General features: G+C 39.8%; 4 protein-coding genes across 9 annotated transcripts; 1 reads left to right on the plus strand and 3 right to left on the minus strand.

Annotated features, from left to right (window-relative positions):
- Positions 1–15,348: 15,348 nt before the first annotated feature.
- On the minus strand, positions 15,349–36,480 carry C3H1orf198 (chromosome 3 C1orf198 homolog). Its single transcript, XM_021527155.4, has 4 exons — positions 36,099–36,480; positions 28,812–28,862; positions 19,692–20,246; positions 15,349–17,793 (listed from the first exon to the last, which is right to left on the minus strand). The coding sequence occupies exons 1-4, from the start codon at positions 36,444–36,446 to the stop codon at positions 17,737–17,739; spliced, it is 1,011 nt and encodes a 336-aa protein (XP_021382830.1). The 5' UTR covers positions 36,447–36,480; the 3' UTR covers positions 15,349–17,736.
- A 2,816-nt stretch (positions 36,481–39,296) lies between these two features.
- On the minus strand, positions 39,297–78,948 carry TTC13 (tetratricopeptide repeat domain 13). 6 transcript variants are annotated; one of them, XM_077782104.2, is made up of 23 exons: positions 78,746–78,948; positions 75,008–75,102; positions 72,279–72,354; positions 69,035–69,105; positions 66,743–66,808; positions 65,164–65,256; positions 64,004–64,120; positions 63,073–63,183; positions 60,592–60,674; positions 59,358–59,499; positions 57,958–58,132; positions 57,397–57,553; positions 57,002–57,132; positions 56,536–56,668; positions 55,960–56,052; positions 51,752–51,835; positions 50,232–50,316; positions 47,887–47,993; positions 46,420–46,555; positions 45,679–45,758; positions 44,523–44,601; positions 42,949–43,028; positions 39,297–39,447 (listed from the first exon to the last, which is right to left on the minus strand). In XM_077782104.2, the coding sequence occupies exons 1-23, from the start codon at positions 78,942–78,944 to the stop codon at positions 39,324–39,326; spliced, it is 2,517 nt and encodes an 838-aa protein (XP_077638230.2). In that variant the 5' UTR covers positions 78,945–78,948; the 3' UTR covers positions 39,297–39,323. The 6 variants fall into 6 exon arrangements, with proteins under 6 accessions (XP_077638230.2, XP_031360187.2, XP_085432928.1 ...); XM_031504327.3 differs by having other exon boundaries at positions 47,887–47,996; XM_085576802.1 differs by lacking the exon at positions 78,746–78,948 and adding an exon at positions 67,874–68,009 and having other exon boundaries at positions 47,887–47,996; positions 75,008–75,072.
- Positions 78,949–79,133: 185 nt separating this feature from the next.
- Positions 79,134–94,045, plus strand: ARV1 (ARV1 fatty acid homeostasis modulator). Its single transcript, XM_021527156.3, has 5 exons — positions 79,134–79,279; positions 88,371–88,490; positions 90,147–90,300; positions 91,493–91,717; positions 92,204–94,045. The coding sequence occupies exons 1-5, from the start codon at positions 79,181–79,183 to the stop codon at positions 92,308–92,310; spliced, it is 705 nt and encodes a 234-aa protein (XP_021382831.3). The 5' UTR covers positions 79,134–79,180; the 3' UTR covers positions 92,311–94,045.
- A 10,809-nt stretch (positions 94,046–104,854) lies between these two features.
- Positions 104,855–111,010, minus strand: FAM89A (family with sequence similarity 89 member A). Its single transcript, XM_021527203.4, has 2 exons — positions 110,729–111,010; positions 104,855–106,841 (listed from the first exon to the last, which is right to left on the minus strand). Exons 1-2 carry the CDS (start codon positions 110,981–110,983, stop codon positions 106,683–106,685), a joined length of 414 nt encoding a protein of 137 aa, XP_021382878.1. The 5' UTR covers positions 110,984–111,010; the 3' UTR covers positions 104,855–106,682.
- Between the last annotated feature and the right edge of the window lie 15,225 nt (positions 111,011–126,235).

Below are 126,235 nucleotides of genomic sequence, written 5' to 3' on the forward strand. Positions count from 1 at the left end.
TTTGCTGTGTAGCCAGTGAGTATCCCATAGGCTTATCTCTGCAGAGTTGCACACAGTTTGTCATCATTTTCAGAGAAACACGTGACCTCTGAGACAGAGCGCTTGCATGGGGCCCTTTTCCTCCAGACAATCTAAGATTGTGTCCCACACCAGCCATGCTCCAGAAGAACAACTGTAATAATTTTAGATTAACTAAATGTACCCCTCAGTAAGGTCTTGATCTCTGCAGATGCTATTTTGCATTTGTGACTTACACAGTATTATTCATGTGATGTGGGTAGCCAGTGCTGACTTAAAAAGTAACAGTAACAGCAGCCAGAGACTTAAGAGGTCTTCACAGGATTTGTTTCCATGATAATCTTCATAACTTATGTCTATTTTATAATGAATCAACTGGCTGGCTTTGTTTCCTAAAACCTTTCTCGCAGTGTAACAGATGGCCCTAGGCTAGCCTTGCATTCTCTGCTGTCTAGGGTCACTGAGACAGACAGGGTTTTGTTTTCTCTAGATTTAGACCTAATGAACAATTCAGGAAAGAAAATCAAGCTGCAGTAAAGGTGAAGCTCAAACTGTGAAAAAACATAGAGATCATGGTGTTTAAAATGCCAAGTTTCCTTTTTTCTAGGAGTTACAATGTTGTAACTATGCAGAAAATACTCTGGAGCTAGCTGGAAGCTAAGCAAAAGCTGATGGTCACAGTATTTGATTAACTGAGGTACTGAGCCCCATGAAGTGTATTGATTTTCAGATGCGCTGGTTGTATGCTCTTTTACAGCACCAGAGACAGCTGTCTAAATTTGTGAAAGTTTGGATTAAAATTTAGACAGTCCTATGAACATTCAGCCACACACTTGAAACAAAAACATCCCCAAACCACAGATTTGGTTCACTGTACAAGCTTAGATGTGGATACAAATTTGTTGTAATATACCATAGTTCACATGCTATGCAGAAGAAAAGAGCTGTCTCAATACCTGGCATTACCAGTGTAGCTTCCTGTTGCTCTCCACAGAGCTGATGTACCATTACAGGAGCAATGGCAAATCCCTTATGGTGCTCAGAAAACTGGGACTGGTACATTCCCTAATGTGGTGCACACAGACCTTGTTAGCAAGAACGGCTCATGCTGGGAAGGCCTGCCTTGTCTGCTAATAGCAGCATTAATGGGGAACATGAGAGTCATTTTTCATAATTATGTGAGTGGAAAAAAACCACGAATCACTTAGCTACAGGGCTGCAATCTGAGCGTGCTTTCCCACTACCTAACAAAATGGAAAGCTCACCCTAATCCTGCTGCTAAAGCTTCAGGTTAGATGTTAGCAGGGGCTGGCTGCTGCCCTAGAGTTGATTGTCTCTCCTCTGCTCCCTTGTGTCCTCTCAGCCACCTTGGCACCCCAAGATGCTGGGCAGTGCACCGAGATGTGGCACATTTCTGAGTTTAAAGGAACAACATCAACTCAAGGCATAACCTTTGGTGAGGGTATTCATTTGTGGTTTGCCCCAAGCTCCACCACCTCCACCACCCTCACCACTGTGATGGTAGATTTGGCAATGGCATTTCCCTGCCTTGCAGTAGGTTTTCTTCCCAACCTGTTGCTGAGGCCAGAAGGGAGATAGATAGTGAAAACTGCCATCAAAAAACTGCCTTAAAAAAAAATTGAAAAACTGAAATTGTGGTCTCCCTTTTTTCCATACAAACAGAGACAGAAACCATCAGTAAATATTGTGAGTACAAGGTGGTCAGAAGCTCCTGTGCTTCTTCAAAAAGCTCCCAAGGAGTAGCTCAGCAGTGCTGCATCTTTCTTTTGGTTTGGGTTTTTTTTGGGGGGGTTTTGTGGGGTTTTTGGTAGGTGTTGTTTTTTTGGGGTTTTTTGTGTGTGTGTTTTTTTTTAATTTGTTTTTGTTACAGACCTATTTTAAGTCCCACTAGGTCTTTTGGGAGCCTACAAACTCATGTGTCAGCACAGGTGGTGAATGAGACATTGCAGGAGGAGTGAGGGAAAAGAAGGATTTCCCACTGCTGGCAAATCCTCCATATTGTGGAGGCTGTGGTGTCAGATAGGAGAAATAATAGAAGTGATGTGGCAGTTCACCCCATTTATAACAGTTGTGGTTGCTTCCAGTCATGAAAATTAAAAATTTGTTGATAGAGATGAGTTATCTAAATAATTTTCTTTTGAACTGCATTATCTCTCCAGAAGTCCCCCACCTCCCCCCTGAAATATGTGAGCCTTTGTGGTTTTTGACTTGTGGCAGCATGTGTTTTGGAAGAACATCAGAGTGCTGAGGGCAGTTTGCAATGTTCCCAGCAAGGCTGGAACTTCAGCGTTTTAAAAATTAATTATAAATACTTGCTGATTGAGGTAAACACTCAAGATGTCAGCAATTGCCAGCAACTATCTTCTGCATGTCACGCACTTATAAGGGCAAGTGTGTTATAAATTGCTCTCCTAAAATCTCTTATTTTCATCCTTTGTCCTTTGCATGACTCTTCAAAGGAAGTGAGCTCCACTGAGCAGGATTTGGCCTCCTGGGCAGCCTGGATACCTCTTTGAGTATTATCTGCAGAGGCAGAGGACTCAGAGCAAAGCTCGCAGCAGGCATTAGACACATGCCTGTTCCTCTTCTGGCCCAAGGAATGTATAACTGTAACTCTTAATTGTAATTTTTAATTTTATTTTTAGATAAAAAGCCCTGAACCAAAGTAAGATGGTGTATTCATCTCCCCCAAGTATACAGCAGAAATGGTGAATAATTTCCTTTATCCAGACTACTTGAAGTGTAATTTTTTCCTGGTCCTTCAGAGAAGAAAAAAGCATCTATCACAGCTCCAAAAATTGTCCATGTTTCATTTGCCCACAGGGACAGATGGAGCTGTCTACTTGCCTTACGTGCAGCGCAGTGCATGAGGGCCAAGCTCCCTCACACCTTGGGAGAGGCCGTCAGGAAAACAAGGACAGGATGGGGCGTCCCTCAGGAGTGCTGCGCGGCCACCTTGCCTGGCAGACAGCCCCCCAGGGACACAGCCAAGCCCCTGCCCTGGTGAGGGGGGCAATGCCAGCATTTTGTGACTATTTTATCCAGTTGCTAAGCAGCTGGGTCCCAGGGACACAAATAAAGCGAAAACAAAGCGTCCCGAGGGTGAGCAGCCCCTGCAGCTCCAGAGCCATGGCTGCCTCCGCGCTCCTCCCAGCTTTTTGGGGCTGTGGGAGGGGCATGGCAAGTGCAAGGCTTTGGGAAGGGGCTCTGGCAGCCAGGGGCCGAGCTGAGCTGGCTTCTCCTCTCGCGGGCCGGGAGCCGCTCCTGCCTGCAGGAGGCTGATGGAAGGCACACACCCGGCTCCTCCAGCCCCCTGCTCCAGCTGTGCCTGCGCAGGGCACGGAGCACTGCTGGGGCTAGGGAGGAAATCTGTGTCCAGCCCTTCAGCCCAGCACTCAGGGCACCCACTGCTGGGATGCAGCTGCTGTGCCCCTAGACAATTAAGTGTTTTATGGCAAGCATTCTCCTTGTCTGACCAGCAAACCATACTTTTCAATGCTTGCACACTCTCGCCATCCCTGACCTCTCAAAGAACTGCCCCTTTTCACTGCAAAGCAGTGTAGCTCTGGCACAGGGACCTGAGAGGTCCCAGTCACACTGTATGGTGTCTCATATCCCAGTGATCAGAGCTGAAACAGGAGATCTGGGCTCAAAACCCCTTGAGTAATTCAAATAGCATTACCTCTCTCCAGTCTCCTCTAGTCGTTAGACACTCGGTTTTCTGCATCTGTTTAACACCCAAATTCAAGGCTGTCATTCATTCAAGAAATAATCTCTGGCACCTTATTTCTCAAAGTATTTGTGGAGTGTTCTTCATTGGAGATGTCTAAGAAATGCCTGGACACAATCCTGTGCCAGGTGCTCTAGGATGACCCTGCTTGAGCAGGGAGGCTGGACTGGATAAGGCCCTCTGGTCCCTTCCAACCTGACCCATTCTCTGATATATCAGCAGGCCATTTTAGGACACAATACTGTGGAGCAAAACCATTTATTGTGCAAAGGGGGGCCAACACAAGTCTTCAGGGATGCAATCACATTGCACTATAGCCCCCTTGGCCATCCAGCAGCAGGCTGCCAGAATGGGCATCTCAGCATCTGCTCCAGCTTGAAAGCAGATTATCTGGTGCCAGAGAAAATGGATTTATCGTGACTGATCCTATTTATTTCCTAGAGGACATGCCAAGTGACTGAAATAGAAATGGGTCAGCAATTAATAGGGTAGCTCTCAGTCACTGTCACCATATGTTGATATGATGATGGCTGGTTTATTTATTTACCTGATAAATAGCTTACTGAAAGTTCTGTCAGGACACGGGTCAAGGAGAGTGAAGATAAAACTCAAGGGGGCTGTTGTACAGATGCTGACATCCTCATAGATTTCTTCTCCAGCATTGAAGCTTGCATAAATATTTCTGCCATTTCGTGGAGGGTTTCTTCATGTCCCTGGGGAAAGGGGACTGGATAAGTCACAATCAGCTGCAGCGACAACTTGGTTTTCTGTCCTACCAGGTTCAGCTGGAGACTGTCTGACTTTACTCCTTACAGGGACATTATATATGATGTATTTTCTTGAACTGGGGTAAGAAAACTTTTGAGCACAAGAAACAGAGATTGAGAAGTGTCTTAATAAATGTGCCATGTCACAAGGGCAGCAGGCCAAGTGTGAGTTATGTTGTTGGAGCCAGGAGCTCTGAGACAGCTTTAGTCCTGCCATGACAAAGGCTGTTTCAGTTTCTGATCCTTGTAATAAATCCAGCTTTCTCTGCAGCTCGTGGGTAATACCTTTCCAACAGATCCCACAGCGCTCTTTTAGAGAGATGTTATTTCTTCCTGAGGCAGGAAATTTCAAGCTTGTCAAAGCACTTTTCTGAGCCAACAAGAGCTACAGTAGAAAAATTTTGATCAAAAACAGGTGCACAGGCTGGCTGGGAGGCTGAAAAAGAGTCACTGTGCAGTTTGCACAACCCCTGGGGAAAAGATACGTAACTCAGTGTGAGGGGAAGAAGATGAGCTCTGGGTTGAGTGTGGGATGGGGAATCTGCAAGGAGCAGGAGAGGGACTGCTCCCTCAGCAGCTCACACTGCAGTCTGCAAACATTTCACAGCAAGTCTGGCTTAACTGGGTGGCATTGCAGCTTTCCTGGCCCACTAGGGAGCAAATGTGTTGCTCCCTTCTTCCAGGATGATGAAAGAGTGTAAGACATAAGCAGCGACAATTATCATGGGTTTAAGTCTTGGGAACCAGAAGCAAAGGCTTCATCACCACCCCAAAAGTTCTGAGGAGAAAAGACCCATGTATTGGGGGGCTGAGTGTCTATTAGAGCTCACTGATTTTGGGGAGTGATGTATGGAGCTAATCCTTCTTGGTGAAGAGGGCTGCCTGTATGCAGTTTTCGGGGATGGGACAATTTTTTCATTATTTTAGCCTATTAGAGATCTCTGGTAAAACCATTTAATCTGATTAATCAAACACCTATGGCACTGGAAAGAAAACTTCCCAGCTGTGTACAGATTTTGCATTTAAACTGCCCTCATGCTCCTCAAGGCACATCCTCGAGGACAGCCACCTAACTTATGCATTTCCTAAAAACAGATGCCTATTTTTGAGTATAAAAATCTCCCACAATGCCAAAGCCGCATGCGCAAAGCAGCTTTGCTGCTGGGATGCAGCAATGCAGCACCCCAGACACCATGGTGAGGGTGGTGTGAGGGGCCAGGCAGGCAGCAGTTGGAGCCCACCTCTGTGGCTGGATGTGGCAAGCACATTTCAAGATTCTTCATAGAAGTGCACAGAGAGAAATGAAAGAGAAAACAATTTCTATTTCTACTCCTTGTTTTTCCTATGTGGAATGCGTTTGGAGAATAGTTTACCTGGAGTGAGTGCTTGATTGGATTCTAGTGAGGATTGTTTGAGCCTGATGGCCAATCCAATCCACCTGTGTCTGGACTCTCAAGAGAGGGTCACAAGATGCGTTAGAGTCAGAAAAAATAATATGTAGTTTTAATATCCTCCTTTTATATAGTATATTAATGTATTTTAGCATAGTTATAATAAGGAAATAATTCAGCCTGCTGAATTGAGTCAGACATTGTCATTTCTTCCCATTAAGTTCACCTACATTTACAATAGCTGGGTGCAGGGATGTTCCCACAACACCCAAAGCATGGGGGCAATACTCCTGCACAAGGCCAATGCAGCCCTGTCCTTGTGTCCCTCCACAGACCACAGCAAATTTCTCCATTACCATGCTACACCTAGACCTAAGATGGCCCAAGAGACACCAGATAGGGTTCCTTTGCCCTGCTTACGGCAGGAAGACACGACCCATGATTTGGGCTAACTGAAAAGATGCTCTTTGCTTCATGTGGGGTGGAAATCTGCTCAGAATTGCAGTCTGGATTAGAAAGGCGCCTTCCTTGCTGGCAGCCTTTGCAGTTGCACTGTCAGTGCCATAGAATTACATTTACTCCAGAAGCCTCTCAGAAAGTGAGAATTGTCAGGATTTTTACTGGAAGTTTCAGCTTTTATGATTACTGAGAATATCTATAAAATGGCATTAGAGGAAGTCTTAAAGCTTAAAAAACTGAATACAAATAAAGATTAATCCAAATTTATTATTTTTGATGTCTAAACCCTGTGGATGATTTCACTGGCCTTAACTCATTGTTTGTATATGTCTTGATGTGTTGTTACCACTCCTGACATGAAATAATCCTACACTGGCTTTGTTTACAGGCAAGGATTTCCTTCCCCAATAAATGATTGAAAGTGTTCAATCAATTAACTCTCCAGAGTAGTTAATTTAGTAGTTTCCTGATCATTAACAACCAGTTCTTGAAAAGCATTAACACCAAACTACCCCAAGAGTGGAAATTTGTGGTTTAAACCTATGAAGCCCTAACATCAGTTTTCTAATGCTGCATCGTTTGACTGAGGAGCATTCTTTTTCTCTCCAGAGTCCCTTTGCTCTCAGGCATCTCTCAAATGGGGAGATATGGAAGGGAGCTGTGGAAATCTACTGCTCCAGAAGCATATTAATATGTATATTAAAGTGGGCTTATATACTTAATATAAAATATGTAATATAAAAGATTATTTTTATATAGAGATATACACGTGTTTTAGGTACATTTAGCACAGCTTGTGTACAAGGCTTCAGTCACAACTGCCAGTAGTGAGGCAGCTGGTCCCCTGAAAGTATTGACAGCCAACTTTGGGTTCACCATGCATGGATTATCCAATTTCACTATTAACTGGGTAAGAGTACCAAAGCCCCTGCACCCTGCACAGAAAACTACCCATAATCATGGACTCATCTCTGTCCCAAGGGCAAAATTCTGTTTCTCCAGTCACTTATTAATGTGGAACCCAGAAAATCTCCCTTAGGTTTCATGGACCTCTGAAGGGAAAGACATAGGAATATGCATGTGTATCATGTGGGAATTGGTCTGTGGTACTGTGAGGAAGAGCTCCCTGTGGCCAGTGCAACAAATCTTGTCATGACAAAGGCCTGTCAATCAATCTTGCTTCACTTGTTTTGCCTCTAAACAGGAGCCAGACTTCAAAACTCAAAATATTCTCCAAGTAGCAGGGCCAAGCAGGCAACAGAATGCAGAATTCACTGTAAAACGCTTTTTTTTCCCAGTTGGCCCCTTTGCTGTGTAGGCTGTTGAAGCCTCTACAATGTGATTGGTTTCCTTGAAACAAGGAATCAACTGTCCCTGGTATCCAGCCACAGACCTGAAGGATATTCTGCACCCTGCAGGTATTTTCCCCTTATTTCCATGCCTCTAGCTTTCACCCTGCATATACATTGCACACAGAGATTTCTTCTCAGACATGTTTGCACGAGAAAGCAACACAAAAATATCCCAGGCATTTTTGCCTCTTCTTCATGCCTTAGTTCACAGTCCCAGCAAGCCTCAGAAGCCCTGGGTAACTCCCAAAGGCAGACACCTTCAGCTCCAAGGCTGGCCCCACATGTGCACCATGGCAGGGGTTGTGAAGGTGCTGTCTCCATTCTGTCAGCATGAGCGCCGGTGAAACGCCGGGTCTGCTTCCCCTGGCGGCACAATAAGCCCCTGTTTTCCAAGCAGGAAAACATTTCTATTTCAGGGCAACAGCTGCCTGCCAGAAACACAGCACACAGAGATGTGAGAGTGAGAGCCCTTGCTGAGAACTGGGAACCCCCTGAGAAAGGGCCACCAACTACACACAGCTGGGGTGTGCCAGGTCCTGTCCCACTTTGTGTGCGCATCCTGAAACATCCATGGGTTATAGAAAGCTCTTTCTCAGGCACATTTGGCAGCCTTTTCTATTTGTAAGTGTATTTTGACTTCAAGTTTCTCCATAAACTCTACTGCTTCAACAAAAGCTTATCTTTATTGCATACCAGTGGGTGCCACCTCTGCAGGACACATCAGAGTAGGACATGATTTGGGGCTGCTTGTGGTAGACTGGCCAGCCACAATTTCATCCCACAGCAGCATTCCTGTGCAAGTCCCAGCGTGGATACTATCACAGTGTGAGGACATTTACTCTACCAGCAGCCTGTGTCCCAGCTAGCATCCAGAAAGGCATCTTTGCCACCATCTTACAAAGGTCTATTGCTTGTCCTTCCCACCATGAGGCTGCTTCCAAGTGACTTCAGCTGATACTTTTTGCAGCTTTTCAGGAGTTTAAAATGATGCTTTGAGCTGTGTTCTGGCATTCAGCCAGAGGTGATGCCAGGATCAGAGCCCGCTGCTTTACTGGAAGTCTCTGAATGGGAATCTTGATGTACTTTGCATCGTCAAGAGAATACCCAAGGGATTTCAGTGCAGAAAAGTTCTTTGGAATAACTTCAACACTGGAAAAAATTGTGTTCTGTAATAACAAAATTGGCATGTTCACTCATTGGGCTACATCTCATGCAGTCAGCTGAGGCAGGGGCATCCTCTTGGCTCTTCACAGAGAAGGAACTGTGGGCTGTGAGTAATTTCGGAAGGGGAACACTGCCATCCATCACTGGTCTCACTGAGGCTGAGACAGGCTGGGGGGGCCATGAGCACCTCATCTTTACCATGGTTATTAGCAACTGCTCCAGCCAAGAGGTTTTCATTTTCTATCTCTATTTTCATTTTCTCTTTTATATTTAGAAACCTAATCCACAGGCCTCCATGGCCTTCATCTCGCCAGTCCTCAAAAGATGACAACAAATGTCAGTGTTACTGTCCTTAGGCTTGGATGTGCTTTACACACACACATGGCCAGCATCCCTGCAGAACAGCCTGTAAGGGCATCTCTAGGTGAAGCAAGGGATCTGAGGGCACACCAAGTGTGCAGGCAAAGACTTCAGTGGCAGTGTCCTGCAGCAATGCCCCATCACTGCAGCTTGCCTGTCCATGGCTTCCATCCCAGGTCATCCCTTCGGCACCGGAGGAGGAGGAGGCGCCTTGGGGTGGAGGCCCAGCACTGCTGCCAAAAGGGACAGCAAAGAGCTGGGCTGTGCCACAATCTGCTCTGGAAACAACATGACAGATGGAGCTGACTCTGATCCTTGGAGTTTTGCTGAGAGCAGAACCGCTGGCAGATTTTCAGTGTTTCAGTTGCTTTTACAAAGAGTGAGCATTTCTAAGCCCCAGTTTCTTGACTTTAAAAATATATGTATATCCTTGTTTGTATCCTTTTGACACTCATTGTCCTTCAGGACTGTGAATGCCTCTTCCCTACAACTACCACTGATTTTGAGTCTCCTGCAATGACTGGGCATGGAAAGAGAACATGTTTCTGCACAAAACTGGATCAGCTGTTTGCAAGAGGTCATGAACTGACCACATTTTGTAAGTAGCTGGTTGCAAGTGCTGAGGCTGCTAAACTCAAAAGCTCATTTTAAACATGGTAAGAGTAACATGAAGCCTATGCATTTTTAAATAGCTGAGCTCTGGATCAATTAAAAATCTTTCAGTGAACCTCTCTAGTAACAACTTGTTTATGTGCCACGTGCTTTCCCTCTCTCTACAACTGGGTTATAATCACTCTCTTTACAGAGCTGTATGTGGTGCACACACTTTTGTGGCTTGCCTGCTCTTTTTGAACCAGTCTGACAGCTGGCATTTGGTCTTCTCATCTCAGGAGGGTCATTGCTTTGCCAAGGTGTGTTTGGAGTTTCTCAGCCTCGAGAAGAGACTGAGCCACATCACCTGTGTGCCAGAAGGATGGCTGTTGGTCCTTTTTGTTTAAAATTTAAACTGTGAAGAGCCTTAGCCTTATCTTGAGGCAGTGGGAAGCTGAAATGCTGGATTTTCCCCTTTCATGGGGCAAGAAGCTGTTTTGTTCCCCCACTGGTTGCAGTGCCCGACCTTTGTCTCTCCATGGTGAGTGAGGATGTGGGGTGTGTGCTGGTCTGGAAGCTGAGACTCCACTGGTGCTGGCAATCACCTCTCAGCCCTGCTGGAGCCACTGGCAAATGCAACTTCCCTGGAGCCCGTGTGTTTCAGCTGGTCAGGTTGGGCTGAGCAGCCGCTCCAGAGTGTCCCTGTGATGGACACACAGGGAAGCTGCTGTGGAAACACTGCGGGCAATGTATCCTACAAAACCAGCTTTTTCATTGGAAGTTTAATGATTTCTTCTCTAAGTATTTCTACTGCCTGGCCAAAATACAAGTGTCTAAAATTAGCTTCCCCAGATAAAGACATTTTTGTCATATTTGGTGCATTCCTATCTGAACACTGAAAGCCAGCTGTTGGGGCCGGGTTACAGAGAGCAATCTGTTTGTAACTATACCGATCTGGCATTTCTAGCTCTGGAATTAATAGCTTTTTTATCTTTCTACATCCTAGGTTCATTTTTTCCATGCTAAGAGAGTGCCAGAAGAAGCATTATAAACGCTATATAATTAAAACCAGAAGTGCCTCACAGTGAACTTAATTGTAAATGCTAATGGCATTTCTAGCAAAAGTTATACCCTGGGGGACTCATTGCAAATTAACTAAGAAGAACTCAGTGATGTTGCTTCTGTGGATTTTAACTGAAACTGTACAGTTAAAAGGAATCAGGAGTGGATTTTTTTAATGTCAGTTAAAATCCTCTATAACTGGAGTCACTAAGTGCTGGTAAAACCTGTGAGACGAGATTCAGAAGCCATCCCTGATTCTGTTTTTTATTATCATGTAACTTCCCTTACCAGGACATTACCATTACCCAACCCAGTTTTTCCATCTGCTCTTCTGGCTCTACACTGGTGAAAGTAATTTGGCTTCAGGGAGTGGTGTTGGAAGAGAGAAAAGAGCTGGGTTCCAGTGTAAGGAAAAAGTAGGGGCGAGGCTGGTGACCTGGTGGCTGGGCTGATGGCAGCAGAGGGACTAAGGCTGGCTCTTTACATCTCAGGGTTCTGCACCCTCTAGTACAAAAAAAAAAAAAATGTTGATAGAGACAAAAATAACATATTTAAAGAATGCCCACAAAAATCCAGTGGTCTCTTAATGGCTGTGCTTTGCAAATACTTCTGTGTCTGATTTTCCAGGCATGTGTGAGAAGCTCGCCCAGGGGTTTTTAAACAAAATGTTTAAGGAGACTTTGCTGTAGCCTTCCTGTGGCCTCTCCACCGAGGTGCCTGCTGCAGGGGTGGGGGCTTTGGCAAGATAGCAGAAGACTGGAGAGTGAGTAACAGTTCAAGATAAAAGGTTTTTCTGTGCTGAGGGTCATGAGGACTGATGGGCTGCAGGTGGGCTCTGGTGCCTGGCTTATGAGCTACTGGTGGCCAAATGCCTCGAAGGGAAAGTGTCCCATCCTGGCATGGGGCCCTTTGCTAAACTGCTGCTGCAACAACAATCCCTGCTGCTGGGGAGCGAGCCTGGGGGTGACAGCTTCCTTTAAAAGGGCAAGCCCAGTGCTGGAGCAGGCTGGACTGGAGGCTGACAAGCTCGTCAGCAAGTGACCACCTGGATAACTCCTGGTTCTTGCTCCATCCATCAACAGCAACCCACCCCTTGAGCCCTGGAGTCTTGACAGCCCAAAAGGGACAGCTGCCTGCCAGGAGTGACCTCGAGCAGTGACGGGGCAGGGAGAGGTCTCCATCACTGGCTACAGGCCTGAGGGACCTGTCTCCATGCTTTGGCATGTTCATGCCATGCTGGCAATGGGGGAGCGAATGTCATTCCTGGTGGAGAGGTGCTGGACACACCAGTGACAAGGAACTGAACGTGGCTGGAGGGGAGAAGCTCGTTCAAAGTCACAAGCAAGATTTGCTTGTTCCCAGCCAGGGCTGGTTTTGAACCAGCTGGTGAAAAGAGCATCCAGGAGGGTACTTTGCTTTTTGCTAAGCTTGTTCCTAGTCACCAGTGCTCCTGAAATACTACTTGTGAAACCTCAGTGATAAGAAGCTTCCCTGGGACTTCTGTGCGATTTCCACAGTCAGATGATTTGATGCCAAAGTTAGCTGGTTGACTCAACGCTTGGGTCAAGGCTAGTGGTAGAGATCTGGTACAACTTGCCCTAAGACTGGGCATTCAGAATTATTTTATCTGGGAATTTTTTCCCTTTCTCAACTCCTTTTAGTGGTCTCTGGAGGAAAAGCAGTTAAGATCTGCATGAAATTTAACATGCTAGGTGTGCGCCAGTGAAAGCAGGTCCCTGATGCCTTGCTGTGTTATTAAAATGTCTTGCAACTTTACGTCTTCCCACTAATAAGACACTGCATGGCTCTTAGTGACTGCTAAACCATTCTCCCGGTGAGATGGGAGCCAGAGAGGATGAAACAGGACAAGCAAGAAGCAGTACTCCTGTGTTGGCAGCACAGTGGGCCAAGAACCTCTCATCTGTGGGTACTTTCGCAGGGACTTTGGCCAGACTGACTTTCTGGAGCTCAGTGTGTCTCAGACTCAGGCCATGGGCTCTGCCAAGGGCTCAGAGGCAGTGGCACAGCCCCGGGCAGCAGTTCCCAGCACCTCAGTCCCTGCACTGCTGCCAGCCTGTGGGAGCTCAAAGGTGCCCTCCTACGTGCTCTGAATCACTGGCAGCAGCTCAGTTTCTCCAGGACAGAGAAGTTATGAAAAAAAAGCTTTTAATTACTCGCCACAAACATTTGCAGTATTCTTGCCTTAGAGCAACTGAGCTGCAGCCAAACGGGTGGAACGCAAAGTACAGCACTCAGGCCAGAGCAGGGTTTCTTAAACATAAGCTTATAGGCACACACCAGAAGTTTTTTTCTTGGCAGATGTAAGGTCTGAAAAATGTGTCAAGGAGAGCAGGATGTTCAGTTAGAACTTTAATAACAAACAGCTGTAATAAAGCCTGGGCTTCCTACAAGTCAAAATAAATTTTGCCACCAAGCTAAGTGGAGCCAGTGCTCCAGCTCACATAGCTTGGAAATGTCAGGGTGAAGAGGACCCATGTGGTGAATTTTCTCCTCCCCTGAACTTTGTTTTTTCTTCCATCACCTTTTCCTCTTCTCCCATCTCCACTGGGATGCCACTGCATCTTTTCATAGCAGCCAGCACTTCACAGGAACAAAAACATTTCTCCTGAGATAATTTCCACCTATTGCAAGTGGGAGATTTTCAAACACTGCCTTCAACTCTGGTTATTGCACTTTAGAGAACAAACTCAGGAGACAAATGACCTGTTGAACTTCAGAGTCACTGGCACTCAACACTTTTGGTAAGAAGAGATGCTAGGGCTCAGGTCAGACCCTTGTGTAAACCTCTTTTTTTGGTCACTGAAGTCAAACCATCCAAAAAGCACAGAAGACTCTTTTCTTCCCCCATGCATTTTACTTTCTTTTTCATTCCCTTGTTCATTTTGGAGAGAAGCATTATAGGAAAACTACAGTAAGCTATTTTCAGGGCAGCTATATGTTTTTTGGTTTGTTGGCATCCCAGTCAGATCTTGACTTGCCAAGGGCATTTAGAACTATATCTTGATCGTGCATAAGGTCCAAGTTTCACAGCCATGTGCTCAACTACCCTTTGAGTGAAGAACTTTTTTCTAATATCCAACCTAAACTTCCCCTGACACAACTTCAGGCCATTCCCTCAGGCCCTGTCACTGGGCACCACATTATGGTTTTGATTTCAGAGTAATATGCAGTAACATACTGATTCAAGTGAGTGATGGGCAAACTTGGACAGCAAAGCCCAGGGGTCTGTCTGTAAATAACCCCCACAAAGCTGGGTTTGTCTCCCAAGGACATGACTTGCAAGCTCTTAGAGGGACGCTGTTGCTGAGTGATCAGCACGACTCTGCCTGCTGGGTGCTGCACCAGCACCCACAACCATGACCTCAAAGGCTGTTCCAACCTCAGCAAATACCACCTAAGTCACTAATAAATCAATGAATGAATGAATGAATCAATCAGTCAATCAGTCAATCACCATTCTTCAGCCACAGCATCTTTTCTACTCTGCCCTTACAAGTCTTCACTCACACATCAGACCTGCTGGCTCCATGTGCTGAGACAGTGCCCAGATGCTGTGGATTTGTCTTTAGTAGAGAACTTCTAAAAGTTGAGAGGGAGCTTAGACAAGATTGAAGCAAGTTATGTGTAGGCCAAATCCTAAATATAGTTGGAATACCACCCTTAGCTGGCTGTGGAGTCTTTCCAAACCAAATTCTTCTCCAAATGCCTTTTTAGCTGTTGGAAATCCAGCTCAAGTACAAACCCAATTGTTTCTCCAAACACATTTCTGGAAGAAGTAGATGTGAGCATGCAGAAGAAAAACTATCCTTGTGGCTGCACATTTGATTCTCTTACACTTTGCAAACTTGCTGTATATCACAAAAGGCAGGCAGTGAGACTACCCAGTGGCCTCTGTTAGCACCTTCCTTTTTATGAGATGCTTTTAAAGTCCACCCATAACCCATTCTCTGCCCCACCCTGCTTGGGTGAAGTGAAGGAAAAGCTGTGTGGTGTTTCATTGACAACTGGGCCTAAACCACAACATGCAGTTTTCAAATTGCTTCTACAATAATTATCCAGATACTGCTTTGGATTACCTGGAGATACTGGTGGGAGGGTGTGTGTTAAGTCTATTACAGTGAAGTACAAATAGATTTTAGTCTTCCCAAATCTCATTCTGCCCCCAGTTGTCAGATTACATGATAAAGCAAGGATACCTCCCCAGACAGATTCATTTAAAGGCTTGAAAAAACAGCTGAAGTGTGTTGATTTTTTTTTTCCCCGATATAAAAAAAAATTGGTTTCTAAATTCTGGATCAAATCATTCTTGGTTGTCTCTTAGGCAGATTCAAGATGCCCTGAACTACTCCAGTGGCACTGAGGAAGGCAAGTATCAAGGACAACATACAAAGCAGTACAAAAACCTTGACAGCTCTATTTAAAGTGACTTTATTAAAACATTGTTAATATAAAATGTGACCAAATACAATTTCGTTTTTGTAAGAATGTTTAATAAAAACATAATCAAGAAAGAAGGAGCATCAACTCTTGTCAAAGCACAGGAAAAACCTACCAGGATAAGTAAAAAGTTCTGCAGCATGTTCTACCAGCTGGTCCCAATGTGTATTAGGGTCGAGTTAGCCGATGGAAGAGACAGGCAGCCCAAGTTCTTCCCTAAGAAGCTTTAAGGTATTACCAGAGATTTAAAGTAATGATCCTTGACAGTAGGAGACACTGTTTTCAGATCTCCCCAAATCAGAGTACGATTAGAATGTGCATCTTCATTTTTGATTTACTACTTTTCAGCAGCTGAATGTACAGAAAATCAGATTCACAGGTAACTGTAAACCCCAAGATTAACATTTATTAGCTTTAAAAGGAAGGTGCAAGTCAATATCAATCATAGACCTAAAGAATTTGTGTTAAAGTTGTTCTAAGCTGTATTAACTCTAGACGCTTGTAGCAAATGCTACAAAAGAAAAAACAGCAGAAAAGTCCAGGATGGTAACAACAAGTATTTTCTGAACTGCTGAATGCAGAGATAACATCCACGAACTACAGGAGTTTGCACATCTCAGGAAGAATGTAAAAAAGCTTTCAGAAGCCTATAAATAAGAGTATGCTATACAATGACTTCTACTCTGTGGTGATCTTAGCATTTAGCTAAGGAACCTTTTAAGAAAACACGAGAACAAGTGGAGGTTTTGGCCTTGGTGTTTTGGGGTTTTTTGGGGTTTTTTTTTGGTGGAGTGTGGGGGCAAGAAAAGGAATGCTTGCAGCATTTTCCTTGTCCAACAAGTAAATTTTAATGCTCTATCAGCATACTCTGCTTGCTCAGAGCAAGCAGCACACCAATTAGAGGCAAGGATTCTTCCAGGACATTGCAAACTCTTCCTGTAACAAGCAGAAAAAATACTGCTGCATCCAATTCTGCACATTGAACTGCCCCTGGCACTGAACCAAATGTCAAGTGCTAATCCATGAGAAGCCTAGCACAACTATGGCTTAGGAGATGGTGACCTTCTTACAGCCTTGGCTGGGACCCATAAGAGCCCTGTTTTGCCTTCCACCCCAAACAAATGCTATGGGACTATTGCTGAGGTAAAGGGAAAAGTCAAACCTTTGGCATTGGAGCAGACCAGTCACTGGCTGTGCGTGGGGGAATTAAGGCTTCAAGGTGAGGTAAACACAGTGAGAATCAGTGTGTAAATCATGCTGCATTTTAGAGACAACAGATCCAAACAACAGCTACTCTTGTTCTCTACATTTTAAACACCAAAGATCATTCAAAAGCAGAACTGGAGGCAACACTGCCAAGGACCACCTTGAGATGCCTCTCTGCACCTTAGGAATAAATGTAAGCCAGATGTTGAACACAAAAAAGGATGAACCCACAAGGAGGAAAAAGCACCAAAGTTGATGAGTCCTTGAGACGATAAGCTGCTGAAAAACCAAAAAAGCCTCACACTGCTGTGACCTCCCATAAACATAGTGGTTTACTGACACAAAGGTAATCTACACTCCAGAAATTCTCAGTGCTGTAGTGCCAGCACTAGTATTAGGAAGAGTTATGCTCTAGTAAGGAGGCAGTAAAATTGTGTTCCCTGAAGAATTTCTCCAATTCGTTAGGTGTTGTCCCACTCCCTTCTACCCACCCCCAAGTCTTCAATCCAAACACCAGAAACACCATTTCCCCAGGTCATTTCTCTATCACTCTTAAGTTATTTTAGCAGATTTGTAGGGTACAAACACAGTGCTTTTTTGCATCCATCATTTTGGCAATGCCTTTGCCTTCTTCAGAAGAAAAACTGTCTTCAGTAAGTGATACAAAAGATACTTTCAAAGGAAACTAAATCTACAAATCAATGCAATTCTGGATGCTTGCTTTTCATACTGTTTTTTGTTAGCTAGCTGAAGTATGGTTGGAACCACTGCATGTGCAATACTGTTTCTTTTACAAGTCACGCTAGCAAGGTTTCCACTGAAAACAGCAATCTGGTCCTGTAGGTTCCATTTATAGGATACAGAGACTCTCATTTGTGTTTCTTTAACATGTGTACAGTAACTTCTCCCATCCTCTCAATACAGTAGCTACTAAAAATTTTAACAGATATTTAAAAAATATCCAAATGAAACCACACTTCTATCACTGTTTATAAAACAAAAACGCATACATTATTACAAAAGTTTATACAAAGGCAACATTTAAGAGTTTGAAAGTTACTTCTAGAAAAAGACACAAATGCTAGTAAATTAACATACAAGGAGAAAGGTGTTCCACTCCTTCCCCAAAATTGGTTTGATCTGTTTTGAAGTATCTTTTACCAGTTGTCTAGAAAATCAAAGCCAGTCTTCAAGATAACATTGCTTGTACTAGTCTGCAAGGTAAAAAAAAAAAAAAAAAAAAAAAAAGTAAATAAGATGTAGTTGCTAATTATGGCATTACAAACTCAATATCTGACTGCCTATCTAAAAACTAAAGTTTAAAATGTTGCCTGACAATATTTCAAGGTCTTCACCATGCTCTAGGATACCTAAGTACCTACACCATAAAATGCTAGACATGACATGGCAAAATACTCACAATGCCCAAAAAGGCAATTCCAGATAAAAATAAAATTATTCTTATGGTCTGCAGGCATAATGTTTTTTTTTTTCTTCATAGAAAGAATTAATGAATATCAATTTTTTAGACTACAGTGGGAATTGCAGAGAATGAAACGAACACAGAAACAAACTTCATTAATTCAACAGATTGTCTGTTGCAATTAGAGACTGTTGTTTGCAGAAAACTACACAGATTAAACTTTGATGGCAAGTTATTTAGTAGGTTATCCAGAACACACTCATTCCTGCAGCGTTAGGCATGACATTTAAGATGATTCTGGTGTTTAGGAAGAGTATTCAAAAGGCCCAGCTGAATCTGGATTCTCTTCCTAGAGCATTGCTTCCCAGAACAGGGAAGATAATCCAGAAAAGAAGGAAGAAAATTCTTATCCTACACGAAGTTCTCTGCTCCTCTGTTCCCATTTTCACATGGGAGAGTGGTTTCTCCACAGAAAGAAAAAAACAGGCTTTTCAAACAATTTCAGTTATCTTGAAAACATTCACAAAGGAATTGAAACTGTTATTTTGTAAGAAAACATTATAAAGCCTTTAACTGAAATTAAAGGACTATCATGTCCACAAATTGCAGCTAGGCAGCTCAGGAAGCATTATCCCTCAGCCTCAGAAAATGCTAACTAAACAAAGAGCTTCAAACACTGGAGTGGCTTAAGTATTGTTCTCTCCTAAGTGCTGCCACTTACTTCTCTTATAACTATTACCTCACTCTGCATCTTTCTGATTTTACATCATCTTGTTTGGAATTCAAACAATCACAGTTGGGAAAATAGAGAAAAAGCTGTGTGAAGTGCTGAAGGTGTACAGTAATGTGTCAGGCTACTGCCAGAGATGCCACAGATTTCAAACAAAATTGCACAGCTCTGCTTGAAGTACCACTCCTCTACTTCACAGATTTCAAGCTTTTGATCTCTTTCTTTTTTCCCCCTCCTTGTATCATATCCTGCTGTTCCTTTTCTCACAGATCAGCATCTGCTTTTTAAAATAGCTTCAACTGGCTATTGAGCTTCTTAAGGTTATTTTATGTTGTTGGGTTGTTTGGGTTTTTTCATTAAAAAAAAACATTGAGAAGGCTAATTCTGGAAGCTCATTCTATTTCTATTTTGGACTTTAAAAGAAAACACATTTGAAAGCAGCACAGCTGCCTGGGACAAAGTACTGGGAAGTGGCTGTCAGGCTACCGCTTAGAACAGCTGAGAACTAGTTCACCATTCACCACTATGCTGTGTGAATCAATAAAGTATGCTAGACCCTAGTTCACCTACTTTTCAAGTTAAAAAGCTTATTCTTCCCATTAAGTGTTTTGCTTTTTCAAATAAAACCCCAAAACCCCACAACCTCTTTTATGTGATACAGCAACTTGCTAGGTTGCTGTCAATTAGCTACTTGGTGCCTTGTCAGCATTTTTGGTGTTAGATTTAAATTGTGCCTTTATCCTATGTGTTAAAAAGCACTTAATTGAAGTTAACATGTTAAACAGACTGTTAAATAGTAGATTAAATAGATTTTTTCACATTTGAAAGACAAAAAAGCCATCAAGCCGAGCTATGGCTTGGTGGCTTTTGGAGTCCCTAATCTTCTAGAGTGGCCCTGCCAGATTTTAATGTGCTGTACAGTTCTTAAATATAAAGACAGCGGATATAGCAGTACTCACCTGTCCAGGCATTTGTGGGTCTGTAAGTATAGTACCATCAGTATCTTCCTTGTTTGTCCTAGAAGATGCCAGATCCTGTGGTGGATCAGGAAGAAAGAAGTCATCTAGAGAACTAGTAGGGAGTTGAGTAGGTCGAGGTTTCTCCCACTCAAGACACACAGGAGGTGTGCTGGGGACAACAGGCTTCTCTGGTTTAGTTATGCTGGGCTTCTCAGCTTTGGTCATCTCCTTTGGAGCAGACTCTTGTCTGTAAAAAGAGGGAAGGGGCTTCTCTCCTTTCTCCATGGACTTGATCTGGCTGGGGGTCAGGGACTGGAACTCAGACTTGTCTCCTTCAAACTTCGAGCGCTCTGCATTTATCTTCCAGAAGGACGACTCCTCTTCCTTTCTGGATGCTGCTATCAACCCCTCAGAGCCAGGGGTCTTATTGGCCTGAGAAGATTTAGGGGCTTGGACACCAGGTACTGCTTTAACAGGCTGCCTCTGCTCGTTCTGCAGCTGGGCACCACCTTGCTCTTGTATGGAGAGAGATGCAACGCTGAACTCCATCTGACTCTGTTCAGGGACAGAAAAACAGCATTTCAAAGCCCTTTACACAGATACAGTTTGACTTTCTGACCTTGGTGCACACAGATAACACCTCAGCCCATTGCGAGACAGCTCTCAGACAACAGATACTACAGCAAAGATAACTTAATTCCTCATAAATGTCTTTGTAGTTTCATAAAATAATGATTTTTAAAAGTCTGAAATGCAAGCAAACATAAAAGTCCCAGACCTGCTGCAGAGGAGACAGAGAAAGCAATTGTATTGGAGTTACTCAGTGCCATCTAAGGCAGCAGTGCACAGCATGAACAGCACTGAAACATTAGAATAGCGGCACTAAAACATTACAACAGCTGCAGATGCATTTTGAAAGTCAGAGATGTTTTATATGAAAAATCTATGCAAAAAAAAACTTCAGAGTGTAGCTCAAAAGGCAATTTTCCATTATAGTCTTTCAAATAGTTGGCTACAGGTCCATCTGCTTCCAAGATAAAGGATTAGATGTAATGGGTATGCATAGGTGAATCATTTTATAACTCTAATGCCCCTCTGAAGGAAGAGAAATAATTCCAGCAGGACCAGTTCTTCACCTGTTCTAGAGCTCTGGTTTGTTTTCACTTGCAGTGCTGAGATGACTGTATGCATTTCTGAGAGGTAACACTAGGCCAGGGAAGCAAGTGACCACAGTTAATACATGAAAATCATCTTACAAGTCACAGAAAAGTGAACAGTACTTCAAAATGTTTGTTTTACTTACCACCACTTCAATAAAATGATTCTCAACTAGCTAGACACTCTTCAGGCTAATAAAAGTTAAGCCTTATTAACTTCTGAGAAACATGTAAGTATTTGTGCCAGGATAGAAAAACCTAATACACAGACTCGTGTTTGTAAAAAGGAACAAATAATGCAAGGAAAATAAAATGCCTATACTGTTTAAGCTGTGGTGTTGTCATTATGGGCCTGATCGGGTTTGAAAAAAATCTCAAGAGGACTTGTAGCCTTTGCTACAAATAGTTGAAAGACACTTTGAAAGTTCATTACAAATTTGTGATGTTTCTTCACCATTCTATTTCATTGCCCAGCCTTTCCCAAATGAAACTGCAATAGCATCAATGGGCTTCAGTCTAAAACAAGTCCTAGCTGCATATAATTTTCACTGAAGTGTTTGATCTTGAGTCCCACATTACTGTGCATGTGAAGTTCAAAGGGACTCTAGATCTAGCAGGACTCATATGCCTAGTAGTTAATATTCAGAAACTTCTCATCAAAGAACAACTGTTAAGCCAGCAACTGATTATTTATAAAATATTTTTTTAAAAACAGCAGCTGACTACACATAACTTGATTCATGGACTTAGATCTGACCTTTCTAAAGAATTAGATGCATCATTTTTCCAAGGCTGTAGGCAAGAGAGCACCAAGCTCTGTGTTCTCATGAAGAATATACTGTGCTATCAAAAGATGCAGAACATAAACAAGCTGCAATTAATTATAGCTCAGCTAGAATGAGATGAGTGCAAGGATACACACAAATCTTACCAAACAACTCAACACCCCACCCTGCCTGCAAAAAAATATGAGGAAAAACTTCAGTGCTCTGATTTATTTTTTTTAAACAAGTCATGACGTAAAATTAAGAGCAGGATATTTATTCACAGATAAATTTTGTAAAAACAAACCATAGATACAATGGTGTTGAGGATTATTTACAGTGACTGCCATTCCCTATATTAAAATACAGGGATTTATTTCCCTAAGCTCATTTGGCAGTATTACTGAATAGTGATTTACCACCCTGAAGTTAAGATGCTTTAAGACTTTAGAACTGATAAAATCCCAGCTTAAAAAAAACTCACAACACAATATAAAATAGACCAGTAATTCCCCAGTAGCCAAGGGATAAAACAAAAGACATTCTAAAAATCAAAGACAGGTTTAAGAAAAAAAATCCATCTTGGAAGACTTGGAAGTCATGTAGGAATTAAAACAGTGCTACTTTTTGTCCTGCAGCAGTTTGCTGTCTTCTGAATAGCCTATCCTGGGGCTCCCACTGGGGATGACAGTAGCTAAAGGCCATCACAGCAGCAGTCACTTCCAGTGGAATGATTCCTTCACCCCCCAGCCCAAGGCATAAGGAAGATCAGAGCCCAGAGTGCAGAACAGCCATCATAGCCCCCAGGTCCACCAGGGTAGTGTTAGAAATAAAATCCAGAAAAAAACACCAATGGAAGGGAAGTATGGGTCTATTAAAACAAGAATTAGAAAAAGTAAACCAACAAGATAGCTCTGCATTTCAACAGCAGCTAGACAGACAAGCAAAGCCAGGCCTTCTGAAGTGTTCTTAGGCTGTGGAGCTAAAGTCACTGACTGTGGCAATATGTTATGTTCTTTTTACGGGGCAAAATATCAACGCAGAGCTGTGGTTTGGAAGTGGCACATCGCTCCTAGTGTAGAGAAGAGTGTGGCACTGCAGCAGCACTTCAGGCAGTGGTACCTTTCCAACCTGCTCGTGGAGAGAATGTGCTCTTTGCCTTTTGGTGCAGAGACCATGGGGTACACCCATTGCAGGAGACAGGACCACCTGACATTTGAGATTGCATATCTGTCTCACAGAATGCTCTGGAGATCAAAGAGTTCATAGCCTGACATGGAATAATCCAAATGAAAATACTTCTTCAGGAGTTTTCGTTCTCCCACAAGGAAGACAAAGAAGAGAAGACTACCCTGACAGGTTCTGAAAGCACTGTGTCTCAGCATGATGTAAATACAGCTCCAAGAGGGCACAGGGATAATTCTACTTCTAGCATTTAATTCCAGAAGCCAAGAACTTCTGTGGACCACAGTCACAAGATACTCTGTTTTCCCTGAAATATATAATGCTTCTATTTGACTTCTGAGGTTATTTAACACGTCTAAACCCCTAAGAAATGTAGCTGACGAAAGAAAATGATTAATAGGCAATATCTTTCCAGTCAAAAAATTGGAAAAAAAACACCCTCCCCCACAAGGAAAAAACAAACCAAACAACAGAGCAGCAGCCCAAGTAGGAAGATAATTTCACAGAGGCCCATGTGTGAAACACCCTAAGCTGATATCTAAGTAATGAATAGTACTGCACACTCTAATGAGTCACTAGACACTACAAATGTGATTTTAATTAGAGTTCTGCTCTCAATTTCTTACATCAGATTGCAAACTGGCAATTGGTTGCGTCAGAAGGAGAAGGAAGGAAACTATATTTAAAAGACAGCAACCTCCCCCTCCCTCCCAAAAAATGTCCTTTTCCTTTAGGTTTGCCAGCCATGAGAATATCTTGATGCACAACTCTCGTGGTCCCAGCCAAACTTAGGGTAGCAGCTCACCTGTAAAGGTTTGCCTTCCCCAGGCTGGGGCAGAGTTGTGTGAGCTGCACCTGCCCATGCAGTGCTCAGAAGCAGAACTGCACTTGTGGCACTCTGCCTGGGGAGGCAAATACTGAACAGTGGGGTGTGATTTCATGGTCAAAAGTGAATTGTCTTTCAGGCACAGTTAGGGATTCTAGAGAGAGAGGGTTTCAGTTCCCCGCTGCTTTCATTGATTTTGTATTACTTTACATGAGCTGCAGTTTCTGTATGTATAAATCCCCATCTGAGGAATAAAATAAAAATATTTCCTTTTTCCTACCATCTGTCCAAATGGTATTTCTGGGAATTGTTCAGCACAGAAAGTCTCAAGAGTTTACAGACAGACTAGTATGGTCCCAACTATAATTTCTAGAAATCATTGGAATTCAAATAAAACCTATTAACAGCAGCAGTATTTTCAAGATATTACATGAGCAAGTCTTTCTCAACACATTAAGAGAGAGGGCGTAGAGAGTGCATGTGAAAGCATGCACAAAGAAGTAATTTGAGGTAAAGCAAACCTAGAAGTCTGTGTGCTTTTCAGTCTTATCCTTCTGGTCCCAGACCACTGCAAGCATTTAAATACAGGACGTCCTGTCTTGATCATTTTTCTGTATCATAAATATAAATAATATTATAAATTGCAGGTTTTAGGAGGTTGCATGACCATCTTTCCTTAAAAAGACCATATTTAGGAATTTTGTTTACTGGATTAAAAAATTTAGACCAAACTTCAGTCTCAAGGCAACAATAATCCACTAAATTCTAACAGTGGCTGTATATACTCATGGGAAAGAAAGAATGTATGCTGAAAGAGAGGCACCAGAGGCACTGAGAATGTCATGATTTAATTACACTGTATGAAATCAGGTCTCAGTTCATAACTACATATTAAAAACAAGATGACCACAAAGAACCCAGGATCTTTTAAAGCTTCTTATTCACTCATCAGGAATGTGTAGTATTTTACTAAGCAGTCACGCAAATACAGCCAAAACAAATTGTTTTGCTTGGCAGGCTGAAAAATCCAAATTGTTGAGACAAAGACTACAGAAACACTGTCAAAAGCAACTTGTTTTAAGCACAGCCAGATAAATGCAGAGGTAAGAAAGACAATTTTAAAAGATTTAGAAGATGACTTTGCTTTGCTGAATGGACAAAACCAAAATAAATATAGGGATCAAAGCAGCTGCAGTTTTTGCTTTGTTTCCTGTGCACACCATGGGTGTTTTCAGGATCTTTTCAGAGTCAGAAAGAAATCCTTAGGTCAGCAGAGGCAAATTGCAAGGGCAAAAAAAATAGAGCAAAGCACCAATCTAAGTAATTTTAGTCCATACAGAAAGACAATGCCAATGTTATATAGTATGGACCTTTGGAGGAAATTCCTGCTGATATGAACTGACTCCAGTCAGCCACTGTTTCTGGCTAGCTTGAGCAAACTTGTACTGACAGTGCCTGGTTTTATGCTCAAAACCAACAAAGATTGATGCACGTAACTGAATCCTTACACTTGGCCACACAGACCAAAATAAACCTTGAACACAGCTTCTATTACCACAGGTTAAGTTTGGTGGGGTGTTATTTTGCTCAAGAACTAATAGTCAACAGAAGTTTTAAAGCACTGTGTTTTAAACATACGTAGTCTAAATAAAAAAGGGAAGGCTAATCTCAAAAGCTCAAGGATCACTCTCCTTCCAAGGAAGTGCTGCCATTTATACCAGCTTGGTAAAAATAATCACACCAAATTATAGCTTGTAACAAACAATTATAATATCATGCTGCTAAGGAAGGAAGGAAAAAATTCTCTTCTGCCACTGTGTTCCTATAAAAAAAAAACAAAAACCACCAACTAAGGCTTGTACAAAGAAGGATACTGAAGACTGCCTCAATTTTAGATAAAGGTAACAGTTGGTAAAGCATGTTTATTACAAGTGGAACATAGCTTTTTTTTCTCCCTAAATCATTGCTGGGATTAGATCACTTCTGTAGCAATATAATTAGGGAATTCAGACAGGGAGGAAACAACCAGATTATTGAAGGGATTGAAGCCTGTCACTTCTTCAATTTGCTTTTTTTGTTTTGCTTGTTTATTTTAAACATGCCTCAGAGGCTTCTCTTTTCAACAAATACCTGAGGGCCTGTCGAAAACAGAAGAGAATCAGCAACTATTCTACCTGTATCAAGACAAGGAAATCTTTAGATATGCATGTGTCAATTTAAAGCATTTGGAACAAAATCTATTTTTGTTAATAGCATGGATTAGAGGTAAATTGCAATTTATTCTCATGATGCTCTGTGCATTCCATGTGTTAACTGAGGTGGCAAACTGAAACATTTTCTGCCCATTACTAAATTAAGTCCCCCCCTGCCCCTGCCCAAATCCAAAATCACAAAACCCATAAAGTTCTGAATTCAGGAAGAGTTGCAGAGAAATTTTACTTCCAAGTTGAGGCATGACCCTTGTTCTCCATTTATATCTTGAGGTCCGTTCTGAGGTTCACTGAATTTTTATTTCAAACAAACCAAGAAACCTCAAAGGCTAAACTCGGCCAAAATGTCATCTTTCATCTCACGTAAACCTGAAGCCATAAATAGAATGCCCTGAATTCATAAACCTGGGTACAGCTCCAGTTAAAAACATAACCCACATTTCAAGACATGTTATGTCCATGAGGGCTCCACCCATGAACTAAATCACTCCCTCCAATTCAATATTTAGTTTTAAAATGTCAGCCCTTTTGCAGTACCAAGAGAATTCACTGCTTCCCAAATTTTCCTTCTGAGAAGTATTATCATTATCTACTAAAAATATTATTTTAAATGCTGTCTAACAGCTAACTTGGCAATTTACATTGCAGTTCTACTTAGTTTGCCTTGTCTAAGGATTTAAAAATAAAAAGGTGAGACAAGAAATAGTAATCTAAAAATAGTGGTGATATTCATGTAAGTGTTTGTTGTGATATGAATGATGGCAGCCCTATCCCACATTTGTGTTTAAAATGAGAATACAGAAAGTTGACTTGTGACACAAGTGAAGTCACCAAGCCCTTCAACAATGTTCTGAACAAAATGACAGCAATTCAGTACACTGCTCTTTGGGTAAGTTTGACTGCCATGGAAGTAGGGAATCCATGGCACTAGCTACAGTGAGAGAAATTTGTCCATAACTTATGAACTAGAATCCCCATTGGCATCACTGTTACAGCTGAGAGCCTTCAACCTGGGAGAATAAAATACTCATTTTGCCTCTTTATTTTTCTTTCTTGTTGTTAAAAAAAAAAAAAAAAAAGCCTATTGGTTTTACTGATTTACATCTCCACTTTCTTCTGCTCTACAAAAGCCTCATTCCCTTCCTTGGGTAAGCCAGTGCATATTCCTGCACATTCAGGAAATAACATGCTAAAAAACACAAACCAAACAAAAAGCTCTGCATTAAAGGGAGATCAAAGAGAAGAGTACTGTGGAAAGAACAACCCATCCTGGGTAGAGCATGGAATGCAAAGATCCTGACAGCCTTAAATAACAGTGGGAACAGGTCTGGCTCACAGGTCATTGTTCAATGAATTACAACACACCAACCTTCTTGAACAGCTCATTCAGGTTTCCTCACATGGGACCACTTGAGTAAGGCTACTTTTTCCTCAGCTGCTACCTCATTAAAAATTGCCTTCCAGTATTGCCTCATAAAAATTAGGGAAGATCAAAGAGTAAGCACAAAGCAAGATCTCCACTTTTGAAAAGGAAGACTCAGCAGTGGAAGGATTTGGTTGAAAGATTGATACACCGTGGAAAAACCAAAAGGAAGAATCCACAGGAAAGGACCAAACCATACCCCATAAATCCAAACAAAATGGATTCTCTAGACTTTTGCTAAAAAAAAAGATCATGCAACTTTTCAGCCCACAGCTGTGGCACAGCTTTTATTTCTGGTCAGCAAAGAAGGAGAGGGGAAAGAGACACACAGAAAATCCTCCACTGGTTCCTGAACCATCCCAACTTTTAAGGGAGTTTTAAGGCAAGTGGAGACTGGCATTGGCTTCTCTTAAACCACAGCACTGCAGGCTGCCAGGGGCCAGGAGTCACATCAAGTTATAGGTTAATCAGCTTCTGCAAAGCACAGATGGGGTGCAGCTACAGGCAGTGACCTTGAGCAGGGAGGGATAAGCCTCAGGTCAACCAGATTAATTTAGTATTCACTGGCATTTCCAAATAATTACTCTGCATTAGGCTAAGATTATATTCATAAGGTCATACAAGATTATCTACATAGTTCAAGGGCAAGGAAAAAAAAAAAGGGAACAGGGAAGTAGCAGCTTTCTCTGGCAGATAAGGGCAGAAAACACAAGGTCTGAAATGTGTGATTAAATTAACATGCCTATCATACCCAGTTGAGAAAGACAATGAGCTGTGGTTTTGCTCCCAGAATTTCCCCAGCAAGAAGAACTAAACTTGATTTCCCACCACACATATGGCACAACTGTGTTTCCTCACACTGCAGGCTCAGAAAGACGGAGAACTCTGGCTCTGTGTTAGCCATATGAGAATCCCATCATAAATAATGCTTTAACAAAATACCAGAGATAAAGTGAGGTGTAAAATAAACCCCAAACTAGCTCACCACATTAAAATATGTTATTCTTTTAAGGAGCCTTTGGAGAGGAAATAACATACTGCTTCCAGCATGGCCCTAGGTTAACAAGTTTCACTACATTTGTCCTAAGACAACATTTTAGTTCATAATAAAAAGATGAAGTACTAGATAAGTTTTCAGAAAGAATCCAGCAAAGTTATGAGATACCTGCACATTTCTCACACTGTCTTCTAGCTACTTTACTCCTGACCTAAAAGTGAAATGCAGCTATGTTTATACAGTATCTGAGACAAGGGTCTTACTAAACATAGAAAGTTAATTAAAAAGTTTGCAACAAAAAATAAAAAGGTAATGAATTGGTTTTACATCTGCACTTAAACCCAGAACATTAGTTCATTAAGTACATTTTGAGTTTCTCCTGATGTAAATCAAAGCATATCAGTCTTGTTTGATTTGCAATATGGTCACTTTATACCGCTTGCACGGAATAAAGGTGACATTAATCTATCAAGTAACAAAATTAAGACAATAAATGCAGAAGGAACAGTATAAAATGACAAAGCAACACTAAAAAAATAAAAAAAGTTGTTTAATTACCTTCGTTTCCCAGGAGAATGGAGCTGAGTGTTCATCTTGCCAAGTTATGTCCTGAAATAAAATTGAAGAATGACTAAAAATCAGAAGAGTAGCTTCATCTTCTCAGAAGCATCACACAGATGACATTATGTTACAATGGTGGAACTATAACAACCACTGCTACAGAACTGACTAAAAAGTGAAAGCACTACTTAAAGATGGCACTGATTACATTTTATGACTGACTGAAAGCTGGTCCTCTAAGGGGAAGGTTATCAATACTATACCAATTTAATCTACAAAATATATGATGATTTAGCCTGGCCTAAATCTCCTGAAATGGTTTCTCCACAAATAGCATTAAAATGTATTATATTTCCAGTTTTCTACTAGACATTTCTTTGGTGGCCGCTAGCAACACACCGGGACAGAAGCAACAAAAGGAGAAGGGGCCTCAGGGAAATCAAGTCCTATTTTCTCCCTTTGGCAGACCAAAGAGCACGTGCACAACCGAGCAGTCGTGGGGCAGTGAGACAGCTGCGTGGCCATTGGGCCAAGGCACAGCTGGACCCAGCCCCAACAGGACACATCATTGCACCACAGCAGTGACAGCAGCTCTGAAATACACGTTCAGTGGTGTTGAAGGAGCCACATGGCATCCACAGCACAAAATCTGAAATCCATTATTTGAAGGTGCTGCATTTCTGAAAATAATCCCAAACAGAGAAATTTAAACAATCTCTATGTACATGGCATGCCCTCCAGAAATACATGCAGCCCACACTGAAAAAAGAAAGGGTGGAAAATAATTTGAAAAACGATTGTTGTTTGTATTTGTTGAAGAATTCCAACAACATGATTACATTTCTATTCCTAGTCGTGGCTGGGACTCACTGGTACATTGGATGGTCCCACAGGTAGAGGTGGAGAGCTGCACCCTCCATACTGTGCAGGTCACTGCCTGTGGACATGGCAGCACACCTGGAAAAGAACAGGAGTGGGAACACCGTGTGGAAAGGGAAAGGCCAGGAGTAACCATGCAGGATTGTCACGCTCCTGTTGTTCAGAGAATAACAGAGCTCAACCATGTTTTAGTACAACACAGGAACCACACTTTTCACTGTGGCTGCTTTTTACTTCTTATTTCTGGTCTCTGCCTTTCTAGGAATAAGTTTCTCAGACATCTGATATCATTCTCCTCATCTGCCCTCTCTTATTTCACTGTAGGCAGATTTTTATGGCCTAGAGCTTTGAGATCACGATTAGAAGTGTCTAAAACCATCTTCTAAACATAAAAACATGTCATACCCCAACTATTAGTCATCTGTGAAACACAGGGTTTCTAGAAGCAAGGTATTTGTGGTATACATGAGAACTTAAAAAGAACTGGCCTGGTAGAGCTCATTTAAGAGGAAAGGCCTGGGCTTGTCTTAATCACATATTGTGGCCAAAAGGAAATTTGGTATAGGAAATTTTTGCCAAGAACGCAAATGTAATTCAGGTTCTCTCAATCCAGGAAACAGATTCTCAGATGTTTTAACATTTAAAGGACAAAAGAAGCAAAAGTCTGCTTTTTAGTATTTATCAGCATTGGCATTGTGGTGTGCTGTGGTCTACATGGGAATGCCACATCACTCAATGTGTGACACCTCAAAGCAGGTGTGTCTAATTTTTTCAAACTCCTTCTAGGACAATATCCTTTGCCTCTGAAATGGAGTTGGCACTTCATTTCTGAGGCACGCATGAGAGAGGAATCACGGCCCAGAAGGGAAGAGAGATGGGAGAACCTAACCTTGGATTGAGTCTCACACACAAGGCAGGACTATAACACTTCTCTGCATGAGGTCTGGATAAATCAGGGCTAGACTTTAACCGCAGCTGTAAAGGACAGAACTGAAGTCCAGAGAACAGTGTAACATTCCTGCATGCAGTCATAGCACCTTAAAGCTCCAGAGGTGTAGTCACAGGCACCAATGGCCTTTATCTAAAGAGTTTGAAGGAAGCTCTGTCTTCTTGCCATTCACAGGACGAGCAAAACAGCTGGGGACCAGTCTTAAACTTCTCAGTAAACCAAGTTCATCCTCGTCCCAGATTCAAGACATCCAGTTCTTTATTTTGAGTATTTGAGGCAAGAGAAGACAGCACTGGCAGGGACAGCTCCTACCCAACACCCCTGCACAGCCTCCATTCAGCGATGACACGCTACAGTGAGCGAGCCCTGAGGACAAAAGGCCGACCACAGAGGGATGAAAAAGCAGCATGGGGAAGGCAGAGTGAAGGTGTGAGGCTGTCATGCAGCAGGATACATCATTCCCTGCAGGACAGAGCAAGTCAGCCTCCCACTTCATAGAAGCTAATGTCTTCTCAAGCATCATTGTCCTTGTTGGCACCGCAATTTGTAACCTCAACCTCCAGCATAGGCAAGCAAAAAGTTCCTGGAATTAATTAATTTTGGTAACAGTTGTGAAAAGTTCTGGTCAGAGATACAGTCTAAGAGTTTTACAGATTATGTAAAATGGAAGTAATATACCCTTGTTAGGCAGCAGCTCTCTAAAAGAAAAGGATTTTTTTTTTTTTAAAGGATGGCTCATTGTTTCTTGGGCTGCATAGCCCAGGCCTCCTCAGAGTGAGTAACTCTGAGGAGCGCTGTTGACATTCAGAAGATTTCCCATGGCATATAGAAAAGAATAAAATAGGATAAGACATGGCTGGAGGATACAAACCTTCAAGCAATTGAGGTCTGTGGTTATTTGAAGTGTACTTGGGGCTAGGATGAAGGAAACAGTTCTGCCTGTTGTCAGGAAAGGGAAGGAAGTTTGTGGCCTCCACCTCATGTGTCTTCAAACAGGGAACTTGTAGAGGACCAGACAGGATACTGTTGGACTGTGTTATCCTATCTAAACTGCTTGATTCATGTTTATCACCAACAAAATATGAGAAGTAACTTAGGGTTTTTGTAGAATAAACAAGTTCTTACATGCTTGAAGAAACTGGGAGCAAAAGAGTCAACTATTTAAATAATAACAAAAGCGAATTATGACTGGAAATTCTAGAGAAAAAGGCTTCAATGCCATTTATCATCAACATAGATTAGAAAAAATCCATATCTGATCAGCTTTTGTTTTCAGCACACAACAATGCCTTCTTCCAGAAAGAAGGCAAATAAATAAACTTTTGTTCACCAGAGTTAAAAAAAAAGAACCTGTTTGTAAGAAATGGGGCCTCATGCAACACATTGCAAAGCTGAAAAAGACAAGTAAGAGAGGCAAAAATCTGGTCATACACTTTGCTTCAACAACCAGCTGCAAAAATATATAAAAAAGAACCACAAATTACATTTGCTATATGTAGGCAGCTTGCTGCAAAACAACATCTGAATTTCCAAATGGAAGACACTGGTAGAAATGTGTCTGTGTATCTGACATGAGCATTGTTCAGCACAGCTGACAGTAGCTGGGCAAGACACAAACTCACCAATAAATGCCTCTCAGAAGTGTTATTAGAACAGGACTTGCTAGTTTTACTGCACTCAAAAGCTGTCTTTCATTTTTGGGTGTTTAAAAAGCACAAACCTCTAAAAGGCCCAACTTAAAAAGTTTTTGCTATATCAATCATTTGTTGCTTTAAAGCAATTTTAAGTAGGAAGGTAAAAGTGTTGATCCTTTGTTTGGTGCCAAAGTTCTTAAGGCTAAGCAAAACAAACAGCATCTCTGCCTGAAGGCAGGTAAGTCAATCTTCCCTCTTAAAACACAATGAAGATAACCAAACTCTCTTACCTGTCTTTCCTTCACATAAAATGTTTACCAGTTCCTAAAGCAAATGGTATTTTTTCCAATAAAAAGTTCAGTTATTTCACGTCCAACTCTTACTGCTCAAATACTGAATATAGATTCAAAGAAAAAAAAAAGAACTAAAAAACAAAGGAGAAATCAGACCATGACTCCATGAGTATGTTACATGCTTATGGATACAGAAGGTGGTATAAAGAGAACAGTGAGAACCTGCTGTAAACCGAATATCTAACCTATCTTTCACTGAACCAGAGAGAACCCAGTGGCATCAACTGATATCAAATCAGCTCCATTATCAAAGGCTGGCCATTACAACACGCAAAGGGTGGTAGCCTCTCACATACTGCTGGTTTTCCACCTATTCCACTCATAGTTTATGGTGTATTTCAAAAATAATCCGTCTATATTACACTCATGCTCAGTCTCAGCTTGCACTTCCAGATTTCTGTCTGCTCAGTTAATCTTCATTTCTACCGCTATGGGCATTAGAATGAAGAAATTATAAATGGAGAAATGCCAGCAATTGGAGACTTGTTGGAAAGAGGAAGCTCTGCTGCAGCATCCAAAAGCCCTTGGTCAGGAGGCCTGGGCTGTCTAGACACACAAAATTATGGTGAGGCAACAAACAGTCTCCTGAGCTGGCTCATGTGCAATGATAGCAAGTCAATCTTCAGCAAACAGGACAAAACTTATTTCACTGGGGTGTGAAATGACCCTGTTAGCTTAATTCTCTTTTGAAAACTGTGTTCACAGTGCCTGCAGGGCTTCTGCTACCGACTCCATGACTGGTGATGAGGATAAGATGGAAGAGAAGCAGCAGTGACTCCAGGCATTTGCTAAGAGTCACGCATGGTGTTGCAGTGCTCTAGCATTATAAAATGACTGGATCATGGCTACGCGATGCCACGGTCCTGTTACTGCATGTCTATTCTCTGTAACACCCTTCCCACACAGCCAACACACTCAAAGGTGTTTTGAAAACTTAAGAGTTGTTTATAGTTTGAGAACTTACAGTCCTGGGCTACAAGCTCAGGATATAAATTTGGTGTTAGAAGAGACATACAGGAAATGGTGGGGGCAAGAAAGAGGGAAGCAACTGTCCACTACATATATCCTCTGGACACCTCATCATAATGGTCATATGCATGAAAATGGGACTGAAACAGTGAGAGGCCTGGACCAGCAAATCAGTATCCTCAGTATTCATTCTTGGTTTGCTTTCTACCACATCCTCCAAAGAACATGAGGTCAGAGAGATCACATTTCCATGCTTAAGCAAGCCCAGGTAGATCACTACAGATTTCAACATCAGTTAACAGGGAAGATGAGCTGTGGCTGGAAACATGAAACTTTTGGACCAAGTGTATCAGCCAGAACATCATCAGGCCAAAACACTCGCACTGAAAGCTCTGCAGCTTCCACAAGTGATTCTGAGGCATGCGGGGTACTCTCCGTTTCCTTGCCTTAGAGCAGGCAGGACCAATGCAATGGTCCTGAGCGAGGGCTGGGTGTCCACAGTGCGTGCAGCAGCTGAGGCTCACACAGGCAGCAGGGCACAGCTCCCTGAGCAGGGCACAGAGGTGACAGAGCTCTGCAGGCCAAGCTTTGCGAGCCCGGGAAGCGGGACCGAACCGGCGAGGGAGCGGCGCGGCGGCGGCTCTGCCGCAGCCAGACAAGGAGGAACAATTTGTCAGCCAGGGCAAATGTCCAACAATCAGGTCAAATGCCAGCAAGGGCGCCAGGGGAGAGGAAGCTATCAGATGGAGAGCCAGGAAAGGCTCCAAGGCTCAGTAGTACAGTTGGAAGAACTAAAATGGAAATGGCGAATGCCAAAATGAGTGGAATCTCTTTTCTTCAGAGAAACAATTTATATTAACTTCTGCTTAGAAGTCATTGAGGAAGTCAGTTGAGGCAGATACTTCCAAAATTAAACACTTTGTATCAAGTATTTGGACAAACCATGCCTTCTGTGGTTAATGGCTACAGAAACATTAACATTATGCATATTGTAACTGTATTTGGGGAGAGAGGGGAAAGAAAACTATTTGCCCAGTTTCAGATGGACTCTCTAGATGTTTAGGAAATTATTATTTCTATACAGTGCAGCACAACAGCCTATAAACATGCTTGCTTTCCTTCCAGATCCACATAATTCAAAGCAGACAGCACAGCAGAGCTCTCCAAGGCTGGGAAAACTGAACATAGTTATTTTCCACACTCTTTAAATTATTTCACAATTAACTTCAGATTTAAGCTTCTTTTTAAAGGTTGTTTGCATAACCAAATTTGTTGTCTTGTGTCCTTCTACACCTCCTTTTGGCCATTCCTGTCAAATATTTATCTAGAATATTGGGTGTCATGAACTAGACAAACCTGAGCTACATCCTATGCTTTCTAGCTTTAGATATGATGTGTGTGCAGCACACCTTCCTGACAGGGGAAACACAGGCAGCAGTCTCCTGGCACAAAGCCAGTTGGGAACCTTGATGCCCAGTATATTTGTGCCCAACAGGCTTCTTAGAAATCCCATTGCAAGGGATATTGGAGAGGAGCCTAAAAGTAGCACTGCTCTCCTTAAATTGGATTGATGATTACAAATGGAGAAGCAGATTTTTTTTTTCTGGTAGAAGACATATAAGTGAATTATGTTAATTAATAGGTCACTTAAAGTTATTATATGGACATAGTGAAAGAAACCGACTCTGTAATCATATGAGAATAAAAAAATACAATAGAAATGTAAAAGAATAGAAAACAAAGGGAATCAATACACTGAATAAGAGACACAGTATCTGAAGAGTACTGTCAGATCTCTTCAAGCATTGTTAGACCTTCCTCTTCAAGGGCTCACACTCGGTAACACGACCCACTGCTCCAGACCGGGTACTCTTTTACTGTGGATTTCCAGAAGGGCTGCCACGCTTCACCATTGGATAGGTGGTTCTCAGAAGGTTCAAAATCTATACTTTTTGCCATCTATCTTTCCACACCCTTGTTTTTCCTGGCATGTGACATGGAACAGGCTGCATTTTTTTAAGGTGTCAAACATGCCAAGAGCTAGAATGTATTCAGTGTTGTATTTTTAACCGTGTCTAAAACTAGAAACCAAAAGGAAGATATTTAATTCAGTGTAAACATTCCCTACAGCCCATTTTCAGCAAGAGACTATGTCCAGCGCCATGACCCGCCGTCGGGGGAACTGAGACCGTCCTCTCTCCGAGTCTGCTTTCTGCAAAATCCACTTCAGCGCTGTCGCTGCCGGCGCCTTCCTTGCCTTTACGGTGTGACCCGGCGCCTCTCTCGTGGTGAGCATCCCGCCCTCCCGCACAGCCAGGCAGCGGGAAGGAATCAAGCTCATCACCGGGGCAACTCCTCCCGCTGCCGACGGAGCGCCCGCCACCCGGGCAGCCCAGCGCCGGCGGCGCCGCAGCCCGGGGAGGTCGCGGCCGCCGCGCCCCGCCCGTGCGGGGGTGCCGGGGCCCCGCCGGCGCCCCTTCCCCTTCCCCCAGCCCGGTACCTCGTCTCCGAAGCGCACCACCTTCTGCCCGGTGTTGAGGCGCAGGCTGGGGTAGGAGGCGGGCGGCGCGGGCGGGCGGGCGGTGCCGCGGTGCGCGGCGTAGCGGGCCTGGACGTGCGGCTCCACCAGGCACTTGTCGATGATCTCGTCCTGCTGGCGGGGCGGCAGCCGCTCCCACTCGGGCCCGTAGCGCTCGCGGATCCGCTCCTTCTCCGCCATGATCTTGCGCGCCATGGGGCTCAGCGAGGAGAAGTAGCTGAACCGCTTGCGCTCCCGCTCGTCCAGCGGCCGGTTCCCGTTCATCACCGCCGTGCGGGAAGCGGCGATCGCCGCCGCCATGGAGGCCATGGCCACCCCGCCGCCGCCGGCCCCGCACTCGCACGGCGGGATTGGGGATGGGACCGGGAAGAGAACCGCCCCCTCCGCTCTCCTCCCGCAGACGCCGCCTCCCTCGCTCGCTATAAAGCCGGGCGGCCGCCGCCCCGCGCTGCCCGCCCCCCGCACGCCCAGCCCGGCGGCCCCTGCCCGCCTCCCCCGCGGCGCCGCTGCCGGGAGCCGGCCTTGCTCCCGCTGCCTCGGGCCGGCGACAGAGGGAAGCGGGGACACCGCCTCCCGGGCTTGCTCCGCTCTCGGCACCGTCGATAGCGTGGGGCTGAGCGGGCCCCGCGGCCCTCGAGTGCCCCTGCCCGCAGCTCTCGTCTCCTACAGCCCTTCCCCTGCTTTGCCGACGAGGTAAGCTGTAGTATTCCCACGCTGCCGGGCCAGGAGCACCACGAAAGGACTTGCCTCAGCTAGCAGAGGATCACCGTGCCCAAGAACCTGCCTTTCCTCACTCCCTAAAGAAGTCGTACGTGTTTCTTAACACGATAGAAGACACCGGCTGCTGTCAGAAGAGAGAGGATGTCTGGCACATGCACTTTTGTCCAACTGCACCAGTTAGGGTGCCAGGTGGTCCGAAGCCTCTGTATGAATTTGATAGTAAAGTTGCAGCCTAAGCGTAACAAATCAATGCAGTAGGCATTACATTGGTAAAATAGATGCCTAAAGGCTTAAATAATTAGGTTGTCTGGTCTCTTCCTTTGTTGTACAAATGCTCGGTTCTGGTAAAAAGTCCTTATTTTGGCAAAAGATTCACCAAGGATCCACACACAAATTCCCAAAAGATGACCAGTCTCCTGGGGTGGGGTGGTGGAAGCATACTTCCTTTCCACAAAAAAAACACTCAAAAAAACAACAAGAAAAAAAAAAAATCAAGCTTACCTAAGAGAGGCAAATATGTCAGAAGATTTATACAAGACTAAATCTATTTTGACTTTTGGCCAAGGTAGTTGCAGGGGGAATGTTTATCATCTTCAAAATATATTACAAAGTAGTGCAAATATTGAGGTTCAGATTAATGGTTTTTCATTGCTTAGCCTATTTTTTTTCCTCAGTCTGCTTTCTTTAGTATCATTCTTAGTAGATAAATGACTGGGGCTGCAATACATTAATGTTCCCATTTAAGAGTTCAAATGGTATCACCAGACCAGCTGTCTAAGATGGCACAGAAGAGGATGGAAAATGATAATTAGATTTCTCCACGTACTTGGTCCTTAGGAGGTAATTACAGTTCCCCAAGTCATCACATACCAGCCCAGTTATATAATCTTGTTTTGTTTGTAAAACTTGTTTGAGAGCACTTGACTTGAGCTCACTCTCTTTCTTAGTCATCTGCATCACGCCCAGAGAAAGAAGCCTTTGAAACACTTTTGCAGCCACACATACACTCATAAGAGGTGTAACACACATTACTCCAAACCCTCCCATGATCTCCCCTTAATTAATCTCTTTTGTTTGCCACCAGGAGATAGGGATGAAGTCAGTCACCGGAGTAAAAAATGAGGACAAGGAAACCCAGACAACTGCACATGGTTGGTTTGTTTGTCCAGGCAGTTTTTTTCTTCCCCACCACCCCTTCTCCACTACCTCTGGTCTAAACCTCAAAACAGAACCCCTCCTTTTTATAGTTCCCAAGCCTGTCTGGTCAAATGCCAATATGATTCCCCTTTCTCAATGAATAATACAATGAATAACAAAACTTAGAGGAGGCTTAGAAGATCACATTAGAACACAAACAAGGTATAAAGTTAGGCATAGTTTTCAGGCTGCTGTTTTTCCAGGAAAATAACAATTCCTTTCTTCCTTAATGAAACTTAAACTTCTAGTCTTTTAAACAGAAGAAGCAAACAGTGCTTATTTCTAGTGGGATAGAAGAAGGTACTTAAGAACAGAATGTTGAAAATACCTGTGTCACAAATGGACAGCATCCCAATTCTTTCAATGAAAACGTACAAACCTCCTTTATCCTTACTTGCAAAAAAAAAAAAAAAAAAAAAACCCAAACAAATAAAAACAAAACAAAAAAAAAAACAAAACTACTTTTGCCCTTTACAGAAATTCCGATCAAGAAAGTTCAGAATTCATATTCATTAGTACTAAACACACAGGTGGTCAAATTATGGTTTGGTTAGGGAAACCTGCTTTTCCTGAATGCTGCCAAGTCTGTCCAACAAAAAACAACTCAAGGAACACTAGCTAGTGCTCCCAATATATTTAAATCCTGTCACTCTTTTATTAACTTTTGCCAACCACCACCACCAGTGGGTACTGGGAAAGGGAGATTGTTCTGTTTCTGACATTTACTCACCAAGAGCCTAACTCCAAATAAGTAATTGGTTTGGTTTTGTTTCCTAATGATGTTTCCCTGAGCCCCATTCTTTTAAGCTGACATCTGTTCCTTCACTGCACTGCACCACATGAAATGCCTGTGTATTCTCCAGTTACTCACACATGGTAGAGTTTTAAGTGTTCTGTGCAGAGGCTTTAAAACAAACCAGTGAGAAGTAGAATAGTGTTATTTCCAAAGAAAATTACTTTTCTGTTTTTTTTATTAAATAAATTTTCACCTGTAGTATGTTCAGTTCATAAATGATCAAGTTTCTTTCTGCTCTTCAGTTGGGCCCCTGAATAACTATTTCTGTTACAGTGTGTCTTAATACAAAAAAGCAGTTGTTCTTTTTTCTTCTTTAATATTATTTGGCACAGAAAGATTTCTTTTACTGGTGATAAATAGTAAGTAAGTTTGTTCTGTTAAGAAAACCAAAATAAAATCAAACCATTTTGTCCATAATTTGCTATTCAAAATAATTTACAAAGCAGTACCTTTTGGCCTTTTATTTGTATAAATTATACAACAACTATAGTTTTTTTTAGACAATGAGAGGAGTCTGTGTTTAGTACTTCAATCATTGTTCTCAGGGTTGGAAAAGTCTCTGATACTGATGGTAGGCTCTTGTAAGAAGGTGAAATACTGAAAGAGAAAAAAAAAAAGTTATTTTTAATGAGTTTCATAATTTCCCTGCAAGTTAACACATTAACTTACTTAACTCAGACTTCTCCCCATCACCTTCTCCAACAAATTTGGGACCTGTGTCTAGAATCAACTTGATGCAACAGGCTTAGGGCAGAGTGGCTGGAAGCTGCTGGGCAGAGAAGGATGAGTGGGTGCTGGTTGACAGCAACTGAACATGAGCCAGCAGTGAAGCCAAGAAGACCAGTGGCATCCTGGCCTCTGTCAGCAATAGTGTGGCCAGCAGGACCAGGGCAGTGGTTGTCCCCCAGTACTTGGCAGTAGTGAGGCCACATCTCAAGTCCTGTGCCCAGTTTTAGACACTTCACTGCAAAAAGGGCAATGAGGTGCTAGAATGAGTTCAGAGAAGAGCAAGGTTGCTTGTGAAGGGTCTGGAGCACAATTCTTAGCAGAAGCAGCTGTGGGAGATGGGGTTTAGCCTGGAGAAAAGGAGACTCAGGGGTGACCTTACTGCCCTCCTACAACCACCTGAAAGGAAGGTGTAGCCACATGGGGGCTGGTCTCTTCTCTCAGGTTAACAAGGGACAAGACCAGAGGAAATTGGCTCAAGTTGTGCCAGAGAAGGTTTAGATGGCATATTAGGAAACATTTCTTCATGGGAAGGGTGAAGACATTGGAATAAGCTGCCCAGGGAAATAGTACAACCAGCATCCCTGAAGTCATCAAAAGCAAGTGAATGTAGCACTTGTGGACATGGTCTAGTGGTGAACACAGTGGTGATGGATTAGCAGCTGGACTCAATGATGTTAAAGTTTTTTCCCAGCCTTAATGATTCAATGATTCTCAGAATCTGTTGTTCACAAACAGCTCTTGCTTTTCATGACTACTCCATCATCATACAGAATGAAAACCATGTCTACAAAGAAGAGCTTTCAAAAGCAGCAGAAGTTAAAGAAAAAATGTATTGCTTTAAGTCTTCCAGCCTTATTTACCATATCCACTATTACTTATCTACCACAAACAAATTAGCCACTCAGGCAAATTAGCTTCATGCTATTATATAAAGTCCTTTGGGCTGTAGTTCTTCAGATTTATTTTTTTTTTCCCTGAGCAAAGTCAACTTTAGCATTTTCTCCACTCTGGCTCATTTCCCCACCTATTATACATCTCTACGTTGACCCAGTGATTCCCTAGATTCTACTGTACTACAAAATGGTATTGATTGAAAATAAATTGTTTGGCAAGGTTATTTTTAACATGAATGACTTCCCTGATCTGGTTTGACATGGATTCCCATAAGTTTCAACAGTTCAGCTGAGGGAAGCAGAAACACATGAAGTATCTTAAGCTGACTTTACTCCCAAGAAGGAAGCTTCTCTTTGGTAAAGCTACATCTTAAACCAAAACAATCCAGTCCCACAAAAACAAAACCAGCATGAACAGAGGATATCTTAAGCTGACTTTACTCCCAAGAAGGAAGCTTCTCTTTGGTAAAGCTACATCTTAAAAAAAACAAAACAATCCAGTCCCACAAAAACAAAACCAGCATGAACAGAGGATTAATAAAGAAGAGTATATAATTGAGAGAATTACAGAAAAAGTTGTGGGAACCATAAATATTTCATATTTCCAAGACAAGCATGTCAAAATATTTGTAGAGACTACTTTTAATAAAATTCACAACTTGCTACACCTGTAGTTTAAAAATGTCACTCCTTAATGAATACTGAATTTTACTCATTTACAAGTAGATTTTTAGTCTAAGTTTCACAAAGATGTCCTTGAATCTTATTATCCTTCTTCATTTAGGAAGGGATTTTATAGTCTAGTGAAATTCACCAGGCTCAGAACCCCTGATAATAAAGTTAAGTAACACTAATCAGTGTGAGATCAGAGTTTGGCACTAAGAGCAGCTGCAGAGTTCCACAGTCTCTAGGAAGCTGGACCAGACCTCAGGAATGATGAGATCTAAGATCCTGTTCAAAGCAAGGCCAACTGAGAAGTCAAATCAGGGTGTCAGGGCTTTACCCTGCCAAATCTTGAAAATCTCCAGGGGTGGAGACTGCATGGCCTCTTTGGGCAGTCTGCTGGTGAAAAGGTTAGGCCAAGTCTAAAAGTTGTTTCAACTCATGCATATTGCTTTTTGTCTTCCCACCAAACACTCACAGGTCCTGCAGAGATGCTCTTCAATCAAAGCCTTATCTTCTACAGGCTGAACATGCCCAAGGCCTGTGCTCCAGACCATTGGCAATACTGGTGGCTCTCTATTGAATTTGTTCTGGTTTATTATAGTCTTTACACTGCAGCTGAATGCTTATAAGTGTGGTCCAAAGTGCTGAGTACTCCCTAAATCTGGTTATCCAAACATCATCTTAATCCATCTAGTTGTCCTTTTGTCCAGACTACAATGTGCTATCTTGATATGAGAGTACTGTGGGACCCTTGCTGAAGTAAATAAAAAATGTTGATTGTTCTCATCATACCCAAAAGTTGTTTTTTACCCTAGAAAACCACCATTGGGTCACAGAATGTTTGGTAAGCTCATGTTGATTGTTTTCTGTGACTTTTTCCTTCATATCAACTGAAATGCTTTCCTAGAGGACTCACTTCATGACTTTCACAGGGATCAAAATTAAGCTGACCAGCCTACAGTTCTCTGGGTTACCATTTGGTCTTCCTGAAGAGGAACTCAAGATTTCCTTTCCTGCAGTAACCAGGAAGGTCCCCTGATGTGTACCATGTTCCCAACATTATAGATGGCCCTGTAAGGACCTTGGCCAATTCTCTTGGAACCCTTTAAGTGTCTTAACCCTGACTTGAAGCATACTAGAACTGGTGTTGTGTCTGGCCTGATTTTTAGATTTTTTTATGGGGAATAACAACTAGGGGACCAATCAAGTGCACCTTATTTATAATATTAATTCCTTGTCAATGTATGCTATATACAATTATAAATTCATATGAAAATCAAAAATTTGAAGCACTGCACAGAAGTCATGCACGCATACTAAGTAATGGAATTCTCTGTATTTAAAATGTCTACCTACTTTTAAAATACTTGTTCTCCAAATCAAAACAGAACTAAAGAATAAGCAAATTACTTTGGCTACACAGTTTGAGGAGACACATACGAATTTTAAAGAAGGGTCAAAAATTTCCTCTTGCTTTGTTCACTCATTGCTAGATGTACTAATGATGAGCCAAAATATAAAAAGACAAATTTGACCCACTGGATTAAATGAAGAAAACATTAACCCAAATAATTTCCTCAGAGGATAATAAATAACTGAATGTCTTGACTACTAACTACTCTGTTATACTAGAAATACACTACTGTGTATGTAAATGTAAATCTTCTCATCAATTCATAAACAGTGTTAAAAAATACACTGAATCCTTTACTAAACTCGTAATTTCTAAGTAACATTTCTTAGTATAGCTTTGAATTTAAAATATTAAAGACTATATTTAATTTCCCCATTCCCCATCAAAACTATTTACCTTTTTAGATTCATCCAGCTCCTTGCTATTTTGGTAAATGCTTCAGACCCTGGTGCTGTCATGGCTTCAAAATCGACCAGCTGAAAATTCAAGAAAACAGAAGAGACATTAAGAAATTACAGAATTTTAAAGTTCTCTAACTTTAGGAAGGACTTTGAGGGCTTTTTTACCTATATTCTTGGTAAGACAGGAGTAAGCTTACAAACCAGTCTGCGCCCTCACACCATCTGTTTTAAGTCAGAATTCAAGCCAGGAACTAAAATTCCCTGTAGGGTTTGCACACCCCAACACAACCAATACTGGAAGCTACACTGGCCATGGCTACTGAATGACTTGCCAGGCAACAGCAGGACTCTTGGCTACTGTGCACCTTTGACTTCAGAGCACCCTGAAAATGCATGCTGTCATAAGTCTGGGACCAGCTTAGCCCTTCTAACAACTCGGGCAAAAAAATAAACTCCAATTTCATTCCACAATTTCTTCCACGTCATGAAAGCTTTTCTAAAAAACAAATTTATTCGTATTCAGGCACTCTGTCTCAGGAAAAGCCCTCAAACGTAAAGATGTCCCCAGTGTTCCTGTGAGTCAGAAATCCTGCTTAGAAGTAATCCTGAAACTCTGCTTGTCTGCACAAAATCAGTCAGTAAAATATTACTCTATCAAGTCCTAAGAAAATACTTAAGAAACCCCACAGAGTTTTACCTTAGCTTGAACTCCCACAGAATGGGGAAGATACCAGCTTAATGGTGTACTGAAAAGAAGCTTTCTTGCTGCTAAGCAAATGCTGTTTGCTCTTAAAAGCTACTAGAGTCCATTGTACTCAGAGGAGTACATTGTTTTTGGGGCTTTCTAGAACAAAAGAGAAAATCACTCTTTCTTCAGTTATCCATGCAGGGTATTTTCTTCAACAGCTTGGATTCTTACTGGAATTTTACTGATTCTTTTGACAATATATTAAAGAGACAGAAGTGTTCTCACTCCTTTCATGCTGAAAAGGTAATACCCCCAACTGTCAAAGAAAAGGAAATCCTTTATTAAACAAGGTGGTATGATACTCAAATGGAGTCACTTAAAACCAGGACAACTAGGACTTAGTTTGAATTCAGCAGAATACAGAGGAGAAGGAGAAATCAAGAGAAGTTGCAATTCCATTTCTACTAACCAAGCCCTAAAAGCTCTACAATATGCTGAGAGTACAGACAGAAAATTTCTTCTGTGCACCAGAAGAATCACTAATTCTGCCCCAGTATTCTCAGAACCCTTCTCAAAGCAAACTGAAAAGAACAGCTCAGCACACTGGAAATGCTTCAGTAACAGATACGTAATTCCTGTCGGACCAAACTGCTACAATTTGACTAATCCAAATAATTGCACATACCATCTCCAAATTCACCCACTGTCAGAACAGCAATGGAATTTTCAATACTCTCTCAGGCTGCAAGACATCGTAGCATGCAGCTGACCCATCTCCAGCAAATAAGCATGCAACTTATGTTGGTTCTTACAGCTCTTTCCCCACATTTACAAGTATTACTTCCTCCATCAAGACTGGGCTCATGTACTTTGATACTTGCCTTTCCTTTAGGGATTTTTCCTGATACTTCTTTTCCACTTGCCATTAGTGCTCCCATGATCACTGAATAAGCTATCACACTGAAAGAATAAAATTAAAAGCAACAAATGGAGTAGAAGTTTTTCCATAATGCTATTTTAGACTACAAAAGAAATAGAACATAGAATTGTTTCATAGAAGGCTAATACAGATTACTGTGCCAGTTATTTTAGAGGGAAGAAGCCCAAGCACAAAACACTTAAAAAATGAAATCATTGTAACTATCCAACATCACTAGAATGAAGTTATGAACCTAAGGAGTTTTAGTACTGTTTCTACATTAGTAGGAACTGTATTTTCAGACTTTGGAGATCTTAAGACTCCACAGGGCTGAAAACAAAGCAGACTCCCATTCCCAAGAAGATCAGCTGTAGCCCACAAGAATTTATGAACTCTACTCCAATAGAGCTAGAGGCACTGTAAAGCTGTTCAGTTATTTAACGTAATTTTTACATTCTATAAGACAAATGCAAAATCTGATTATAAAATCCCAAAATCTCAGGGTTTTTTTCCACGCTGAACTGTATCTAGAAGGTTAAAGGTATTAAGTGCTTAAGCGAAACAGAGATTCAGAATAGTTTTAGATGTAAGCAGGTTTGCATTAAACTAGAATTCCAATTGAAGAGTTCTGTGATATATGGAACTTTATCCTAGAGTTTCATTTGGTGACCCTAATGGTTGCAACAATTTACTAAAATAATATTTCAGTGTATTTCATTAAAGTAAGTTATGACAAAGTATATTTCATCTTAAATACACATTTCAGAAAAACTTCCTAAGTGAAATTATAGTGGTGTAACAAAATATGGAATAGAAAACCAAGCATTACAATTTAAAAATAACACTTCTCAATGTGTGAGCTGCTATTGATAAAGACTGAGCTGAGACTACCCATCACTTTAAATATACATGCAGCTATGAATAGTTACCATTAGCAATTACAAACAGTACCAAGTCAGTTCCCATTGTCACAGCACCAGAAAAGGAAAAGCTGTGCAGGGCACACAGTTCCTATTAAAAATAATATTAACATTAAAAAATACATTAAGATACAGCAAGGCATGGACATTGTACAGCAGGAATTAAAGGTAACAGACATGATGAATACCAACACTAACCTAGATCCTCTTGAAAGTGGCATTAAATTATAGAAGTAATAAACTAGTGACAGGATCAAGTTGCAAACAGCATCAACTTCCTAAGAGAAGAAAAAAGCATGAATTAAAGATAATTTAATAGCCAGGTAATAACTTACAAAGCTACACATTGCAAAGTCTTACACTACCACAAGTATTTTTTAAGAACCATTTCAAATGTGAAAATGTCAAATTATGAAACAGAAGTCTGACTAACAGATGTCTGAACAAACTACTTTGTTGTATCTTTAACATTTAGGTGAAACACAGTTCATCTATGCACCTATCAAAGGATGGTAAAGAAAAAGCACAAGCTCAAATGTAGTCAGACATCATATCAAAACAAACACAATTCTAGCGCTTCTCAGGAATTCGTGTTACTCATCTTATATGTAACCACCATGAGCCAAACCCTAAACAGTACTTGCAGGGAGATGACAAGGGTGAACACAGATCCATGAGAAAAGTCAGAAAAAAACAGAACGCCCTGCAATCCTGAGACCTTGCCTGGACATTCTCTAGTACTGCAGGCAAAGCCCAGCAAATTTTAAAGTAACAGATAGAATTATAGTAACTTCTTGTGGTACTTGTCATAATTGGGCTTAAGTGACTTTATCACCTATGAACTCTGTCAAAAAGTATTAGAACTGAGACTATTAAACAGAGAGGATAAAAACATAAAAGGCTTTTCTGAGGAATTAATAATTCCTTGAACAGCCTTACCCCCAGCTCTGCAGACAGAATTAGAACTTTTCCTTTAGCTGTTAGGTCCTTATATAGTGCATCTATTTCTGCATGATACAGCTGTGTTCTCTCTTCTGTCGTCTGAGTTTCTACTGAAAATAGTATGTTCCCTACTCTGTTAAGCAAATGAAAAAGAAAAGGAGGTAAGACATTTTTTGAACAGAACTTGATGCATATCCAGGGTAAATTACAAATCTACTAGAGTTACACATCACCTTTTTCCTATCATCTTCCTTAAGCAGGAGATCATGTGCATTACTTCCCATTTAATTAAAAACGCTGCATCACATCTTAAGTTTGAAAGAATATATAAAGACTGCCACCTAATCACAGATGAAGTATTTCCATTAAAGATACCTGACAAGGATTCATGTTTCACTTAAATTGTGGGTAAAAAATAAGAATTATTAAATTTTAAAGTATCTTCACAGATTTAGGATTTTTATATAGAATGTTATATGTAGTTTTCTTCATTTCTAAACTACCAAAACCGATTGTTTGGGTATTAAGCTGTTACAAACTATGGATCAAAACAGACTGAATGACACTGAACAAAGTTTGTCCAGAACAAAGTTAGGCTATTTACTGACACTAAAATGTTTTCATTAAAATAGTGAGGCCATATATTTAATGACTTTTCATCATATATAAGCCTGTGATTTAGAATGTAAAATAAAAAAAAACAAGAGATACATTTATATTTTAACAGAGAAGTTTGGATTCCATGTCACTCATTAAAAGCACACAAATTGTGGGAAAAATTCTAATGCATAAAATTTAAACTTTTTAAAATTAAAGTCTTTATGTAATAAAGAAGCACTTTGACAGTGCTTCTGAGCTTCAGATTTGCTCATTTTTCAGAAAGACAAGGAATCAGAATCCATAAAGCGAGGACATTTACTATCTCACCCAGAGAGTGACCCAAAGCCTCCTGATTGTATTCTGATGCATTTAGGTACTATTTAAATTTTCACTTGCAGATAAAAAGTCTGCATCTCAAACATAAAAAAAGTCAAAATCTCAAATAGAAGAGAGTGTCTTCTATTCTTAGATCACAGAAATTTCCAGTCCATTCAGGACTTCTCAGTCAACACAAAAGTCAAGGTCCCACAAGAAATACATTTTGATATGTATAAAGACGGAGGTGCTTGATATTTTTCCCCTTTAGGCATTTTATAGTCTAAGGTGAAAAACAAGGTCTCTTATCACTTTTGTGCTATATGTTTGAGAATAACTCAGTTCCATCAATGTTATCCAAATTCCCTTCTTGTTGAAAACACAACAGGAATCAAGCCCTCAAATGAATAAACTTCAATTATTTACAAAAATGCCACTAGTGAAAAACAAAACCCACTTTATATGAACAGAAATGGCATTTCAGACAATTAATTGCTAACAGTTCATCATTGCTTAATGTACCCTAACCCTTGAAAACAGTGAACATACTTATCTCCTGTTATTGTAATTGTGAATCCGTCATATTCTTTCCCTTGATCCTTCAGGCTGGGGACTTTTGTGTTGACAGTGAACCCATCTCTGGTTTTACTGTTAAACTGCTTTTAAAAGAAAAAGTAATATTAGAGGTAGCAGAGACAGACTGTCTACCTATTGCTTTGGAGCACATAAAATACAAGGACTAGAAATTAATGTGGACAAATTTACATAACAGAACAAAATTACTGTCAGTGGCATTATTTCATTAATCCTTTATTTTCTTCTGAATGGAAACCATAAATACTGAATGAGGCATAGTGGCATTCAACTTTATAACTAAACAGTGAATAAAATACACTGTTTGTGAAAAGCCACTGTACAAAGCAGTTCAAGTTGTACAGATTCCCCTCCAAGTTGCATGTTGATGGAAACCTTTTGGTGTGACAATGGAAATCCTGGGGTCTCAGGAATTTGAGACCCCATTTTATGTTTACACTAAAACATACAAAGTGGCTGCATTAGTCCAAGTGTGAATTCCAGAAGACAATCCAAAACAAGGGTTTCTTAACTGTGATCCAGTTTCAATTGATGTTTATCCTCATCAGAAGGAAAATATATCTAGGTTTAAGAATTTTACAAAGCTACAGTATCTAAGAGTAACACTCTAGCCAGAGTTGTATAAACCAGGCAAAACTGCACTTAAGTAAAGCCAAAAGCCCAGTTTTCCACATACAGCATTCACCAGCTACCCAAGTAACCATATTACATCACTATTAGACAGACACTAATTTTATATAGGCACTAATAAAGACTAGTAGGCAGTAATGTTTACTCATGCAGTTAACCCAAAACCGGTGATCTAGGGTCTTATGTTTCAAGAGAATCTACATTTATTTTAAAGGAACAAAAAGTCTCTAATGAGACAGCATTCCACTTTGATACTGTTTGGAATGGGATGCAGGAGACCAAAAAGTACAGGTATGGAAACTGGGAAGAATATTTGCTGCCTGTTGAGACATTTACTTTGAAACAATAATGTACAGTCCACTATATTTATATATTTTAATAATTTTCTTTGACTAACCTGTATTTTTAAAATACGCTGGTAGCATTTTTTCTGTCCTAGTAATTAAAAAGTAACCAGATTGCACATTTGTGTGTCAGCAGGGTACACTTAGCTCTCCATCCACTCCAACACCTACTACCTCTTCAGCAAAAGCTTTTGTTAAGGTTCAGTTGGTATCCATTTGGCTTCATCTTTCAAAGCCAAGAACAAGACAGTAATTTAAAAAGGACCGCTTAAATTAGGGTGTCTTCAAAGAACATATATTCACAACACATTTTAAAACCCAGAGAAAAATGTAGTGCTTAAACCACAAAGATAATTGTAGTGCACGAGTAAGCATTAGTATCAAGAACACATCCAAACCCAGACAGTCTGTCAGGAGTATCAGCAAGGCAGCTTCAGAGATCTCTGCTCTATGGCAACCCAGCTGCTTTGCTTAGATACAAAATTCCAATGTGGACACATAAGATAAGAAAGTAAAGAATTTGTCTCTATTTAGCATAATGGTTTCTTCCCAAATTTTATTCTGCTCTGCTTAAAATCCTTTAAAAAGGCATACTTTGTATCTTTGTTTCCCCAACCCCCAAATACTTACACAATGTTCACCCTAGATTAATTTGGAGGAATGGGGGGGAAAAGGAGAACAACATTTGCTTAAACCCAGCTCAAGCCTTAGTATTCAAGTTGAGACAAATCATTTTGCAGGTTATATATCCAAAGCCTTTCTACAAGGACCAGCAGCAGGAACAAAACCTCTAAGTTTCCCACTCCTTTTTTGCTAAGCCTTCCTAAGCTCAAAAATGTTATCCAGAATTTCATTTTAGTTATCAGTCACAAAGAGCAACTATTCCCCCACTTCCCTGTGCCAGCCCCACCACATATTGAGCTGCACCAATGAACCTAAAAGTAAGAACACCTTCCATATTCCTAATCTTACAGGCACATCAATCATTTTGAATCCTATTATACAGGCACAGAGCAAGCCCACTATGGCAGATCTGACCACAAACCCTCTTGGGTTGAGAAGACTGTCTTCAAAGAATTGCATTTAACATTTTGGTTTCCCATTACTTTGTTACCAGCTCACAGTTAGGCCAAGGATTTCAAATATACATCACTCAATTGCACATATTAAAGGGAAGGTCTAACCCTATATATCCAGATTTGGATTAACCTGAGCTGGTATTTCCAGTTACTCACTGTAAATTTATATACAATGGTTTTATCTTGAGGAACTGAATATCTCCCAGAACACATTTTATACTTTTTACCATATATTAAAGTAATTTACCTTCATTATGGGAAGAAGATCTTCTACTTTACGTACTTTTTCCAGAGCTTCTCGAACCTCTAGCAGTCCTTTTGGATTATTAGCACTGGAAAAAATATTAAATATTAAATACTACAGTTGAACATATGTAGAATTTCTGGAAATTCACATACCTTTAACCTAGTCAGCCATAATGAGGTAAGTTATTGAAAATTAATTATTTATTTTCAGAAAATTAGTTTCTTTATACTTGTCCACATGGTCCCCTATATTTCAAAAAGCAATTTTCTGCTGTATCAGCTCAGCTTATTTTTTTTCAGCTTCAAATCTCAATTTCAGTATTCAGATTTATCTTATTCTAATCAACTATTCTGTCTTACTCTTGCCATTGGCCACTTTAAAGTGTCAGTGTTTGCATGAGCATGTGTGGGCAGGGGGTTCTAGGTAAGGAAAGATGGAAGTAGAAGAGAGTTAAAATTAGAAATATTCTTCACAAAATAGATGCATCTGGGTAGCCTCAAAGACAAGTAAATACTTCAAATGCAGCCACAGCTGGATCATGAAGAAACCTGTTGCAGTACTGGTCTAAGAATTATTAATTACACTATACCAGATTTTAAGAATAGAATTATTTTAGAAATCACACCACAAATTGGTCTAGTTTAAGGTCAAATGCTACTGGGCTTACTCTGAACAAACTTCCTATCAACAGAGGACAGACTACCAGTTACTACAGAACTTACATATTTTCAGCAACTATCATAAAACTCAAACATTTTCAACTGTTATAAGGATTTTCTGTGCTGTCATTTTTTGATATTTACATAGCATGATGAGATCAAAAAACAGAACTCAGTATTTAATAAAAGTTAACAGGCCAGAGGAAAATTAGAGGGCTTAAAGCTAAAACAGTTTTTTAGTTTTTTATGTAATCAGAATACAGAGCCACAGTATTTAGTACAGATGCCAACATCAATTTTCACATTACCTTTAGTCATATAATTTCATTCAAGATTCTACAACTCTCTTCATACAGCATCTACCAACCCATCTATGTAACAAATAGTAAAGAATTCTGCTCATTTAAAACTCCTTGTCAAATACCTGTTTCAATGAAAATTGCCTTCCATATCTTTGTTTCTCTTTTTTTTCCTCACTTCTTAATAAATTTTTATCAATAGTCAGAGTAACTGTACTTGATTCTACCAGGAGGAAACCCAACATCTTTAATAAATCATATGCTCAAACAGAAGAGAGATCCAATCATGACAGAACCACTGCTACAAATTCAGAACAGTTATTTATTTCTAGATATACTATAATTCACAGGGAAAGGTTTTCCTATTAAGTTTCTTTTTGTGGCAATAAATAAAATTTTCCATTTCCAGTAAGAATTAAAACAATTATATATGCTAAAGAAACCAAAACTTGCTAAACTAAGAAAAAAAAAAATCTTTCAGACTTTGTGAAATTAGTATTATGCAAAATTCAGATCACTATTACCAGGAGAACAAAGCAGGGGCAAAAAACCTGTAATTTACCCATGATAAACAAGGATCCTGTCTTTGATAAAATGAAGAATTTTCTCGAAGTATTCCAGGTACCTCATATTAATGACCTGTCCCCTACAAAGAAAAGAAAGGGGAAAACATTCAACTCAACATTCCAGGACAAATATTACTTATTAAGATCGGACAATCTTATTCACAGTTGCTTTGTAAATTAAAGGAATGAACATGTAGGATTTATCTACGTGGTAAATTGCTAATCTCCCATTTTAAACATAGATTACATAGTGAACTTGCTCAAACTCACGTATCATTAGAATTGTTGCTCTCTGATAAAGCTACATTCCATGCATATTTCTCCGCATTTTAGTGTGCTTGATTCTAGCAAATCTTATCTATATATGATAATTATCAATTTGTAGGAGATATAGTCTTCCCTAGACTCATAGATACAACACAACTAGAAAAGAATTCTCAGTTTGCACATCTAGAGAACCAACATGGTCCAGTTTACATATTTGTAAACATACATGTTGATTTGCTCTGACTGTCCACATGTGTTTTTCTTTATTCAACTATGTCCTTCTATACTGAAGTATTTTTGCTTTTAATCCCAAGAGTTACGAGTAGTAACTGAAAAACAAAAACATTAAAAGGTGTTTTTCCCCTTGGACTAGAAAGTAAAAAAAAAATTAAAATGTGGTAGAAACCTGTTACAATTATAACCAGTCTGCGAGGAAAAATTACATACCATTACTGCATTTGTAAGAGTCCTTCCTCTTCTCCCAGTCTACAAAACAAGATTTTATAAAGCAAGCGTTATCGCTCTCTGAGGAAGCAAAACCACTGTCAATCACAGGAAGCTGTATACACCTAGCTTTTTCTTTCCACTTTAAGGGATTTTTGTCAGCTCAAGTCCCTGTCTAATGTCTCACTTGACAGTCTCTCACCTTAGGAAGCCTAGTCTCAGAAAACCATCAATCAGCTCTCAAAAACTGAACAGAATTAGAACACATACACATGTCTGCACATAGGAAAGGGAGGCAGGGAAAGCAGAAGGATGAAGACAAATCTAATATACATAATTTGCCCTTGTTGTACGTCCCATCCTTTCCCATCTGTATTAAAAAAATATCTGTACAACAGGCAGCAGTGTGTCAGCATAAGAAAGTGTATTCTCCTTTAGTGTCATCTTGGAAAATACGTCCAAAGCAGACCTATCTTCTATAAGGCCATCTAGAAACTGTTGCACCAAGAAAGACTTTCGGTGGGTGGTCAAAAGTGATTTGTATTTATTCCCACTCCTTCTTGTTTAGTAAACACTACCACCAAGAATTCAAAAGTTGCACTGTTCCAGAGTGTCTTTTTTTTATAAGGACATTAAACATATCATTAATGTTTAGCTGATCACAGATCCTTGCTTTGTCTATGAAAACAACTAAAGCTTTCCAAAACATTTTCTCTACTTTAAATCAAGCTTAGGAGCTTTGATCATTTAAACCAGAAACAAGATAAGCCAAAATCACCCCTTTCTATAGGCCAACAGAGAGACAGATGACACACTTGCATCTTGAGAGCATTAAGACCTGAAATCCTATCAAAAATTGTGAAATGCAAGATGTTTCTTATGTATCTTTTTAAAAAGGACCCCAAACTGACACAAAACAAACAAAAAAGGTTTTTGTTTTCTGACACACTCCAAACATTTTGCCATTCTGGAAAAGCAAAAAAATTAACTCAGCAGACACTGAATGCTAATGCCTCCATGACAAGACCTCTTTGACAGGAATCACTGAACAATACTAGACTTCCAATGGAAAGAATTCAAGTAAAGAAAAAGGTTGTGGTAACAGACAAGTAATCTGAGTATTTCTGCCCACAGAAATTCCTGGTGTATAATTCAGATGAAATAAAACCTAGAGAACAGCTTGAGCTCAGCATCTTTTACAAATGCTAGAAGAACACCCAACTGCTGTTGCTACACTTCTTGTTTGACTGAACAGCTTTTATTTTAATATACATAATAACTATGCAAACTGCTATTTCAGCCTAAATCTATTGTTACACCTGGCTGTCAGGTAGCCATGCTATTTTAGAAAGAATTCAACCTTAGTCATATGGGTATGAGAATAACCTTCAAACCATAACCTAACTATAAAACAAAGTATATCTTCCTGAAGGACAGTCAAAAGACCATAAATCCATCTCAGTTATCCAGAAAAGGGTATTAGCTCTGTGCCCTATTAGTCTCTTCAATCAGCAGCCATTTTACAAGCTGAGTAATGGAAAAAGAAAATTATACAAATGTGCATAGTTCTCCAAGAAGAAATTGTCATTTAGAAATCTGTGAACTAGAATGTGCTTCAAAACTAAAATAATAATAAAAAAATACATTACCACTCAATATGTTATTTATTTTATCCCTCACATCATGTGAAATAATCAGGATGGAGCCAAAAGCAGAAACAAATCACAACAGAAAACTGATCAAAGAAAATGATTATTACTTAAGGCTGAAGAATGACCAAACCAGAACAGGATTCCAGAGTCAAAAAGAATGCAATCACCATCTGGTACTAAAGCACAAGCAACTGCTAAGGCACTGGTATTTAGACTGCTTCAAATCCATTGTTTCTTCATAAAAGGCAGCAAACCAGTATTTTTCAGAGAACCACTAGTTAGCTATGAAAGAAGCACAACCAAAATGCTGATGAGATCCCCAAAAGGCTGAGCGAAACCAAAAAGGTTAGAACAAGGCTCACTGTGGGCCTACAGTTCTGAACATTCATGAAGCTTACTTCAGACTTCTATGAAATGACCAAACAGCTGTAACAGTACATCAATTTTGCCAGCACTCTCTGATGAAAGGAAAACAAGTACCTTGGCCACTGCAAAACAAGAGCTCCTGACACAGAGACTCTGTACAAGGACATATTTCCACAGATTAAACGTTCAGTATTAGTTTCAGGATGTTAATTAAGTATTGTTACATGAATGCCGTTCTGCCAACACAGATCAGCTAGAAGTTAGGCTTTTACTCTCCTATTTAGAAATAAAACCATGAAGAAACAGGTGAAGTATGGAATGCATCTCTGTCTCCAAGTACAGATGGCTGTGGTTTCTGCTGCATTGTACATACAACAAGACAGGAATGCAGCAAAGATGGAAACAGCTAGGAGCCCAAATGTAACCCTTGGCTTGAATGAAGAGAGAAGCCTGAACACAAGGCTGTTCAAAAAGCAGCACATCTTGCAAAGTATAATATCTGCACTGGAGTTTAATGCTGCATTAACCACTCCAAGTAAAGGAGACCTGCTAGGGCCCAATCCACAGACTGGAAGGAAGAGTGAGGACAAAGCCTCAGTAGCCTCTGCTAATCAGAACATCACTATTTTTCTCTGCCTGAAAGAATTCTTGAGAAGTCTTTGCTACCCTTATTCTCCTTTTACAGTACAGCTTGTCAAAGAACAAAGAGATAGAGACACATAAAAGTAGAATGACAGATCAAAGATTCAGTATTTCCTATGAGGGAGTGGATTAAGATGAAACCTGGCTACATATTTACTTACACAAACACACTCTGCTCCTGTGATTGACAGTGATGTTGCCACATCGAGTCTATCACACTTGTACCACTTCAAGGGAGGTAGCACTGTTATGACTACAGAGTTTTGCAGCATGGGAGAAGATGGAACGTACAACAGTGGTTTTATCTTTTAAATTTTACCTTTATTTGGAAATGCAACTGTTACCTTTCGCAGGTTACTTATTTTGTCATTTTTGCTTTACTTTGGCCTGCCTTGAAAACAACTACAAGAACTGTTTTTCCTCTTCACTGTAAATCAGTATTAAAGCTAATAGCACAGCATTGTTTCAAACTGATGCCACGCCTTTAAGAGCATTCACAAAAGCTACAACTATGATGAACTTAGTAAAATTTTTACATTTAAGGTTATTTGGGAAATGAAAACAGCATGTAAAAACATACATATTCTGGATCCTTGTTAGATACCGCTGTAACTCAGTTGTACAATTGAAATTCAGGAAGAAGAGGAAATCTCAGAAGGGAAAACTGTACACAAATCCCAAATGTTTCATCAGAAATCATAAAATAAATATTAAGTAAAACAATAAGCACATATAAATTCAATGCTGTAAAATGCCGTTTCACAAAGAGCTGGTAATTTCTGGTACAACCCCTTAGTTGTGTGGGGGAATGCTGTTTTGTAAAACTCTCATACCTGATTAAGTTAATGTGATTATTGAAACCTCTGCTAAGGCTCCGGGCAGGCATTTGGTCCAACCAAAGCACAGGCTGGTCAGGGTCAGCTATCCTACAAAGACAAAGGACATCAACACTGGCACATATTTCAATCCATGTAATATTTCTAATAGAGCTTTATTTATAGACAGAACAATTTTAGGCAAAAGCTAGAATTCAGAGATTATGGAAAAGAACTTTTCCTGAAACCCAGGGTTTCTTATAAAAATTATACAACTCAAACATTTGATGTTTCTGGAGTTGAAACTGTTAGTTTTTACTTGCCTTAGCTGCAATGGTCTCACTCAGCTTTGCTTCAACTAGAAAATGCTACTCTGATTTTTTCCTCTCCTCTATGGAAGAAGATAAATAGAGTATTTTCAAAAATGCACTCCTTGTACCTACACCATCTTTTTCTTTTATCAGAACTTTTCTAGTTACAGAACGGCAGCAAGTGTTCATTTTCTTCTCCATGACTGCAGCCCTTTGGTCAGCTGCAGCACTCATCATTACAACCAACAATCCAGGCTTGCTCTCTGTCCTCTGTGACCATTACCTTCGCCACTTCACAGCAATATCAAACATATCTCTCCACTGCATCAGTCTGGTCTTCCCATTCATCCGAACTTTGGAGTTTGCCCAAGTCCGCTGCACAGCTTGCATTACTTCTAGAGTGGCCAATCCCATTGCTGAGGTGAGGCATGAGGACAGAGGTACCAACAACAGAAACAGAAAAAACAATTAGAGCCAAATACTCAGTGCTGCACAGACAGGAAAACTGAAGTGAGAAAGTAATGTATTTATAGGAAAAGAATGGACAACATCAAAAAGTCTGGGAAATCCTGATTTCCAGTGCCCAGCTAGGTCAAGAAAATGCTGACATAATGATTATTTTAAATTTTCTATCTGATTTTGAAAGAAACAGAGCATAAAACTAATTTGCAGATAGAAAACATAGAGCATTCAATTATCACATTGACTCCCTCGCCCCCTCTCAAATTTACAGAACATTTTTAGTATACCTCTATGTATCCTTTTATTTGGAAGAAATCCAGGTGTCTCATACTGCATCATGGAACCCAGATGATCAGCCACACAAATGAGTTCTTGCACATCAGGCTTATAGCTTTCAAAATTCTGAAATAACACATCTCTTACAGAGGAGAAAAACATGCATCAGACATAGCTTGGCTATAAAAATCCTGAAAAAGCACTTGCCAAACAAATCTGTGTTTTACAAATTAATACCATTTGTGTGAGAAACACTTAAACACAGGATAAAGAGCACTCATTCTTCCTCCAGTATACTAAACAGACATAGTATGTATGTTCAATACCTCAAATGAATTCAGTCTGACTGAATTCAGTGGCAGATCCCCCCAGTTAAAATAGGCTTAAAAAATATAAAAATTCTCACTTTATATGTGGCTGTAACCCTGGCTGCTCTTCATAATTTTCTATAAGAAAAGGAAGATTTTTGGCCCAGTGATCCTTGAAATTTCCAGGAAGATCTGTATCAGTATTATATTCTGTAAGAGGGGTATCCAAATGTGCATGCAAATATCTAGAATACTCTGGAGGAAAGAAATAAAATTAAATACTGTTTGCATAATCAGTTTACTTATGCCATTACACAAAAACAGTAACCAGGTTATATGCTTGTCAGTTAAATAACATTACTTATTTAAGTCATTATTTTTAGATAATATAATTTTTCTATTAGCCAATTTCCAAGAAGAAATAAGTCTTTTTCAACTAAGTATCACAACAACCTACATTTGTGTAGAAATGTATGTTCCATTTTTGGACCAAGCTTCTAACTCTATGACCAATAAGAATCGGTGTACTTCTTTCTTAACATACATAGTCAACAGTGCTCATGAGAATCTACAGTTTTTTCTAGAATCACTGTAAGCTTACACTTGAGTCCTTGAAGCATTTAAGAATATTCTTAAAAAAAAAATAAATTCCAACTTACCTCTGAGATATTTCACTTTCAGATATTCTGGACTGGCCTTCTGTCCTGGTAAAGGATCATTTAACATAACTTTGGTCTGAGCTTTTATGCCTTCATAAAACTGTCCCATTGCAACATGGCTGAGACCCTTCATGTACTGGCACACTTCATTGTATGGTTCTAGCTGTAGACATCTCTAGGAGATTAAAGGAACAAAGCACCCAAAAATCAAGAGACAGGAAGAATATCCTCAAATAATCCAACCCGTCTGGCCAGAATAATGTGAAAAGATTTACTGATTATTAAAATCCACTTCCATCATAATTTTCTTTCAAATGCTGCTGAGCACTTAAACTACTAGCAAATGTAAGGAAATATATTTTCTTTTTTATCAAAAGGGAAAAAAACTGAAAACCCAAACCTTGTTGATGCAAATATGTCTTTGCATACTTTTCTCTAAAAAATATTAGCTTAATGTTAGCTGAATGAAATCAGACAAAATATACTCCTGACAATATTACAAATAATTTTGGGTTAATTATATAGATATATATATTTTTGTCTTCACTACTATTCATCTCTTCACTATTTCATGCATTAGTACATTTCTATGTTATTTAGCTATTTACTGTAGGTTAAACACACAGCAAATTCCTGTTTACGATTCAGAAATTAATGCTCCAATTCTTCCAGCAATTACATGTCTTTAGAAGAGCATCTCCATCTCAGAAGTTGAAGTACCTTTTCAACTACATCAGTATCTACAAACTTGGTTATAGAAGGTGAATATGTAATAATACACATAAAGTGTTCTCCTTGGGATAAGTACAGACTCATTTGGAAAAGCATCTTATTTCATTCCTTGTTTTAAGAATATGGGCATACAAATAACATCTGCCTTTTTTTGTTCTGTCTCCAAAATAAGGCAATTATTTAATGCCAGCAGAGGCAAGATTTTGGCAACATAAAAATTTTTGCAAGCACAATGAATCACAACATATGCTGAATTTTTAAGAAAATAGTCTAGAAAAATTAGACAAACATCATAATTTATTTTCAGCTGAAAATTACAGACTAGTACATTTTACTTTCCATCCAATATGAAAAAACTTTAAAGTCAAAGTATTAGCAAGAACACAATTACCAGTTTAAAAAGAAAAATAAAACACTTCAGACAGAGCTTGGTTTTACAAACACATAAAACAGTTAAAGCAGTCACCTCAATTTTAGCCCAATTACATTTTTAATTACAAATTGTTAAGTTTTATCTTGTAAAACAGACTTCAGAAAAGAATACTTCTAGTTCAAATGCACACACACTCAGAATGAAAAACTTGGAAATATGTCCATTTTATTGCACCTGTTGAATACAAGACCTTGTTAAAACATTTAAATTTTGTGTTTATTTAGGGCCTGCTTACCTTAAAATTCTTTAGTGCTTCATCTAAGCTTCCATGATGATAAAGCATCATTCCTTTGAGCTGTAATGTCTGAACATGATTTTGATTCAGCAGTAAAGCCTTCTGGAAGCTCTCTGTTGCAGCATCGAAGTTGCCAAGCTCTCTAGGTGATTCCAGAATTTGTAAAGTGAAAAATACAGATGGCAAGAGTGACAAAAAAATTACTTGTTAAAGGTGATTTTAAGATGTCCAAAGGAGAGATCATTGAAGAGAAACAAAGTACTAAAGGAAAATTTCTATAGCAAAAACAGTCATTTTTAACTATTCTGGGATAGTAACAGAACAGCTGCACAGAGTTTGTTACTCCCAGAAATATGTACTCTGAAATACAATCCACAAGACCACAGATCTTCACAATCCTCAGCAGACATTAAAACTGTAAAAACACCTAAGGTATTTTTTTCAGAAACTAAAGTAAATAAAACTTCCACATAAAGAATTCTTGGAAAAATATATCTTTGAGAGGTCTTTTTAACTTTTAAGTACAAACATGTTCTTAAAAATTTACCAACTGCTTAAATGCTGAGAAAGACGAAAGCATATGGTGCTTGAAAACTGAAACTAACTAAAATTTTATGGACTGAAATTACTCCATGTGCAGGACAGCTGTACATGTAAGCAGACAGTAAAAACAGTCACAGAGAAACTGTCATGAGAAAGTTAAAACAGAAATAGTATACAATCTAGTTTATCACAGTTTTTAAATTCAGTAATTCAAACAAAAGCAACTCAAGAAAAAAACCAAGATTTACTAGTTTTAAATACATTTGCCAAAAAGATTTTTTAGCAGAATAGTGATAACCACAGCTCTTTAGTTTCAAATAAATGCTTGAACAACAAAGCCACTACCTTTGAACCATGATTTACCCAGATACAGTTCATGCTATATTAACACTTTCTATCATTTAAAAATCATTTAGCATACCTAAAACACATCTTACTAAAAACTGCCATTTAACTAACCATTGAGTCTGGCAGACTCAAAGAGATACCAGAGACTAAATTAAAAATACAAAGTAAACATACAAATTATTTATATTGAACATATCCTGACATAGCTATATCAGCTACTGGAGCTACCAAATACCACGTTTGGTTCTGCACAACTTGGTAACAAATGTGTAAAACTTAAAAGTGCATTTTAAAGAACACAACCAGAAAAAATTACTTTAAAACTACTTCTGAACGTGAGTACCTGTAGGCTTGTCCCAGACTTTTATATGCATCTATGAAGTCTGCCTTCTGCTTCAGAGCTTCTTTGAAGGATTCAATGGCTTCCTACAGAAACGGAGCAACAGAAAAATTTGTAACTTACTACAGTCATTAAATTCCAGCATCCTCAGTAGTTACTAGCTATGGAATTTACCGTTGTATATCAAAAGCTTTGGAAGGAGCAAACAAGGCATGAATTTATTACAAAATCTATGGAGTAAAACGTATTACATAATAAATGAAATACCAAAACATTCTTTACAGTTCTGACAGATTTAGCTGAAATTCTTCTGTCTAATATGCAGTGGGAGTGAGCAATTCTTTTAGTATTTTAACAGAGTTCAGAGACTAAATCCCTTCAGAATTTGCTTTCAAAGCACAATCTGGTCCCAAAGGCAAAGCTGTCTATCCTTATAGTCTTCCTTCTTCATTCATAATACACCTCTTCAGTTTTGGAGTCCAAAAGACTCCTTCAAATCTGCACTCTGCCTTTAATTGTCCTATTGCATTCTTTGTTATTTCCTCAGCTGGGAGCATTCTCTTTAGGGATTACAGAGTAAGTGATCATCCTCACACAATAGCATATACTGTTGCTATTACGGCTATTGCTGTTGTAAGGAATACAGTGTAATAAAAACAAAAGCTAACAAAATAAGTATGAGGTTAAAGAAATATTCCTCTTCAAAGAATCTGATTAAGAACTCAGCTTTTCAAACTAGAGTGGCCACACAACTGAAATATTCAATACTGAGACTTAGAATTAAGGATGGAATAATCAACTACTTTATATTACTAAGAAATGTCCAAAAAGTATCTTTAAGTCTTCAGTGCAATAAATTAGATGCTGTAAGGAAATAATTACTGGTATCTTTAGTCAATTTAGAAATTATTATTTAGAGAAACCTATCAAATCTATTCTGAGCACTACAATGCATGCAAAAATACCCATTAAACAAAAATGTAGGACAATCACCTACAACTATGGGTAGGTTCATATCCTATAGATAAGTTTTAAAACCAAGATTATTATTCCCAAAAGCAGCGATTCAAACAAATCTCTTTTCACTCAAAAATGAACACATGTGGATATGTTCAACCCAAATCTTCAATTTTCAGCAAGCCTTATAAAACCTAACAGATGGCATGCATAGTTTTCCTTTAAAAGGCAGCCTGAATCTGAGTGAAGCGAAGGTGTACCCGGGGATGAAAAACCACTCAGTGACAATCTCTCTGAACATGAGTATTAGAGAGTGAAGATGCTTCTTTTGAGAAAAGAAACTGGGAGGAAGGAGGTGGTAGTGCAGAAATGTGTTGAAAATGTATCAGAAAGAAGAAAACTTTGCTTCTATTCTGCTAACTGAGACAGCATTTATTTTTGTCAGCTGTATTTTCACAGTCACTTTTTAGGGTCTCTGTTGCCTACAACAAAAATCAGAAATCCAGACTATTATATGCAAGTATCTCTTCTTACTGGAAGAAGATACACACAATAAAAGTTCAATGACAGTCTGATGTTCTCACAGTATACAGTGAGACTGTGGTAAAAAAATACCTGTTTGGATATTAAAAAGGTGAGGAAGTGGACTACAAAAAAAAAAATTAGAGATCAAAAAAGCAGTGCTTGCCTGTGAAAGACAGTGGGCTCAAACTCAGGAGTCCTGGGTTCCCTCCAGATTCTGCATACAACCCTTAATGAACTCCAAGCTATTATCAGAAGTTAAAAAAAAAAAAAAGACAGCTTCCCTTGTTGGACTCCAGGAATCACACCACTGCATCTTAATTTTTCAAACTGAGGATTTCAGAATACTTGTAAAATTACTCTCCACTGTGGAAAATAGCAGCAATACCTCTGAATACTTTACAAACAAGAGACAGGGGCAATATTACTACACCTAAAACAGAGAGAAGCTTTGAGTCAAAACATGGTGAAAACTTAAAGACATGGGATGATTTTTCTTTCCTGCCGATTTTAGAAACTGAAGGTGCAAGTATGTTCCCCCGAGTTAGGAATCAGCCTTCCAGAAACAATATATAAATGAAATAAGCATGCAGAAATGCAAGGCTCTTTCCTTGATTACTCTCTAGCTTGTTCAAGGAAGAGTTTAAAATTATTTTCTTTTTCATCCCTCTCCACTTCCCAAAACCTAGGAAATCTCCATTTCATTTTGAAATTTTTGAATATAATCATACAAGTATTAGCAGAGGTGCTAAATACAAATATATTTCAAAGCACTCCTTAAACATACCTGTTATTGCTGACCTAATAAGATTCAACAAGACCTGCAGTATTTACATATTATATAATGGAATCTTTTTATTTTGCTTGCACTCTTTTACCTTAAAAATCTTCCTTATGTGAGAGAAAATACATACATCAACACCAATTATATTTCTACTATTTTATGGAAATAACTTCAAATAAAGGGTATTGTTCTATATAAACTATTGTTTAATATAGCTTTACCTTCAAAAGTCCTCTGTGAAAGAAGGTTAAGCCTTTATAAAGCATAGCTATAGGCTGATTTTTGTTCAGTTCCAGAGAGCGCTGAAAATCTTCATGGGCTGTTGCATAATCCTATAATAAAGAAGATTACAGATGACACAGAAAATACCACACAAATGAAGTGGAATATGTACTTTTATTTCCATAAAAATAAACTTCAGAGTTTTGTTTAATATATTAAGTCAGTCTCAGGGCTAAGCAGCAATGATTATCAACTACCAATCAGAACATCAAAAAATGCACAATACACTTCCATCTTGTACAGGATTTGTTGTATAAAGCATGGTAAAGTAAATAGAAAAATAGCTGGAAGCAAACAGTAAAATCAGAAGAATCAAGTAGGAAATCAGCTATCTAGTATTCACACAATCTTTGAAGCTAAAGGTATTTGTTCTACATTAAAGCTTTAAGAACAACACAGATCACACAGCAAAATGTTGCTATTAGCATTTTTGAAGGGGTTTTTTGTTTACTGTGAGAAGTGTTTTTTCTTAAGTATATAGAAGACTTACTGCCTTGGCCATAAGTATTTTCCTTTCTAGACCAGTGTTTATCAATACTAATTAAATGCAGCTGCAGGTTATAAATCAAGTTAATGTCTTTATCCACATCCTACTCCTCAAACACAATAGAATCTGAGGTGTGCATGCAAGGTGCTTGTCTTCTGATTCTCTGCATTAAACAGATTTGAAAATGAAATACTTAGAGAATATCTCTGAACTGTCAGCCAGCTACAGGAGAATGAGGGCTTTTGTTATTATATTGATTTGGGTTTTTTAACGAAATATGGACTAAGTTCTAGAACAAAAGTACAAATAGCACAGAAGTCAACAAAGTAATGACCAACATCCCAAACAACCAAAGCCAAAGAGAATCCCCAAAATCCACTAACCTCAGATATGAAGTAAAGGGTACCTCTGTGCCTGTAGAGTCTTGCTGATGGTTGTAGCTGAATAGCTTTGGTGAGATCTGATAATGCTTCACTGATTCGTCCTAGTGGGGACAATATCTAAGAGTACAAAACCAAAACACAGTTTAGAACAGACAGACTGAATAGACTTGTTTTAGAAGTATGAACATTCTTCTTTTCCATGTTCAGCTTTAACAGAGTAATTGTACTTGCAAGAATAGGCTGGAAAGTTCCACTATAAATTTTGGTAATTATGGCTTTTAAACCCTTATGAAAGAGTAAATCTGAAAGAATTTTTCTCAAAACTATCAGTGTACATGAACATCACCACATTCACAGAAACCCTGTATTCCAAACTAAAAACAAGTTGGTCAAAACAAAATACTCAATTTCAAGCCATTTCAACATATTCAAATGAAAATGTCATTAAAGTATTCTCCTAAGCCTTATTTGAGAAAAAACATTCCCCCAATGGAAAATGGTCCATTTCCAATTATTCAAATGCCTTTCACATTTTTAAATCAAGGTTCACAAATGTGCTAAGAGACCACGAAAAACATTAAAACTCTAAATATTATGGCATTATACAGCATGCTGACTTTAATATTTACACTTTCGGTTTGTCTACAAAGCTGCTTCTTAACATCCATTTTCTGTAATTTAGTTAGCAAAACAAAACTTGATTTTCAAAATAAAAATATATGTGGGTTGGAATGATTTTTAAATTACATGCACAAATATAAACCCAAAACATTTCATTTTTTAAAAATTTGGTATTTTAACAACTAGCATTCACAGCAGATTTACTAAGAAGGTGCAAACAGTAAGGTTCAAGTGATATTTTGATTAATTTTATTAAAAAAAACTTAAACACAAATGATCTTGTTATATAGTATGTCAAAAACTGAACACTTACACATAATACATGCCATTCCATTGGCTGGAGTAACTCTATATAGTCTAGGTCTTTTTTTAAAACTAAATATTCCACAAATTACACTGTTTGAGAGAAAATTAGTATATTTTAAAAGAAAGGCGAATAGAACATTAAGCTTTAGCCATTGAATCAGTTAATATGTAACTAGAAACACTGTATAATTGCAAGTTCTCCAAAAGTCTGAGAAGACACAAAAAATGCTCACTTCTGCTCGCTGTTCAAATACTTCAGGATGATCTGGTTCTAGACTAATCACCCTACTAAGCTCAAACAGAGCAAGTTCAGCATTTTTCATATCCTGAAAAGGAGAAAAATAAACAAGGTGAACAACTGTGCATACTTAGACTAATATACTCTCAAGATGAAGGACAACTAGATTGGCTAAGTGTCTGAAAGTCTAACAGTTTATATTAAAAGCTCTTCACACCTTTGCTAAAAATATCAAGATGCATTATTCTGCAAATAGCTGGGTGAAAACACCTGCCTGCAACAAACAATGAAACTAAACTTTGTACACATCATCTTTGTGTTGTACCTCTAATAATTTATTGATATAACTCTGTGAATAAATATTAGATTTATAGCTCCAGAGGTACCTTACTTGGCAGCAAAGGTGGTTCAAGCTCCCACATGAACTTCTACACACAGGCGCACTCACACCCACCAATGTTGTCATTAGCACTGTCTGCAACTTCAGACAAGTAGTGGGGTGACACCAAAAGCATCCTGCCTATTGAAAATTTTAAACTGTCCTCAATGAAGTAGTTAATTAATAGGATGGAAGTACTTAATTCATTAGGAAAAAAAAATTTAAGTAATTAAACAGCACATTCTGTATTAGATTTCATGGATCTTCTTCTGTCTCAAAGCAAAGAAATTTTGTGCTTAGTATCACCTTTGTGTCTTGAAGGTGTCACTCAAAAACTTTTACAAATTGAAGCTGTATCAACACCTAGCTAAACTGAGAAAACAAACGTACGCTGAATGCTAAAAACAAGCAAATATGAGGGACTTCAAGCTCTTGTCAGCACCCCTAGATAATTAAACATTCTGTACAAAGAAATCTTTTAGGAAGTTATTCAATTGTTCATTCTTCTAGAACTCTAGCAACCATTCAACTACGATTCAACTGGCCACAAAGTCCTAGAAGGATCACAGTCTACTCATATATTTCTCTCTGCTCAAGAAGTTACTCGAGCAGTAAGTATTGCAAGCAAGTAATTTAATTTTGGGGTTTTTTTTAACACATTCAAAGTGGTATACCTATCAAGCATAAGCACTCAAAAAGCAATGCAAAATCCACTGTATTGGAATAGTTGACAATGTCCCCAGGCTGCAAGACTTTTTCATTTCCAAATGAAATACAGCTGCAATATGGAGATAAATTCAGTGGGACTTCATAAACCTATCTCTGAGAGGCAAGATAATGCCTGCTATTTTAATAGGCAACTCTTTCAAGAAGCTGTGGCTCACAGCCTTACTATCTACCGCTCACAACAGTGCCTAAAACCTTCTCCTTTGGCACACTTACGTCGTGCAGCTTTACTTCCACAGTCTCACGAAGCAAATGTATCCATGGCTTGAGCAGTACGATCTGCTAGATCCCTCTATGTTATACAGTGCACCAGCCAAGGGACAGACTCCTCATGGAAGCAGAACAGCACAAAGGCTTTGGGGCGTACTTAACATGTTCTAACCAGTCAAGTTATTCCTGTTACAGCCTTTCTTATAGTTCAAACACAAATAATTCAGTTGAGTATTAACTAAAAAAATTATCTACTCACATGTAGTCCTTTTTTTCCGTATGCTATCCCTCGTCCATAAATTGCACTAACCAGCTCTGGTTCTTCCTGTTAAACAAATAAAATATTAATTTGTGGCATGGGCTTTTGGTTTTTTCAATATATATTTAATTTTAGCTGATCTAAAGTACTAAGCAATGAACAATCACAGCTGCCAGGCAAATAAATTTATTGTATTACAGTCCATATTTTCGTATGCTCACAACTTCCAATTCAATTTAACAGAGAGCAGTTATCATGCCAGTGACCACCTACCAGAAGCTATTACCCAGTGTACATTAGAATACACAGTATTTATTAGAATATTCTGTTACCCAACCCCTTAGCTGCAACCTTACTGGTAATTATGTAATTTCTTCTGTCTCATGTCACTGAACTGATAAGAAACATACAATTTGGCCACTCAAAGCTTATTTTGTATGCAATATAAATTCAAGATTTAAAATTTGGGAGCAAGATATTGTGACATTCTAATGGAATCTATATTCAGACAGTAACTAAAACTCTTTTGGTACAGGTATTCTACCAAAATAGTTCTGTAAAATTCAAACCAACTTTCCTTGAGTTAGATTTAATTTTGTGACTTTCCTACTTGGGCACTTAGGGAGGATGCACCCTACATAGTAAATCTACTTCTTGTTTGATGTCATTTACTCCAACCACAGTTTCCCATACAAATTTCAAGATCTACACAGCAAAACTGTTTTGTCAACACAGCAATGCCTATACAGTCAAGTTTCCCTGAAAACCAGCCGGGAATCACAATCTTCACACCTGCAAGGAACACAGCTGTCCTACAAAAGTCTGTAGCACAGGCCTGGTCTTCTTTAACTGGGACATCTGCCAAGAAACAAGCTGTTTCCCAAGAAACAAACTCTACTGTGGACAAAACAACACAATTTGTGACACATCAGTGCTGGCAGCTAGCCAGACCCAGCTGATTCCAAGTTTATGCTTGGCTACATCAACAGTAGGTAACTTCCTACTTTTAACATCATGGCTAAGCAAAGCTGTTTTATTCAGTTAAATGTTTTAAAGCTCACTTTGTATGTATTTAGAATTGCCTTGTGGAAAACTGAGTGAACAATCATGATTACAACCTTTCAGGCATACCATAAGCATGATATTAAAGCATCCTTTACACTGAGATGTGGGCACTTTAGAAGTACTCTTATCACATAAACGCTTCTCCCAGTATCTTTCTACAGTTGGTGTATCTTGCTTGTCTTCACCTATATTAAGTTTCCTTCTGAATAAAGACAGGAAACAATACGTAAATCCAGTGGTTTTGGAAGCAGGATTTCTCGTTAGGATAAAAAAAAAAAATCCTCACACATTAAAACAAATCAAAGGTCAATATCACTAAAAACATATATCAACCAAATAAAAATAAAAGCAAACAAAACCCCAAATGTTCTTGTCCTCAGATAAATTCCCTGGAATAATTCCATTAAATTGCCACACTTCCACTCAATTTAAGAACAAACCATATGACACTTTAAAAAAAATACATGCTATTATTTGTAGTATTGCTTTCAGCTTGCATTTGTGTACTTTAAACAGTTCAAATGAAAAAGTATGTCCATGCTTCTAGATGTTCCAGGTTTTTAGCAATAAAAATGAAGTATTTTAAAATCATCTTTAGTTGAAGCTTATAAATTGTTTGGACTTATTTTGTTTTAAATGTGACTACCTCCTACTTAGCTGCAGAAGATTCTGAATTCTTTATTTTGGTCAGGAAAAACACCCATAATGTAAGTATTAGTTATGTTTTATTTATATATCAAACAAATCCAGTTCTTACAGTTGAAAAAGAATAAAGCCAGCATACAAAATAATTTATCATTGTGAAAGCAATGTGTTACTCGCCACTAGCAATAATTATCTCTGTCAGGACTTTTTTTCTCATATTACTGGCAACATGCCATCACCCAAAAAAGTCTACTTTAAAATATCTCATCCTACACAACAAGCAGACAATCTAAAAAACTTCAGCTCTGCAGAGGTCAGGTCTCTGAAAGCACGTGCTTTTTTGGTCAAAGTGCCATAAAACTTTATGCCTACAGATGAGAAAAATACTCACCAAATAACCAACATACTGATCACCCAGTTTTAACAGTATGCTTATGTTTGGATGGAAAAGAAAATGAATAAACAGTAGAATAATTACTCTTATTTAAAAATCCTTAATTTAATATTTGCTTTATCAAAAGCCATATGTGGCAATGGATATTTTTATAAAGTTATTTTCTGAAGTCCAAGCAGAAAACTTACCTGCAGCATTGTTGAAAAATGTCGTATAGCTTCATCATACAAGCCGTTGCCAATCAACACGTAAGCAATTGCTAACAAAACATTAAAAATGTAAATAAAACAAAAAAATCTGACTTTTTAAAAAGCATTAAATACTAACAAATTGTAAAATGTTTAAGTTCCTACATGGCAGTGAAGATTAAAATAATCAGAGGATTCCTAAATGGCCACTAAAATGACATTCCCTCAGCCATTACCTAGCAGTTATTAATTACTCAATTCATACTGTGCTCTTCAGAGCTGTTTTGGGGTTTTCTGATCTGCTTGTGGGGTTTTTCTCTCCTTTTTACAAGTTGTTCAGGAAAGGCCCCATGTTTGCTTCTCGAATACACAGGATCAGAAAAGGTACTATAATCCAAATAAAATAGTCCTGGATGCTTTCTCAATTCGAAGTGACCTGGCTATTACTGTTTTTGACAATTTGATTAAGGAACTTCCACTTGTTTGTGCACATATTGCTAAACTGTATTAGTTCACAATAACATTTTCCTTCATTTGAATTACCTAAAAATACCTCAACTAAACAGATTTCATTATTTATGAAATTGAAAATGAAAAACAACTGAGTCTTTGCCTATGTTATAATTATGAAAAACTTTCGAGACCACAGCTATGAAAGTTAGAGAGAACTTCCCCCAGGCAGTTTGTTCAAACAGCTGGCAGTGGACTACAAGCAGATTTCACCTTTCCCCACTTAAAATGAAATTAGCAATGGGAGAGACACCTCTTCGCTTAATTATTCATTCAAACATGAGAAGAGACAAGCAATTTCAAGCAAAGGTATTAGTAATAGGACACAGACTCTTATCCTTCAGGCAGGCAAAGCCACATTGTTTTGGCAGTGCTGCTAAGCACAGTTCATTAAAAAAGGAAACTAGTTAAATGAAAGAGAAATAAGAAGTTCATTTAATCCAGAGCTTGTGTCATACTCAAAAACTTCTATTATGAAGAAGGAAATATTTGTGTGCAATATAAGCTTTCTCCTCAATACATAAAAAGCTTCACTTGGTGTGGAGTTGCGTTATTTGTATGTTTTATTATCCCTACATTATGTATTGGTTTATTCCTTTGTACCCCCGTGTGCAACTTGGTTTGTCCCCAGTTTTCCCGCCTTGTCCTCCCTTCCCGCCTCTCCAGTGGCTGTCCATCGCCCTGGAAGGGGCGCAGTCTTTCCCTTTACCCCCACCCCCCGGTGCCTTGTCTGTCACTCGGTGCCCCTTCCCATCCATCCAGAAGCTTCTACTCAGGGCACCGGGTGATTGCGTGAGGACCTGGGGCTCCCCCCATATCCTTCCCCCATTGGACTCCACCATATCCCCCCATCCCGGAGCCACTCCCTATCCCTATCCCCATCAGTCATCGGTTACCCCTCCCTTACAGTTTATAAGCCAGTGCAAGCACCTTGTGCTTGTTCCTGTTGGCTGGCACCGTTCTAGGATATTTGGCCCCGTTGGGCTACAATAAACTCGGACTTAGCCCCCAGCAGGATCCGCTCTTCATTTACCACCGCGAGGCTTGCTAGCGCTGCCCGGGACCCACAAAGGCACTCTCCAAACCCCAGCTGGGAGCGGCGGAGGGTGCCTCAATCGCCCACTCTTGCCCCAGACTGAGAGCTAGCCGGGGCTGAGACAAAGGGAACCGGGGCGGGAGTGCGGCAACTTGGCACAAATACATAGTATTACCAAAAAAGGGAAAAAAATGGGAAGGGGAAGAACAGGATGAAGAGCTCTTGAATTTTCCTCATTTCACTCTTCTTCAAGACTATACAGTTATTAGTATCATCTTTAGGGTTCCAATCCCAGAACACAGAAAAGATGGAACATAAAATAAAGTCAACTCAACCATTCCAGTGTTAAGGAAAAATGTGGAGGGCGCAAGATCACCAAGATTTACATTGTCACTTGATTGTCTTGCTGTTAATGACTGTATTTAATTTCTACAAGACACTTTGCAAAAAGCCAAACTGAACTGTGAATTGTCTGTAAAACTTTGGCAAGTGGCTGACAGCTAGTAGCTGATACAGTACCAGCTTCTTTTTACATAGTATCTTTTTGATTTTTTAATCTTTAATAATACAAAACTACAAGTACTTCATTATTAAAAAAATCTAATGGTTAACAATGGCCCATTATCCAAAGTATTTCAGTCCCAACATTCCTTCAGAAGGTCTCATACATTCTGTGTTACTTCTCCTCAGAACAGTTAAAAGCAACATGCACAAACAAGAAGGACGAAACCAGGTTCCTCACACCACATCATCCTGGGACTAAAGTGGGTAGATAGCTGCCAGCCTACATGCCAAACATGAGGAAAGAGACCTTCCAGCATAGCATTCCAAGTCTACAGAATATATACTGAAAGTATCAGATATTTTAATCTGAATAGAAGTTTGGTATTTGCAGGATCTATCAACACAGCTAGGTAGTCTAGGAATATGAAAAAATATTAAGCCCCCAAATTTTCCTGGGTAAATTCATGAAGGCAGAAACTATGTCCAAAAAAACCTTCTCAATTATTTTAAGTTCATTAGAGGGGAATAAAATCTTCCTTTGCTCTTATACAAAAGATGGTCTGCTGCCTTCCTTGACACACATTCTCAACAATCTCTTTGCTTGCCTTGTAATAATACCTCTATTTGAGGAAGCAGTATAACTTCATTTTTGAGTCCCTTGATTAAAGTATTTCCTGTTCATTTATTTGAAATGGCCCCACTTTTTTGTGCTGAGTGTGCTTTGAAAAAACTTGAAGTAACAGCCTAGGACATAATTCAGAAAGTCTTCCTGCTGCATATAAGTTTTGATGGGAGGAGTGTGGAGACAGGAAACAGATCCAAGATCTATGCTTCATGGAGATCATATTGCATTGGTAACATTTTCTGGATGTTTGAACAGTTTTAGTCATCAATAATCACAGAAAAATGGAAACAGGAAGTAGCCAAGCATATTAAAAAGGACTTCATCAGAATTCTTTTTGAACATCTGCTTAAGCAGACATGGTGAAGAATTCTAGTGAAGAAAGTAGGAAAGGTTTTTAACAATTGAGATAAGTCTTTGCTTTATACAACCAGAGAAAACTTGCTGTATTTCCAGACTTATTAATATCAATTTGAAATTAATGCATCGCATCAATCATCAATTTTCAAAACATTCAGTGTTAATAATTAGCACATCAATCACCTTCACAAACTTTATATAAAACATCTTACCCAATTCTTCATTTGTGCTGTCATTATCAGTAGCAAATGGAAATCGTTTTTGCTCAGCAAGCAACTTTGCTTGACTCTGTAAAACATCACATTTTTAAGTGTTCAGCAAACAACAACACAGAATTTAACAGAAAATCCATGTCCTAAATCCTTAAGAGAATGCCTTAAAACATAAAGTTAAAACAAATGTGATTTCACTAAGGTAAGTCAAACCAAGTTCATTCCTAGTCTTCCACAGGGAGAAAAGCTTCTCTTCAGTCAGATGCTACTGTTTTCTGCTCTAACGTAAGGTTAACCAAACCTCAGCAAGAACAGTCAGCATTTTACAAGTGACTGATGTTTCTGTATTGCATTTGCTTAATGTAAAGTTTTCAGGTCTTTTTAAGACACCTTACTTCATATGAAAGTTTATGCTGTTCACCCTATAATTACTCCTTTGTCTCCTGCAAAGGGAAGAGTACAACACAGAAAATAAACACTGAGAAGAGCATCACTCCATCAATGTAGAAAAGCTAAAATTTACAATGCCATACTAAAGAGTCTGTCCTTTCAACAATGACATTCTATCAGTTATGCACTTTGTTCAAACTGTAGCCTTATCTAGGATGTCTGTTCCCTAAATAATGCACCTATAGAAACCAATACTGTCAAAGACAAGCCCCTCAGAAATGTAAAAAATATTCAGCTCTGATTACTTCCACAAGTACTTTCCATAGACAGCTGTAAGCCTACCAGAGTAGTTTATGTTAGAAAAATACAAAATGTTAATTTAAATCAATAGGTCTTTCAAACTGTTTTAGGAAACAAGAAGGGAGAAAAATAACATCTCTCCATTCAGTTATCTTCTTTCAATTCAACTAAACAGCTCATTTCTACTACTGTGCCAGGTTGTTTTGCCTGACCAATCAAGAGTAGACACATTAATTGTGTCCATAACACAGACATTTAGTTTATCTACAAAGTGCAAAACTTAAAATTGTCAAATTCCATTGCACAATTATTGCCCTGTGTGTCTAATTTTGCCTGCTCTAAGAGCTTGAGTATTTTGGAGAGCATGAATGATTAGCAAATGGATTTTACAAACCTTTTATTTTTTACTGCAATAAAAAGTTAATGTATGAGCTCTGTATTATACTATAGCACTGAAAATTGTTACTCCATCTATATCTGCACCTCTACAGTAACAGAGTGCGGCAGTTATTTCCCTTATAGAGAAAAGCCATTAATAAAACAGCACAAAAATGAGCAGGGTAGAAAGCTAAATGTACATTGCAATCCATATGCATTTACAAACAACATTTTTGTATCACCAATGGCCTTCATGTAATCACCTTTAACATTTAATTCTGCAAAACATTATTCTTCTATAATTGTTTTAATATTAGGAAAAACACCACAACTTTTTTACTGAAGAACAACCTCTTTCTTGGTGGATTTACAAAAACAGATCTACACATCTCTGTCTGCAGACAAAGACAAGATACAGCAAGATCCCACACTGATATTGAAAAATAAGCCCCAAGCAGAAGAATCTCACAATACATTACAATAATTTCCTATGGATTACTGAGCTGCATGTGACAGCAAGAGAAGTACCACTGTCTCACCTCTTTTGTCATTACAGAGTAACAGAACCTGTTGGGGTGGCAGAAAAATTGTTTTCATACTTCCTCAACAAACTCTGAATTCAGGTACAGGTTAAACATCCTGCAACTCTACACACTAAAAAATGTCAGTCACTCTGTCTTCAAGAAATAGGAGAATTTTCATCATAGCACCACATCCCAACAGGTTTAATTCTTGCTCTCTTTTAAACAACTGGTCTCGTTTTTTTTTAACAGGGAAATTTCTTACCAACAATTATACTTTTCACTGTGTTAGAAAGAATTGCTGGTATTATTGGATTAGACTAGAAAGATTTTCTGACCCATATATGATGAAGTCTAAGGAGAATATTCAAGTTAAATAACTGGCTTAGTGGATTTGCAGTAAAATAGTTTTAATTCCCAACTTTGGAGAAGTTGTTTCCAGTCATAATATTGCTTACGCATTCCCTCATAGCCAATAATTTCTAAAAATTTGCCAAAGCTACTTTGGTTATTCACATGGAAATCATGTTAAGATTTTCAACACCTGTACTCTACTGGATGAAGATGCAACATCAGATCCTTGTTCTCAAAAGGCTAAGAGTAGTCTGCAAGAAAACCCAAATTCCAAAATAATCCTCTTGATGTCTCTCTACGAAAAACCACTCTACTTTTGTTAGAATATTCTTCACATGCCAGGTCAGTATCACATTTAGTGAAACACAGTCTGAAGCCTCTCTTATCTTTGCACAATATTACTTCTGTAGAGACTAGAAGTCATTACTCTTACTTTTACACGTTTTGCAGTAAACCCAAGGAAGTTAATCTGGGTAGAAACTACTGCATCTTTTTCAGGTATAGCTCCTGCACTCCCAAAACAAAAAGTTAATCGGTTGATTAACTGAGGTTAGCTCATCTGATTCAGTTAGTTGACAGTCCTAAAGACTCATCACAGATTACTACAAAGTAATACTTCTAATGGCAATTTGAGTTTATTTGTATTTAAGCCTTCTGGGCAGCTATGCATACTGATTAACAGATCTATTTCCATTTATTTCCCTGAACTTCATTCTAACTGGTTATGCAGCTGAAGTTATCTGTAACTTCAACAATCTAGTAAATGTTATACTCTTGATAACATACCAGAATTTTTTCTGTATTCAAGGAAAGTATAGATTCACAAGATGATGGTCCTCCTATGTCACAATCTGATTCATGGAAGTGCAAAAATGATGAATCTACGAGAAGAGAGAGAAAATACTTTCAGAACCCAAAGTTACATGTATGTTCTATTATCACATCTCACATTTCCTCATGTTTGGCTGAACAGCTTCCCCAATGGGCATCCCACGGGGAAGAACTTTCATTAAGTGCTTTCTGCCCATAGCACTACATGCACAGAGCCAGGGAAGCAACAGCTGACATGAAAGCTTCATATAATTAGCTTTATCCCTACTTATGCTTATGGTTAGAAATAGATTAATAAAAAGAGGTGCTAAAAAAATAGGGCAGAGGTGAAAAAGGAGGAAGCTGTAAGCAAATATCAAGAGCTTGGGGTAGGCACATCCTCTTTCAGCATTATGGTTCCATTCTCTCACCCAAAAATTAGCATATAAAATTATCATTCCAATCCCAGAGAGGGAAATAAATTGAATGGACCATAAAGAGGTAGGGGAAAAGCTGCAGAAAACAGAGGTATAAAGACTGTAAAAAGGAGCCAGAATAATGAACTGTAACTGACTGAACATATACAAAGGTAAGCTACTAAGAATGTCATTTCAAAAAGCGTAAGACTGATTCATTTCTCCTAAAAGTCAAACACAGCTTGTTGACATAGCAGAGAAAAAGTTTAAAATATCAAATAAATAATTAAATAAGCAACAACACCTTCTCAGATTGATAGACTACAGAAACCACTACTTTCCCTACATGATGCTTTTAACTGCTATTCCAATAGAATTGTTAACTATCAAATCTTTGGAACCTAAAACTTCTATCATCTTTAAATGTTTCAAGAATAAACAAGAAAAAAAAATATACAGCATTATCTCCTTGAAACCATGTCAAAATTCTAAATTTTATCATCTCCCTTGATGTTTGTAAATATAAACTTGCTGGTAAGTTTGAAAAGATGGGGGCAGGATGCACTCTTATATTTTGACTTCTTAAGGATTGCAGTTAATTAATTCCCTATCTCTCAAGCACAGAGCTAAAAAAGAAAAACAGTCTTCTTCTAAAGAGAATTCAAAGCAGCATGTAAAATAATTCCCTAAATATAGAAACTTGGATCTATCTATGTTGAGCCATAAATGATAACCAGTGGGAGAAATTTTACAACAAAAGCCAGGGTGGTAAAAAGCAAAAGTTCAAAGTTTAAAGTCAGTCCTGTCAGAACAGTGGCAAACCACTCATAGTTTCCAAAAAGAGCGCTGCCAGAATGAGGTTTCATCACTGCCCATTGTTCTTCATATTGGTCAAATACTCCTGTGCTATACCAGCGTTATTAGCACGTTACTTCCTTCTGTTGGTGCTTGTGATTCAGTGACTTAAGAGTTTTGGCTGCAGACTCAACAAGAAACTGTCACTTCAGAGATCAAAACAAAGAGGCGCAGGCATGGCCTACCTCTGGAATAATTTTCTTCACAACAGCAAGGATTTAGTGAAAGAATTTTTTGTAAGGTGGTAGAGAATAAGACAGCCAAGCCACAAGCTTGATACAAGCTACAGCAGGGAAAGGCCCCTCAAATCTTGCAGTTCTCAGGGCAACAAACTGCTTTCTCACATGGAGAAATAGATCTGCCTTTGTCTGCAAGACAGACACAATCAAAATTGAACCACACTAACAACTTCATGAAAATGAAGTTTTCTTCATTTTCAGAAACACCAACCAGAGAAAGTACTTTGGACCTTGTAGCAGGCTACAGGGAAGACTATTTGAGACAAAAAAAAAAATCTCAGCTTCTGTGCAGGTTGTACTAAAACAAAGACCGATAGCTTAAGGGAATTTTTCAATTGGCAATTCATTTAGTCCAAACACAAACAGCAAGGAGTGAATTGCTACACAGCTATTTGAAAGTATGTTCTGTAAGTCAGGCCTATCTTACTACCAGTGCATGCAAGGTACCTGAGATACCTGATGATTCAAGCACAATTCTTTGTATCAATCCTAGTTACACTGGTTTCTTTAAAACAACATCCGCCATTAAATCAAAATCTAATCTTCCAATTCCACCTCTGAAGGAGTACCTTGAGTCAATCATTCATGTCAGGTCTAGTAACAGATGTAATCAAGCGCTTTGCCATTTATTAACTTGTAGGGTATACAGATTTTTATCTCAGCACTGGGTGAAAGTCTCCTCGTTTTATGCTTAAGCTTGAATAATTTGTAGCAATGGTTACCTGAGATAACTTTCACGATCTGATTTCATGTTTACATACTATGGCTCTCAGCCACTGTGGTCACACACACACACAAAAAGGTGATAAAAATCAACCAAAGAACTTTATAATGTGAAGACAAAAGCACATACCCAAGGGAGGGCAGAAAGTAAAAACCCAAGTGCAGGAAACTTGTAAGAAGTTATTTCCACAACATCTATTATTCAAATAGATTATTCTAGTTTTATATTAGTTGTTAGGGAGGACAGGAATTGTTGATACAAGTACAGGCTTTATGAAATAAAGGGCAGAAAAAAATCACAAAACCATGCTGACAGCTAAGATGTCATGACACATCACTGGTTATTCTCTTATACACAATTTAGTATCACATTCCCAGCAACTGACAGACCTTTTTCTTCATCTGTATTATGCTCACATTGTGATTCAGACTGGCATTTTTGTATGTCCCATTCACACCATGCTCAAGATCAACAATCATAATATATTAAGCCACACAATCCAAACACAAAAGGTATCCAAGCAGATAAAAATAGTTTTAACTATGCCTGTATTACAAGACACCAATTAACCTGAAAAATAGCAGAAGATTTGCTACCCAAACTTGGCACCATAAAGAGAAGCATCCAGGTCACCAGTAAAGCAGATATAACTGTAGCTGAAATTAAATCAAGCCACATCTCGGAAACGGAAACACGGAACTGATAGAGTTGGAAGAGACCTATGAAGTCCAACGCTCCTCCAAGGTCACCTCGAGCAGGTGACACAAAAACACATCCAGGTGGGTTTTGAATGTCTCCAGATAGGGAAAATCCACAAGCTCTCTGGGCAGCCTGTTCCAAGTGCTCTGACACCTTTATACAAAGTGATTCTTCCTCAAGCTAAAGAATTTGTCGTATTTTAGTTTGTGGCCATTGCTCCTCATCCTGTCTCTGGGCATCACTAAAAAGTCTGGCACCACACTCTTGACACCTGCCTTTGACATATTTATATACCCTAATGAGATTCCCTCTCACTCCTATTTTCTATAGGCTAAACAGGCCCAGCTCCCACAGTCTCTCTTCGTGAGAGACGTTCCAGACCCCTGGACCCTCTCCAGCAGCTGCTTGTACTGAGAAATTCAGCAATATCAGCACGGAGTGTGGGCATATCCCCATCCTACTGAGCGCAGGAATTAAAAAGCAGGCAGAGTCCAGCTGCTGGGCTCGGGCGGTGAGCAGGGCAGCAGGGATCCTCCCGTGTGGCACCTAAGGTTTGCCCGTCCCAGGCGTGAGAGTTTTTCCTCGGCTCGCCGCCACAGCCTCGGCGGCTCCGCGCCACACAAGGGCACGGCGGGCTCGGCGCTGCCGCGCACGAACGAGGGGCCGCCGGCACCGCCGCCCCGGGCCCGCCGCCGGCACCGCCGCCCCCGCCCGCCGCTCCAGCGGCCCCGCGCCGCCGCCCCGGGGCGCGGACGGTCACCGCGGCGACGCCCCTGCTCACCGCACTCGGCTGAGTACTGCTCCGCCCACTCCCCCGCCGGGCCGTGGCGCTGCCGGTGCCGCTCCTGCTGGAACAGGGACAGCGCCGGGTAGCGCTCGGTGAGGGCGAGCGCGGCCCGGGCCAGCAGGGCCAGCGCGGCCAGCGGCACCCACGGACCGCGCGCCAGCGCGCCGGCAGGTGCCATCTTCACGGCGCGCATGTGCGCCTCCTCAGCCGGGAACACGGGGTGCCCCGCCGCCCCTCCCACGGGGCCGCCCTCGCACTGCCCCCTGGGACATGGAGTTCTCCGCCGGCGCAGTCGGGCGTACGGCAGCGCCAGGAAAACTACACCTCCCGGGATGCAGCGCGGCGCGGTCCCACTAAGCGGCGCTCCCGAACGCGGAAACGAGGAGGCGGTGTGGAAGCACTGACAGGGTGGGCGTGCTCCCGCGCGCCATGGCGGCGCTCGGCGCCTATCGCTGTATCGAGTGCAACGAGGAGGCGACGGAGCTGTACCGGGACTACCAGCGCGGGGTGCTCCGTATCTCTATCTGCGTGAGTCGCGGCGGAGAGCAGTGGGAGGGGGAGGCCAGGAATGCACGTGGGAAGCTTTGACGCACGTGGCAGTGGGCCCGGTGGCACGCGGGCTCTGAGCCCCTTGGAGCGCCCCCTGCTGCCGGGCTCGGGCCGGGCCCGCGCGCTGTGGCCGCTTTCCCTGAATCCGGGTGTCCTGTGAGGACAGGCTGAGAGAGTTGGGCCTGTTCAGCCTCGAGAAGAGACGGCTAAGAGGGGGGACTCATCCATGTGTACAAATAGCTGAAGGGAGGGTGTCATGAGGATGGAGCCAGGCTCTTCTCAGTGGTGCCAAGCAATAGGATGAGATGCAATGGGCAGATACCGATGCACAGGAAATTCCACCTGGATATGAGGAAGAAACTCTTCACTGTGCAGGTGACCAGGCACTGGAAGAGATTGTCCAGGGAGGTTGTGGAGTCGCCCTCACTGGAGATGTTCAAGAACCACCTGGCCTCAATCCTATGCCACGTGCTTTAGGATGGCCCTGCTTGAGCAGGGAGCTTGGACCAGATGACCCTCTGTGGTCCCTTCCAGCCTGACCCATTCTGTGTTTCTGCAGGTTTTCTGTCTGCTGTGCTTCCCAGTGTCATTTCCTCCCGTTCCTTGAGTGCACCTGTGTGGTGCAGCTGTCGTGAGTGGCCTGTGTGCTTCTGTGCAGGGCAGTGCAGTGCGTCTGCTGCTGTGTGTGCTCGGCCTGGCTCCTGCTGAAGGGCAGATCTGAACGTGGCTCCATGGTTGAACACGGCGCCCATGCCACTGGACCTAAATGTCAGGGTCTGAGTGATGATTATTTAAAGGGATGTGGGTCCTGGTCAATGGCAAGTTGAGCATGAGCCTGCAGTGCCCTGGTAGCCAGGAGAGCCAACCCTGGCCTGAGGGGCATCAGGCACAGCATCACCAGCCAGGCAAGGGAGGGGATTGTCCTGCTCTGCTCTGAGCTGGGGTGGCCTCACCTCGAGTGCTGGGGGCAGTTTTGGGCAAAGCAGAGTAAGACAGATGTAAAGCTATTGGAGAGCATCTGAAGGAGGATGACAAAGTTGGTGAAGGGTGCAGAGAGGAAGCCCTATGAGGAGCAGCAGAGGTCACTTGGCATATCCAGCTGGGAGAAGGGGAGGCTGAGGGGAGACCTCATTGAAGTCTACAACTTCCTCTTGCTTATTAATCTGGTGCTGATAAACAGATTTAAGGCAACCTTGGAGCCAGTAGATATCACTCATTCCCCTTGGCATTTAACCATTTGAGGACCAAAGATCCTGGTCTATTGGAATTGTGGCATGCCACACAGAACAAAGACTTAAGTCCCAGTTGCTGTATGCATGACAAATGCTAAACTCATATAAAAAGAGTAAAGAACTGAGTAAAAGGAAGAGCAAAGAATCACACATTCCTAGCAATTTGGAATTCTGTCCACCTTTCTCCATGCAGGCCCAGATCTGTACCATTTTTCACTGACTCATGCCAGTTTGTTTCCTCTGGCTATGTTGTGTCATCATGGTTCAGTTTCAGTTCTAGTTGCTCTTACGTGGCACATGTTGTATCGTCAAAAAACTTTCCCTCAATTTCTGGCCACTCAGGCAGTGCTGAGAGCTGGAGACTTGTTAGTTCATGGCACATAAAGTGGAGATGAGAATGCTGAAAGATTGCCAAGATCAAAAGATTCTTTCAGTTGAACTGATGTGACTTTGGGTTTATCTCTGGACGGCAGGAAAGCCGTACTCATGTCTCCAGCTCCCAAGGCCTCATGGTTTCCAATAGAGCAATGCTTGGTTTACTTTTTAATTTGCAAGGATAGTTTTGTCACTGTACCAACTCTATACAGGCGTTCTATTCCATGCACACAAAGCTGTGCTCTGGTCAGAGACCTTGAAAGTTGTTCATCATGCTGCTGACAATGAAAAATAGTCAAGTACTGAGTGTCCTTTAATACCCTTCACAGACTTCCATGAGTAGTGATAGGAGTGTGTCAATGTTATGAAACTTCTTGAAGATCAAACATGAAAATAATGATAGCTTAGAAGTCTTCACTTAAAAATATATGAAGACCCCACTTATCAGTGTAAAACATCATTTATATCAGTTATGCATAAAACATAGAGTGTAGTCCTCTGAAAACTTAAGAAAAGCTGAAGGTATTTAAGAAAAATTGAAGGTCAGGTGAGATTTGAAAGTGATCACTCAGCCTGAGAACATTTTTCAGTTGTCTTTGTGGAATGAGAGCATTGAGTAATCCACTGTAGCATTAAAATAGAAGTAAAAAATTAATAGAAAGATTGTATATTGATACTCAAAGTGAGGCCAATGGGCATCATCTAGATTTTTTTTTTTTTGTTAAGAAGCATTTGTGTTTCATTCCCATTTTCAAGTTGTACCTGGAAATACTGGCACCTTAAGGAAAAAAAAAAAAACAGACAACAACTCCAACATTTGTTACATATTGTAAGTAAAATAGAGGGTCCCAGAAAACTGGGAACAAGCCGAACATTGTCAGGATCATCACTGTTTCATATTGACCTACAGACTTTCCCCAATACTATTTTAAAGGTGTCCTTGATACATTAAGAAATCTGCATCAAAAAGGTCTTTGCCATTCTCAGGACGGCCCTGTCATTCAGCACTTCTTGGAACATTATCTCAAGGTTGAAGAAGCTAAGTTCTCCCAGCAGCAACTTCTGTCTAGCCCTGCATTTATTTTAGGATGTGTTTAACCTGATCTGGATGTGATTTTGACATGAAAGATTTAAATTTGAATGCATAAGCAAAATACTATGATTTTGTATTCTGTTATTAATTTGTTGAAGAGAGTGAATTTTTTTAAGAGGCAAATACTAAAAGCTTCCATTAAGGAACATGCGTTTCCAGCCCACAATATTAGAGTTCTGGAAATTCAGCCTAATGTTGCTTAAGTTTAGTTACTGCTCTTAATACAATTAAAAGTTTCTTTGAACTCCATATTGTAATTTTAATGTGGGCAAGCATTAAAGACCTCACAAATGTTATTATCCACCCCGGGAATAAATTTGCAATGGATGCTGAAGGAACTAAAGCAACTTTCTTCTATAAAACATAGAAGTCCATACAGTACACTTGGGTTGGAAAGGTCACGCTTTTTTTAATAACTGTGCAAGGTGGCTAAGTGCCATCAAGTTCTTTTTGAATCTGTTTTGCTTAATTAAGACCATTTTCAGCCTAAGCCTAGCCTAGACCTCTGGCATTGCACATTCCTTCTTGCTGGAGATTCACTTTTAGTGGATGAACCATTTTCTCATCCTGCAGATACTGAGCTGTGGAAGTTGTATTACAAGAGAAAGTTGGACTTCTTCAATATGGTTTTTGTTCAGTGGGATTAGTGAGGAACAACAGGGGAGGGTGTGGAATCTTGGGCATGTTAAGATTCCATCCAGTGCAGGTGACATTTGGCACTCACTTTGCATCTCCTGGGTCTGGGTTTAGTCCTGATCTGTGGATGTGCTGATGTGTTCCTATTCCCAGAGACAAAGTGATGATGAAAGTAAGCCTAGGTGGCTCCTTCTAGAGCAGGTTTTTGGTAATTATTTTAAGACCCTTAAAATTTAATTGATCTCTAAAAAATACAGCAAATCTTTACTGAATATATTACAAACTAACGATTAAGAACAGTCAGGAAAAAATACTGTTCAAATAACACTGCTACTCCAGTAATAATTCTGGGGTGTGGAGTGGGAACACGTTTGGCTAACCTGAAATAAACTCTGCAAAGTGTAATGAATACAGAAAGAAATCAGCAAACTACTTATTCAGAAGTAGAAGGAAAAGCATGCAAACATTTTTAAAATTTGGTTTTCAATTTCATATATGTTGTTACGTTTAAAAATAAAATGTTAAAAATGCTCCAGACCACCAGACTATAACAAAGGAAATTACTTATTGCAATATATAGAGCACAGTCAGGATCCCCCTTGTGTTTTGTAATAAGAAAGCCAAATTGCCTGAGCAGTGCACACTTCATTTAGCTGTTCTGCAATTAAAAAATAATTGAAAAGCTTTTTTTTTTTTTTTTGCAACAAGGCAGAGAGACCTTGCTTTGAATGCAAATCATTTATGTGATATGGAAAAGAATCTGTCAAGAGTACAAAGATCATCCTGGAAAATAACATATGCTAATTTTATGTAACTATTTACAGGCCAACTCACTACTGGAAAAACAATATTTTTAATTTGCTTCCTGAAACTGAATGCATCTGAAACTGGGCTGTTTTGTTTTTCAGTCTGCTGTGACACTTGGCTCTATCCCTAATAAAGAATCCATTTCTGAAAGCAGCACAGCTAATGTGTTTTATTATTTGAGGGTGCAATTGGGATTAAGGGCACTCTCACAAGAGCCTTTAATTTTCCTAAGAACTTATGCAAATGGGCCCCTGTTCACATGGAAGCTATGTAAATGTTGTTACAATTTGCTGTATGTGTAGTCCAGCAAAAAATTGTATCTTAATTTTGCCAAACTCCAAACCCTGGAGAAAGGTATATATAATTTTCTAATGCCCAGAGATTTGCAAATGTATTCCTGATGTGGTTTTCATGGTAGTTTTAAATCAGGATGAAGCTTTATTCTTCAGTGTGTATTTTTACTTTCTATCATGTCCTATGGCTTCCTCTTCAAGAATTCTTTTACTTTCCACAAACCCCATCCCAAAATATTTTTATTTAAAAATAAATAATGTTTTAAAATTAGAGAGATTAATCAAAAAAAGTAATGTTCATATACTTTAGAAACCTTATCCTTCAGGGACAGAAGGTGTTTTCTCAAATAATTGTATACTGCATTGTATTAAGCACACATTTGTGAACACTGTTTCAAGTTGAATATCTTTGATGAACAAAGCAAGAGTTATGTCTTTTGAGTAATGATTTATAAAAGGCTGATAAATGTGAAGTTTGAATTAACATATCAGTGCTTTTTTTTGGTCATATTTAATACAACTGAGACTTTAAAATGTATGTTACTTTCCTTGAATGTTTTGGATTGCTTTGATCAAGAAGAATCTCATGTACTACATTATCAAGAAGATGGTCACTTCTGAAGTTTTCGTTTTTTTTTAATTTGCCTTTGCTAATTGGTTTTAAATTTTTTAAAGATAACTAAGCAAACTTCTAAGTTATGAAAGTGGAAGAGTTTCTTTAAAAAACAACAAGCATAGTCAAATCTTCCTAAATATTTGATTAGTCAAAGAGTTCTTAAAGTAATAGCCATTTAAATTTGCTGGAATATTGATATACTTTTAACTTATCCTTTTTTAGGGGAGCACAGTATCTGTTGGACTTTCGTATGTCACTATCAAACATTCATAATGTTCCTTAAATTTACCAAATCAGAAGATGTGTAAATAGAATTTATGGTGTGAAGCTTGACTTTTTTCTTTTGCAACGTAATCTGAAAGTATCTTTTAATCAAACTAGTCTCTATTTTTTCAAGAAAAAAAGACCAGTTACTTATTTCTGATGCCAATTACATATTTAAGGCACAAGTTGAAAAATGGCTGAAAGTGTAGAGAAATCCAGTTACCTCTTTCTCCTGCTTTTGTGATACCTAAGGCACATCTTTGAGAAAGTCCAAAGAAGATGAAAAAGCTCGGGTATGTTAAAGATGTGCCTTCTTCATGCATTCTACCCAGGCCACTGACTAGAGCTGTGCAGAACAGCAGTGGGGAACTAGACATGGGCACCAGGATTGTAGTTAAACTGCCTGACTAAAATCTTAAAAGTAAGTGTGCAAGCAGTTCTCCATAGCTGAGTGCTCATACTAATCTTCTCTCCAAGTGTTAGTGATTATCAGGATCCTCAAAGTTACATCCCTTTAACTAGCTGAAACTATCTGGTGAAACCTGTACTTAAACTGCATCAGTCCTTGCTTGCACTGTTTTTGCTGAAGTCGGGCTTTACTCACAGGTTTCCTTCCTTCCAATTTGAGGTTGGTGTCAGATGTTTTAGTAATATAGCTGGAAAAAATAATGAAATAGCCAAGTATGGAAAAAAAATTCTTCCTAGAGGGCATATTAGTTCTGTAGTATACTAATGTTACAGCAACCATCAGCCAATTAGTCTGTAGCAGTGCACACGCAAGTCTTTTGCAGCAAAGGTGGTTTGTAGGTCTCACAAATCCCTGGGTGAACTCACACTGGCTAGGTCACTTGCTTGGTAAGCACAGGGAATTTTTCCTTCTTGCAACAGAGACTCATAAATAAAGTATCTTAGGAATATAAAATATATTAAGAACAGGGCTGTCATCTAGCTCTAGAAGACAAAAATACTAAATTCAACATAATTTTCACAGCTGCAGAGAAGGTTTGGTATTTGACTGCCAGAAGCTGTGGGGCAGAAGATGCCACTGTTTGTATATTCATTTGCAGCAGTCTCTGCAGTAAATTTCTGATTTGTTGGTTTTGCCTGGATGGTTGGTCTGATAAATTCTCATTGTCTAAAAATCATTTCAGCTGTAAGTGAAAATTTTTCAATACCTCTTAATTGCAAATTTTTTGATCAGTATTTGATTGGGATCCTCTGATTGAAAATACCATTCTTTACTCAGAAAGATTTTTGGTCCTGGTCAGAAACTGTTCTGACGTAGAAGAATTTGAGAGCATAATAAAACTGGGTATATGTAGGATACTCTTCGTTTGACCTTTATGACACCCATTGTGTTGAATAATCCTACTTTGTCCAGTGCTTGTGTGAATAAACCTACTAAAAAAATTGCACTTGTCTGATGCTACATCAACCCAGAGATTTGACATATGCAAATTACTACCTATAAGAATATGTTTATGATTTTTAAGTAGAAAGAAATTCAGCAAGACACTGCCTCTAATTAAAGCAGCAATTTCTTTTTCACTCTACTAAATCTTACAAGTGTGGTCTTGTGTTATGCCCTTTTTCCATCTAATTCATTTTATTTTTAGATTTATCAAACTCTTGGTTAATTGAGGGAGTTTTTTAATTCATTACCTCTAACTTGTATACTGTCATACACCATGTTGACTTACTGAAATTAGTTGAGTTTTTCCTTAGGCTGGACCAAACCCTGATTAGAGATTGCAGCATTCCCTAGACCCTGTATTCAGTTTATGTATTTGTTCAGATGCTTTTCTTGACATTGATGTTGGACTTCTGAGTCAATTTGCTGGTGAAATTCTGCATTCTCAGATTCAACAAAAATAATTCTGTTAAATACCAAGGGAGTGTTAACTTTGGACACTGTCCTAGTTTTGGTTGATTTAATTTTATGCCTAGTAGCTGGTAGAGTGCTGTGTTTTGGATTCAGCATGAGAATAATGTTGATAACACACTGATGTTTTAGTTGCTGCTATTAGTGCTCACCCCAAGTCAAGGGCTTTTCAGCTTCCCATGCTCTGCCAGCCAGCAGGAGCACAAGGAGCTGGGAGGAAGCACAGCCAGGAGAGTTGACCCAAACTGGCCAAAGGGATACTCCATACCCCATAGAGTGTCATGCCCAGTAAATGAACTGGGAGAGGTGGCTAGGAGGGGCTGATCACTGCTCAGGGATGGAATGGGCATTGGCCAGCGTGTGATGAGAAATCACATTGTGCAGCTCTTGTTTCATCTCTCTATTATTATCTTCCATTTCATTACTATTATTATTACATTTTTCTTTATTTCAATTATGAAAATATTCTTTTCACCACCCATGGGTTTAACATTCTGAGTCTCCTCCTCATCCTATTGCAGGGTGAGTGAGTAGCAGTGTGGAACTTAGTTGGTCTTTTTATGACAGAAGAAATTGAGAAACCCATGTGTTCTGTCCTGGGAGTTTGTCTGTAGGTGTGTGTTGTCTGCGAGATGCTGCGTTTTTGAGTGTTGCAGCATTTTAGAAAGTGGTGTGCCAACATTTCTCTTCTGGCAGTGCACCACCATGCGCTCATTATAACTGAAATAGAGACAATTTCTGTGACTGTTGTGTTCTCAGCATGGCAGCTAATGTGAAGGCCTAGGGGACCAAGATAGCTGAGGACAGCTTGGAGGAACCAAGTAGCCAGACTGGAGGATTAGTCTGGCAGCAGGAGAAAGCTGGCCTGCAGGAGAGCACCCTTTTGCAAGTGCACTTGTTCGGGCTGAAGTGGTGGCTGCTGCTCCTCTGCTGCTCTTCAGCTCTCTGCTAGAATTTACTTCCTCCTTAGGTCCACTAGATGAGCCTTTTGTGAGATTACTTAACCCTCCTGCTCACAGTGCAACAGCCTTTTATTAGCACTAACTCAAATCAAGGAGTGATCAGCCAGGCAGGTAAATCAATAGAGCTAGAGGAGATTGATGACCAGCAGTTCCCAGTGGTCTGGGTGAAATAGCCTCTCTAGCAGAACCAGCAGGTGTGTTGGAAAAGTGATGTTTTAGTGTCCTACCACTGTTTAGTGGCAACTGACTCTTTGGCTGTGGATCTGTGTGAAAACTACATTATCAGTATTCTGAATGTATTGGTGTTTGCTTAATGATGGAAAACTGGTTGAAACAGACAGACAATTTAACAGTAGGGAAGAATAATGCAACAGCAAGAAACATTTACTGTCTCCTTGAAATGAAGAAAAAGGTAGGATAGGAGGATAAAGCATCTCTGAAAATAAAAAAGTGATAGAATAAAATAATTTTATTTCTAAAATATACTCAAAAGAACACAAATAAAATATGCAGTAGATGAGCCATGATCAGTTAACCTTTAGGATAATACTGGTGCGTTTCTTGAGTCTTAGAAAAGTAGCTTAGTTTTTTGCATCTGTAGAGCACAAAATGGTAACTAAGTCCATTCCTGCATATTTCATTATTGACCTTAATCCAAACCCTGTAAAACTCAGTAATAAATCTTTCTATTTTATAAGGGAACTCTGTGTGTCAAGTGTAGTGTCAAGGGAGAAGAAGCAATTTTTCTGGGTGGATTAAAACTGTATTGAAAATGAAGATGACATTAGGGAAAAACTAATAATAATTGAATTGCTAATTTGTATTTATCCAGTTGTACTAAGATCAGAGAAAAATTTTATAAACTTTCCTTTTTTTTTTTCCCTAATTGTTCTTATTTTGTGATTTTCAGAAATCCTGCCAGAAACCTGTGGATAAATACATTGAGTATGATCCTGTTATCATCTTGATTAATGCTGTTTTATGCAAAGCACAAGCATACAGGCACATTCTTTTCAATACAAAGATAAATGTAAGTTGCTATGTTCCTACCTTGAGGGTTTTTTTGTTAAAAATGTATTTTGGTTTGGTAAGTCTGTTGTAATAGTTATAAAACTTTAAAGACTGTTCATCTCCTGCACTTCTACAGATTTCAGCAAGCTGAACCAGTTATATCATGAATAGAACACATGGAATCTCAAGCTCCCACTGTTACTCAGACACCTTCTGTCTTCACAGAAGTGATGCTGCAGTACCAACAAATACAAAGTCATCTTACATGTTAAAGAGGAGCTACAAAGAACTGTTCATGCAGTTTTCTACCTAATCTCTAACCTGCCTATCACGTTAATTGGTGCTAAAAGTACGATGTGCTAAATTCCACTGTAGGAGAAAGACCTAATTGCAGATTAATTTTCAAATTGAATTTCTGTTGGAAACAATTATTTTTCAAATGAACAGTAGGAATATAACATATCAAATTAACAATACTGTGCCAGTTAAACTTACTGTACTAATTTCTCATAAATTTCTTTCTGTGTAATTAACCATGCCCTCAAAACCAGAGCAAAAAATGGTGGCTTTCCCTTGAAGTGTGGTTGATGCAGAATTACTTAGTTGGGCTGGCCAGCCTGGAGTGTAGAAGTGTAATGTTTTAGTATTGCATATTTTTACTCTAAGGACAGATTTCCCAGGAGAGGGAAGCTGATCTAGAGTGAAATCTCTAAACATAAGTATGTATGTTCATGTTGGTACCTCTTCGCCAGTTCATTTTAAGCAGTGTAGAATAAATACACTTGTTTCATCTTTCAATAGTTTTTTAATTAAGTTAGCTCCTAGAGATTGGTAATGATGTTTCCTGTGAGGCTTCTGCGAGGACTGTCTGTGAAAAGTTCATCTATTAAAATAAATTGAGTTGAATTTTAAACTGGCAAAGTCTGTGCATGTATGTGCAGTTGGCATAACTTGCCTCCAATGGAAAAAGTAGAATCCAGCACAGAAATTGTTATGGCTTGTTTAAATCTGTATAAGACCAGAAATCACCTCATATATGCACTGCCTTGTAGACTGTATATTGTGGAAACATGCTAACTGTTGGCCCTCACAACATGATTTTGACAACAGTTCAGAAGATATTTTAAATAGTTTTGTTTGGTTATATTGCTCCCTTTATTTTTGGTGCCTTACCCTTATATGAGCTAAGAAATATTTTGGTATAACTACACTACCAGTTTCTTGTAATGGAGATTGTCCCAGGGAAAAAGAGAAACAAAGCCACTTAAACCAGTTTGCTGAATGGAGTAGTTGCCCTTGAACAGAAATTTTAGATAGTATAATTCTGTGCTGGCAATGGCACAATTTTGGTTTTTCATTCCTAGCCAAATAGCCTTCCCAATTTTAATAGTATAGATCAGGCCTTAACCACAGTTATATACCCTCTTCTATACAGAACTGTTCATGCAGTTTTGTGCGTGTTGTAATTTGACTACCATGTCAACAGATGTTAAAAGGATGATGTGCTAATCTAGTGGCTCAACAGAAGTAATTTTGCTTATATACTAAAGAAAAATAACACACCTGCAGTGTTTGTGTAGAGGTGTTTAGATGTATTTTAAATACTGATTTATTGCTAAGGCTTTAATTTGTGCTGATTTAATACTACTCCTTTTATTATTCTTTCATTTACCAGATTCATGGGAAGCTCTGCATATTTTGTTTGCTCTGTGAAGCTTATCTCAGGTGGTTGCAACTACAGGATTCAAGCCAAAATACAGATCCTGATGACTTAATCAGATATGCCAAAGAATGGGATTTTTATAGAATGTTTGGCATAGCTTCTTTAGGTAAGATTGGTGATTTATATTATATATTCTTTAAGCATTGAAGAACTTCAAGCCCATGCTGCAAAAATTGATACAGAATGGATGTGATGTCCAACCCAGTATGGTTACACAATTACACACATACTCTCTAACTTGCCTGCATTTAATGCAAATGCCTGTTTTGGTCCTAATGACAGTTCAGACTGATACGATCAGCATGAGATATGAAGAGACTGAAAAGCGGCCATATTCAGAAATTTTTGCCTCATATCTCTTGACATAGTTTGAAGATCAGTGTAGAGTTCAGCCTTATTCCATGTTTCTGTTGACTTCAAGGTTTATTATTCATTAAGGTGATACAGCTATTCCCAATTGTTTACTTTAGTATCTGCTTGAGGTTGGTTTTTTTGAACAAATACAGACCAGTGTAATCCACAATAAAGAGTAAATACTTCTGTGCTCTAAGACTGCACTTGAAGGCAGGGGAGTGGTTTTGTTCTATGCTGGTTAAAACATTTTTTATCATACTTCTTCAGATGTGATAGTGTTTTAATCAAACTTGCAGACTAAAACCAATATTTTTCTTACACATTCAGAGCTTAATTTAAATCCTTTATTGTCTAATGTTGTTTTAAGTAGGTTTTTATAATGTCAGTAAAAATATTGAGCTGATTTTTCAGTAGTGACTCATCTATTACAATTATTGTGGGAGTTTCTTTGACATTTGCATTAATTCCAGCATATCACAGGAGTGGTGTCAAAAAAAGTCTGGTAGCTTGGTGTTCTTTCTCATGCTGGATGAAAAGGGTTCATTTCTGGTGACCTTTTGCAAAGAAGGATTGATTTTGTTTTACAGCCTAACAGACAGCTGAAAAAAACTCCTCTCTTGTTGCTAAAAAATGAAAGTGAGAGGTTCTTGTGCTTAACTTCCTCTGCTATATGGAGTCAGAAATCACAAATATTATAATTCTCTAGATAGAATCCTGTGATAGAATTACTCTGAATGTCGTGATACTGAATTGGTTTAAGAAATATTTGGATATTAAAATGAACACAGGAGATAGAGAACATTTGTATTTGCCTGTAGCTTTTAAAATGTGACTCCATTGCATTTGGGACATGTAATTGGAACATGTCACTTAAATTCAGTAAGATCTGGACTTGATTTTTGGCATTTTGTTCTTACTTTCCAATGCCTCTTATCTCCTTTCAGAGCAAACTTCATTTTTCATTGGCATTTTTATTACCTTGTGGTGGATGACACCTGAGATGCTGAAAACAAAGTCTGACTTCATCTTACTTCTCAAAGCACTGCTGTTGTCCACCTATGGAAAGCTCCTGCTAATTCCAGCTGTTATTTGGGAGCACGACTACACGCCTTTGTGCCTTGCATTTATAAAAGTATTTGTCTTGATATCAAACTCTCAGGCAATTAGAGGTACATTTTTGCATTTTATATACTGCATTATGTGTATAGAATATTTGTGAAAGACTGTTGATGTTACAGAAGTAATTATTATTGTTATGTTTTAAATCTGTATCAGATACATGAATGAAATAGCTCTAGTTTAAAACTGTGTTCCTTAAACTTTAATAGAAAGTGATTGAAACAAAAAAAAAATTCTAAAAGGAAGAAAGAAAGTACCTCTTATCTCACCATTATCTCTTTGTATATATGGTATTATATCCACCAGATCCATCTGTTACAATTTGAGGCAACTCATGGATCATTAAAACATAAAAAATAGATTTCTTTTGGGTTTCTGAAAAATGAAAATTTCATATTAATTTTATTAATGTCTTTGTAATATAGTGGTTTAACAAATTTGTGTGATTTCTAATACACGCAAATTAATATGAATTCTCATATGATTTCTATGATTTTAAATGGTACATGATAAATTTGTTCTGGCTTTTTTTGCAGTTACATTGAACTTGAACCGAATACTCCCTTGGTTTGCCATCTTCTTTGGATTAATTTTGGAAGATGGTGTGGTCTGCTTGTTCCAGAAAATGGGATGGGATGTTTGAAATGTCAGCCCAGTGAAGAAATACTAACAACATGATGATCATTTTCTAAGAATGATCTCTGCCAGCAGGCTACAAAAGCCCTGTTTTCATAGGGATAAAGAAGGTGATAGATAACAAAAAAGCATTGCAGGTTTGGCTATTTACTGTGCTGAGCCATAAAACTTCAGCCTTAGGTTGTTTATTTTCCCATTAAAAATATGAATGTCTCACTATCCTAACAGTTTTATAAATCTGGCTGCATAGCTGTGGCTGTAAGAAGAAAGGTACACTAAAAAAACCTAGCCCTGCTACCAATCAGTGCATTTTGGCAGAGAGAGGAGGATGAATTGTTCCCTTAAGAGGAAGGGAGTCAGTGGAAAAATGTAAAAGCCAAAATTTATATTTCCGCAAAACCAGATTTTCAAAGAGAAAAGTGAATATTTGCAAATAGTTTATTAGAGAAAAAGCAAGTATTCCAGAGTGAAACTACAGTGGGAATACCAAGCTGCATTCTCTGGAATGTTTGTGTAACAATCCAAATTAATAAAGTATCTAGTTCTAGAGTAATCTCTAGCAATGATCATTTTAAACTGGCTTGAAATTCTAGGCGATCTCATAAATACTTGAAATTTTGTGTGATCTCATAAATGCTGCTTTGTTCTGAAAGCTGAAGAGAGTGAAGGGACTGACCCCCAACATGCAGGGCTCTTAGGGATACTGCTTCTTCTGCATTTAAGTCACATCCCTCACACCCAGTCCTCATCTGGCTGTTCATTTAATGGAAACAAAAATTGAAACATGAGGCTATTCAATAGAGTAGTAGTTTAAAAATTAACAAACAAACAAAAATGTTTATGCCTAAATTAATGAAGAAACATTTGTAGACATTCTGGACCTTCTTCCTCAGCAGGCAAAAGGAGGGCTAAGTAGCCCACAAAGGAACTGACAGAATCAGACTCCACAAGACAGTAAAAAGGGCACAAACCCACTTTTGTGCAGACCAGTTTCCATTCATTCCATCCAATATTTTACTCTCCTGATTGAGTTCTGGAAGGCCTTACTGTCCATAGGGATTGCTTCCATTCTTTGTTTTCCTCAGATGCTGTCTCATGTCTGTGTTTTCCAGAATGAATCAAAAAACATTTTGCAACATTTTCAAGTTAATTCCCAACAGGTTTAGAGTAAGTCTAGATTATGAACACAAAAGACATCAAATGTGTTTGTCTGATGGAACTGCCCATGCTATGCAAGTTACTTGATCAGAAAAGCAAACGGTTGCTGATTCTCTTTTACTAAATCAAAGGCTGACAGCCCTTTTGTTGTGTTACATTTTGCAACTTCCTAAGCATGTCAGAGAAAGCAAAAAACCCAAAATTGTAACTTTTTAATGTACGTGAGACTCTTAATTTGATTGGTAATTAATTAATTTCCTCAAGTCAAGTCTGCTTTGTCCAAGACAGTAACTGGTGACTAAACTCTCTCCATTCTTATCTCAACCCGTGGGCCTTTCCTTTTGTTTTCTCTCTAGTGCCTGACTGGGGAGTGACAGAGCAGCTTTGGTGGGCATCTGATATTCACACTGGCACAGGCAGTGGTTTCAATCTAAAGGCTGAGTGGAGCCCATTTCAGTGTAACTAATGCAGGTTATTATATGTAAACATGATGTTGTCAGCAGCAAAATTGTAAATACAATGTATATAAATTTTATTTGAGGCTAGTCTTAAATTAAACTTTATTTTGAATTTGTAAAAACTGATTTCAGGTATTTTCTGAGGTTTTTTTTCAGAACACCTAGAATGGACACGAACGCATTCTGAAAGAAGCAGTGTTTACCTATTGTGTCACATACACTGACATATATCAGTTATGCACTTTGTAATGCTGCCAGGAGTCACCACTGCCCTTACACAACTTTGAAGCAAAAGAAGACAATTAAAAGTGACAGAGCTGTGGAACAAAAGCAGGTGTGGTACAGGTTCTCAGTCTTCAGAGGCATCATTAATAATGTAGGGCATTCAGCATTGCTTGGTGTTAAAGTTACTCCTTTACCGAAACTAACATGACAAATACACTAACATTTCATAAATCTAGGCAGAGCTTAAGGACACCCACTGGGGAGGGGGGGGTGCAGATTAGTGCAATTTTTATGCTTTTGAAAGCATATGGTGCTTCAGAGAGAACCAAGACTATTTTAAGCTTCTGTCTGTTTAAAACCATCACATCTCTCTTGCTTTTACTCTTTATTGTCTTTTGAACGTCTCTTTTTTTCCATCAACTTTTTGTAATGAAACAGTTACCTGTGCTGGAAGATGGATGGCAAATAGCTCTTTCTGGGTATCATAATCTGTTTCATTAAGTTATAGGAGAGGATTTATTTGAGTTAAAAATACAGCAGCCTGGGAGTGAACCTATAGAAACTCAAACTCTTTTGAGTTTTGCTTGGAATCAGAAGGGGTATTGTGGCCTGTGGAGCAAATTCAGAACTGTGTTGCATGAAATGCACAGAAAAACCAGGGGTATTACTGAGACTTGGATTGAGCAATGGCTTAGTGATTGCACAGTGGGAGCTGGGAACTCCTGTGGGTCCTTAGGCCATGTAGCAAGTAATTAGAAATTAGTGTATGCAAAATTTGAGAATTACAGTAAAAGCTAAGGAGAGTTAAAAGAGAAAGTAGGAGTCTGGCAGACTTCTACAAAATTAAGATGGCAATAAAAACTAAGGAGATAGCATCTTGAGAAAAATATGTAAGAAAATATGCAGTATAGATGTTTATATCATTAAGCAAATATAAAAACATTCTACTACCAAGTTTACAAATTATGAACATGAAAAAAGAGTAGTATTATTTGCAGACTTTTTTGTAATAGTCTAAGTGACAGCATAACATAGCAAAAGATGTTTTCCAAGCAGTAAAGTCTATGGGTTTCCCTAGAAAATATACCAGTAACCTCATTACCTCAATGGTTCGCACTGCAGCCTTGAAAATACACTTTTATAAGACAGAATTAGCAACTGTACAGAATTACAGTGAACAGGAAGAGCTGTGCAACAGCAGAGGTTCTCCCTTTACTCTGCATTAGTGTGTGCTGCATTAGGCTTTGCTGTTGTAAGGGCAGGTCTTGTGCCCTCCTGCACATACAGACAAGGGAGCCCTTTCTTCCATACAAGTCCTCTCTCAGAGGCATATAAGCTGCCATTTGTTACCCCAGTCTTCACCAAACTGAAAGTAAAGCAGGACATCTGTACTGGAAAACTATTAGTTGATTTCTCATAAAACAAGCAGGCCCTTGTTTCTCAGGGGCTCGCCTGCTTTTGCATTCCTTGAGCACTCCCCAGCCGACTGGTGTTAAGCACTGCAGTGCCAATCTGGAGTTGATGAGGAAACCACTGTTGATTTCAAAACTGGAAGGAATACACAGACACTCTTACATATGTGTACTTTGATTAATGTTTGTTTTTTAAAATCCAAGCTGTAAAAAATGAACATCCATCTTCAGTTTGGAGAGTGAAATTAGTGATGAAAAACAGATCACAAAATGTTTGTTTTAGTGACTTGGTATCAAGGTCAATTTAAGATACAACCACAAAAGCTATAAAATTTAATTTATTTCAGGATGATATCTCTTAAAAACCTAAACAGTCCCACAAGGTGGGATTGTTCTGAATCTTGTTGAGCTCTGCAAAAATTCATGTGGCAGGAGAGAGAATTAATGCATTCCTCCACTGCTAAAAATCAGTAGGATTTTTGTTTATGAATTAATTTGAAACTCAGGTTTCTGCAGTTAAAATTTGCAGGAAGTTGTATATAACAAGATTCCCATTTTCTCTCACGCCTTAGCTGTTATGACCTTCTTAGTCTTTCTGGTAATGCTTACTATATTACTGAGGTGGCAAGAAAGAAGATATGAACATAAGGAGCTTCATAAAATCTTGATCTGCTGTCCTAAATTTGTAAAGCTGTTTTTGAGCTCTGTGTAGACGAATGACAGGTCTGCAAAGCAACTTGGGAATACTGCTAATGGTATTTTAATTGCTATTCATTAGAATAATAGCTATTGTTTAGGTTTGTTTGGGTTTTTTCCCCTGGGTAAAAATGTGGTTTAAATTCCTTTACATAGAAGCATAAGAGTGTGAACTTAAGAGATTTTACATGTGCTGACTGCTGCTGAAATAAATCCAGATGATCCCCTTGATTTCTTACAATCTCTGACTGTAATTCTGAGGACATTTTTAAGGCAGAAGAACTGCTTTGCTGCACAGAAGTGCGTGCCATGGCTCTCTGAGCACAGGACTGGGGACCTGAATTAATACCTGAATCCTAATCCTGGCACTAAGGCTGACCAGTGCTGTGACCTTGAGCAAGTCATATATATGGTTCCATAAAATGATTGTATCTCCACCATCACAGGATTTGGGGGAGGATTAATTTGTTCATGTCTGCTTAGAAAGATGAAAAGCATTAAGTCCTTTCAGCTGCAGGTTGTTAGGAGTTAGTCAACACCATGAATGTCAGATATGAAACAGACATGCCAGGAGCCAGAGAATGTGAATATTAAAGGTGACATGTTTAAAGTCTTTGTTATACTAAGGGGAGCTTTAATTCTGACCCTTGCTGGCATGCAGTTCTGGAACATACACATCTGAAGACTTTCAGGAGTATATACAGCAAGTCAGTGATCCCTTATTATGATTTTGAAGTTATTGCAGCTGTTGTGTGCCAAAATAAATCTGAAATCAGTTTAAAAACTTGGAGCAAAGGGAACTGGCACATTAGCTGATCTTACTTTTGGCTAACTAGAAGAAAAAATAAGGTATTTTATTTGACAGTTTGAGACTTTGAGACAGAAAGCACTGGTACATTTTGCAGGAAAATATCTCTTAAAAAGACTAAAAACCATTGGTATCTTTTCAGTAAACAAATTCAATAACATTGCACAGATTTAAACAAGAAAACAAGACCTCAACAACATATAAGCACTTCTACTCACCTTGCACTCCTTTCTCAGAACGGCTTATTCACTCTGTAAGCATCTGTGGGTGTTACCTTTATAATGATTCCCTACCAGGCAAACTGCAGCCCATCTGATACTGTAATACATGCATCACTCCTTAACTTTGATCCTTTCTTTGGTCTCTCACTTCTCTTCCAGAATAAAGCTTTGGTTTTAACCATCAAAGCCACAAATGTATCATGTCTTGGCTACAGTAGAGATAGTCTCTCTTTGTCTCAGTAGGGCTACAGCGTTCTTTTGATCACTGAAAATCAAAAGCCAACAGAAGTGTAATAATAACTAGGAAGAAAACATTTCCCATTGAGAACACGCAGTGCATAATAACATGCCATATACCAGCACCAGAAAAAGTGTCTTGGATTTTGCAGGATAGGGACCAAAAGAGAATGTATTACATTGAGCATATGCCTTATAAATTTGTCCAAAGCAGGAATCTGTTTCCCTCTAAGGACATTTACCCTACTTAGTAGTGTGAAAATGGCAGATGGGTTGCACAGCAAGGAAAGCACAATCTGCCTCTTACTCATTTTGTCCTGGGAGGGAGCAAAATGAAAACAAAACACTGATGATTCATGAAGAATTTTTTCAGGAATGGTGGACATTATTTGAACATTTTTCTGTAGAGAAGCAAATCAACTTTGCTGTGGACAAACACAATGGCAGGTATTCATTTCTCTACACAACCACATGACAAGACTTAGTTTGTACAAGAACTCATTTTTTCAAATGTATTCTGCCCTTCTTTAAGTGGATTTTCCCCTAAAGTAGTTTTCTGCTCAACTGAATTGTGCAGTTTATGTAAATGATGTGTGCATGTGTGTAGATGGAAGGAGAGGGAAGGTCAATCCTGTTCCCACAGACTGTGCTTTTTCTGCCTTATCTGTGTATGAAATGGTGCAGCTTCTGTCTTTTAAAGGTCCTACATTGAAAGAAAAGGCCATCAGCAAGAAAAGCACCTTCCTCCCACAATAGTTTGAGTATTGTGCAACAGAACAGATTGTATCAATGTAAAAAAAAAGTCATGTCCCTGACAAAACAGTATCAGAAGTATGTAGCTATCACGTCTCCCTTCTGTGTTACTCAGCTCCTTTTATGTAACAAAATGCCAGCATGGTGATTCTAATCTAATTCAGCTGCACAAGCATTTTGATTGAAAGTTCAGAGAGGTGTTTTTAATCCTGTCTAACACGACCTAATAGAGGATGGCAAAACAGGAAGCCCTCGTGTGCAGATCCTTCCTCACTATAATGGCAGGGTGGAAGGTGCCATCTGTCATTTCATGCCATTGTATTGGAAAGTGCTGTCTCCTCTAAACTCTTTGCAGCAGCTGTTCCTGAAGCCTCAGCTCTTTGTCCTGAGCAGGCAGCTGCCTCTGCCACCCCCTCGGGAACAGTTTTGTTTTCACAGAATCAGGCAGGGCGAGAAGTGATCTCAGAGGTCATCTGGTCCTTCCGCCAGCCACTGGGATGGATAGGCACTCCTGACAGATGTTCTCCCTGGCAGGCAGAGATTCTGGCTCTCAGAGACCAAAAACCTAAGCTGCCTTTCTCCTAAATTAGGAGACCTGTCAGCCCCCACTGTGTGTAGCAGCAGTTTGATGCCCAATTGTTTTTCAGCTATGACCATTTATTCAAGTAATATGATTGTGTGAAAATATATTATTTTACTTGAGGAATCCATTGTGAAGATGGTGGCTTGGTCATTTAGAAAGTTTCTGTCCTTCAATTTTATTCTCCAGGTTGCACGCTTCCTATTCCGCTACTCCTTGCTTACACTTGCTAAACCAGTGACATGAAAATCCATCAAATTCCTTGGCTGCAAGGACCACAAAGCATTGAAGATTTTATTTTAAATGAACAAGGCAGCCTGCACCTCTTTGGATCTACTACAAACTTTTTGTAAGGACATGGGCCCTGGGTAACACATCATTAAACTGAAACAAAAATACAATCAGTGCCTACAAATGAAAATAATCTGAAGACTGAGAGAAAGGGCACAGTGTGTTGAGATCTCTGTTCCTGGAGAATAAGTGCATCCCTACAAATGCAGAAGAAATTGTAGTGTAAATTTTCATTAGTGGGCACACATTTTAGCAGATGCTTATACAAATAAATGTCTTCAGTAATAACAAGATATGCTTGGCTTCTCTAACACTGATTGATACATTCTGCCTGTACACACCTGCATTCGAAAGCACAGAAAAGAGTATTATTCTCCATGAGAAGAAGGAACATTGAAAGCTTCAAATGGTCCTGTATTTGCAACAGAAACAGAAAGGACTTTTTGAATGACTGGCTAGTGATAAGCAAAAAGTCCCATTGTATAGCCACACAAAGCACTGGAGACAAGACAAACCTATTTACATATGAGAACTCAGACCTCAAGCAAACCCTATAAGAAAGGGCATGAGACAGGATAAAAGATATGCAAAAACCAGAATTCATTCTTCCCCGCAGAGATTACTGCAAATTTCTACTTCTCTCATTTGTCCTTAAGGGTTAATCCTGTATGCAAGCAACTGTGCAATGACGGTCTCCAAAAATACACTAGAACTCTGTTTATGTCTTTCCTCCTCTAAAAATGCACACAAATTATACATTGAATAGGCGCTATATATTCCATGCTCTCTACAGGTTATGTGAACGATGCAAGGTATTTAAGGAAATGCTTCAATTTGAGCATTATGACTAAGTATCAGAAAGAGCAAGGTTATTTTATAGATACAAGATTATTCAAACAGGACAAAATCCACATGGTAACAGAGCTTTGATATTCTAATGTTATGAAAAATTAATTTTCTCTGATTTTATATACTATTTTTTCAGCTGATTCTGATAAAATGTCCTTTCCCTATACCAAACTATTTTAATATTTCAGTTGTTTACCTTTAGTGCAACATAGCATGTAAGAAATTATTTTATTCCACAATAAAGCCTTTGATGTTGTTTAGGAGTAATGGAACAGGTTAAAATGTGGTCCTATTTAAGCTTCTACTTTACCTTTTAAAAATTTTGCTTGTTAGCTCACCTCTGCATGCAATGTTTGAATTTTCCATTATCCATGAAGCCTTTCAGTACAAATTAGTGCTTTGTTAAAATCAAGATTCAGGTAACCAGAGATACTGTAAAGAGTTGAGAGAAAAAAAACAACAAAATATACTGTCCCTGTCGTCCAGGTGCTTTCATAACTGAAGTAATGACCTTATTACATTGCCTGCTTGTAAATGATTTAAAAGGTTCTGCTGTTTGACGAGTCAGAAGAGTTTAAGCAAGAGCTAGTAGGACTCAGACAGGCGACTTTATTGGTTGTGACAGCGCCTGGTATCTTGAGCCAAAAGGAGCTCACAAACTCTTACTCATGTGTCTACCCAGATAATCACAGGGACATTTCTGACCTGTGGAAGAAATGCTTGTGACTTCTGAAAGTGAGTAGTTAGCACTGCAAGGAGGATTGAACTGCTAACATGAATTTAAGGTAGTGGTTTGACATAGAACTGAATGCTCTATGCACCAACAATTCCAAGCAATCTGCTCCAGTCACTAAATTCTAACAATCCATTATTTGCATGGGATTTTTCCTCTCATATTAAACTGAGGAATTCTGAAAGACTACATTCTCTTGAAGACATTATCTTAATAAAGTCTTAGCACAAATGCATTTAAAATCTGTGGCAAAATTTCAGAGAGGAGCCAAAATAGTCACAAGTCTGTGTATTTCAGTAGCAGATGGCTTTGTCTTTTTAACTTGCATACCAACGTTATCTGAAAAACGTAAATTCTACTGCTAAAAGCACATTCCTCTGAAATCATATGTGAGCTTCATTACTTAGGGCTAGTTGTTTCCACATTCATTTAATTAAGTTTTGTGAATAGAACAGATTAAATAGAAGGGGCCAAAAACCTAAAGGAAAGAGACTTTTGCAGTGAATATTCATCCCCTCCAAAGTTCCTCTGTCATTTAAAACCAAATAGTCAAACTCACTGCTGAGTGAGTCATCTCAGTGAGAACCCCCTGCTAATCCTCTTAATTCCTCACAAGATGCAATTGCCCCACAAGCTGCAGGTGCCAGTCCAGCACACACCCAGCCTTACCTAGGCTTTAATCCGTAGAGCACATCTGGGTTCTTTGCAGCCACCTCGGCTTTTCCAGACCACCTCAGCTCAGGAGAGTGTGTTCCTGTGCACAGATCCCCCAGGCTCTTTCAGCCATGGCAGAACCTAGTCCTCACAGCAGACCCTGAGTGTTTGTAAAGCTACCTGCAGAGTTGGCGTGGCCAGGATCATAGAATAAGCAGTTAAGAGGCTTTACCACATGGGGAGTTTGGAAACTCACAGAAAATGTTCAAATCAATAGAAGATTACTTTGCAAATAAGAGAAATATTTTAAGCACTTTGCTAAAAAAACAAACAAGTTATTCCTTAGGTCATACAGCGTTGTCCAGAGTTAAATGTAGTAACTTCAAATAAACCAAAGATATTGGATGGAAAAATGTACTTCTGAGAAGTTACTTTCTGAGAAAATGCATGTGTATATGAAAAAGAATTCGAACCTCAAACTGCTGTGGTAATGTATCCTGTACAGGCAGGCATCACAAAAACAGAGTAAATGCGTTCTGAGTGGCTGAAGGTCACAGAGCTGTACATTGGAGAAAAGACCTGTTGTTAGGGTTCCCTTTGGCACATACCTGATTAATCCTTCCATTTCACATTCCTCCCCAGCAGCCAGCTGAAAAGCAGAGTGGGGAAATTAGTTTCCTTTGCCCTCAGAGCAATCTAGTTCAAGGAAAATGGATGCCTTTAGCTAGGCAGCTAAATAAAATCAAAGAAAACATGTTCTTTTCAGTTAAGCAAGAGTGTGTACCTGCAACAAATCCTGTTAAAAATGCATGACAAGTAGCATAACCCCAGTCTCTAAAACAGGTCAAAAAAGGACATGAAAAATCCCCCAAGGTGTCAGCAGCATAACTAATCAAACATGGGACTTTAAAGAAGTCGTGTCCCAGGACCTCAGCATCTCTTCCAAACTGTGCCAAGCTCTCACCTCCACAAACTAACATTCCTTCCCATTGCTCTTCCAGCATCCCACTGAGTCCTGAGCACCTGGGGGTTTCCCTGAGCCCCTTGATGTGTATGCAGTTTTCATCCTCACTTTCTAAAAGATGTGCTGAGACTCGCCTCCCTCCCCTCACGCTCCCTGGCACCCAGCACTGCAGTGCTCCAGCTACTGCAGAGCTGCCTGACCACCCAGCTTTTGCCTTCTGGCAGCTGTGTGGCCAAACAGAAGCCAAAAGGGAGTTATACCTGTGATCCTGTCCAAGGAAGAAGCAGTTAAGTCTCTCTCTCTCCCTCTCCTCCAGCTCCAATTATTACAAGGTTTCTGAGAACAGAGCAACTTTCCAACTTCTGTCCTATCAGATCTAGTTTATAGCACGCAGAATGACAAAAAATACCTGGACAGATTTACTACATACACTTTGTTTCCTTAGGATGAAGACTAAATGTGACACAGAACCTTAGGCTTGTAAATAGGTGCTAGGTGGATCAATTATAAGCACTATGGGGGCTTTGCTACTCTCTTCATTGCATTTAAAATCTGCAAACTGTCTTTACAAAAAATTGTAAAAATATTTTTTAAAAAATCAACTTATTTTAGAAGCCACATAAAATGATTTGGTTACCTATGATTAGGAACTAAATTAATTACAAATCCTATAATAATCTTTGCCTAATTCCTCTCCTAGTCTTCCAATTTCATGACTACACCAAATATTGTACTAAAGCCTCAACTTTAGCAAGTATTTAAACTACACATAAACTGAGTGCAATTTTGCCCCACCTTTATTGGAAAACTTTTTCTTTGAAGCAACATTCATTACCCATTATTCCAATTATTGCCTACTGCATTTCAGTGCATTAAAGCAGTACCTTTTAGTAATACATTTGTAGTGTGTATTTGAATATCTCCTTTATCTTAGTATGCAGCTGTTCCACAGTCTTGGAAATAACAAACAGCAGTCCTGATTTTAGGAAAAGATCCCTGCTTTGAAGTCAATGCACACTAAAGTCAACAGCACTGTCGGTGACTTCACCAGGATCTGAAGCTGAACCTAAATGCTCATCTGTTATATTAGCCTTAGTATCAGTCACCCATTACATTTTGGCACCTGCATTCTCCAAAGCAGAGCAATTCCTTCCAGACTCTTCTCTTTTTGTAGACTAAGGAAATTTCCAGGGAACTAAACTGTAATGCAATTATGACAGTATGACTCTGCAGTTGTCATAGCAATGGAATTAGGGTGATATGCTGTTGAAGTAAAAATAAAACTTCAAGTACAGCTAATGGAGAACCAACAATTATTTCTAACTGCTTCACCACATTTATAGGCCCTTTGGAGAAAGACCATTGAAGTCACACAGGGTAGAATACCCTCTGAACTGCTGGACTCAGAGTTTCCCACCTCTGGGCAGCAGGAGCCTAACTGCACTTACTTCCTTGTAAACATGTCTTTTCCTGGTGCTGCTCATTATTGCATGTGTTATGTGGCACTGGAAAAGTTGAGCAGCGTTCACTGAGTAGAGAAATTTCCAAGGGTTTCTTTCATTGTATCCTTAAAAGGTACCCTGAAAAACTAAGGAGTTGAGATGAACTGGGGTTACGGAGTCAAAATGGGAAAGCTGTGCTGGGACATGGTCTGGACCATGGGTAAGATGCTTTTGTAGTAACTTGACTCCGTTCCATCCACCAAACTCAGACTGAAGCTGCCTGTAGCAACTAATCAGTATTTAAGCTACACGTTCATACCAAGGACCTCACTTTCAGAGCAATTTCCCTGCTTTGTGCTGTTATAATGTGGTAAAGAGATCTCTTTAAAGAGTTGCTCAAAACTGCAACACCAGGCATGCTTATAGACTTAATAACAAATTTCCTCTTTTTAAAACCTTCATCTGGCTAGCCAGCCCTCGTGGCATTTGAGTTTTCCTTAGGAACACAGACTATAGCTTCTCTCCCATGTAAAATGGTGTTATTAAAAGGGACAGGGTGTTGAAAACTCAGCAAGTCCTTATAATCCATCCTGTTCTTCAGTCCAAATTTTGTGGACTAATGCTTTAGGACTTTTATTCTTCCCTTGATACAGGGAATACCAGCCAAACGTTCCATGTTGCCTAAATCATAAGCACGATTAGAAACATAAATAATTTTGCTTTTTAATTTATGTAAGAGAAAGCACTGTGAATTTTGCTCAAGTCTATTCTCACCACCAAGACTATTAAGGAATGGCACTGTCTAAAGTTCTGTAAAACAGAATCATTAGTTTCAGTAGTAGAAACAGGATTTTCTCCTGAATTCAAAACCAAACAAAATCCAATTAAGACAGAGAAGCAGGAAATTCCATTCCAAATGGTAGGTGGAACTTTTTCCAATGTAATTCAAAAATTACTTTCTTCAGTCCGCGGTGATGACTAGTCCTAGTTTTCTTATGGGAGGGTTGGGAAGGGGGATAGGGTTTGTATTCACTGAAAAGGTAAATTAAAATACACACAACATTAGAAAGTTATGCTAAACATCATGCTTTTTATTTCTGGAGAAAGAGCAAGAAAATAGCAGTACTTCAACAGACTAGAAAAAGCCTCATGTATATACTAAAAGCACAGCAAATTATACTAAAAGCTTATACATTCTTAAGTCAAAGCATAAAGTTGCATGTAAATATGTGTGTGTATATATATTTATACATGTATACACACATAGGCACACAACTTTTAAGTACAGATATAACTATCTGAATTATCTGTGTTTTCCTTATCATTCAGTTTAGTTTGGGTGAGTGAAGCAATTAGACCAGAATTAACATTAAAAAAATATCCAACCACTGCCACAGACTAGATTAAGAATTTATACACGTACACAATTACAGCACAGTCTTAGCTCTTGTGGCCTTTGAACTCCACTAAAATCAGCCAGTTTTAGAGGGAACACACCCTGGAAGTGTCTTGGCTTTTATCACTGCAACATCCTAGCCTTTGTTAAAAACTAATAGAGGAGCTAATGTGCTCTCCAATTCTTCCTGCAAACTGCATGCATGCCAGACATGAACCATGCAAAAACCCTTTGAGGTTTAAGCCCTTAATTATTACCTTGTGTCAAGATTCAGGCACTGTGCTTTACAGCAATCTTCAGAATTAAATTTAAGAAACTAAAATCACATTGAGAGTTGATTTTACTTAAAATAGAGATGGGTGAAAACTCAGATAGTTGGCAACTCTCAGCTGATTAAGCATTTCACACTACGAATTAATAAAAACAATCAAGTGCTTTAGTAAGTTCTGAAAACAAAAATAAGTTATATTTCAAAGAACATGTTAGTATAAAAAGTTTTAACATATGCAAAGTATGTGCTCAAAATACATATTTCGCATTTTTAAAAAGAGCTGTCATCTACCTTACAGGAACAAAGTTCACCCAGTATAAAATATTGCAATTTATCCCATTGTGTCACATGAGAGGTTTCCTTATTCTTCATATGATCAAGAACACTTGCACAAGAGTTCATGTTATTCCATGCCACATAGTGGCAGACAGACTATGTTTGAAAATGTGCTTTTACTATGCAGTGCAGTAAAAGCTAAGCAAACGATTTCAGAGCAGCTTTTAGCAGGTCGAAGAGCTACGTTGATGCAAGAAATCCAGAGAAGAGTATAAAAGTTAATGCCGGTAGTACCAAGAAAGTGAATTAGATCAACAGAAAAAAAAACCCTGCTGATAACATTCACCATCACATGTACAGCTTGTAAGCTAGGAATAAATTAGCTTAAGGAGAAAAGAAAAAAATAATTGTGTAAACAATTCACCCAGTATAAAACTGGATGCAGCCGGTAAGAGCAGAACTAGCTTAGTAGTGCTGAGGATGTGCGTGCATCCAGATGCCTGTTCAAAATGCATTTATCAATGCCACTGACCCCCCCCAAAAATCACCTAGAGCTATTTACACCATAGCAGAGGCTTCCCTCCCCTCTTATAAAGTTATTACAACTCAGGAAGCCGCTGCTGTCTACTATGATTAGAATTCCAGTTATAAGCTACCAATGTTTGTAAGATGAAAACACCCACCTTCCAAATTAAATTGAAACCTCTTGTCAAGCATGTCTGAAGACTCTTCAAAAATTAAAGTACAGCACTTTGCTCAAGTGGTATTTGCATGAGTAACTTGTACTGACAGCCTGTTAAAATAAGAGAATTTAACACAACTCGGGGTAGCTGGGTGTTCCTCCTCAATAAGATCGATCCATGCAAATTCCAGTTGTTCTTGTTGAGGTGTATTATAGGGAGAGAAGGACAAAAGAACTTCAGTTTAGTCAGCCTTGAGGGGAATCTTTCTGCTTCTAGAAGTATTCCTCCTCTTCATCAAAAAATCCGTTTTCCAGAGCGTACGAGCAGTCTGCATTAGAGTCAGCTTGGCAGGCACCTTTGTATTCTTGAATGGATTCATACAGGGAGTACAGCTGACACAGCAATGACATATCCAGCTGCCGAAGGCCAACCTGAAGGGAGAACAATTCAAACAATCATTACTACAATTGTCTTTCTGTGGCAGTGTAATGCTGTATATCTTTTGTTGGTAAACAGGAGGTTCAAACTTCTTTCCACCTTGAACAGTTATGAAATGTGAAAGTAAAATTCATTTTCTAAGGTGACAGATTCCCCCTTCGGGATGAACTGGACAAAAGAACAATGAACGATGCGATACAATAGTACAGAACAAATGCAAAGTGTTCTTCAAAATGTATTACAATGATGTGCTTAACTTCCAATAAGCAGCTCACTGCTGTCAGAGCCATAGCAGATAAATTCATAAAGTCTATATTCCTCATTATGCAAAGGAGACAGTCTTCCAGAAACACCGTACACTATGCGTCTTTCACAAATCTTTCTCTCACACCATCATAGGTGCTCTGCTTTTGTCTGAAACAGCCTGAAATAAACGGGACTCTGGCTGGTTTTCCCACTTCCCAGCTAACTATTTCTGCTCTAATTTTCTTTTCTATACTGGCATACATAGGCATCTGACAAAGCCACCTATGTCTAGCACAATACAGCACACTACTTCCTGGTAGCAAAACTAAAGCAGAAGTGACACAAGGACAAACGTCTTATCTTGCAAATGTTCAGAGTATTTTCATGTGTCACTCAAGCATAGGCTTGATTATAATTAAGGAACTAATATTTTGTTCCTTAAGCGTCCAAATATTAGTTCCAGAGCAAATTAAAGATTTGAAGAATCATTAAAATAAAGTCTGCATCTTTATATCAGGTACAAAACCAGTATGTTGCTCTGCAAACTGAAATAAAGCTACTCATTTAACTCAATTCAGTCTCCCTCTCTGGCAACAAAATGGTGAGTTCACTTGACATTGTCACCTATCCAAGTCAGATCAAATTAAAACTAGGTGTTGTCTTGCAGCAAATTTTAACCACTACCCAATTACAGATTCTACAGAAACAGCTATTTCAGCCTTATTTTTCAAGGAAGTGTTAAGCCAACAGACTGCTCCAAGTGAACCTCAGTTTCATCAAATAAAAAGTTTTTGCCACAGCTCATGTCAAGAGGAAATAAATAAATAAATAATGTTAGCAGCCTTTACTGCAACCTGAACACCAGGCTGATTTTACTCAGAATGGGAACTCTTACCTCTCCTTATGCTTCTAAATTCTCAGGACAATACAGCACACAAGAAAACCACAAGAAGCTACCATGAAGACCTTACTTTGACATTGCTGAACTATACTACCACCAGCTCTTTCTGAAAGTGGAGAGAAAAGAAAATCATATGCCACAATGCCACTGAGAAAAACAGGATACAGCATCTTCCAATAACAACACAAATTACTTGGTCACATCATAAACCAAAAGATAAAGTCCAGCACAGGCTAAATGTGAAGACTTTAGGACAAGACATGGAACACTGTGCTAGCTGCCAGGATATTACAGCAAATCTTTCCACCACCTCAGGTCTATGCTACCTTTCTCACCCATTTTCCTTTATAACCCAAACAGCTCACCTCAGGTAAGAAAGAACGTTGTGAAGTTGGACTTAACGCTCTGACATACAAGCATGAGATCCACCTGGCAGACCTGCATGAGAGCTAAATGTCTGAGAGACAAGACTGCAGTCCAGAGCTGCTCAAAAAGCAATCAGGAGTGAATCAAAAATGTCAACCCGGAGACCGGCGACCTTTGTCTCCCAAGGAAAGTGGGAGCATTGCCACCAGCAGCTCTCCTGTTTCAGCTCCATAAAAGACTTCAGCACCTTCTGTGAAGTTCAATACTACTGACTGCCAAGCACAAACTTCAGGAGAAAAATTGCTCAGCAAAATTAACATAATAGGTCTTTAAACCAAATGGTTATGTTTAATATCTTTTTTTTTGTTGTTGCTGCCACTAATATCAAGCAATCAAACAAGAAGTCTACAGAGAAAAATGCAGCCTCTTCAAAACTTTCAAGTATGATCCCTGAGGCAAGAAAAGCCTGGAGAAATGTCCAACCCTGATAGCATTAGCATAATTCTTAATGCCAGCCAAGCTGTGTTTGACTCTTGATAAGCCAACCTATAGTGCACAATTCCATGTGATAACTCTGTTCCTTACGATCACAGTTCTGAAATGACCTTTCCTTTCCTCCCTCCCTCTCCAAAGCATCCAAGTTCATCACTTTCTCAGCTTTAAATATTTACATACACAGTACCTTGCTTGATCATGCAGGAAAAGATGCTCTGTGCATTTCTTCCTCACTCACATTGGAAAATTCAAAGCAAACCCATTACTCAATAAAAATATCTCTGCTGCAAGAGTGTTCAGTATCAGTAATAAAGTGCTTTTATCTTCTTGATGAAAGACAGCCTGTTGGTACACAAGTGTCTCTCTAATTTGCACAGGCCACAAACAAGTACATCTGGAACCAAGGCCCATGTTGCTTGAAAGTCTTTGATGTGTTTAGAAGTATCTTTTTCTTCAGAAGTATTTTATCAAATCATCATCAAGGACAACAGAGTATTAAAGTTTAAAGGGGAAGTCTAGTAATCAAATTACTTTAAGAACTATGTATTTTGATTTTCAATTAGGAAAAAGATAGATTAGACTTGCCTAATGAGTTATCTTTGCTTTTTTGGAAAGGCTTAAGATGACTAAGGCCATATGTCCTTGTTTCCTTTTACAGCACTGCAGAAGAAAGCCCCAGCAGTCGACAGACACACATCCTGCCTTGAGCTTTAATACAAACTGGCAATTCTAATACACAGTTTTAAGAATTATCTCTAACTACTGAAACACTAGAGGCAGCCTAAGATTTCAGCACACTACACTGTCCTTCTAAACACACAGAAGGACCTTTCAAAAGAACTTTTTGTCCTCAAGCACATTTTTAGCTTGAAAAAACCAGTCCTGGCAGATTTTCAGCAATATAATATTTTATATGCTTCACAGAGCTATTAGAGTTGGAAGACACCTCTGGAGATCATTCAGTCCAACCCTCCTGCCAAAGCAGGGCCACCTCGAGCAGATGACACACAACTGTGTCCAGGTGGGTTTTGAATGCCTCTGTACAGCAGACTCCGTGAGCTTCCTGGGCAGCTTGTTCCAGTGGTCTGCTGCCCTCAATGTAAAGAAGTTATTCCTCATGTCGAGGTGGAACTCCTTGTGTTTAAGTTTATGGCCATTGCTCTTCATGTCGTTGCTGGGCACCACCAAAAAGAGTCTGGCACTATCTTCTTGAGACTCACCTTTCAGATATTTATATATATTAACGAGATTCTCTCTCAGTCTTCATTTATCTACACCAGTCAGGCCCATCCCCTGAAGTCCCACTTGGTAGAAAAGATGCTCCAGACCTCTATCTTTCTGGACCTCTGCTGGACCCTCTCCAGCAGCTCCTTGTCCTTCTACTGATTCTACAGGATCCTCAGCGCGCGAGGCTTAGGCTATTATTAGTCATTACAGCTGCATCTTGCACCAACACCCAATTAGTGTTTAATCAAAAGGTGCGCCAGGTCGCCCGGAATAATTTCGCTATAATAACTCCGCGCTACAGATCAAAACAGAGTCCTGGCGAAAACTCCGTCGAACCACAGCCACTTGGGCTGCAGGAATCACTGCCGACACTGGGGTATTTTTTAACGCCAGCCTTTAAGCGCGGGTGCCGGGTCCCGAGGGACCTCACCGCAGGGCGCGGTAAGCGGCTCCCCATCCGCGCCCGGCGCTGCCCCGCCGCCGCCGGCCCCGCCGCTCCCGGCCGCCGGTACCGGGGGCGGCACCGGCCCGGGCCGCCCGCGCCCACCCGGGGCCGGAGCCGGGCGCCGCTCTGGCCCCGGGGAGGCGGCGGCGCCGCCGCTCGCCACGTCCGCCGCCCCCGCCAGCCCGGCCCGCCCCGCTCACCATCTCCTTGCGGAGCAGGGCCAGCGCCGCGTCCAGGTTGGGAGGCTTGGGCGGGCGCGGCGAGCCCCGGCCGCCGCCGCTCAGCTCGTCCTGGATGCGGGACTTCTGCGCGTAGAGCCGCTCCAGGTCCCGCCAGCGCCCGCCCTGGCCGCCGCCGCCGCCCGAGGACGAGGAGTTCAGCAGCCCGCTCAGGCTCTTGGGCAGCGGCGGCAGCCCCGCGCCGCCGCCGGGCCCCGGCAGCCCCGGCCCGCTCATGCTGCAGCCGCGGCACCGACGGAAGGAGCCGCCTCGGCCCCGCCGCGGGAGGCGCCGCCCGGAGCCCGCCCCGCCTCCGGGCCGGGCGGGGGCGGGGGCGCCGTGCGGGGCCGGCGGAGGGAAGGGAGGCAGGGAAGGCAGCAGGGCGGCGGAGGGAAGGGAAGGGAGGCGGGGGAGCCGCGGGAGCCGCGCCGCAGGTGCCCCGGGTCACGGCCGCTTTGTCTGAGCCCGCGGGCGCGGCCTCAGCCCGAGCCCCGCAGGAACATCCCCGCGGCAGCGCTCCGTCCCCGGGCAGGGGGGACAGCAAAGCCCCGCGGCAGCGGGCTGAGCCTCGGGCTCGGCTCTGCGGCTGGGGGAGGGATGGAGCGCAGTGAAAGCGAGCATGAAAGCAGATTAGCTGCTGCAGGCGGAGGGTGACCGGTTCTTCTTTGGCGATGGTGTTACATCAGTCGCCTGGATAACGCGACACTGCTCACCCTTTCCATCAAGCTGTTTCTTTCTGCCCCGGTTTAGGCTGGGGTGAATGTCTTCTCAGCAGCCTGCACCGTGCCGTGATTTTGATTCAGAATGAGAATAATATTGATAATATACTGATGCTGTGATATTTGCTAAGCGGTGGGGTTTTGGGGGTGTTTTTTTTTGTTTGTTTGTTGTTTTTGTTTTGTTTTGTTTTTGTTGGGGTTTTTTTGTTTTGTTTTTGGTTTTTGTTTTGTTTTTGTTTTTCTCTATGTGTCTGTCTCATACTCTGCCGGGGAAAAGGTATACAAAAGAAACTGAGAGGGAGCATAGCCGTGATAGGTGATCCAAACTGGCCAAAAGGATATTCACCCTTTTTATTTGTACTTTGCTCTCAATTATTAAACTGTTCTTATCTCAACCTACGTGTTTTACTTCGATTCTCCTTCCCATTCCGCTGGGGGAGAGGGCAGGGGGTGGGGGAGCGGGGTGGCTGAGCGAGCAGCTGTGGTGCTTAATTTCCAGCTGGGCTTAATCCACGACACTTTCACATGCCCACGGCCAAGTTTTATACCAAAAGTGTTTTATCTCCAAGCATTGCAGCTACGCTAACCTAGGTCTATCTGCTTTGTGAGTCAAATTTCTCTGAGAGTTAGCTCGCTCCCTGTCTTCCGGCGTTATTCTCAGAGCGGATTATTGCTCTGCTTTACAGAAATACCCAGGTGCTTTCCTGAGAAGGCTGTGCAGAGGGAGCCATGCTCCAGGACCGGGGATGGGGCACGGGAACCCCCAAAGCCACCAGTGAGGCCACAGCAACACAACCTCAATGTGCCAACTCTGATTTTGTGCCTTTTATGCTTCCTCCCTTTCTCCTTGACATCTCTGGAGTCTCTTAAAAAAAAAAAAAAATAGGGCAGTTTTAGATTATTCAAAATCCAAACCAAAGCAGGGTATTAAATTGGAGTTCTGGGAATATGCTGCCATTGCAAAGCCAGATTGTTTAGAGGTGCATTCCTATTCCCATGACCCTGCATTGTTTGTGGGGTTTTCTCTTCAAGAAATGCACAGATATTGTGATTTTGAGTTAAGCCTCTACATACTTTCAGTTTTGTTCCCAGACTCGCATGGTTTTTTTCATGGTTTAAATGTCATTGGACTCTCTGACAGTTGTTTTCAAACTGCTTACAGTTGAGGAAGCTTTTGCCAATCTTTGCATGCCATTTTAGGGATTGATTTTTCAGACAACCTGATGTGCTTTTTAATGCTTTTTGCCCTGGAATGAAGAAGATTTTTCCCCCTGTTAGGCATGGTGCTACTTCTGCCCAAGTTGATTGTGAAAAATAAAGTTGTGCTCATAGCTTTTATGAATATAAAGGCATTTTAAACCATCCTATTGTAGATTAAAAGTGTCAACCAAGAGTGCCTGACAGCAAAAATTTGTTTTGGTTTGTTAACAAAGTATACACTCTACTATTTTTCTGCTTATTAGCAACTGCATTTAGTTGTTCTCCATTCATCACCCCCTTTTTTTTTCTCCCAGATGACGGCTATTTGAAAAAACTTGTATTATTTTATCTAGACAACCTTGTCTTTTTTTTTTTTTTTCCCAGTTTGCCTGATTTCATTAAATTCTGACTGAATTTTCTTCATACTTGTGTCCTTTAGGCACCTTGTTTTCATGTTTACCATTGCACAGATCTTTATGTTGTTTTACTGCTCAGCTTTGTAATCTGAAAAAGGAAAAAAACCTACATTTTGGGTTTTCAGTAACCTTTCTCTCAACTGGCAACCTTATCTAGCCTTCATTCATGGTAAATTCATAATTATCCTTTAAAATCTAAATCTCCTTTTTTTATTCCAACATAGTTATAACAGGGTGATAATGGAAGCTGAAGTCTTTTGCAGTTATGTCTTTTGGTTATGAAGCAAGCTTTTGTTAGCTTTATAGATCTCTTGGTCTTTTTTGGTTCCCAGAATTGAACTACAGAAACATGTTACTTGTCAAAAATGATCTTTGCTAAGGACGCTACCTCAGAAAACCCCACATTAAAAATACATGTTGCTGTGCCATAGAGAATTCGAAAGTTTCAGAAGAGTGGTGTCCCATAACATCTCCTTATGCATTACGGCATGGGTTTAATTTACATGTTCATATATGATGTTTTTCCTTTCCTAATTCATTAGGAGGATACATAATGCCTGGGTATCATTTGTACATCCCTCAAATGTAAATCCCTGTTTACTAACAACCCTCTCTCCAAATGTGGTGGTCTATATGCATTACAGCGTACCTTGAGTTGATACATTAAGACTGTTCCCTACAGCCTTTTGTGTGATGTTTTCCCCTCTAATAACTGAGTTATCCACAGATGTTAATGGAATTCCTCGTTATGACAGCCCTGTGTTAGAAGGTAATATTGTTATCCACATTGGAACAAGGACACAGGGAGCTGAAGGTAGGTCATGGTAAAAAACACTGACTTTAAATGCCTGGTTTGCGATTCCTAGGAATGACTTTCCACCCAACAGAACTGACAGAAGAACATGGGCCTCTGTTTCAAGCTACCCTGCGCAGAGCAGCACCTTTGCTTAAAGTAACCTTCATTAGAAATTTATAGTCCAGAGTTTGCAGCAATGCAGCACGTGTCACATTTGTCAGCTGTGCATCAGGGATATCCTAAAACTTGCGAAACAAGGTGCACCAGAGCTCCTCTGTCAGTATCCTTTTTGTTTTGGGAAGATGCCTCTCATTGGGTTAACTTGCAGTCACAATTACTTGTCAAAGGCCAGTCAGGATCCAGATATCACAATCTGGGCATAAGCAAGACAAACTAATAATTACTTACACATGCTTTACTCCTCCATTTGCCCCTGTAGTTAAAGTACCTGAACACACTCTATTTCTCATGAGGCCTATGGCTTTTATGACTGATAAGGAGGAACGGAGATCAGACTCTTCTGTTGTGCTTTGGGAATGATGTGAATCTCAGCCACTTGGCAGGAGAATTCAGAATTTGCTGGGTATAATTGGAACCTGATATATAATGCCATATAATGGTATACCCAAACAGAAACTAGATTTTCAGCAAAAGATCATTCAATTCTTAGGCATCATTTTTCATCTGTTTTAAATAAAACTGGTTGGGTCCTAATTTTGCCACTTTTTTCCCAGGTATATTTTTGTATCTCTGCCTAAAAGATGAAACCCCAAGTATATTCTAACACACATCACAGAGGCTGCCAGCTAGGCCCCTGTCAAAGTGGTATCCCAGATTTAGATCATAGATTCTCCTATTTAAGCTACCTGAGTAAACAGGAACCATAAAGGGCTCTTAATTTTTACAGGTCTGCTACCTCATAGATACCCAAGAAAGACATTTCAGCCTTTGCAGGATTCAGAACAAGGTGTTAAAATCACAAATATGGAGATTTGGGGATCCAGGTTCCAGCTTAAAGTTCTTGATGAAATGTATTCTTGCGGCTATAAACCCTGGTACACACCACTTGCTCTCTCAGCCTGCTGCTGTTACCCTTGTTGGTTTTTCACCAGATCCTGTCCTTGTCCTGGCACAGACCCTGTTCCAAAGCAATATTCCCTAGCTATAGAAACAATGCCATTGTTTCTATCTGTGCCTTTTCTTGCTTCAGCTGCTGCACATGGATGCTTAGTCTGTGTTTCTCTGGAGAGGGATCCTGGACCAAGAAATCCCTGGCCCTTTATACCCTCACTAGCTGTGCACCGGATCTTCACCTGCCCTGCTCCTCTGGGTCTATTGGTGATTGATGGGGTCCACCAACACCTCATTGAAATCTTTCTCCAGGCCCAGGTAGGCAGCTCTTATCTTACAGCTTGGGCCAGCCTTGGAGCCCTCCAGGGTCTCAGTCCTTATTTGAAGATAACCACTCTTTGTTTATCCTCTGCTTAGCCATTCATATTAGCAAGCAGAGTTCATTTAGAGTGCACCTATGCTAATTTTTGAGCAGACCCACCCATGCTAAACTGGAAGCAAGTTACAGTTAAACTTATGCCTACACAATTAATTTCTAATATTCTACAAGAAAACTTATTTTACTCTTCAGCACTCTTTCTGCTATCTTCCTCAGCTTTTCTGCCATATCTGATGCTACCCTTTAGCCTGCTGCAGTGAAGTCAGACTGTTGATTCTTCCTTTTTCATGCATAAAAAAAAAAAAAAAGAAAATTTTGAGAGCAGGAGAGAAAATGTACCTAGGGTGAGTGGGGTAGGTGTGATAGAAAGGTGGTTAGGACTGGGCCAAGCAAGGGCAACAGATGCAGCAGGAATCAGATGTTACAGAGAGTGATCTGTAGAGTGTTTGTGTTAATAATGGTTTCATCACTGGTGGCAGTTCCCAGCTGGCAATAATGCATGTGCAGGGTTTTGTTTTTCTTGTGAGCTTTGTTTTAGTTTTTTTTGTCTTTTGGGTTTTTTTGTTTGTTTGTTTGTTTGTTTTTGTTGGGTTGTTGCTTTGCTTGCTTTGCTTTTGTTTTTTTAAGTGGCAGCAACTCAAAGAGAGTACAGCTCTCTTTCCTCTCTCCTTTTCTCAATGAGGATGGTATGGATTTTTGAACTAATTTATGCCCATCAGTTAAACAGTGAGGAGCAGTATGGAAATCTGAAGAGCATGTGCACATGGCAAATAGTTACATTTCTGCAGTGATGAGTGGTCTAATTAATCTCTCTCACTGTATTTTTTTACGCTGCAGTCAGTTCCAAGTCCTGTGTTCTGAAGGGGAAAAAAGACTCAAAGTATGTACTTTAATATCAAAAATTCCAGTTCAGAATCACAGGAAGGATCATGCTAAGGAAAAATAAGGACTGGATCTGATAGGACCTCTAGTTGAGGTATTCAACTGTTTCTTTTTGTGATTATGCTGAAATATGGTTTGTTAATATCTCTGTACAACTTTAGATCAAACTATAAATCTTCTCCACAGTACATCACTGCAACACTGGTTTTAAAATCTCCTTTTTCTGTCCTCTCATTTTATTAAATTAGGTGTAGCCTTTTTTTTTCCCTCCCTCTCCAGCCTCATACATTCTTCCCCATTATGAGAACTCTAGGAAAAAACAGTTGTCATTTAAACCACACCAAATTCCTAATCCTATAATGTATCCTTTTTTTCAGGATTTCTGTTGTAATTAAGAAAGCAAGCCATTTTAGTATTTCTTATCAGCTGGTGAAAATAAATCTCCCAAAATCAAATGAGAAACAATGGTAGGTTGTAGGAATTTATAATTTCAGTATTATATGAAGACTCATAGCCATGAAAGAATCCAACAGACTTTGTGAGGTAACTGTGTAATAAACTAGCCTCATGCCAAAAGCTCTTAGTGGCTCTGAACATCTTCCCTACATCTCCTTTTGCTGTGTCAAAAAAAAAAAAAAAAAGAAAAATGACTTAAAAGTGCTTTAGGATAGTTTTTTCCTCTTTCCCATTAGTTCATTATAGTTCTGATAAGCATTTGCCTCTTCCAAAAGATGGTTTGATGGGGCATTTATTACCAGTCTTTGTGGTTAGTTCAGTTTGTTAGCCTCACAACAACTCACTTCTTACTCTCAACACTTTGACTTGACTTGCAGTAACAGCTTTCCAGAATCTGATTACTGAAAGCAGATCACCAGGGGATCAGAGCTACAGGCTTTAAAGGTATTTGTCTTGTTATCCCAGTGACACTGAGCAGACCCTTTCCTTTAGTGAGATCTGCATTGGGGTCAGATCTGGAGGATGCTGTCTAAGCTGGGCTGAGGTCACCTGAGGTAAACATGATGGGAGCTGTAAATCTGCAGGCAAAACGGCACAGCGGGAATCAAGCTGCTGAGCAGGAATGGCTGCAGGTGCCCAGAAGTGGGAAGGACTTCTGCTTGCAGAGTGCAGTATATTGCAGATTCTCCAGCAATTTGTATCTGCCTCAAAGCCTTTTTGAGTGAGGAATGGTCATTGGTAATTTAAAAAAAATAATTCTTTATTTCTTTGTGAAACGGTAATTTGGAACAAACATGAAAGTTTCTATGTGCTATTATATCAGGGGATGTTAGCAAAGAGATAATGTTTCTTGCTTTTTTTCTTCTGTGTTCTCCCTTAGCAAATGTGTATATGAGATTTTTTTTCCAGGCTGAATATGGAAGTCTGTTAGATAACATTTTCACTAGATAGATGTAGATTACACTGCTCAGGAGATAAACATTCCTCTTCAGCTGTAAATGGCTATAATGCTGGCTGTGGGGGCATAATTTTATATTCAGATGTACCTGTGTTTCTTGTAACATGACCTTTCCTCTGCTGCAATGCAAGAAGACAGATTTGTGCCTGAACCGACTTGCTGAATAATTCAGTTCAAGACTGAGGCTGTAAAAAGCCCCAGTTCATACCCTTCAGTTCAGCTGTGCCAAATGCCATTGTCCCATACTGCCTGGAGCTCTGCCTGTGCTGCAAAGAGGCTGCACTCCTCTGCAGGCACTCAGAAGGGAGAGTGATGAGCAAATTTCAGTGGGGCCTTTTCATTGCACAGCTGGGGTTGCACAGGATGGATGAGGCTATGGTGGTACCTGAGAGCACAGCAGCCAGCAGAATTGAGGCCAGGCCAGAGCTTGAGGCAAGCATCCTCGTGTGGACTTGGATCTCCTGGTCTGGTGCTGAAATTGAGCCACCTCTGAGATGGGACAGGGGAAATAATTTAACAGTCTGTAACATTATTTCTAAATGGTTTAGAGGAGAAAGGTACTCTACGTAATTGAAAGTTCATTTAGGTAGAGAGAATGTAATTACCTGGCACAGTTAGAGGAGCAAAGCTATTATGAGTCTTTGATGAAAGTTGTCATCAGTTGTGTAATGGCCAACAAGCCACTAGAATTTTTGTTTCATATTTCATACGAGAACAGCACATTCAGCAGCCACAGTGACCCCTAAATTCAGTGCAGGGACACTCGGCAATTACTGACTCAGAGGCAGATGTTCTATTAGCTGAACTATGATCATTGCTTCTTGCAACATTTTAGTATGTAGTACCTAAACAGCAACAAGTTTGGGCCTTATTTAATATGGGCAACCTGGTTTTTTAATGGTACAGACAAAGGAATATCTTTTAAATACTGACAGTATTTTAAAATTAAATACATTCTATGCAGCAAACATAATGCTTGAAAATAGCTTCTTGGTGTAAGTACATGATACCAGATTTTTACCTGATGTGAACTTGGCAGAGAAATTGTATCAAAGCAGTTTACATTTCAAATAGTATGAAAGCAATCCACCCCTCTTTTTCCCCTTCTCTATTAGAAAAGCCCCTCTCAGGCAGTGCAAACTGTGTGGTTGTTTCTCTGTCTCCTGCCCAAGAACTGCATGTGCCTGCCAGGAGGAAGGGTGATCCTTATCAGCATGTGCTGAGCTCACGTACCTCTCAACACAATCATGCTTTTCAATTTATTACAGACAGACACAATTGTCCCAGGCTGACATGTGGACTGAGCGAACGGTTCAGTTCATCTTCCCTACTTGAAGTTCCTCCAGCTTTGAAGAGCTGTTCTTCATTGGGAGAGACGTTGAGGAGTAACTGTAATGCCAACAGTTGCCACTGCCAGGTGGGAATTGTGCTGGAGTGCAGCAATTCCTGCACACACCTTAGGCACCTGCTGCAACACTGGAGACAACACAGATGTGACAGGATCAAACCATATAATAATCCAGTCAATTCTTTGTCATTTTACAACTTGGTGCCATCTGGAGCATGGCACACAGAGAGCCTCACCCAAAAAGCAATCTGCAGTAAATGTTGAGGTTGCAAAAGGAAATGAAAACCTAAAAGTAAAACAAAAGGCTAAAACCCCTGCAGGGGGAAATGCGACAGCAAATATCCGCAAAGAGGGGAAGCTGCTGAGTCCAAACATCAGAGCTGGAAATAAGATCAGTTCAAGCTGATCCCTAATCAGCCACTGACAGGAACAGGTATACAAATGAGTTGGAGGGAAAAACAAGGATTTCTGAAGTATTTTTGGTGAGTCTGGAAAAACAAGAGTAATTCCATTTGGCAAATATAATCTAAAGGCTTCTTTGCTTTTCTCTGTTGAGTTGTCCAGGGAAGATGGAAGCCTACAGAGACTGCCTGAATAAGAACCATCAAAAATGGGATTGCTATCAAGCCCAACACTTGCTATGAAAATAAAAGTCAGTTTTAAGGCACATCAATGATTTTATTTCCACTTGCACCTCTAAAGAATGCTAAGGGGTTAGAAGTGGTGGAAACCTTCTGAAGATCTTGTTTATAGATTGGACAGGCACAAGCAACTTCTTCCTTCTTAGCCTCCTTTCTCTCTTAGCTCCTATTTTAAAATTGTGACAGCATAAACAAATGTCATTTATACAAAGCCACAAACTCCTATACTATGAGAAATAAGATGTGGAGTGCAAGGTATGCACGCTTTGAATTCAACTTACTGTTTTTAAATCACTTTCAGAGTGCAATTGCTCCTTAATTATGAGTCTTCAGAACTTTTTGGAAAACCAGTGACCTGGAATAACTTTTAGATATCTCATCATTATTGTCAAAATTCAACTGTAAGAAAAGAAATCAAGAACCATCTCTTCTATTTTTCAATGCTTATGAAAACTTCTGGAATAGAATAATTTTGTCAGTGCTTTGAAAATAGGTTACTTGCATTCTGTGGCACTCACTCTTTTGATGAAGACCTTTATATTTACCAACTTTATTCTTGTCAAGTCATGGTTTTCTCTGATATTGCTTTGAAGTAGAGAGAGAAAGAGGTAAAATGATAATTTGAAATCACTTTGGTGAACTATCATAGATCAGAAGATAAACAGTAACTCATAAATACCATGATTTTTTAATAATCTCAGAACTGAAATATGTTGCTGTCTCTGCTCTTGACTTGATTCTGAAAATTAATTACTTTTAATTCTCATTCATTTAGTGAAGTATCAACAAAGCCACAGTTAGCTAAAACTGTGAGAAGTGTGCAATTAAAGATACTTTCCAAAATTTTATAGGAAGATGCTTCATAATATGTTCTGGAGATCTCTGTAATTCCTAGAATAAGCCCCACGAGGCTTGATCCAAATCCCATGAAATTCAGTGTCAGTCTGTCCACTGGCTTCAGCTGTAGAGAGGATTGTGTTAGAGCCTATGTCTGAAACAGCAGGATGCCTCTGGTGTCTGCATGTTGGATGTTTCAGAGGAGAGCTGATAAACAATCTTGCTGTCAAGCTTTTCCTTAGGGGACCTCAGTCTTCAGAGCAATACTGATTCACCAAATAAACCTGGGAGGTGCGTAAGAGTCACGTAAAAAAGGATGAAGAAAGATGGTGTTATTTGTAATACTAGCCTGTGTAAAGGAAGCAATCAGTTTTATAAGAGAAAATGTAGGGAACTTGAAGAAGGCTTTCATTAAGCACTATTAATAACCAAGTTCCATCACATTTCACAAACAGACACTAAATGTGTAGGGTTTTTTCATTTTAGTGTGAGGGCAAGAACTTAATGTATGATTTATAAATGCTACTTTTGATACTGGTAGTGATATGAGACGATCTGAAGAACAGCAGGTGACCATGTCCTGGATTACTGCTGTGAGATAACATGTGTTTTGCTACCAAATGCCCAAGCTGTGCAGGCAAGGGCTTTTTACTCTCATCCTCACTGGTTTTCACACTATTGCTCCATCTTGCTGATACATTTGAGTGTGGTTCGGCCTTTCTCAATTCTGATCTTCATCTTCTTAAGAGTTTGTTTTGGGTTGGTTTTTGCTTTCTGCTTTGTTTTGTGGGGGTTTCCTGCTAGGTTTTTGTTTGTTTCTTCTAATAGCCATATAGCAATACCTTTACCATCTCAGACTGAAGGGCCTGGTTTTATGAAATCACTCCTTTTCCTCAAAATATCTCCCAGAAGTGTTAAGTGCACTGCCACGTTCATTTGAACCTCAGCATAGCAGTTAGGTTGTGTAATGCACTTCTCTAAATCAGCTTGAGCAGATGGGAAGGAAAATAGCTTGAGCTAGCACAGCATAACTCCCCTTGGGCATTTTTCAGATGGAGGTGGAAGTGCAGCCTGGCAATGCCCTACTGTCTTTATTTTGTCCTCTTGAATGACAGAGGCAGCCCAGCCTGTACAAACAATTAATCCCCCTGGCTCTTCCTCTCCTCCTAGTTTACACTGGGAGTACTGTACAACCACACTCTTTTAAATATTGCTTGTATGGTAATTTTTCTCAGCCTTCACACATTGCTTCATTTCTACTGGTATTTAGGCATAAAAGAGAGGAGATCGATAAAAAATTAAATAAGTGGGATATAAACAAGAACAACATAGGTTAAAAGGTGATTAAAAATAATGACATTAACAAGTCTTTTTTTACGCTTATCAGGTAGGAAGCTCACAACTATATGAAGAAATTAAACCTCATCAGTTTATTAATACTCCATGATCATCACTGGTAAATTTATCTGAAACGGAAGGAACAGAATACTACCAAGCTAGGCTAAATGCATCACTTAATTCAACCTCACTGTAATCTGAGGTCATGAATTTGGGTTTAGCTGGCATCATCTGTTCTCTGGTATAGAAGCAAATGGTTATATAAAAACAATGCAAAAATCAAGTTAGAACTGACTGTTTTTAATGAACCATTAGAGAAAACAGGCTCCATGTTAAGACAGTTGTAACAGAATCCACTGGTTTTGAGCAAAAGCTTCACCTGGAAAATTTGTTATTGTGAAATTAATTACATACATAAATGTCAGTGGTGGTGTCACAGGTTTTTATGTACCAGGTCAGCTATTCAGTGAAAGAGGGACACATTCATGATCCAACCAGAACTGCTGCTCATTCATGGTGCCTCACGAACGAGCAGCAGGAAGAGCTCAAATCTTTAGTTTAGTACCCTTGCCTCAGAGCAAGCCATGGCTGTACCTCATAACCTGCCCAAAGAGCCATGAGAAGATCAGATTTTCTCCTGCCCTTGCTCTGATAATCCAACAGAAGTGCCTGTCCTCTTTTTCTTGTACTTCATCCAGGGACTCGGTTCACTTCAGTTCCTTCAGCCTTCTTTCCTCATATAATTTATTGATGTCAGTGGTTGGGAAATTGCTAACTACTTTAAGCTTTTACAATTTTCAAAAGACTACAGCCCTGTGTGCAAGAATATTCCCTTATGACGTCCTCTGCAACTTAAATTGTGCTAGACCTAGTTTAGGATGACAGCAAAATGGGACAAAGAACTAATAAAGCTACAGAGAGTTTAAATTGTCAAAGTCTTTGTAGTCCAGGGACAAACCCTGTTAGAGAACCTGGAGCTGCAAGGTGCTGAGACAGATTTAAGCCTTTCTAATCCAACTTGGTTGTGATTTTCCATATATGCAACATTTGGGTTAATTTTGAATTCACCGGCTTCAATTCCTCCCAGTCCCCTTCTTTTTTCTTGAAGTTTCCTGTGTTTTATACCACCCTGCTCTGTATCACATTTGCATCTTAACCCAGCATTGTCTATTTCCTCACATTTCTCAAACTCTTTTAAATGAGTCATTCTGCAACATTTTCTTGTGCTTCCTTGTCTTGCAAAGGTCGAATGTATTTTTTCCTACCTTTTTGAAGCTTTAGTATGGTGTGAAGCACCAGGGGAGCCCTTCCAGCTTTTATTTTCTCTACAGGAGTCTGTACTTGGTTTACTGTCTTTGTAAAAGACCACGTGAGCAGCAGAGTTCACAACTGATGTGAGAGGCTGAATTATTCTCCCACTCTCAGCACAGGTAGAGCCAATCCATTTTTCATCACTGTGGCAGGGGTTTCTATGGGTCTCATGATTTTCGCAGGGCTCCTTATGGGAAATTCAATGAGGGACATGTTGGAAGATGATAAACACAGGGGCAGCTTTGAGGAGGTTGTTTTGGTTGTGGAAAAGAGAGACAATGACATTGAAAAAGAAGCAATGAAATAAGAAAGAAGTAAAGAAACAAGAAAAGCTTCTTTTGAGGTCAGGTTCTCAGCAGGGAAGGAGGAGCTCAGTTTAAAGTCATTGGGCCTTTTGCTGGAGCAAAAATAATGAGGATGAATAGGCAAATTTGAAGTGTGTATTTGGAGGACACTGCTCCAGTGGTATGGTGAAGCATGTAACCAGTGAGACAATAACGAAATAAAAGAAAGATGTGGAAAAAGGAAATAAATGTTTTCTGGAAACCATGTGGAGAAAAATAACACCCTTAAAACAGTAAGTAAAATTGTCAGCATAGTGAAAGGAGAAGCCAAACGAAGTGAGAAATGAGAAAAAGAAGAACATTTATGCTGAAATGCATGTAGGGGAGAGTGAGCTCTCCTTCCTGTTTTTTTCTCAAGCTTCTATTAATTCATGCAGTGAAGAGCTCTTATTTTTCCATTCACATGTTTCTTTGCACCTTTCCACATAACTTTTTTATGTTTATGGATATATATCACAGAATCACAAATATGCCAGGTTGGAAGGAATCCACAAGGATGATTGAGTCCAAATCCCAGCCCTGCACTGGACACCCCAAGAGTCACACCCTGTGCCTGAGAGTGTTGTCTAAATGCTTCTTGAACTCTGTCAGCCTGGTGTTGTGACTACTTCCCTGGGAAGCTGTTCCAGTGCCCAAGCACCCTCTGGGTGAAGAACATTTTCCTAATATCCAACCTAAACCTCCCCTGACACAACTTCAGGCCATTCCCTCATGTTCTGTCACTGTCACCACAGAGAAGAGATCAGTGCCTGTCCCTCCTCTTCCCCTCACAAGGGAGCTGTAGCTGCAGTGAGGTCTCCCCTCAGCCTCCTTTCCTCCAGGCTGAACAAAGTGTCCTCAGCCACGCCTCATATGTCTTCCCCTCAAGGACCTTCAGCATCTTTGTAGCCCTCCCTTGGGCACTCTCTAGCAGCTTAATATCTTTCTTATCTTGGGATGTGATTTACAGATGGGGTTATCCAATTTTACATCACTCTGAGAGTTTTCAGAGGTGTTACAGCCTCAGCAGAACACAGTTGCATCTCACGCATCTCACAGTCTGCAGCGTGAGCTGATGATGGGCACTAGCTGATGGACATTGCTGCCACTCTGATTGTCAGCTGTTGGAGAGGTTCCTTGTTTTCTTCAGCACACATCTCAGCATTTGACTTTTGACTGCTGCAGAGTTCAATCTTTCATTAAGAGCTTTTGGGGATTTACAGACCATGGTCTAGGTCTAATGTGTCACAGATGTCTGCATGACTGTGCCATGTCCTAGACAGAAAAGGACTTTCAGTGGCTTTCAGGGAAAGGTTACAATTTCATCTCTTTCCCCAGGTGTTTGTCTGATGGAATATGGAAGGTTTGTGTTTATTTGGGGAAATACTGTCTCTTCTGCCTCTGGACTGAGACAAAATACATTTGGTGATGTGTTATTGTTAAACTATTTACCTGCTCTCTGGAGAGAGTCTTTTACACAGGGTACTGTGTCTGTCTGTAAGAGGAATAAACATGTACAAAGCCATAAATAAACGTTACAAAGCCAGGATCTGTAGCAAGAACTCACTCTTTATTGACAAGAAAAGTGCAAGTGACATTTACTCAGGAATTCACAGTAGTATTTTGCTCACAAAATATTGCACAGATTGAGAAAAAAAAATTCCCTGAAGAAACAGATGAAGATGCATTCCTTAGGGATTACTGTGTGATGAGACTTCAGGAGCAGTGGTCAGCACTGGTAGCCAGTGTGCCAAGAGCAATAACAGTTCTTTTGCCCAAGCCATTACAAACAGGTAGTTCTACCTCTCTAAAATTGTGGGGAAGAGGGACACAGTTAAAGGCAAACTTTGACATTTGGAAATTAGTCAGCCACCCTGTGTCACTCCTGCTTGCCTGCCTGTTTGGCAGCAGAGCTGGATGGGGAAAATGTTTCTCTGATCACAGACGGCTTGGAAGCAAACTGGCAGATTTACAGCTGGAGCATGTATCAGCATTACCTTCAATCAAAATTTTTCACTAATGAATTTAGTTTAGTGGCACAAAAAATAAAGGTTTGGATTAACATTTTGTCCTTCTTGGCCTTGTCTTCTTTTTCCCCTGGATGAACCTCTCACACAGCCCACTGAAGGGGAGGTGTTTTCAACAAGCTACTTACTGAAGAGCCACACACCTCCCAGGACTAGTGCCTGCCTCCCCCTGTTCAGTCCTATCCCACGGCCTTCTAGGGCATCCAACTATCTGCTCAAGAGAAATTAATTCCAATCCCAAAATCTGTTTCATGTCCTTCTGTAGCCAAAACATGAACTTGAGGCTTGCTCTTCTTCAAGTTGTTGCCTACCTCAATGTCAAGCACTGCATTTGCAGGAATTCTCACCCTAGTTAATCACTTTTCCCTTCTTCTTCCCATCTCACTGTTGTCCCTCTGCCATTCACATGGCTCAGGCTCTTATCAGCAGTTCAGCCTCCTTCCCTGCAGAGATTGCAAGGCCTCAGGATGGAGGAAGCTGCTGCTGAGAGAGGAGGAAACGCTGAGAAGCAATGAACCCCTTGCAAATGTGAGCTGGAGAGGGCTCCTCTCAGCTTTCTACTTGCCGTCAGATGTGCTTCTTGTCAATCTCACAGATCTTGAGAGAAAGTGCCAGAAGAGCTCTTATTGCCTCAGTTTGGCAAACAGATAGACAGGTAGGGCAGAGGGGTGCATAGCTACAGATTAAGAAACAAGTATCTGAAGCCACTGGAATAAAGTTGAACAAAGCCAGAGAGCAATTGTAGAAGACAGAGACTATAGACAGCTTTGCTCTGTGGAAACCTGAA

The sequence above is a fragment of the Lonchura striata genome, chromosome 3 (assembly GCF_050655825.1).
Source record: "Lonchura striata isolate lonStrDom1 chromosome 3, ASM5065582v1, whole genome shotgun sequence".
In the NCBI taxonomy this organism is placed as follows: domain Eukaryota; kingdom Metazoa; phylum Chordata; class Aves; order Passeriformes; family Estrildidae; genus Lonchura; species Lonchura striata.

Coding starts and splice junctions, on each gene's coding strand:
- C3H1orf198 (XM_021527155.4), bottom strand. CDS start 36,446: ATGGCCTCCATGGCGGCGGCGATCGCCGCTTCCCGCACGGCGGTGATG. Junction 20,247..28,811: donor CATTCTCCTGGGAAACGAAG/GTAATTAAACAA, acceptor GTCCCTGAACAG/AGTCAGATGGAGTTCAGCGT. Junction 17,794..19,691: donor ACCCACAAATGCCTGGACAG/GTGAGTACTGCT, acceptor TTTACCTTGCAG/ACTAGTACAAGCAATGTTAT.
- TTC13 (XM_031504327.3), bottom strand. CDS start 78,944: ATGCGCGCCGTGAAGATGGCACCTGCCGGCGCGCTGGCGCGCGGTCCG. Junction 66,809..69,034: donor ATTTTTCAACAATGCTGCAG/GTAAGTTTTCTG, acceptor TTTGTTTAACAG/GAAGAACCAGAGCTGGTTAG. Junction 43,029..44,522: donor GAAAAATCCCTAAAGGAAAG/GCAAGTATCAAA, acceptor TTGAATTTTCAG/CTGGTCGATTTTGAAGCCAT.
- ARV1 (XM_021527156.3), top strand. CDS start 79,181: ATGGCGGCGCTCGGCGCCTATCGCTGTATCGAGTGCAACGAGGAGGCG. Junction 90,301..91,492: donor GTTTGGCATAGCTTCTTTAG/GTAAGATTGGTG, acceptor ATCTCCTTTCAG/AGCAAACTTCATTTTTCATT. Junction 91,718..92,203: donor AAACTCTCAGGCAATTAGAG/GTACATTTTTGC, acceptor CTTTTTTTGCAG/TTACATTGAACTTGAACCGA.
- FAM89A (XM_021527203.4), bottom strand. CDS start 110,983: ATGAGCGGGCCGGGGCTGCCGGGGCCCGGCGGCGGCGCGGGGCTGCCG. Junction 106,842..110,728: donor CCCTGCTCCGCAAGGAGATG/GTGAGCGGGGCG, acceptor TTCTCCCTTCAG/GTTGGCCTTCGGCAGCTGGA.